Genomic DNA, 137401 nt, shown 5'->3' on the forward strand with positions numbered 1-137401 from the left:
TGAAACAACTAATTTAATTGGCAAGGAGAGAAGGCTTTACTGTTGACGATAAATCTAAGGACGAACTGAAGGGGAAGGTACCTACTTGAAGGTAAGACAATCATACAACGTAATAAATGCTCGTCCACTGCCAATAATTGGAGCAGGTATACATACAAGTCCCCCCCCCCTCCCTTGGCAACTCATGACAAAGAGGAATTGACCAAAACATGTGGATTGAAGTGTGTGAACAGTAAAGCAAAGGTAAAGTAGTTTCACCAGGGCCCACAAGAAGGGGGGACAACCGGTGCATTGCACCGGGGCCCGGTGAGTTCAAGGGGCCCAACAAAATGTCTAAATTCAAGCGCTAAAGTTGATTTCAACGATTTTGCATAAAATATTGTTTATATATTAGTTCCGTATGTCGATTGGGCCCCTCATGGGTATGCCCTTTTTTAAAACTACAGAATTTTCAATCTTTTTAGTTCAGAGGGCCCGACAAAATGTTTAAATTTGCGTGCTCAGGTTGATTTTTTATAAAATATTGTTTTTTATGTCAGTTTCGTATTTCGATTGGGCCCCCCTCATGGGTAGAGGAAGTGTGGGACTTATGGAACACCAGATTTGCTCCCAAACCAAAAGTGGATTTAAAAAAATGTTTATATTTGGAAACACCATTTTGACATGTAAGCGGAAATCAACTTCAAAAATTCTGGAAAAGGCTGTTTTGAAAGACGCAAACGCTTTTTTATGTTTTTGAGCTTGAAAATGTACCTTTGAGGTCTAACTTTGTAAGAATTCTTCAGGAGTTTAGGGCAAGCAGGACTCTTAGCGCAGAATCTCCGATGAAACCATTTATTTAAACAGTGGATAGACAAGAATGCAGCACAGTGAAGTGCATCATTTCAAACTTACAACCAGTTATCTAAACATCATGGCTATGTGGGACCTATGGAACACTGTTTCACATAGGTGTTATAGGTGTTAATTTTCACATCGGAATAAGGAATTCACTTTGAAAGGTGATATCTTGGAAACGCCTGCACTTCAGTAAGAAAGTTTAAATTTGGAGGGGTAGAGTTTTTAGGTTTTTAATATTTTTAGTAGCCTAACAACTTTACCACGTGACTTTATTTTGTGGGTTTCATTTTTTGTTATTTTTCTGTGTATTCGTTTTTTTCGATTGGTGTTGAATGTTTTCCGTGGTGCTTTGTAAAAAATCTAGATTTTGCTTGACAATGAGCAGTGCTTTTAGCTCTAATGCAATAGCGTTCCATAGATCCCATCGGGGTGGGACCAATGGAACATTTCGCAAAATTTTTGTTTTTTCTCGTAACAAGCTAACCAATCAACATATTTTTATTTCGCTTTATCATAAGTTAAAACCACCCACCAGCATAATATAATCCAAAATTTAGGTTGTTTGAAGTTAAAATACAAAAGTTATGACCATTTCAAAAAAAGTGTTCTATAGGTCCCACACTTCCCCTATGCCCTTTTTCAAAACTACAAAATTTTCAATTTTTTGAGTTCATGGGGCCCAATAAAATGTTTAAATTTGCGTGCTCAGGTCGATTTTGCATAAAATATTGTTTTTTACTGTATATTAGTTTCGTATTTCATAAAGTTTTCAAAGTACAAGTTTCGTTAAGTTTTCAAAATACAAGTTTTTGTTTGCAACAGCTATAAACTTTTCTTCAAATTATGGCAGAATTCTTTATCTGGCAACGCAACGGTTTTATCTTTGTGTATAACTAGTGTGTATCTGTGAATTTAAATTCATAAACACCACTACAATACTGCATTCTTTGTGAAATAATGGAGTGTTAATACTTTAACCTAATGTATTCTTTGTATTATTTTTTAAACATGTCTGGTTTTAAAATAAAAACACTGTGCGGAACACCATGCATGCATTGGCCTTGTGGATTAACGCGCACTGCAAATTTTGCTTGTGATTTGTGAGATATCACGCGACATGTCACGCTGGGGGGCCCGGCAGCAATATCTGCACCGGGGCCCGGCAGGGCTCTTGGAGGCCCTGAGTTTCACCCTATATGTTTGGTTGATTCCTGTCTTTGTCATGAGTTACCAAGGGGGGAGGGGGACTTGTATACCAGCTCCCAATTGTTCACCAAATCAAACGTCATATAAAACCGTTCAGGTCTACTGAATCTTAGCGTATTACGTAATGGAATATTTCTAAAAAATGAGCAGATTGCACCATCGTTTGAAAAGCATTGCAGCTGCAGCATAACATTACATCATCGTTAAATCTTGAATTACGAACTAAACTTAACAGGTGCTGGAATAGCTTCATAATGCCTTTCATTATTACGTCACAGAAACTGCTTACGTGCGTTTGAAATATTGCAATCTATTCTCGTCATTCTTAAAATTGTTGCTTGAAAAGTTGGTCGCATATTTAACTGTTTTGCTTAGTGCTTACCAGCTGGACGAAATTTTCGTCTTTATCTCAGTAATTTGTATTGTAGTGACAAGTTTTAGTGGCGTACGGTGTTGCGTCGCAATTTCGACAGCCAGTGGCTATTTTTACAGAAATACAGTTCTTGAATAGACGTTTCAGAAGAGTGTTTCTTTTCGGTCATTGCATACAAACGAACAGATCCGCGAATCTTATGTTACAATTTTCCCACGAAGAGATTATGGTGTACCACTGTGACCATAAATAATAAAGACGAGGTTTGTTAGTTGGTAGCTTAGGCCAAGAAGGACTTAAAGCACATAAATAATAAAGACGAAGTTGTTGGTTGGTAGGCTACAGAAGAACTTGAAGCACATAAATAATAAAGACGAGGTTTGTTAGTTGGTAGGCCAAGAAAAACTTAAAGCACAGAAATAATAAAGACGGTTTGTTGCTGGTTGGTAGTCTACAGAAGCACAATAATAAAGACGTGTTGTTGTCAGTTCCAGAAGCACAAAAGAAAATTAAAGACGTTTCTTCTCAGTTGGTACTGAAGAACTTTAAGCTAAAATTTAAAGACGTTTCTTTGTTGGTCCTGAAGAAAAACAACATTGACAAGAAAAAAGATTAAAGACAATCGATCTGTGCTTGAAGATTCAAGTGGACGAATCCAAGCAAGTTTTGTGGAACTTTAGGACTTCATATGTAACTTATACCCCTACAACTACGGTACTGTGCATTTAAATTCTTTTGTATTTTTACGGTCTTTGCAGTTAAGTTTTTTATAACCTAATATTTTGTGCGTTTATGTAACTTAATTTTTTAATTGTTAAATGTAGCTCCAACATTTAATGTCTACATTCGATGGCGACAGGGACTCGACCGCCGTCGACTCGACTGAGTTTAAGCATGATGATGTTCTTTGCGGTCGAGCAGGCCATTCTGGGGAAGGACCCAGTAACGATGAGGCTAAGTCACTTCGAGAGGCCCGGCATCTTAGAAGGGATATTTTGACTCAAATTGGGTAACTTTCTGTAGCCCTAGGTTCGAGTAAAATTTTTAACTCTGCAATTTTGGCAGAACTTCGTGATAGGGTAGATCCCGAGTTTAACTCGTTAAAAAATAACTTCGAACAAAAAGAAAGTGAATTCTCAGATATGTTGGATGCTGACATACATCCTGAGGACAGCGCCTCAAATGTAAGCACTAGGATGTCTAGGAGTTCGTCTCGAATAGTTGCACAAATTAACCTACAGCTAAGACGAGAGGAGCTCCAGATCCAAGCTGAGGCCGAAGCAAGAGCTGCTGAGGCCATCGCGAGAGCTGAGGCCGCCGCGAGAGCTGAGGCCGAAGAGAGCTGCTGAGTTCGCACTCAAAGACGCTCAGTTGAGGGCTGAACAACGTAAAGAGGTAGTTTTAGCTGAATATCGTTCAGAGTTGGGCTCCCGGCGTAGTTCTAGGAAGGGATCTTCAAGCCATTCCAGAAGTGAACATCAATCGCTGTTAAATTTACACAACCTTTTCCAGACGCCTGTTCAACCCGTGGGTGGACCAGTGCAATCCACACGTTTTTAAACTGTTTCAGGAGGTCTCGGGGCCGCGGCTAAGGGTCTTCCGAAGGCTCTAGAGTCAAGGCCTGCGAATTATAACCGAACTCCTCCCCCAGAGCGTACAGGTCATGGGGCCGCTATCAAAAGTAATGTTTTGCCCCCTTCACAGTTTTCTGCGCCGCTAGTTTTTGATCGCCCAGCTACACGTAATTTGAGTGGTTGTGAGAGACGTATCGCGTCTTCTAATTTTAACTTGTGTGAGGATCTTGATCGGGCTGTGCATGTGACTGAGCCCCATCAGCCCCTTAAGGGATATAGCTTGTCTTCTCCCGCTAAATCGAGTTCTCAACAACAGGATTGCTTTTTTGAATACCAAAATAGTAGGACGTTTTTCGATAAGGCGGCCTTGATTGGTTACGATGGTAATAATATGCCATTTATCTTCTTTAAAAATCGTATTACGGCCTTGATGGCAGCTTTGCCCTTTAAAGGGGACTCGTTTGACTTTGTTAGAAGCAGCTTGTGTTAGAACAGCTGCGCAAACGATTGCTAATTTGGCTTCCGACACTCCTGGATCGTCAGAAGAAGACAGGATAGAAATGTCGTTAGATGGCTTGTCCCAACGTTTTGGAGTTTGTGGAGGTCTTTTTGCCGAACCAGAAATTAGGAAGTACCGCTATGGTAGCAAATTGACTTCAATCTCTTCTAGTGATTTGAAAGAGTTTAAAGATGAATTGTCGCAGTGTCTGCTTTACGCGCAAGCTTATGGTCAGCGTGATAAATTGGAAGGACGTTTTGTTTTGGATTTGGCTAAGCGACTCTCGTTTGACGCTAAGCAGCGTTATCTTGACTTTTTATGTGATCAGTATGGTAGCACTGATGAGCCTACTTTTCAGAGTTAGTTTGATTTTGTAGTACGGGAGGAAACGCGTAAGTCGACTGATTTTAGCATTATGCTAATGGGCGATTCTGATAAGTCGCAGCATTTTAAAAAATTTGGCAAAGGAAAATTGCCTTCATGTCCGGTTAGGCAGACGTCGGTAAAACCCCATGATAATGTGATGTCAGGGAGTTCGCAGTACTCGACTGCTGTTGGCGCACCGCGAGGTGATGAGGCCAGACGAAGAGGCCTTTTCCGGCATGTATTTATTGTTCGTCACGTGGTCAAGTTGAATATCATTTTTTGTTTAATTGTAAAGATTTTTTGCGTTTGACACCTAAAGATCGGAGAGATGTTATTGTGAAAGCTGGCAAATGTTTGAATTGTTTGCGCCAGCATATGGTTAGGGACTGTAATCATGCAAACAACTGTCGTCAATGTGGGCCTAACAACGATAGGAAACACTTTTTTCTTCTGCATGATTTTATGTGACGTCACGTGATTCTTTGGATTCGATCTGATGCCAGAGTTCCTGTGCGTAATGTTAAGATTGGAAATGTTAAAGCAGCTTTTAACCGCGTTACTGCTGCTCGTGTATTGAATTCAATAACTGGCAAATCGAAGTTGGTGTATTGTCAGTGTTAGATTTTCAACAGGTCCTTGATAAGCCTGCCTTTCGTTTTACTGCATTACTCCCATTGATTTGTGTATTCGCCACCTAGCGTCGCTTCCTTTTCATTGTTATGTTATCGCTCTTTGCAAATGGCAACACTCACCACGAGATTGTCATCGAACTTTCGAGACGTTTTCGTTTTTGCTGCTAGTTTGCCTGCTAGCCGAACTTGTTAGCTACTGTAGTTTGTGACTGAAAGTTGATTGATTGATGTTTATGCTTTGTTAGCTGCTTCTCTGTTATGTATTTCTACAGGACTTAAGTTTGACAACTGCTATGGTAGCCTAATATTTACGTGTGGTCACAGCGGTAAACCATAATCTCTTCGTGGGAAAATTGTAAAATAAAGTTCCCGGATCCGTTCGTCTGCATGTAATGACCGAAAAAGAAACACTCCTCGAAACGTCTATTCAAAAAGTGTATTCCTGTAAAATTAGCCACCTGGCTGTCGAAATTGGATGCAACGCCGTACACCACTAAAACTTGTCACTACAGAACAGATTACTTGAATAAAAGACGGAACTTTTGTCCAGCTAGCAAGCAATAAGCACAACAGTTCAATATGCGGCCAACTTTCAAGCAACCATTTTACGAATGACCAGAATAGATAGCAATATCTCAAACTCACGTACGCAGTACTGTGACGCAATAATAAAAAACAATTATGAAGTCATTCAAACAGGTGTCAAAGAGGCTGATGCAATATTTCATGTTTAAACAGGTTTGACACAAGTCTTACGAACGATGGTGCAATTTTGGCTCATTTTTAGGAAAAATTCCATGACGTAATACGCTAAGATTCAGTAGACCTGAACGGTTTCTTATATGACGTTTGATTAGGTGAACAATTGTCTGGAACAACGTGTAGGTTCAATTCCATATTTGCAGCTTGCTATCTCTCAAAGTTCAACTTACTGGTGAGCCTATTTGTGATGTAATAATGTTTGGTATAACTGAATGTTGACTTTCTACCGTGAACAAACGTAACGTATTTCTGGTGTGCGTAAATTGTTGTTAGGCTAATACTTCAAACTTAAATATTGCAGAGTCAATCACTATAGAATCCTTCGCGTACAAGTGCATCATTTGGCCTTACTGATCCGGTCATACTACCGGTACGTTTATTATTCTGAATTGTATGATTGATTGATTTGTGTCGTGAATTGTGGATTCATGTTTACTACTGAATTATTGACCAATAATTTGTCAGCCTAATGGAAATTAATTCTCGTAAACCGATCCTAGGCCATGTGAACTGCCACGTTTCTTTGTTTTTAATGTTGGTCTAGCGTAATGGTTGTACGGTACGTACTAATTGTGAAAGGTATCATCGCGAATTTATTTATTCAGTGCGTCATTGGCCAACCTGTGGAACTTGTGTACCGTACAGTGGATTGAGAACTGTTAGTCAACAAAATTGGTATGTTTATCAGTTCGACTGTTGTGCTTGCTGAATTGTGACTAGTGTCTTATGTTGTGTTATTTCTTGACAGAAAAACCGTATAAACTTCATTGCTGCGAAGCAGTCATTGGAAACCGAGTGATTTTTTCAAGCTGGCGTGCTTTAACAGTTGCTCAGTCCTGCCGGGTGGATTAGGAAAATCGTGACGTCACCGGCGCAATTAACTACCGTACCTGTTGTGTTCGTGTCGCACACAACAGTCAGCATGATCCTGGTTCGCAGTTGACGTTTGTTTCGAATGATTTGGTGGGCAAACTTGGCCTTAAACCGTATGATAAAGCGTCGTTTAAAATGGATACTCTGGCTGGTCAGAAACCTACTTGTGCTAACTTTATTAAACTCAACATCCAGTCGTTAGAGACCGATAAACTGTTTTGTGATATAACTTCGGTGGTTAACCCAGCTTGGGCTGACGATGTTAAAACTTTACCGCATAAGCAGGATTTAAGTGGTTTCCGTCATTTTCATGACGTCAATATGTTTCATTTGAATGATTGTAGTACTGTAGATGTACTGATTGGCAAAGACAACGCTTATTTGATGTGGGCTAAAGAAGAGCGTGTTGGTGAAAATCGTAGTGAACCGCATGCTTTACTCACTCCTCTCGGTTGGTTGGCTTGTGGTGGTAAGTCACCCTTAGATGAAAGCGTTGCTAATGTGTGCAGAGTGCAAACGTCTTCAGAGTCGGATGTCATCTTTAGCTTTCAGCGTAAAACTGAGTCTCGTGATATGGAAATAGCAGACCTGAACAAAGTCATTCAGGATTTGACGTTGCAAAATGAAACCTGTGAACTGTCTTGCAATGACATTTTGGCTAGAGAACTTGTTGAACCGAATATTGAGTTGAAAGATGGTCGATTTGAGATACCTGTACTGTTGAAGGAAGATATTGATTTACCTAACAATTTTGTGTTGGTGTCAGATAGAGCTGCTGCTTTTAGAAAGAAGGCTTTAAAACAACCTGAACTTTGTGATTTCCTTACTGACACCATGAAAGATCTTAAATCTAATGGTTATATTGAGCGTGCTAGTGAAGCAGAAAATGTAAAGGGATTTGAGTGGTATTTACCATACTTTGTGACGTCACAATTAAAAAAGTGCACTATTTACGATGGCAAGTCTGAATTTCGAGGAACTTGTGTTAATGATGTGATGTTTTCGGGTCCTGACTTGTTAAACCCTCTGGCAGATGTCTTGGCTAGATTTCGGCTTGGTAGATTTGATTTCGTGGCCGATATGACTAAGTAGCCTACTTTTTTCACATTTTGGACACTTCAATACGCAAGCCCAATTTCATTGAACTGCTTACGTACACAGGCAGTGCTGTTCGGATCGTGAACGAACGCCCTTTGGTACCTTTGAGTGACAACCCTAGGGATTTTACTGTCTTCACCCCTGCCTCACTTTTGACCCCATACTTAGACCCATACTGTGCTGTTGGGCAATCACATGATCGTGACCAATTAAGAAGGGATTATCGGTTCAATTTGTCACTTTCTCAGCAGTTTTGGAGTAAATGGACCGATTTTTACTTGCCAGGGCTTCAGAGACGAAAAAAATGGTTAAAAATAGCCGAGAATTTGGAGCCTGGTCAACTTGTAGTGGTGGATTCTCTCCAAGACATTGGTAAACGTGGGAAGTATCAACTTGGGAGGGTGCATGAGGTAGTTCCACAAATTAGGAAAGGGAAGCCTGTGGTTCGTACAGCTAAAGTTGCCGTTTGCAACTATGATGAGAGTACGGGGAAAGTGAAAATAGACTACGTGTTGAGGGATATTTCGTGCCTCGCCCCCGTAAAGAACACTTAAGTGTTAGGGTTTGAGCCTAGTTCTGTCTGCGGTGGTCGACCCTTGTCTGAGCCCAGAACAGTCGGTTATTATCGCAACCATTGTATATAGCGTGTACCTATGGTACCAATTTCATGTATCGTCGCGTATTATTTTTATTGCTGTTCATTCTTTGCATGCCCTTTGTATTTGCGTATTAACTTAACCGTATCTGTTACTGGCGTAGACCTTATGGTCTCGCCTTCTGCTAATTCAGCAATTTCACATAGAAGCAGTGACGCTAGAAACCTGAGATTTCTTGACTTTTACTTTTTTTTCTTGCCCCAACTTTTAATCCCGATTATGTTGGTATCGGATAATTGTGAAGTTCACAATAAACCTTTTGTCACAGCCAGTTATAAAATGCAAGAAATTTCCTGATATTCAATAGCTTGATTGACAGTTTACTATTAGCGTGCGGTTTCATTTTGTGTCTGTCAGTCATAACACGACGCGCTAAAATTACATTCTCTACCCAGGCAGCAAAATCAGTCATTTTTACATTGATTTAACGTCGATTTTGCTGTCTGGTTAGGGAGTTGGTCTTTGACGCGATATGAGTCATTCTTTGCTGGCAGACAATGATTAGGAAGGTAATTTATTATTTGCGCAAATTGCTTTGTAGTGCAAAAAGTGCATGGAATACTGTTTGCACAAAAACGGAAAAACAAAATTGATGAAATTCTGTGTTCTATGCAAGAGGACTTTCAAAATAAAATGTCAACTGAGAAATTTGACCAAGAAATGGCGAAAATAGGTCAAAAACCGAGTCTTTATCACCCTTTCTACCTAAAATACATAATCACGAATATATTTTGCGAAATAAATTGATTGAAGTGATGGATAAGGCTTTTGACCAACGGCATACTTTTTCCCATTGTTATTTGATATAAGCCGACGGAGTAATTAGCAATAAGAGAGATGTAGACCTGATGGTCTCGGCCAGTAGCTCTTGACGCCAAAAGGAAGCAGTGACATTTACGGTTAAACGTGAGTGATTCAAACAATTTGTGTATCGTGTGTTTTTATTCATTGGCTCACGATTGTCGTCAATTATTTTTTAGTTAGGCTATGCCATGTCAGACTGTCATAACTAGGGGCCGCTATGTTCCAGACAATAATTGTTCACCAAATCAAACGTCATATAAAACCGTTCAGGTCTACTGAATCTTAGCGTATTACGTAATGGAATATTTCTAAAAAATGAGCAGATTGCACCATCGTTTGCAAGACCTGTAAAACATTGCAGCTGCAGCATAACATTACATCATCGTTAAATCTTGAATTACGAGATATGGTGTAAGCCAAACTTAACAGGTGCAGGAATAGCTTCATAATGCCTTTCATTATTACGTCACAGAAACTGCTTACGTGCGTTTGAAATATTACAATCTATTCTCGTCATTCTTAAAATTGTTGCTTGAAAAGTTGGTCGCATATTTAACTGTTTTGCTTAGTGCTTACCAGCTGGACAAAATTTCCGTCTTTATCTCAGTAATTTGTATTGTATAGTGACAAGTTTTAGTGGCGTACGGTGTTGCGTCGCAATTTCGACAGCCAGTGGCTATATTTTTACAGAAATACAGTTCTTGAATAGACGTTTCAGAAGAGTGTTTCTTTTCGGTCATTGCATACAGACGAACAGATCCGAGAATCTTATTTTACAATTTTCCCACGAAGAGATTATGGTGTACCACTGTGACCACCAATAATTTTCTTTTAAAGAAGTCACGAGCATTGATTAACGAAACCTACGAAAATGGATGTTTTCATGACTACGTGGCTGTCAAATATGACGTAGGCTGCGCGTGAAATTAATACTACGTCATAAACTAGAACGTGACATTAACCGTAGGCTATATAAAAGGGTGGAGTGAAAAAATTTTTTTTTTCAAATCAAAAAATCAGATTAACCAAAAGTGGCGTGTGGACCTAAAACCAACTTTTGAGAAGGTTTTGGGTTTGTGCCACCTACACCGAGGTGGCCCATAATTTTTAAAGGTCATCCGAGCGTCAAATTGCATGAAAATCCCATAACTTGGAAACCGGTTAAGCTAGAATGTTTGTTTTTGGCTTAAAAGTTCCAGAAGGTCCATGTTTATATATGCTTTAATGCAGTGGTTCTTAATCTTTTTTGCATGTTTTACCCTTTTGACAAAGATGAATATCAGATTTACCCCCAATAGATAAAATGTTATAATATATATACTCATTTATTAAATAACGAAAGTAACAAGCTGCATCAGTTATACTCAATGTGACGGCTGCCCTTGCTTTTTGGCAAGTCGTTCATTGTCTGGTAAAGTAGGATATAGCCTAATGCACAACATATATCGGATTCAACATGAAGTTGGTTTTGTGCTTTAGATTTGATAGTAAGCAATGCAGAGAAGTCGCGTTCGCATAGGTAAGTTAAAGAAAACGTGACCAAAACAATGAGAACATTCAGAGCTTGAATACCTATTACCTATCCTTCGATAGCAATGTTATATTTTAACCCAAAACTTTTCTAGGTTGCAAGAGTGAAACGCATCTTTTGCAAAAGAATCGTTTGTTAATTCTATAAATCTTCTTGGATTGCTTCAGGAACATCTTTCGCTTCACATACAAAAAGATTTCTCACCACTTTCATCAAAACGCTGCCAGTATTTATCTCGGGAAAATATCATTCAAACTCCTCCTGCAAGTTTTGAAGATAACTGATGATGTCATCCTTCAAGTTTTGATTGAGATTATCTCCAGTTATCTCCGTCAAGCGGTGAAATGATATCTACAATACCAATACCTACAGCTGGCACAAATTTTCTGTCCCGTCAACTGATGTGGATATTTTGATTGATAGCTCATTTACCCCCCAAAACGAGGGAATTTACCCCCAGGGGTAAATTTACTCCAGTTTAAGAAATGCTGCAGTCTAATGCAACTTTTGTCTCTATTTTAACTATATAAGCTGATAATAATAAAAAATGACGTTTTAGTTTGAAAGCTATGCAACAAAAAAGTGAAAATGCTATATTTGAACTATTTGCACCCATAGTTGTGTGTTAAGGCATAATAGGTACAAACTGACTAAGTACTGCTTAAAATACTTTCTAAGTAGTTGGTACAAAGGATATGCAAGCAGCAATCATGGATATGTGACAAACAAACTCAATGACAAAAATAATGTAGCAAAAACTCATATGCAATAATGTTGCAATGCTATTTGACATCAAGTTTCAAAATTTACATCTTTGGTTTCCATGAAATTTATTAGAAACTACTTACAATCAGGGTCACATTATAAAAATTATCATGTGGTGAAAAAATATTGAAAACCTTCAACCTGAAAACATCAGGACTGTCAAAGTCAGAAAAAATATATTTCGACTTTAATCCATTGCAAATTTGGGCAAGGCTGACTCTGCTTTGGTAAAGACCCTTGCCAACCTTAATCCACCACTGTTTGCAATGAGTGTTACAGAAACCATGACATCAACTCATTTATAATTACACATATCCAATAACAATACACAGCCAGGGGCTCCGAGAAGGGGGGGGGGGGAGTCGGGCAACTTTCCCCCCTAGCATAATATTGTAAAGGAAAAACAAATGCAGAGAAGGATGGATTTGAAACTGCTCAAGTAGGCTTCTTGAATGAGGCAGCTTTATTTTGAATTTCCTATCTGGCCTAGTTACACTTGAAAATGACACAAGCTACAGTTGATCACTTACTCCAAAAATGATATGACCACGAGAGTCAAACCAGCTCGAGCCGGGCACATAACCACTGAGCTAACACCGGTGGACTTACGCCTGGCCAATGCAGTTTTTGAAGTCAAGATTCCGTTGGTCAAGCAAAAATAGTAGGCTACACGCTTAGCCAATCACAGCAGCACCAGTTTTCAAGTTAAAACAATAGAAAATTGATGATGCAGAAATCAGTAGGCTTAACAGGCATCAAATTTTACGTCTTGAATCAGTTTAACAATGCCTACCTTAATACAAGAATGATTCGTTCTTGATGAGATACATTTGAAGTTGCATATGCTATGATCGAAAAATACTTGGAACTGCCTATTTTATTCAAAAATTTGATTTTTTTTAAGTTGTTACACTATCATTTTAGTGGTAAAAATGGGCCCCCCTCAAACGTGCAAAAACGAAAAACTACTCGTTTTTCCTTCACAATATTATGCTAGGGGGGAAAGTTGCCCGACTTTCCCCCTCTCGGAGCCCCTGGCTGTGTATTGCCATTGGATATGTGTAATTATAAATGAGTTGATGTCATGGTTTCTGTAACACTCATTGCAAACAGTGGTGGATTAAGGTTGGCAAGGGTCTTTACCAAAGCAGAGTCAGCCTTGCCCAAATTTGCAACGGATCAGAGTCGAAATATATTTTTTCTGACTTTGATAGTCCTGATGTTTTCAGGTTGAAGGTTTTCAATATTTTTTCACCACATGATATTTTTTATAATGCGACCCTGATTGTAAGTAATTTCTAATAAACTTCATGGAAACTAAAGATGTAAATTTTGAAACTTAATGTCAAATAGCATTGTAACATTATTGCATATGAGTCTTTGCTACATTATTTTGTCATTGAGAACACATAACTATGGGTCCAAATAGTTGAAATATAGCATTTTCAATTCTTCACGTTACATAGCTTTCAAACTAAAATGTCATTTTTTATTATTATCAGCTTATATAGTTAAAATAGAGACAAAAGTTGCATTAGAGCATATATAAACTCGGACCTTCTGAAACTTTTAAGCCAAAAACCAACATTCTAGCTTAACCGGTTTCCACGTTATGGGATTTTCATGAAATTTGACCCTCGGATGACCTTTAAAAATTATGGGCCACCTCGGTGTAGGTGGCACAAACCCAAAACCTTCTCAGAAGTTGGTTTTAGGTCCATACGCCAATTTTGGTTAATCTGATTTTTTGATTTAAAAAAAAAATTTTTTTTCACTCCACCCTACTATATAAGTTACAGCCTAAATGCAATGCTGTACTGGTGCGTGCAGAGCCAGATCACATAAATACAGTATAATTGCATCAAATATAGTTATTATTTTCTAAAACCTCTAGGTCTTGTTGATAGGATTCTATTTGAATCAGGACCTTCTAATGATCCCCCTTTTAGGGTGAAACAGGCTGTAGGCTAGAGGTTTTAGAAAGTAGTTTGATGTAGGGGAGAGTGGGGCTAGTCGGAAAGTTTTTTTTTAAGTGAAATTAAAAAAAATTGGTGCATAACCTGACAACTTGAAGCGGCTTAAATTATCACCTATGGTGTCCTCTATCATACAACCAAACATAAGTATTGAGTCAATTCAGCTTTTAATGAAAATTTAAAATAAACAAACATACATTTGATTTTTCAACTAACCCCATGCCTGGGGTTAGTTGAAAAACGTCAGTTTAATGCCCTCTAATGAACTGGATACTCTTTTTTCAACCAACAAACATTTGCATGGGGTTGTAAGCAAATATGTTTACTTGCTTTAAAACCAAAATGCAATGAATTCTACACAAAATCATCGTAAAAAATTTTTTAATAAACGCATTGTTAAAACTTGTGATGCCGTATATAGCACTTTCCAAGTTATTCAAATTAAAGTTTTACAATGTATATCTGCTTAAAACAAGTACATTGGAGCTTATACTACTTATTATCGTACCACGACGATATACTCGTATCGATATACTCGTGTTTTGATAACGGTATGACTATGTAGCCCCATACTACATAGTCATACCGTTATCAAAACATTTTCTAACTAGCCCCACCCACTATTTTCCAATTAGCCCCATTAGCATATGACAAACTATTTTCCTAAAATATTCAAGTATGATGCATTGGACTAAAAAAAATTTATTTCTTAGTGTTGTAGAACACCTACAGCAGACACACACCAAAAAACTTCTGCCTATCTTTAAGGATATCGACGCATAAGATGTTTTTTAATACGCCAAAAATTTTACTTCGAAAGTAAGAAAATACAAAATTGTCAGCCAAACAGGCATACCTTGACTCAACAACTCGAAACTAACATGGATTATGTGTATTTATAAACTACTTCACATGTTGGCAGTAAATATATAAAAAAGTTATCGAGAGTTAAATAAATGATAATTTTTCAACTAACCCCGCCTTCCAACTAACCCCACTCTCCCCTAATTTGTTCTGCTTGTTTTTTTTGCTTGGTATTAAGCACTTTTTGTAGTATTATATTAACAGTATTTATTGTTTAAATACAATATAACATACGTTTATAGACCTGTAATAATTCTATATTTTCAACTACATTGGTCATAAGTTATATTGCTTTTGTGCATTAAAATAGATTGAAACGGTTACGAGCAATCTATTAATGCGAAAATAATTTTTGCTACCGTTACCCTTCTTTCAACAACGCCTGAAATCGCCTTCGCGTCTTCTTACGCACAATATGTCCCCGAACAAGGATTAATACGAAACAGATTGCGAGTAGGTCATTCGGACGTTTTAATGTGCCCACCCAATGATGATATCAGCTCTAATGCAAGTGCATAGAGAGGTGGACGGTAGCGATAGTTACTTGAGATTTATCTTTAACTTTCGATGTACTGTCACCTGTCGTTGATAAAATGTTGTATTTTTGTCGTAAGTGTTGCCCTCAAGCACTTATGCAGATTTTGCGAACAACCATCGCGGATGTTCCATTTTACTTTCCACTTTCAACTATAATTCGATCATTGAAGACGTTTAGTCAACGTCACGTGAAAACCATCCACTGGGAGGCAGCACGGGTCAGGCAAGACCAGGCGGTGTCTATTTCAGCCTCAGGCGAAAATACTTTATATCTGATCGGTCTCATAATACATCTGATTGTTCCGGACAGACGTATGAGGCGCATCGACAACGCGAACCAGTGAGACATTGTGATGAGCAGCTGCTCAGGTCGCACTGACGGTACCAAACAAGCGAATATTTTGCAATGTTTTGTCTAAAAATCGTCTCTTTCATGCTGGTAGTTTGCATAGTGGCCATTGCCCTACCAGAGTTTATAGAAGGTAAGAACTAAGAAGGAATGACGTCTGTTCATGAGCTTAAAGCAACTGTCAACAACCAAAGATCGCAGGTGTGGTAGACAAGATGTCATGTCAAGAATTGCTGCAAATTTAGCAACAAATCAGATTGACCGAATCAAAGAATAAATGTCAAAAAATATTAGGCATTAAAAACTCAGTGCCAGTAGGTTAAATATGTTTTGATTGCTGCATTTCATTCCTCAAATCAAGATGCAAGTTCATTCAATGGAGACTCTTTTATTCGGTGGTGTTTTTCGTCTTTCTGTTGTTAATTACAATCGTGGTTCATACCTTCAAAAATTATTGACTTATTTGGTTTACTCCAAGTCCAATACAACATCTATAGACTACCTGATAGTTTGAGACTGCAAAAATGATTTGAACAAATAAAGCAGGCAAATGAACTGTAACTTCTAACGTAGCGAGGGTGCCACTTTCCAATATTCTAAAATGCAAATTTTACTCTTTTAAAATGGTTTTATAATGTAGTTTCAAGATGCGTCATCACTGGCGGTTGACAACATCATTGCAGGCTGCCACTCGGCCGAGGATGGAGGTGAGGATATGGACTACAGGAGGAAGAAGAGGCAAGCCATTAGTGCACCTGAAGCAGAAGTTCGACGAACATTTGCTCTTAGGGAGTTCTTCACCAACTGCCTCAAGGAAAGAGTGAGTCGTAAACAAGCTCCCTTATGTCGATTGTATATTGTTCGACGCACTTTAATAATGACCAGAATTTAAAAAGATTGAATTTTTATCTTTTTATAGAAAACTTTTTAAAGAAAGGAAAAGTTTTGTTTGTTGTTTCCAAGTTTGAAATAGAAAGTTTTTGGCTCAATTTTCTGACTGCGCCGGGCCACTGGTGAACTAAGTTTGTCTCATGAATACGGATTGCAAACGAAGAGCTTGTTGTCATTAGTGGTCAGCTCCCAAGGACGCAACCTTTTGTGAACGTCGCAAGTTGTGGTGTTTTGTTGCTAAAGAATCCAAATGCTTTATTTAAATATCAGTTTGTTTGTCCTCTGTCCAGGGTTCAAATCAACTTGACGAGGAAAAGAAAAGTAGTGTGGTTAATTTTATTATATTTAAGTAAAAGAATGTTAACAATGTGGTTATATTTACTATTGTAAGTATAAGAATGATTTTTATGAGGCAAAATTTATTTTAAATGTGTGTAAGGATGGCTTTAGCGGTGGTTTAAAATGATAACTAGCTGTCTCATGAAATTCTGTCTTTCTAACGGATATTCTAACTAATTTGACTATCTGACCCCATTAACTATTTCCACACGATTATTACTCAAATTATAATTTTTAGTTATCAGAAGGTGTTCATATAATATTGTACAGTAGGTCCATAACAAAAATTAATTTTAAACATTACAGGATAGTGAAACTACAGGACAGTGAAACATTATCACGAATTATTATTGCATTTTAACAGTCGTCCAAATTGCTACGTAAAACTACACATTACAAACAATCAATTTAATTTTTTCTCAGCTGAGCTGAGCTGGTCTGACTGTGAACTTTTGCCAAAGTGATCACCATTTGGCGAACTTCTTTCACTTGCATTCCAGGTAGCTATTCCAACCAACGCGAAAGCGGGTAATACGGATGAGTCGCGCTGGCCAGAATACATTGTGAAACTCTCATTATGAAACGAGATTTTCCATGAAAACGAAAAAATGACGCATAGGGCTTGACGCTTAAAATCGGCAAAATAGTTGACGGCGCTATCCCTTCCGTCAACTAAAAAATAAATTGACGGCGCTAGCCTCAGCGTCAACAAAAACTTGACGCCGTCAACGTACAACACTGGTTAACCCTTTTTCCTGTGACGTATTTTGGCCAGTTGACTTGCGGACGGGGGGGTCGGTTCGACACTATCACTTTGAGCTCGTGTAACTCAAAAACTACGCAAGATAGATCAATCAAATTTTCACATGGTGTAGATAATTTATCTGACAACATAACATCGAAACTCTTTTGCAATTTGTTCATCAGCGCAACTTGAAAAATCAAATAATTTGATGGTTGGTCATATTTTTTTATTTGACTTGAGAAATTGCTTCTTAATTAACTTATAATTGAGTGTGACGGGTTAATTCCATTGTGTAGATTTTAATCTCTTACGCGGAGACGTCGTCCACGCTTCAATGAAATCGTAATTGGCGTCCGACTCGCGTTTGCTTGTTGTTTTGCCCGAGGCATTGCAAAAAAAATTTGCTTTGTTGCAACATTTGCAGAGAATGAGACATAATCACCGCAAAAAAACTATTTCAAGTTCTTTTTGAGCCACATGTTCATAGTCTACACTTTTTCAAACGTACTGTCATTACTTGATATTGGAACTAAATCAAGCAAATTTTTTTTCACATTCACACTGTCGAATTTGGTTATGTATGATCAAGAAACACTTTGCATTTCACAGCACATATCAGGAAGCTATTTATTCGTTTTTAACATTATTTCAACGTCTAAAGAGGTTGAATCGATGTAAAAAGTGTCTGATTTGCCATCTGGGTAGCGATTGAATACAGAAAAGTAAGGTAGCCTAGTGGTGTCACGTGGTATTTGAACAACAACCTATCCAAAGGTAGTGACTTCCTTCGATAGGAGCTTGTTCCATTTTAGGTCATCATGCACTCCAAAAACAAAGAGCGTCTAAAACTCCTGACTGATAAACTATGTCACGATGCATTCCAAAGTGATATGTTTCAATACTTACCAACAATGATCACTTTGAATGAAACAATTTTGCAAACAGTTGTGACAAAATGTAGTGATAATAATCGTTTAGTCAAATCGTGTTGGTAGGTTATAGAAGAGGTCGTTTGCCAAATGGAACTCCCGTTCTGCGTAACAAACTCAAAGTCGTGACATAACGATACGAAAAATAGAAAAAAAAATCTTTTTCAGGCCAAGTGCTATTGTCGCAAAAAAACAAAAAATCACTAAAGTGTTGACTTTTTCCTTGGGCAAAATTGAAGGTTGTTAATATTTTAAAAATGCACGTTTGTGTCAAAATGATTGAAGTGTTTTTTTTCATTGTTGTTAACTAGATTTGCAAAATAACGTTTTCTACATTTTTTTTCTAATTTGTTGGTCATGCATTTTGTGTCAAGTTATTTATTATGCATTAGAAGATTTCTTTCTGTTCAAATTTTGAAATAGCATTTTAGATGCAGTTTGCGGTTGATGGCGTTACTGCAAAAGCCATCTTTTGTAATTGACACACATCCAAAAACAAAAGACGCATAAACTACTGCTGGCTGATAGACCACGTCACAATACATCATGATGATGTTTTTCCGAACCGAAGACCCAGAAAACCAATTTCGTCGTGTATTAGTTTAGACGTCTGCAGACGTTGAACCAATGACAAAAAGTGATTTGCTGATTTGAAACAAAGTGAGTGCTGTTTCCAATGTGCAAACATTTTGATAAAAAGTAATCAAGTTTTGGCCACAGCTTTCTGGTCCATTTAGGCTACTATGGTCAATCAACTCACGTTGCAAATAACTTGTTTTGTGTAAGGTCTTGCTTGTGAAAAAATCGAAATAAAAACACAAAAATGAAGTAAGCTATATTTACAAAGTGTTATATTCTTGAATGAACCATGGTTTTTAAAAAAAATAGTTTGAACAGGTTTCATCTGCTAGAAACTATAATTGATATCATCGCGAAGGATCAAATAGCTGCGAAAATCACTTCAAGCAATTCTTTGGGGTGATTTTCATTATGCAAACCAAGGTGAACCTCAATACACATATTTTTATGCCAAACGATAAAAATCGTTCTTTCTTTTTTTCAAGGATAAGGAAAACGATCCGTATAAAATATAATTCAATTCAATATATTTTCCTTATTTTGTCAGATATGCATTTTGTGTAACAATGCTTTAGAAAAATTGCTGAGTATGGTATAGCGTTTGAGATGCAGTCAGAGAATACAACTCTATGGTTGATGGCGTTATTACAAAAGCCAATCTTTTGTCAGGGAAATGTATTCGAAAACAAAAAGGCACAGAAGCGCTGACTGATAGATTACGTTACGATACGTTACAAAAACGAGGCATTGATTTCAGATTCTTTCAACCCAACAAACAACTTTGCTCCAAATGACACAAACGTCCAAATTTATGGAGAAAAAGATATAGGCCTACACCGTTTTGTGAAAATAAGCTTTTGTAGACCAACATTTGAATGAAAAGTTTGAAATTATTGAGTTGGTCCTAATAGTGTTTCTGCTGAGATATATCAAAACTTTTCAATCCTCGTATAAAAAAATAATTTTGTAATCTCTCAAGCAACTGCAAAATTACCATTTAGGTAAAGATTCAGTGATGATAAAATATGCACAATGCTTGTCAAAGCACAATAATTTAGCTGCGCGTGTTTTTCCACAAAAGCCAAGCAGTTTAGATAGTCTGTGTCAAGTTCTTTTCAGTATCCATCAATCTCTCGTTTTCATAAAACATTTTCACAACATCCATAAATATTCATGTGAATATAAGTGTACAGGTACATGCAAAAGTTTATTGGCGGGTCAAGAACGCACTCCTTGCTTTCGGACAAGAAATCAAGAAATATACCACATTAGTCTGTTTGTTTTATGAGATAAACAAAGTTTTGTCAAGAATTGTCCTACTGCTTCTTGTTATAAGTTAGAAACAAAATGTATTGGCCATACAAAAAAACAACGTAAAATTACATTTTTTTCAGCATAGTTTATCGGGTGCTCTCTTATAATTTCAAAGAAACTCAGATGTAATTAAAAGATTAATCAAAGCAACTCAAAACTCGAGTTTGCAAACAAAAGGCGGAATCATTACGGTTGAATGCTTTACAACAAAGCCAACTCATGAGATATCTGCGTCGCAGACCACGCACTGCGGCGCTCAGTAATCCTATTAATCCGTATAATTTGAAAACAAAAGGGCTAGCTAGTAGCTAGCTAAAATATCAGAGTATGTTATGAAAATCATGTAATATCTTTAAAACTATAGACAATAGCAACGTCATTTAAAGTGGAATAAATACTTGAATAATTTTTAGGAAAAGTCAAGAAATTTCAAAGCTGTGGATCGCGCAGTTCTTTAATGATATTGCTTTGAAAAGTACCAAGTCCCCACCGACCCCCCCCCCCCCCACAGGAAATAGGGTTAAACCGGCTCACCATAGTTAAATAAAGGGGAACCTGTTTGACGCAATAATGGATCGCTACTGTAGTAAACTTAAAGAGAATTTTTATCGATGGTAATCACGGTAAATTTCCGAGGCTAATCCGACAAACTTTTCAGTTTGCTCAACTCAAACTTGAAGCTTGATGACAATTTACTGAGCCACTAATCTACTGGACAAATTAAAACTAAAGTTTGAAAATTGAACTCAGACTTACAAACACTTTAATTTTATTTAGTTCGCATCAGACAGCTACAGGCAAACCTGATTCTAAGGCGCAGTGATAACCATTTTGTGCAGTGAATCAGTGATAAATCGCAAAATGCGCAGTGATAAAATAAGTTTCTTGGTCGAATAATAAATATATATTACACAGAGATATAACATAATTGAAAAAATCAACTCAAATGTTTTCGACACGTACGTGCGTGTGTCCTCACCAGGAATTACTTACTGTAAATCTGCAATATACATAAAATGAAAATTGTAAGATATATTTGACTATGCACTGTAAGTAAACACTAAACTTATAAAAAAAGAAATTTTCATGTGACATTCATCCTGTATATTAAATAACTTATTTAAAAGTGCACCAACATTTTTAATTGAAGTCGCCTACCCCCTTTGCTCTTTCTTTGAATGTTGTGTATATATTTAGTTGTTTGCATGACGCAAACCAGACATACATTGGTATGTCAACCAGACATGTGTTGACAAGGGCCGGGGAGCAATTAAACCCAAACCTAACAACTAAAAGTGCAATTAAAGAACACATCGCCTCTTGTGATTATTATCTTGATTTTTTTTAATTATGTCATCTCTCTGTGTAATACAACATGTTAACCCGCTAAGGTTACTTTATTTTGTTTGTCCATGTTTTACTTTTCCTTATCAAAATGCAACTTGATTGGTTGTCGTCTCTCCTCAATTAAAAAATAATTGGATTTTGCGCAGCAACCTAAATGAAACTGTGATGCATAGCAAGCAAAACCAAGAGAGAAGTAACCTGAAAAGTCGCTTTTGCTTCAGTTTGCAATTTCGTAGTTTTCATACCATAGTGCAGGTGTTCTTAACCTTTCTTGTATCGTTTACCCCTTGCCGAATAAAAAAAGTAAAATTTACCCCCACCGTTTTGGTGTCCCCTTGTGATCTCATCGTGTCCACTGTCCAGTCAATCATGCGATAAACTGAGGTTTTTGAACATCATCTGTCGTAATGAAGTCGAACCCAAAGTCAGCATATCATTCTATATAAGTTCGCGTCTTCGACATAATAACTGCAGATTGTTAAACTTATTTACTCACTTCAAAATAAATCATTTGCGAAAGACGTTCACTGTGCAGTCTGCCCTCTGTCCTCTAATGATGTATGAGACCAATGGAGTATGTAACATCCATTTATTGAGTTTTAAAAAACTAAGAAACGAAGTGTACCTACAAAACACAAATCATAAATATAAAGCAAACAAAGTAGATCTGTTTCACACAATGAAAAAACTGAGAACTGAGCGCTGAACTGAGAACTGAACGCGAACTGAGAAAACAATCAACGTGAAGCGCTCTAGGCAAGGAAACCAGAACGTAGGAACATAATGTAGACTAAACGTAATTTTACAACATAATTTTACAACATTCTTCCCTCCTAAAACAAAACGGAATCGCCATATCGATGGCCGCCAATGCGGATTCGGAGATTTCTTGTTTAATAGAAACAAAGTCTCTCAACGCTTCTGGATTCAATGGAAACGACGTAGTGTTTTTCAGACTCTGAATTTTGTCAGAAAAGTTCACGACCCATCGTGCATAATAGGCAAATAATCCTAGAGCTCTTTTGAGAGATTTGGTACTTTGGGGAGCATGCAATTCAAGCAGTGGCCGTAGTTGTTCGGGATCCGGTTTTATTTTGCCATTGCCGACGCAATACCCGAGAATGCAGATTTCTTTGACCGACGAGATTGTTTTGTCTTCATTTAACGTAAAATTTCTTTTCTGAATTGAATGAAGAAAGCACGAGACATTTTCATCATGTTCACTTTTGTCACGCCCACATACCGTAACGTTATCTAGGTAAGGGTAGGTATTTTTCAATTTATCAATTTTCACCATTTCATCCATTTTCCTTTAAAACTGGGGAGCGCCATTTGTTACTCCAAAAGGGATTCTGTTGAATTCCCAAAGTCTTCCAGACGCCTCAAACCCGGTATAAATTTTGTCCTTTTTAGCGATAGGGATTTGGTGATAGGCGCTTTTGAGATCGAATGTTGAGAAAACCTTATAAACAGACAACCGATGAACTAGATCGTGTATGCGTGGCAGCGGATACGCGTCCAAATTTGTAAACAAATTTATTGTTTGTGAATAATCGACACATAACCTCTTCTTATTTGTTTCTTTGTTGTTAACGACCAGAACTTGGGTCCGCCAAGGCGAATTGCTGGGGGCGGATGATACCTTTGGAAGAAAGTTTTTCAATTTCTGCGTCTATAAACTTTCTGTCCGACTCGTTGTACCGTCTTGACTTAACAGCTATCGGCTTACAGTCTTTCGTCAAGTTTGTGAAAAGAGACGCTTCATCAGTTATTGCAGCGATCACCGAGCAATGGTCGTTCTGTTGATTAACTACAAAATCGGGTTCACCTCCTTGGTATTCAAAAATTACTCGACGATGATTTCTTTGGAAGTCTGCTCCCAATAAGATGTCGCAGCACAAGTTTTGTAAAACGTCAACTTTTACATGGCTGTAGAATTTCCCGCCGATAGTGATATCGATGAAACAGTTACCTACGACTTTTTCTTTTGAGTTGTGCGTAGCCATAGAGACTTTGGAATCGCAGCGTTCAATTTTAAGTTTTAGCTTATAAGCAGTGTCTTGTGAAGAAAGGGGCGTTCTTCCCGGCTATCAGCACTGATGAGCCCAGCCTCATGGGCGAAACACGTGTCTATCGCTGTCAATTCTTGCTACAAATCGGCTGCCGAGAAACAAGCAGTGTCTTGGTTGATGAAACTAACAGAACTACCAGAGTCGATGAGTGACGACAGCTCGATGCCATTAACGAAGGATTTCATAGTAGCATGAGACAAACATCGCGGTGCGGGGTGAATTGTGCACATATAGTCGGAATTAACGGTAACTTTTCCTCGAGAAAACTTATTTTTGCAAACTTTAGCGAAATGTCCAACTTTATTACAATGATAGAAAGTTGCATTTCGGGCAGGACATCTCTTCCTCTCATGATAGGGATCCCCACAAAAGAAGCAATATCTTGCGACGTTGCTTACAGCACTGATAGTAGAATTGTTTTTGCTCTTACCTTCAACAACTTCGTCGCTATGGATATTTGAGTTCGATGAGACGGCCGATACCTGTAGTTGGTCTCTTGAAGCATGAAATAGCCGAGTGTCTCTTGCCGCTCAATCAAGAGTGCTTGCTTGAGTGTATGCGTCAGCTAGACTGAGCTCTTGGTTTTCCAACAGGCGTTGTCGAATTGTATCGGAAGAAATGTCGTTGATGAATGCGTCGCGTACCATTTCCTGCTGATATTGAGCCGAGTCGACGGCTTGAAAGCCACATTCTTTGCTTAGAAGCTTTAAATTTGGAAGAAATTCGTCTAAGGATTGTCCTGGGTGTTGCTTCGTAGTGGATAGACGATGCCTCGCAAATAAAATATTTGTAGGCTTCACATATAAGTTTTGAAGAACGTTCAATGCACCGTTGTAATCTTGACAGTCTTCGATGAATTCGTAGACTTCAAAATTCACACAATTCGTGAGTATTCGCAGGTCATCCCGCCGGTTTTCTCCTTTGTCTTGGACGGGGAGAGAAGCCAAGTAATTTTCAAACGTCTTCCTCCAGTGCTTCCATTCTTTTGCCGCTGTGCTTGCGTTTGGATTTAAAGCAAGGCGTTCCGGCTTCATTAACTTGCTCATCTTAGTTTTTTAAATTGTAACATCCATTTATTGAGTTTTAAAAAACTAAGAAACGAAGTGTACCTACAAAACACAAACCATAAATATAAAGCAAACAAAGTAGATCTGTTTCACACAATGAAAAAACTGAGAACTGAGCGCTGAACTGAGAACTGAACGCAAACTGAAAAAACAATCAACGTGAAGCGTTCTAGGCAAGGAAACCAGAACGTAGGAACATAATGTAGACTAAACGTAATTTTACAACATAATTTTACAACAGAGTACGCCAGGTTTTGACCATTGCGAAAACAATGCACTTTATTGCGCAACAAAGGAAGTTACAATCTTAGCAGAGTTGTAATCCACTTTGTGGTCGAAGTCCCAATTAGGTTGTGTACAGTAAAAATGTAGCACACCGCGGTGGCCTCAGGGGTGGGAAAACTGGGTGACCGCCCAAGGCCCGCACATTTCTGGGGCCCGCGCTTATCTAAAATATGCACAAATAAAACTTACATTAAGCACTAGCAGAAAGAAGTAGGCTAACTTAAACTTTTCCACCATAGTTTATATAGTTTGCATCCCTATTTTTTTTTAGAGTCGGTTTGCATATTTTTTCAACCAGTATGGTTTTGTGTGTGATATTTGTTTGCCGACCTCCATCACAGAAGAAAATCTGGTAAAAAATGTGCTCTAAAGCATCCCCAGAACTTGCTGGAGATCTTGACAGTGAAGAAATTTTCACTGAAGTGCAGAGCTTCACAAGAATATAAGTTTATTCACCCTTGATTGATTCTTTATTCTCGGACTGGGAAAGCTTCTTGCAGAGCTTAATCATGGCAGTTTCTCACACTTGTAGAGGCTTTGAATCACTAACGCAGGGCCGGTCACCGAGATTGGCAGAGTGAAGTTTCCGATTTGTTGAAGTCTTGTTGCCGGGGAACTATTCCATCCATTAGATACCGCTGAATGGAGAGCAGTCCTTAACGTGCGTTGTTCAAGTGCACACCCCGGGAGTCGAACCAGCGCCGCTTGATCTTGAAGCTTGTTCGTTCAAGAAGTCACGCGCTAACCAACTGAGCTATTCTAGAGTATCTGTATCAAAACAAACTGAATGTTGTGTACCCTAACTTGTGTTTGTGACTAAGACTATTTCTTACTGTGCCAGTTACTGTAGCTTCAGGGGAAAGATCATTTTCTAAACCAACCTTCGCTCTACAATGAGCCGAGAACGCTTGGTTGGATTAGCAGCTGTTGTTTCAATTGAGCACAACGTGGGCAAAACATTGGACAATGCTTTTCTTATTAAAGAGTTTGCTGCAATAAAAGCTAGAAAGGTGCATTTTGTGTAAGTGCTGCAGACGGATGGTGTAGGACTTGGAGGGCACTGGTGTGGTGGTACAGTACAACATAGCATCAGAAGTGATGTGAAGATGTCACATCATGAAATTCACCTTTCTCGCTTACCATCGCTGTTTGTTGTTGTATCACGTTAAATCCTTTTTGTGTTATTGTGATTTATGGTTACTTGAGTTTGCGTACTTTAATTTGTCGATACCGGGTTATAGGGGGCCCTCATATTACTTCTTGCCCAGGGCCCACAAAACCTTAAGGCCACCACTGGTAGCACACATACGCTGCTGAAATGAAACTGGTAGTCTACTTGCGTGGAGATAAAAAAAAACAAAACGAAAACTTGCATTAAGCATAAATTTGAATCAAAATCGAGTGCAACACTACCAGTCTTTTAATAACTGAAAAAAATGAAGTTTGCTTTAATTTACGATTCAGTAAATTTACCCCCTCGGTAGGTGAAATTTACCCCTTACCCCAAGGGCGTAAATTTACCCCCGGTTATGAACCCCTGCCATATGGCATTATGTAACTGCTTTCTAAAACAATGTGCAGCGATAAAAATTCCTTAGAATTAGGTATCCCTGCAGGCAGTGCTGTGTTAAGCCCTTGGTGGGCCCCGGGGCCAAAATAATTTTGGGCCCCTTATCGGCAAGCAGACTTATGATAATATAATATACAGTAATGTTAACTGCACTGCTATGGAAAGGTGGTTCACTTCACTAAACTTTCTCACCAGTTGAGAAACCAATACAAATGTAAATAAGAGCAAACACAGGTCTATCAAGTCATTGCTACACCTTTGCTTGCAATGAAAGCCAAAAGTGTTAACGATTTCTAAACATACTGGCAACGATCATGAAGCGTAGGGGTTATTCAACCCAGATCTTATATCACACAGTAGAAGTTAGCATAAAAATTTGACATGCTTATCACATTGAGTTCATACAATTTTTTACATCGAACAAGAATTGACAAAATTATGAGAATTTTAAATTGGTTAGTTACATTTGAAAGCAATTTTTTCCAAAAGTTACAATTGGCATTTGAAATTTCACTAACCTATTATTTTTAAATGTATAGCCACAACATAGCAAAACAGTTTAGAAGTGCAAAAAAAAAAAAAGAATTTACAGATGCTTTAACAAACAACATTTTAACACTTTCACCAAGTGGTAATTATGTTTTGCCTTATAAGATCACCGGGGTGGAGGCTAACTTGGTGACCTCATAAGGTCTTTCGCTTCCTTCCTCTCTCACTTTTATGTAATGTACCAGTGCATTTGATGTAATATTTTGTGAAAATACATAAATCAGTGATTGATTGATTAAACCACTCACCATTACAATACTTTCAAAAAGCTACCCAAGTAGCCTACCCATTCAAAATGCTAACATGAAAACTCAAGTGTACTCAAAACTTAAATGTGCATAATCAGGAACTTTAGTATGATAAAAACAGTAGTTACCAATCTAGTGATATACTTTCAATTCACAACAAAACAGTGTTAATTTATAACAGCACAGAATGGCGTACATGGTTTATTAACTAGGCCTACTCACACAAGATACACTATTATTAGAAACCTGTTGTTAATCATACTATATTTCACTAAAACATTTTTTTTATTAATTGCTTTATTTTTAGAACATTGTGGTTGTTGAATTTAAGAAGCACAATTACTATGAGCAGCAGTTGCTGTAATCTAACTGTTGAATTAACTTTACTACATGTAATTATTTTTTTCATATGCAAACACCATTGGTCATGCTAAAAACAGCTGTTATTGGAATGGTGCATGGGCATGAATGCTGACATATGTAGATGAAGTTTAAAAACTTATCACATGTTGCAACTACTTCACAGGAACCACAGCATTTTATATACATAAGAAAATTACTATGAACTTTAATACAACGAAGCAATATTTACAGTGCAACACTAGTTAAGAGGTTTCTAGGTAAGGTCTAACCTGGTCTAACAGCTTCATTACTCACTGACAACTTTGCAGTACCGTACTCAGAAAGCCTTCATAGGTTACTGGTGCTTAATGAAATGTTGTAATGCTTACTGCACAATACCGGCTAACTACTACCTAGTTAAACTTTTATAACTTCATAAACAACCATCAACCCAGCAGTGTACAGAACACAGCAGAAATATAACTTATAGTAAACACAGGTCTATCAAGTTATAGCTTCATCTTTGCTTGGAATGAAAGAAATGAAATATAAAGCAGCAACGATTTGAAATCACAAACAAAATCCTGGCAACTGTCATAAAATACCGGTACTTATTATACTGGTATCTAAATGTATGCTGGTTACACTTGCTGATAGCTACCTCTGTAAAGTCAGGGATATTTATAATTACGAGATTGTAAATGCTAAAAATGAAATGCTAATTAATCTATGACTAGGACATCACCGGATTAAAACTGGACTACTACTACACACTATGAGAAATGCTATTTTGTTTACTGTTTACAATTTTTTAGCAGTAAACAAAATATGACTGCAGAAATGGAATAGGCTACAAATAAGACAAACATGTTTATGGCCTACATCTAAAGGCAGGTGAATTGATTATTACACTACTCAATGTCCGCTTATTACTTGCTGACCTTTGAGGTCAGTTTTTGAATTGTTTGCCTTACTTTTGGTGGTCGTTCTTCAGCTTGTGGCCTGCTGCTCACTTTATCTGGTTCTTACCACAGCAATTAAAGACATGGGTAAAGATCGCATTAAATGCTTCATGGTTTCTGGTACATTCAAGGTTTAACATTTGGCTCAAGATAACTTTTGAAATAAAAAACTATGCAAAGAGCTTTGAGAAAAACATTCCCTTGTTTGGAACATCTGCAAAACTTTTGCAGCACGTTTGCACCATTGGTAATCATACTAAACAAATGTAGTCCAATTGCAATAATGGCAAAGCAAAGTTTGCTTGGTTCTGACAAACCTCCATGGTTAGCCATTTCAAAAAATTCCTCTTTGAGAGTTTTGTTTATAAATCTGAAATGTTCAAAGCAAGAATGTCGCTAGTTCAAACAAGACATCTTCTTTATGACATGCTGAATGAAATCTTGGTACATAGCAAGGTTACACCATTCTAGAACTAGACTACCAGTTGTAAACCAGTAACATTCACTTTGAAGTTAAGCTTAAGAAAACAAAACACCCTGCAAAACCAAAACGTTAAGCTAAAAGTGCAACAGCCTTAATGCAGCTTATGACACTTCAAAAAAGACTTTTACCTTACAAGTTATGTATACCAGTAGATGTAGAAAAATACTTTATTGTTAAAAGGGATATCAATAGACCAACCAAACTTTCAGCTAGTCCAGTATTACAAAAAGTATTTTATGTGTTTTGTTTAGTTATTGGCAGACTTCAAAATCAATCGTACCTCACTCTAAAGTTTATGCTAAAGAGAAGCTAACCTACAAAACATGAACGCTTTCACCTTACCCGGTATGCTAAAGAAAGGTTTCAATCTATGTTTTTGCAAAATTTAGACAAGGCATTGCAATTAAGTTATGCAATGTCTTATATAATTTGCCCATTTATGACAATCATTTTAAAATGAGCTGTCTACTTCGTGGTTTAACAGTAACTTACAAAGTATGGTGATCCTACCAGTGTATAAAGTGGTTTCAGTTCAACAGTTGCCAATTCCAATGTTCTACCACAAAATACGAAAAAATAAACAACCAAAATAATTAAAACACATTTATCTTAAACACACCTAGTTGTGGGAATTGGGCCCGTCTTGACTTCAAGTATTCAATTGCAACCAACCTGTTTTATTTCAAATACAGGTAATTTTACTAATGTTGTCGTATTTTAACTTTTCTTTAAGATAATGTGGTGTTTTTAGAGATGTTTTGGTATAAGGGCCCAGCATCTCATTGGTACCGGGCCTAAATTATCTTCTTAATGGACAAGTAGGCTACACGCAGTAAACTTTAACAACTAAAAAACACATTGTTACTGAAACGCAAAAGTCTATTACCTGTGGGCCCCCTGAAATTCCATTCACAAAATAACTACAACACACTTATTTTAAACACACCTTTGTGGGAATTGGGCCCTTCTTGATTTCAAGTACCGGTATTCAATTGCAACCAACCTGTTTTGTTTCAAATATATACAAATGATTTTACTAATGTTGTCGCAGCCTATTTTAACTTTGATTCAAGATAATATGGTGATTTTTGAGATATTTTGGTATAAGGGCCCAGGCCCGGCATCTCATTGGTACCGAACCTAAATTATCTTCTCAATGGAAGTACACGCAGTATACTTTAGCAGCTAAAAAACATGCCACTGACGCGCAAAAGTCTATTACTTGTGGGCCCCCTGAGATGGTGGGCCCGGGGGCCGGGCCCCCCTTGGCCCCCCCCTTGACACAGCACTGCCTGCAGGGGAATACACCGACACACAAAACAAGATCGTGAAACGTGAAAATATTAAAACGTTAATTACTGATGCAACTAAAAGTCAATGAAGTCAGTTTTTCTGCCTTGTACAAAAATTATAAAATTCCCGTAAGTTAAATATCATGTTGATGGGACAAAAAGCTTCAAAGTTGTAGCCAAAAGTAAAAAAAGTTAAGTTTCATCATCAGGTCAAAGTTTTCTTTTGCATAGTTTTGCTACTCTTTTTTAACAGATATTGATCTATTGTTGCAATTCTGACGTAATAATCTGTTGTTTCCCACTACTGGACGTTCCAATAGTAGGCCAGGCGCCGAAGGCAGGTATTGTGATATTTTCTATTAGGCATATCAAATTTGCACAGCCTGCTGAGAACCTCTCAAGCAATCCCTGTATCAGCCGAGAAAAGCTTCTTCATTTACCACAAAATTTATCAAGAGACAGGAACTTCAAAGGTAGTAAAGAAAGATAGAAATTTTATGGTTTTGCTTGTAAATTTTTGTACACGGAAGATTGAGATTTTTATAGTCTTTCCCAATTTTTTTTCTTTTTTTCTCATGTTGGCCAAACTCCATATGGATGTGTAGCATGCATGCATATCTGAAACAAATAAATGAATATAGATAAAGAAGAAGTGAAGTAGTAGCCTACTTAATATTGCAGTATCACACGGCAGAACCTTTCAGTAATTTCAGAATATTTAAAGACACTGCATATCTATATCTTGGGGATTTCAAGTGACTTTGGTTACATGTTTGTTACTTCTTGTGTAGTTAAGTCCACAATTCTTTAAAAAATTGATTAGAAAAAGAAGACGTCCTTGCCTAACCGTTTGATTCCTAGTAGCTTGGTATTTCGCATTTGAGTTGTGACCGCAGGAACTTATCGATCAAAACTAGGTCAAAATTTGTAAAGTATAAAATTAAAATTTCTGGTTTTGAAATCAAAAAATTAGTTGCCTATTGGTTAGAATTTAGATATTCCAGTTGAAGCGACAACGCTCTTGTGGAGAGTTGTGATTGTGAACGGTTAAACTGCTAGAGTCGCCTTTAAAATACGACGAATCGCCAAGAGCGTCGAAATTGTAAAGTGCACTGATAAAAGTGATAATTTGAAATTCTCATCGACATAAAAAGTTGTAGAGATCTGCAAAGCACTGCATCAAAGGTCAAAATGTTTAAATAATCCGGAGCACTTACACAACATTTTAAGCAATCTATCAAATAAAAAGCATGGTTGCATACAACAAGCAAGGTAAAAGGCTTAGGAAGGCACAAGGGTAATGATACCAACACCAAAGTAGACAAGCATAAAAAGAAATACAAAGCGACTGGAAGGTAGGCTATCTTATTGCCTATTAGTTTATTTCATAATAATCTTTTAGCATGAAGTGGGTACGAACGCCGGGGTGTTTAATATGAGCAATAAAGTGTTTCTGATGTCTCATTAAACCTCCGTTCTGGCTTCTCGTTGTTGGGAGAATTGCTGATTTAAATTTTATTAGGATCCATGTTGAAGGACGCAGCGAAACGAATAAAATCAGTAAATAAAACAATCAGGTTTGGCAACTTAATAAAATTAGTTGCAGAGTTTTCGTCACCGTAAAGGCCGCTTTGTCAGCGCTCTTAATCCAATAGAAATTAGGTTATGCTATTGAAACAGCACGCTCTTGTAGAGAATATATATTTTTATAACTTTCTATTTGAATAGCCGAGTGGTGAGAGCCATGGTTCGGCATTGGAAAGGGCACTGGTTCGATACCACTCAATAGCATGTGGCTGTGTCTTTGGCAGGACACTTAAAGCCATGCCTGAAGGTGGACACGAAGATTGGCTTCCTTGCCTTCCCATCCACTTAATTTAAATCAACAGCAATATGTTCCAATGGGTGGGCCGTTTCAACAGCAATATGTTCCAATGGGGCCTCGCCGACTCACTATCTTGTGCATGTGGCTCAGATTTTCAGACTGAATACCACATTCTCAATTAATTTCCTGTATAGCGACCCAAGGATAGACGTTAGACATGTAGACCTAACAACGCTCGATGAACACACAATCCATTGGCTGCTGCGCCTGAATAAACCAATGTAGGCTAACCTGCGGTGGCCACAGCCGCAAGAAATAGAATCTAAATATTCAACTACCGGGCGAAACCTAAGACGGGTGCGACAAAACAAAAGAACTGTGCTTACAAATTTTATTGCGGTAACTCATGTACGTTGCATTGGAGTAACTTTTGTTATTTATTTGACTAGGCTGGCGAGATCTGGTCATGGGAAAGCGTCATTGACGTCACAATATTAGACAGCACGTGGTTCTCAAACTCTGCTGGATCCAATTGCAGGTTAGTTCTTTCAATCAATGCCACATAAATGATCCCCCTAGAACCCTCCCATTGAGACCCCTAGTCAATTCTTTTAACTAGTTCCATTAATGATGCACTCAGTACCCCTTTCGTCTCATCCAATCAACGACGATCGATTCTCTTACGACAGTCACTAATAATTTTAGTAATAGAGAGTAGCTAAGAATTTCATTTGCATAACTGTGTAGCCTACACTTTTATTAATGCTGAAAATAACCAAGTTTGAAGAGGGGGAAAAGCAAGTAGCCTACTTTGTGTTCAATGGTTTGTTTCCAATTTCTTCTTTGTTTATTTCGATTTGTCAACCACGACGAATGCCAGTAATTTGGCGAGCACATCACTGTTGATATTCTGGAAATTAACTTGGATTTTAACTTCCAGCACAATGAACGGCCAAGATTCAGGAGAATGTTGGAAGATAAGATTAGATCAGCTTTTGAGGAGCCAGTCATTGTTGATGGGTCCCACCAGGGAGTGCATCGATGAATACGTCTCTAACACAACAGGTGTTTAAAACGGTAGCCAGCCTCTCATTTACATAAAACAATTGTTTAAGTTTCTGACAACTTTTTCAGTTTTCCCTATTGCACAGAACAAATTGATAAACACAAAGTTTTCATTAATTAAAAAAAGCTTTTATTCCAGGAAGGTCGCCGGTCAGCGTTCGATCTGGGAGAAACAAGCGTCAAGTGTATTCTACGATACACGGAAAAAGTATCAATGTTATCTATTCCTGTGAATGATGTTACAATACACTTGGTATCACTGGCGGCTCGTGGATATTTTTAATGGATAGGCTGCAAAAACGTTTTACTAAAACAGCTTAAAAACTTACTGCCAAGCATTGGCATCATTGTTAACTGGATTGCGCACTTATGTTATGATGGTATATAGGTGTAAGCTACACCAGTATAAAAGATACAGATTCAATCACCAAACACTCCAATCCTATCCTCACCTAATTTGAGCCAAGCAATTCCAAGCTATCACATTTTAAAAGCAATATAATCAAATTCGCTTAACAGAACCAATATTGATGCTGAACTTTCGTACTTCATAAGAAAAGGAAAAAAAAAAAAAAAAACAAAATAAAACAAAATGAAACAAAATCATATTCTATGTAACTGAATTTAAATAAAGGACATGAAACAAAATTTCTCCTTTGAAATGACTTCTTTTTAATATAAAAACCATCTTTTGATTCTTAGATGAACTGAAGTGTTCTATTACTTTTTGATTAAAATCTCATGTTACTTATCATGTTTTTTCTAATAGACAGCACAGCCAATGTTGACAATCTGTCATTGCTGGTGGTGCTTCTTAAAAACGATTTAATGACTAGCACCGCAGCCATGCTGTTTGATACAATTTTTTTTTCTTTTCAACAACGCGCTGTAGCATTTCTGCCTGGGCTGCAGGCGCCAGCGACTGCATCCTAAAATAAAGTTATAATTTTGCGACAAAGAGTCACAGCAAAGATGATCATTTTGGTTGTGAAGTTACAAAAGTTGAAACAAAACATTTCTGCACGTTTGAAGGCGGAGAAAATATTGCCTTATAGCAGTGTTGCCAAAATAAGGAAAAAAGTCATGCTAAACCAAAGACAGAAAGTTTAGGATTTTGACATTTTTCTTACCTATTGATGCGAAAGTATAATGACAATCACCAATTTCACGAGGGTTGGCTGCAGCCTATCAAAACGAGCCGCCACTGCTTGATGTAGTTACGTTGGCATATCCACCAAGCCAAGTATTGTGCGGTACTCATTGTTGTGCATAGCAGATTGTTTAGTCTGAGCTTTCTGCTTATATGAACTAGTTCATTTCCTGATGACGAGTGGTCTACAAAATTCTGTTACTATTTCAAAATCTAAATACATTTGAATATTGAACCCACGTATGCTGACATTGCTGACTCATAAAACGGAATTTTGAAGTATTTTTCCGCTGGGAATATCGAAAAACGCTTAAATTTCCAGTAACTTTTGGAGCACTTGTGCGATGTGGTCAAGCTATACCCCATATAGAATTGCTTAGCGAATACAACAAAGCTAACAAAGGGTCTGTGGTGACATGAACAGAGTATGCACGACGCAGTAGAATCAGCCTTCCTGCATATGGCAATCTCATACGTATTGTATTTATTTTAAGATTGGGCAAACATAAGCAGTCAAAGAAGGTCTTTTTTAAACGTTTTATAAACTTCAAGATGACAATTGTAGGAGCTGCTGGTTACTTGAAAAGAAGAACAAAACGCCAGACAACTGCAAGTTCAAACGGTAATATCCACATTTATGGTTTGAGTGGTCGTTGTTGCTTATGTTCTTTCGTGTAGACGTTGGTACTGATGGTATTTCGTGTGGTCACTGTGGTTTGTTTGTGGTACTTCTAGAGCGCTGCACCAGTTTCTTCCCAAACGCTCCTATTGTGCGACGATACGGGACGTGCAATGTGGACAACATCCAGATGACTCCAGGAAGAGAAGAGATCGACTTTCCCTCAGTGTCGCAGTTTGTTGCCGATGACGTCATATGCGCGTAAGTACATATGACGTATTTGTGCTCGTCATAAGCAAGAATAGCGTTTTGCTTGAAGTTGGTTGTGGTGGAAAAATAGCTTGGGCAGTGACTTAAAAATAAAATACTTTGAACTCCCAGAGAAATACTGTACTCGACTCTCATCTAAAAGAATACGCACAAGATTAACAATATCATGTTCACCGGGGTGGCCTGTGTTGTACACTTTTGGGTTACTTGAAATCCGAATTAACTTTGCGTTTCTTTTTCTGTCACGTTACATTTTGCGTACCTAAACACTTTAAACTAAGTTTCTGAAGAGTTATATAATGTACAACCACTAAACTACGTTAGAAAACAAACATAAGTGCAACAAATTATAACGCGGCCTACAAATTTCAAACATTTTATCGTGAATCTATTTTACCAAAACGTAAACCTAGTCAGGAGTTCAAAGGCTTACACGAATGAAAAAGTAAAGTATCTGTTGTGACATCAGTGATATATTGACTTTTTAGTAAAATAAAGATTTTCTATCGATTTCGCATTCTGTTGTATTACTTAGTGCAGAAATCACAAATTGTGGGTCGAATGGCGAGGAGACATTGTCCAAAGACGACGCATCGATTCCAAACTGGCCGTACAGGTTTGAAGCGATTACGAGACAAGATTCTATTGTTCGAGGAACCGTAAGAACTTGCAACGATCGGGTATTTCCCCTAGATACCGACAGAGGTGATTGTTTGAACACTGCTACCATTGCTCATCGCAAGATTTCGTGGCTTTCTCTGCTTGAAATGGCAAATGTTGCCACCATGAGCCAAACAGGGAACAAGAGAGTTACAATTGTTCTGGATGTAGCAAGTAATGGAGTTTTAGTTACTGTTCGTGATCGATCGTGAGCTTGATGTAGCTAAATCGTGATAAGTGACATTTAACCGGTAATATTGTCGGGTGATGCATAAAGTCGACGAGTCTAGTGTCAGTGGTATACCATTCTGTATTCCAAGTCTCTTGCATCAAATGTGCTGCCATAGCATCTTCGCCGCTGGATGAAGTGTATCTTGACTTCAGCTGTCGCGTACAAACCACCAACCACCATTCATTACCATAACTCTGTCTTGCGTTTTTAATTTTACATCTAATTTAATATCCAATATACCCAACTTAATAAATACGGAGATTCTCCGTTTATTTATTGGTGCTGATACAAGACTAATTTCGATAAATTTGAATAGTATTTTGAAGCGATGGACGTCTGAAAAAATATTCAAATATCTTTTGGCCAATTCCGTTGTAACATGTATCCCACCCCTGACACGCTCCGCCAATTCCATTGTAACATGTATCCCACTCGTACCCCTGACACGCTCCGCCAATTCCATTGTAACATGTATCCCACTCCTACCCCTGACACGCTCCCGCCAATTTCAAACTTTCAACCATAAACCTCAGTTTTGCTCAATAAAAGAAATCAAGTTTGACAATTTGCTTCTGGTAAATTAGAAATGAAAAAAGTCATAGGCCTATTGAAAACAATCTAAAAAAAAAGACCAGAGCATAGATTGCCAATGTGTTGAGTTTACATTGTTAAGACAGTTCTTAGGAGCAGTAACACCTTTTTTTTTTATCAGCAATGGCGGTAGGAATTCTTTGCTTCATTTTCCAGTCACATCAATCTTAATATCAAGGTTCTTTTTTCAGATGACGATTGTGAGCAGTGGACATCCTGGAGCAGATGCATTTGTGGGCCAGGAAGTCAAAGGTTTCGACGCAGAATTTGCTCAATTGGATTCACTGGTGAAACTGTACAAAGAACAAATTGCGATCAAAATAATTGCTTTCCGAGTTTTATCGACATTTTAAAACAATTCCTACTACTCCGAACTCAGACAGGGGGTGGAGGTCTGGGCTTTGGGTGAATGTCAACAATTCGTTAACTTTGAAAACCAAGAAAAACAACCGAGGCTTACTTAGCCTAATTATAAACCGACCACTCTTACCAGTGACCACAAATAGGAAGCACTGATTTTTTTTCACAAATACTCTTCGAAGCATGACAAGTGCTGGCAAGTTTTAAAAATTGTGGCGATTTCAATTGAAATTTAAAAATGTGAAGTTTTGAAATTTTTGTATGAAGCATGTAGCCTACTTTCGTTTTTTGTGAAGGACATAGCGGGTAGCCATTTAAACATGTTAACCTTGAGTAAGATCCAAATTGCAACAACGACACCACCAACCAATCAAAACGTGTTTAAGTGGCTACCCGCACAATTGTAACCCTTCTAGCACTCAGCCGGAGTGTTGGTCCGTGCTTTGAACTTCGTTTGGTAATTACAGAAGAAAAAAGAGGCTAAGGGAATCGAACCCACCTCATTGAAATGACTACTAACGCCCTAACTCTCTTCGCCACTCAAGCGATGGTGAAACGTTGACGGAATTTACTCAGTTTGCGTTTTTTCTTTGTTTTTTCTGGAAACGCAACCTTGATGACGTCACGAACAGCGTGGCTTCCGATTGGTTGGTGGTATCGTTGTTGCAATTAGGATCTTTCTGGGAATTAACATGTTTGAGTGGCTATTGACAAAGTGTGACAAAAATGGTTGGAACATTTGATCGAATCAAAGAAAGTTGAAAGAAAGAAAGTCAATCAGTCTTATGTTGTGTCTGGGATTGTAACCATACAACTTCCTGACTTGGTCCAATTTTTTTAAAGTTATTTTTTCTATCAACGACTGTAGTCCGGCAGAAGTATGGCTGAACCTGGAAATTTTATGCAAAGTTTTTTTTTTATTGATTTTGGTAGCCTAGAGTCTACTCTTTCAGAATCTGCCGGGTGCACTCCGCGCACCCTTGAGCGTTTTGAGAAATTCAAGATGGCGTCCAAAATGGCTGCCGTTTCAGATAACTCCCTATAACTCAGTTAGTATTTGACCTAGGATGATAATTTTGGTGTCTAACCATATGTTTTGAGGGGAAAGGAATACATTGAAACTATTTATTTGACTGGTTGGGGATTGCATCATGTAGAAATGCAATAAAGCCGCTAATAGGGCTGCCATATTACAAAATTCTAACAAAAACAAACAAATTCACTTGTATTTGGTATAGAATGATAATTTTGGTGTCTATCCGTATGTTTCGTTGACAAGGAATCCATTTAACGGATTAAGACAGTTGCATATGAATTACATCGCAGGAAAATACAAAATGGCTGCTGATATATTTGCTGAATACTTATAGAAAATCATTATTTCTGCGACTTTTGCTTGTGAAATACCATCTAACATACAACATCACTCACAAATGTAACCATTAGTTATCACAAATGTTACCATTAGTAATGTACAAGCCTCTCTCACAGTCACAAGACAGTCAGTTGTGGTTATCATCTCGTCATTATGTCACCTAGTCCATAAATCTGTGATGTTGTCCAATTGAATTTAAATGCTAAGTAAGAGTCTGGCTGAAACCTGCAGCATAACACGCACAGAATATTGCACATTTCAGACCATCCCTTGTGCAGCTGCAAGAAAGCGTTTTGCAGGGGTTGTCACTCTTGCATCCACATCTGATCATGACAGTTTCTGTGGCGAGTTCAACATTTGCGGAAGGAGGACCGGTTGTAGCGTTTTAAGTTTCGAGTCTTTCACCCATCCGCACATTTCTGCATCAAGTTCAGGCGGATTGCTGTCTTCCAGTGAACGCCACACAATGGCTTGGTGATGGGCCCTTCTTACATTCTCTTTAAAGGCCTCACTTGTAGGAGGAAGGAAACAAAGTTTTGGTGGTACTGCGGAGGCCCGACCCGTTTTGGATGCCCATACCCTGCAGCGTGCTTCGGACATTGATTTACTCGTAGTATATTGACCGTAACAGGCTGACAGGAATGTGGTTGCCTGCGCAATCACTGATTCTATGGGAGAATCAATGACCCCTAACGCCTAACAGTGACAGTGAGTGACCATTTTTCAGAACTTTCAATGCAGTACCTTTGCCAACCCCATAGCAGCATGCTACCGTATCACACCCAGTAAGAGCATGGGCTGGCAGGAGTTCATTCACAAAAGACCCATGTTTCTCTACGGTTTTGCCAATGTCAATGACTGTTCGTGCCTTAATTGGTGATTCCATAGTGATACGATTTTTCATGCTTCCAACGTGATAATAATGAAGCAAGAGAATGAAAACGTCAGTGTCATCGGATATCACAGTTATATCACTCTCTTCATTATTTCGAGCAGACAGCATCACCTGTTGGACAATGATATTGTCCGCTTCCTCATGACTACTTGAAAGGTCTGTCCTTCTGATCACTACACCACCATGGCTGATCTCAAATGGGGCAACGTCCTCAACAATCACTATCAACTTGTGAGTTTGGGTGTATTCATGGAATGACTCGTCTTCAATCAGAAGTTTGACAATCAGGTTTATCAACTGCTTTTTGTTTTCGGTCACCGTCAATACAGTCTTTTGAGGCGGTAACTTGGTGTTCAACTGCAGCTCGTGGACTCGGCTAACTCCAGTGGCCCTAGCACTTCTGGTGACACTCTTAGTACTGTAATCGTAGTACCGATCGAACACTAGGTGAACGTCCCCAACTTTTAGTCTCTTGGCAATGGCGTGTTTCAAGTTGTTTACATAGTCTGTAGTGGTGCTCTCTGCAGGCCAAGAAATCACCCAGAGTAGGGCTGAACCATCAATCACAACTACTGAAGTGTCACTTGCTGTTGTCCGAGCAGATATCTCAACCTGAATCTGTCGCTTTAAGGAAGACTTTGATGTTGCAGCTCTCATTTCTCCTGTGGGATCAAACATAGACGTTGGTACTGGGGCCACTTCGTAGGATAGGGCATCTTTTATGTCAACATCACGCCCACTAGCCTGTTGGCCCATGACCCTGGAGTAGATGACATTCATGTCGTACACTTTACTACCTCCCACATTCACATGTTTCTTTGTAGCCACCATGGTAGTCACGGTCTTGTGAATTGTTTCATGTAAGCCATCAGGTAAATTCTCTCCAAATTCGCACATCTGTTTGAATCCTTTCTGCACAGCCTCCTGCACATTCACTGCCGGGGTTCCATGTTGACCAGTTGCAATGTTCACTAGATCCTCTGGATGTGTCTCGGGATCAAGTGGATCCATACATTTTTGAAGCTTCGTCCTTATGGCTTCTCGGTCCTTGTTGTCATTCTTTATCCGTGCCTTCTTTTCTTCCTTATGCCCACTTCCCTGGTCTCCAGAATCTCCAAGCATTTCGCCCAGAGCAGCCTCCACAGTACTACATGTATGAAGACTCAATGCCCAGATCTTGAGCGTATCCGGCTTCAAGGTTATTCCTATGATGCCATTTGGGGCATGGCCATATCTCATCCAAGCAGTTTCTATAAACATATCACTCCATAGGCCATTCCATAGTCCGCGCAGGTGCCTCATCACATGCTCCCCTTTCATGAACCGGACTAGTACCTCTTCTAGGAGGGCTTCCATTGCCCTTAGGTAGCACATTGCACCTTGCATAATGCACATGACCAGCGGCAAAGAAATAGGGAAGCATTTGTTTGCATGCCTCAAGATCCAACAGCCGATCAGAGCCCCGATGCAGTCTATGAAACTCATCTAAAAGTGCGTACCACCCAAGCGCGGGATGACATCTGAAAACCTTTCTGGGTAAGTCCACTTCACATGTAATGCAACTTTATATAGTTGTAAGTCACAGGTAAATAACACAAACTTTTGGTCAGCATTATGTGTCACCTTTTGAGCTTCCACCATTGCTGTCATTATTGTATCTGGGTGGGATGGCACAGTATCAATCAAAGGCAGGTATGCCGTCTTAGTCTTAGGTTGTTTTGTTTGGCCTTGATTGCGTGTAAGAGCTGTGTTGTAGCCATTGTACTCGGGACAATTCTGTTTCTGAACATCCTGAAAGAAGGCGAAGTCAGTTTCGTCCGCTCTTTGTTTTAGAGTAGCCTGTTGCACAAGTAACTTGAGTGAGAGCTGTTCTAACAGCAACACTCTCGGGCATTTTTGGTTTCTTGGAGCCATTGTATCTCTGTATAGTGACATCACATTCTATTGCCTCCGACATCTCCTCCTTTGAAATTCGTGGGATTGTCTCTCTATGGTATCGATCAGCATCAGATGGTGATTCAGGATGTGTAACCAGAACAGCCAACGAGTGGGTGGAAAGTTTTCCATTTTGCGACGAGATTTCAGCATCAAAAGTATCGACAAGTACTTGTACCAAACCTTCTGATGCATCATATATGCCAAGACAGGATCGTTCCATTGTTGCAGCTTTCACAGCTGAACACTTAAAGCGTAGCCTAATACCTCGTTATAAGAACACTTTCTTACTTCTCTACTTACTTTTCTTATACTTATTTCTTTATACTTATTTTACGATCTTTATTACAAGCCTGCTGAGACGCAAGTTCGCGCTTATATCAAAAAGCAAAGTGACTACGTAGCATAGTGGGAGTTCGAGATTAAGAAATTTACAGTAAGTAGGCTATTTGGCAAATATATCAGCAGCCATTTTGGATTTTGCTGTGATATAATTTATATGCAAATGCTTTAATCCCTTAAATGGATTCCTTGTCAACGAAACATATGGATAGACACCAAAATTATCATTCTAGACCAAATACAAGTGAATTTTTTTTTTTTTTTTGAATTTGTAATATGGCAGCCCTATTGGCGGCATTATTGCATTTCTACATGATGCAATCTCCAACCAGTCAAATAAATAGTTTCAATGTATTCCTTGCCCCTCAAAACATATGGTTACACACTAAAATTATCATCCTAGGTCAAATACTAACTGAGTTATAGGGAGTTATCTGAAACGGCAGCCATTTTGGACGCCATCTTGAATTTCTCAAAACGCTCAAGGGTGCGCGGAGTGCACCCGGCAGATTCTGAAAGAGTAGACTCTAGGCTACCAAAATCAATAAAAAAAAAACTTTGCATAAAATTTCCAGGTTCAGCCAAAAAATTGGATTTGGCAACCGGACTACTGTACTCAGTAGCTATTTTAAACACATCGGTAAATGGTCAAGTTACTCCAGTATGCGCAGCCTATTTGTAATCGGCAGGTCGCTGCAGCAGATGAGGTTTATTAATTAATCAAAGAAGAACATTTAAATCTGCTGATTACAGTCATGCGACTTATGCACGTTGGAAAGTAAATTAATTGAACATTTCGCCGTGGCTAGCTTGGTCTAGAGGGTTAGGGCTAGAAAATAGAAATTTCGATGGCGTGGTTTCGATTCCCAGCCCTGCCATTACTCTTTTTTCTTCTGTAATTACCAAAGTTCGCAGCAAGAATCCACTCTCTTGCTGTGTGTTACAAGGGTCACAAAGTTCATAAAGAAAACTGCTTTATGTTCAAAGCGTCTGGTCAAAACACTCCATCTGCTGCAGCGACCTGCAGATTATAAATGCGCTAACAGCATAAGGTCCCGTGTCATGGAGATACTAACCTGACAGAGTGAGTTCCTCGATATAATTGCCGATGTCCATAACCGTGCTTCGCCATGGGGAGAGGGCTTGCGAGCGTTTTGGACTTACTTCTACATAATTATAAAGTTGTCCTGTATTTGGGAAAAGAAAATATATTCTATAGCGTTAACCACTTTAGAGATGATAATTTAATTGCGGAAAGCAGAGTTTTCTTGACTGTGAATTTTTCATAAATAACTTCATGACAAAAACAAGTTTGTTCAAAATTAGGCGATTTAACCCTTTGCTTTTCAACCTTTTTTTGGAAGTTAACTGCTCAAGGGGGGGCCGTTTTTGGATCAAATTCAATCAGTTGTTACGTCTTATCCGCTGGTGCTATTTCAACAGAAGTTGCACTGGTATGAAAAAAAAATCATTTGTCTATAAGTTTGAAAAATCTTTATTTCAAAATTTTATATGTTAAACTTGATATTTCAATTTTTGCAAAGGTACCCAAAAACGACAATTTTAATTTATCTTGCCGCTGCTTAATTACCATGCTAATCCGATTTCATGCAAAGTTCTGAATAACAAAAAGCTCAATCAACCGCACGAAGTGTGTGTGCGGTGTGCCGAATCATTGCATTGATAAAAATTTACGCCTTGCAAGCAAATCTTATTGTAGGCTACTCATTGATTCTAAAATAGTTACAATCAGAGTAATATTGTTACACGAATTTGAAAAAAAAAAACTGCGTTTGTTCTTTTACATTTTTGTCCTAAACTAATGCTTTCCAAAACTCATGGCTAGCTTCTAGTTTTAGGGAACAAAACTTCTCATAAGTAACACCTTAGCCTGCTTGAATAGCTGTTTACATCTTCGTTTGTGTATTTTAGGTCTACAATTGAGTTTGTGGTATGAATATTTTTAGTAGAGAGAAGACAATTGAACAAGTTGTTGACCTTATCTGAAATTTCTAAGTTCAAATTAGGTGCTTTTGAAATTGTGGATTTGTGTCAAGTCGCATCACAAATATCATGCAGGCTGCATCATAAGTCATTTCGCTTACGGTTGTTTACAAACATGACTCATAAATTACATCCACAAAAAATACAGCATTTACATCAACAAAGCTAAGTTCGAAGCTCACTTTTTATTGAAGATTCTGTCAATCAATTTGAAAATACATTTTTAGTCCGCCAGCGTCGAAACAATGCAACAGCGAATTGAGGATCATGCGTAAACAAAAGAAATGTGAAATAACCCACAGTCAGCAAATCTACATAAATTTAACGTTTACAAATATTGAATCAATGTAAAAGGACTGGATTGCTGACTGGGTCCTTATTGTTTGAAGCACAAAAAATACGCCTAAAGCCGACAACATCAGCAAGGCAGCGAATATGTTTCTGGCCAAAAAAAAATTAACTTTTGACTTCAAAGATAAAAATGATTATAACGAAGCTTCAAAGTTTGTCGTAAAAAATATTGCAGAGATACAATAAACATAATCATTTTGTGCCAGATTGTGAGAAGACTTCCTAGATTCTTTCCAAACATTTGCATGATTGCAAATTATTTTCTATAACTTTATATTTCCCAAAAATGGCTTCTCTGTTGAAACAACGTGGCTACAATTCTATAAAAAATTCATAGGCCTACTACATTGAAGTAATGAAATGTTTTATAGTGATTTTGCTGATGACGTTTTACAACGTTCGAGAAGTAAAAAATAATAATAATGAATTATTTTACAAAACCGTGGTTTGCAAGCGCTTCACAAAAATTGTTGGGGAAAATTTATTATTAGACGTAAAACGTTTGTAAAAGAAATTGTCGGTCTATGTATTTATAATGTTTATTACGCTGTTATCGAATTATAAACTGCCTGTATTGTCTACCTTTGTAGTCACCGGCCAGCTTAGAGCAGCATGCAAACTACGCGTTTATGGTATTGGCATCGTGTTATGATTCTCGAAAATTTCCCACAAGGTCTTTATTTTTATCGTGATATTTTTGTGCTTTTTCTGTCCTAAACTTGAAGTCGTTGTGCAGCACAATCCACATCTGTTTTTAGACTCAGTCTTCATTGAAAATCTTTTGTGTGGTGCATCACTTCAAGTAGTGTCTTCCCCTAAACTGTTACACAAACCGCCCAGAACCAGGTTGATTATGTATCTTACAGCCGTTGAGAGCCCGTTATTGTATGTGTGGAATTATTAGATGTCTGACTAAATTCATGCCAAAGTCGAGCAAATTCTGCTTTCGGGTCCTTGCCGTTATTTACTGTATTTTTTGTTGATAAGTTTAGGCAGCATTTTTCCAAGATAAATGAAGACATCGGTATTGTTCGTCACTTAGATTTAGTTTTCTCAGCATTATTTATTCATTCTTTGATCCACTAGTTTGTCTCACTTTTGGTATAATCGGATCGTTTATAAATGACGGGTTTTCACAATAGCCGGCCTCTTATACATTGGCGTAACGTATTCAGATGTTGAATCAATGATCAAGAAAGCTGATTCGTTGTTTGTCTTATGTGACGCCTAGCTTTATGCCTCGTCTACATTACAAAATATTTTGTAATGTATATTTTGTAATGTAAGACAAGGCATTATCATGTTTATTTTGCGCTCTTTGGAACAACACACAGTGCACTGTGAAACAAAAATGCAAGACATAAGAACAAGTAGGCAACATAAAGCAGGGAAGGGACATGTAGCCATCGAGTTAGCTGCTACGTGTAGCCTAAATGGAGCCTATCTCATAATTTTGAGTATATCTTACAATTACTGTTTGCGAAAACGCTATTTCTCCGGCTTCTCCCAAAAGCATTTGCAGTGATACATTTCCTCAATTGCAAATTTTGCCAATGAGAGCATTTCCATAGAACGTTTATTTCGAAACCAGGTTTTTCGTGTCTTTACCCAAGGGAAGATTTCTTATTGCAACGTTTTTTATTCGTCAATGAATATTATCTGCTTGAAACATCTGTTTTGAATAGTTTGTGGCCTACATTGCCTACTATTTTGATCATGGATTGCTATTGTTCGTAGAGCTGATAACGCAAAAAAACGTTTGCTATTATTGTTTCTAATTAACAGCTTTGTGATCACTGGCTTTTCTTTTGTGGCATAAGAAATAACGCGCTTTGTATTATTGAGGTCAAACCAAACAAAGGAAAACAAGAGGACGTTTCTCTCTGCTCGCGCATATCGATGCACGAAGCAATTATGAGCTTATGGCTTGTAATCGCAATGTAATCCATTTCACGCTTTGCTGGAAGTTAGCTAGAAATAGCAAAAAATTCACCAAAATCTTGAATTTACAAGAAAACTACACAACTTTTAGCATCAAATTTAATATCATCAGATCCGCCTGGCGATTTTAAGAAAAGTCAAGAAAAAGCAAGTGCATGGCGTTACTGTGCTTCAAGCAATCAAAGGAAATATGAGGGGGGGGCCAAATCTGGCCTCCCTTTGAGGAGCAAAGTGTTAAACCTCGAGTCAATTCAGAAGTCACTTTTGCAACAGTGTTTCTAAGACAACGCGTTCAATACACTTCGGTCTCTGTTGGTGATAAATTACTTCTGTTGTTCAATTTTAACTGTGTGCTTGTGGTTTCGTCATGGTCCTTGATATGATTGCATTCCATAAACCAAACACTTCATTATTGGACGGTGAAGAGTCCAAGCATAAGTTCAAACATTGTTCGTCAGAAAGCTAAATAAGAAGCGCTTTTCGTCTTCAATTATAGTATGGTCGTAAAATAAGAAAGCAAAATTTTCTAGTAGATTACTAAATCTGCTTTTCAAAAGTAACAAATTTGTGCAACAGAATCTGGATCAACCGTCATCAACCGAACAGTCCTCTTGCTTGTTTGAACCGTTCATAGCAGTCCCTTGTCAACAAATCAGTCCCCTTGTACGCTAATTCAACATCTCAGCTTAGTTCAGCAGACTGTAGCCCTAAGAAGGCCCTAGACATTTCTCTCTGGAGCATCGTGCTGTTCATTTATAATGAGAGAAATTAAGATATGTAGTCGGAGGTGCCACTCCGCAATGCCTTTAGCCTTTAGGTGTCTTGCCAAAGACACAATCACATGGTCTTGAGCGGTGTCGAACCGGCGCCCTTTCTAACGTTGAACCATGGCTCTCACCACTTGGCTATGCAGCCGACCGCCACCGTCTGCAGACGATGAATAAAAAAAAAAAAACTGATTTGTTGACTGTGTGGGGTGAGAATGTTCGCCACAATGCCACCATGTGAGATTTTGCAAGCTTATTTATTCTTGTGAAACTTGCATAATATAACAATCGTCGAAAACAAACGTTTTGCTTTATTTTTACATTTGTATCGTTAGATTAATGCTTTTAAGCGTAGCCTACTTATCGGCTCTCTGTTGTCAGGACAAACTTTTCATCAAATAAATATACTGCGATTGCTTTTTTCTGAATTTGCTATAATTTCTTTAGCTTTGTATCCCTTGCTTCTGTGGTAGGAAATACTCAACTGCTCATGTTATACCAATGAATTGTCACAGTGGAAGTTGCGGTAATAGACAAGTATCCTACTGACTGTTTGTTGGTTTATCTTTGGTAACGTGAGCATTTTTAAGTCGGATTCTTCAATTTTTAAAGATTAAAATTATTTATAAAAAAGTTAGAAGCACCAAACAATACTGATGGGTTTTCCAGGAGATACTTATTGTTGTTCGTCAAGCCAGTTGCTACGAAGTGTTTGCCAAGTTGGTGAAAAATGCTCATCAGTCCAAATAACATGTAGGTTAGTTATATGAACAGAAAACCTACTCATCCTAAAAAGAAATTGACATGAGGAAGTTCATTTCATTCATTCGTATCAAACAAAACTGTCCATATCCAAAAACAAGAAAATAATACACAAACTGCAAATGCACAAGGATTACACAAAACCACTTTTGATGCCGTCAGTTTAAAAGCTCACCTGCTGTCGTTATTAACTACTCTCTTGTCAGCTTGAATCAACATTGCGTCGTGCACCTCTGGTCAAGGAATCGAGTCATTGATCCGATCAATAACTTTTAAATTTTGCGGTTTTGTAAGTTAAGTCTATCTGTCCCTCCATTCTTAGTTTCTCACCGTCCCACAAGGGCGGAGTGGCCGAGTAGTCTTAAGTTCAATATCGTGTTTTCACTGACTTCTGTTTACCGCCAAGATGCTTCTGGCTCAGTAGCGCGCCCATTGTTCAATTTCAACAATTCTGTGACGTTACACATCGTATCAAGATCCATTGTTATCTGACACCGCAATAAGACGCTGGAAAAACAAAGACGCTGTTCAATTGGCTGATACTGGTCGTTACTACTATACCGATTGTGAGAACATTTCGCGTTTGATGTCAAGTTAACCAAAAGCAACAAGTTTTCAGTTAAGAATAACTGTAGTCATTTCATCTAGAAATATTGCATTAAGCGATTTGCGGAAATATCAGTCAGACTTAGTAGGTACTCTATGACTTTGTAGCATGTGCCATTCAACTGACGAGACAAGGTTGCTTAAGCTTAATAAGGATTAAGTGTCAGCATTTGATTTATCAAAAACCAAGACTTTCCAACCACTAAAGTTTGTTTCTGCTGATTCGTGAAGGATGGAGGCGTTGGAAACTTCGACAGGTGAAAGAAATAATGAATTGGTGAGTGATGGCAACACTGATATAACATCTTCGATGTGCATGAACCATGAAGGCTCTGTGTCTGACACCCTTTTTGTATAATTGTAGACCAATGAGTGCACACGTTCTACAACAAACCGGTACATGGCAGTGTCATGATGACACCCATCGGCAACGAACCATTGCCGTTTCACAACGCAACAAGATTATTACTCTTCTGCTCTTTCGTTAGTTATACGTAACATTTACGTCTGCAGGGTACAAACGTCTATTACTCGCATGGCGTTCCAATCAAATCAGCGTCTTTGTATTCTTCACTTCAATTAGGCTACACTCTTGCGTTCTTTTGTCAGTATAAATTGCGTGGCGTTTAACATCACTCTAGGTAAGTCTACTGACCAGCTCAGTGGCCGATTGGTTTCGTCTCGTCTCTGGTGCTTGTAGATCTGAGATTGATTTGAGGTCAGGTCAAACTGAAGACTGTATAAACGGTACCGATTGTGTTCTTTCTTGCATAATGCAGTGAGAGTAAGTTAGGTAATAATGTGATAACACCGTATGTAAACCTGATATAAAAATGGGCCCTATCGCCAAAAATCTTGGCTGCTGGAAAGCGACAATGAATAAAACTACAGTGTAACATTTATTAGATAAGTATAGCCTACTATAGTGTAGTGCAGTCGACTACACTATTTCAATTCGACTTATTTTGCCTGTTTTGTCTTATTCTGTCTTTTGTTAAGTAGCCTACTAGTCTGGGAGCCTACGACAGAAGATTTCACCCCATAAGGTACAAAAGGTTTGACCCCTTGAAGTTACTGGGGTCAACCATGTCACTCACAAAAAGTATGGAAGATTGACCGCGCCGGGTGGATCTGGTCCCTAGAGCCCCCTAAAAAGCCCAAAAGGGGGTTAATTTCACCCCATAAGGTACATGGACCAAACTTGGTGAAAACGAAGTTCTATGTCAGGACATCACAAAAATATCAAATCTAACAATCTTTTCGAGTGGAAAGGTGATGTAAGACCCCCCCGAAAGTGACCCCCCGGGGGGTTAATTTCACCCCATAAGGTACATGGACCAAACTTGGTCAAAACGAAGTCTTATGTCAGGACATCACAAAAATATCAAATCTAACAATATTTTTGGGTGGAAAGGTGATGTAAGATGCCTTCAAAGTGACTTCCCATAATGTGACCCCCTCGGAACGTTTATTTCACCCCATAAGGTACATGGACCAAACGTGGTCAAAATGAAGTCTTATGTCAGGACATCACAAAAATATCAAATCTAACAATATTTTCGGGTGGAAAGGTGATGTAAGATGACTTCAAAGTGACTTCCCATAATGTGACCCCCTCGGAAGGTGTATTTCACCCCATAAAGTACATGGACCAAACTTGGTCAAAATGAAGTCTTATGTCAGGACATCACAAAAATATCAAATCTAACAATATTTTCGAGTGGAAAGGTGATGTAAGATGACTTCAAAGTGACTTCCCATAATGTGACCCCCTCGGAAGGTTTATTTCACCCCATAAAGTACATGGACCAAACTTGGTCAAAACAAAGTCTTGTCAGGACATCACAAAAATATGAAATCTAACAATAGTTTTGGGAGGAAAGATGATGTAAGACTCACCTAAAGTGACCCCCCAGGGGATTAATTGCACCCCATAAAGTAGGCTACATGGACTAAAGTAGGTTAAATCGAAGTCTTATTTCACGGCATAACAAAAATATCAAATCTAACAATATTTTCGAGTGAAAAGGTGATGTAAGATGTCATCAAAGTAACCCTAAGAGGGTTTATTTCATCATAGAGTACATGGACCAAACGTGGTCAAAACGAAGTCTTATAGGACACCACAAAATATCAAATCTAACAATACTCTCAGTTGGGAAGATGATAAAAGACCTACCCAAAAGTGAATCTCCTCCTATAATTTAATTTACTTCATCCCTTACTCGAACCAACCTTGGTGTAACGGAAGTGCTATGCCAGGACAGTACCAATGGATTAAATCTAAAAATATTTTTATTTAGGTTTTGGTGAAATACATTCACAAGCTGTCCCATGATGCATGAAGTGGAACTATAGCCTACTTTACAAAAAGTTTTTGTATAAATCATGTTCAGTCAATCGAAAAAAGGCAACAGGACATGACAATACATGGCTTTGTAACACCAAAAACAGAAAGTACATGAGAAGCATATAGGCTACAGTAGCCAGAAAATTGATCGAAGATCTTGATACGACCACTAAATGTTGAATTAATCGAACAACTGACTATTTAAATCAAAACGTTTCGAAGTGAATCATTTGGAACGTTAATTCAGGCAGTAATGAACATTTTCCAGCTGCTACAATAAATAACCCAATAAACCCAATGTAGTAAATTTTTGTTTAATGCCATTTGCTTCATGTCTCTAATCAGTTATTGTAACTGTTCATTCATAAACAGAGATTGTTTGTGTAAATGTAAACGTCGTTTCTTTATTCTTCATTGTCACTGCTGTCGCTTTCACTTTTTTCGTCTTATTCTTCGTCTTATTTGGATAGTCAGTTGTTCTATTAAGTCAACATTTAGTGGTCGTATCAAGATCTTGGATCAATTTTCTGGCTACAGTATAGCCACGGCGCCGATCCCTATAGGACAGTGGGGACATGTCCCCACCATCTTTTTACATGTCCCCACCATCTTTTTACATGTCCCCATCATCTTTTTACATTATTTTTGTAACGTAAAAGGGAAAATATTACCCGAATGTCACAATTTTACCAGTTAAACGTTTAAAATATGTTGAAAGGAGGGGACAACATTTTTGTTTTATGCGAGGAAGCCCCAACCGTAGTAGAAATGTTTTATTAGGCAGAGAAACCCTAGTGTAACTCGCAAATTGTATTTAATTTGGTTACGCCAGGGCCACACAGTGCAGAGTTTTAGAATTACTTTGAAAGAGTCGTACCAGCATGTAGTGCAGTAAGTGTAGCTTGTGTTACTTTTGTATAAGAAAAAAGCTATTTTTTCAGTTATTATTACATTGAGGTTAAGAGCTGCTGAAATATCTTTACCGGTTTGGCAAAAAATTGTATATAGGAAAATCAGCAGTTGGAAGGCTGACAGGCAGCTTTTTTTCAATTGAAAAAACTCTTACCCTACTCAATTTTTAAAAGACTTGTCACGTTCCAAATCGTCTTCAGTGTGGACATGGCCATGGTCAACCTCCTAAACTTCAAGATCGATCGGTCAGAGTATTTTGCAGTCATTGACAGCTCGCAGCAAAATCTTACTGACTATTTCAAGTCGACCGATCTTGAGCACTACAAAATTCTACAAGAATCACTCTTTAGTGGAAAGCTACAATCACATTTGGTAGACGATTATCATCAGTTCTTTGACACAGAGTCCCTTGCACAAGATTTTCGAATGATATTCAAGAAGATACAATCCGCTGTTCGGCAAATGTTTCCGCAAGTGGAACTTTTGCTCATATCACCAGCCCGCTCGTGTTCAGCTGAACGCTCATTTTCAACTTTGCGACGTATCAAAACTTTGTTACGATCTACCATGACACAGAAACGGCCAAATCATGCAATGGTTTGCTATGTGCACAATAAAGTTTTGAATTCGATCAACCTTCATTACAAGCCAAGGATCAACCAAGGACTTCGTTTTTAGTTCGCCGGAGACTCGTTGCCGAGTTGCAGTGTTTGGACTTCTGCTGTCCAATGCTGACACAGACAATTAAACTACATCGCATTAGACTTGTAGCCTATCTACTGTAGGTCTATTTGTTTGTTTGTTGAACAGACCCCAATCTTTCAGCTCGCTTCGCTCGTCTGCCCTTTCTTTCCTAGTAAATGTCCCCACCAATCTTAGAGAGCGATCGGCGCCCATGACTGTAGCCTATATGCTTCTTATGTACTTTCTGTTTTTGGTGTTACAAAGCCATGTATTGTTACGTCCTGTTGCTTTTTTTAGATTGACTGAATATGATTTATACAAAAATTGTTTGTAAAGTAGGCTATAATTCCATTTCATGCATCATGGGACAGCTTGTGAATAAATTTCACCAAAACCTATATAAAAATATTTTTCGATTTAATCCATTGGTACTGTCCTGGCATAGCACTTCCGTTACACCAAGGTTGGTTCGAGTAAGGAATGAAGTAAATTAAACTATAGGAGGAGATTCACTTTTGGGTAGGTCTTTTATCATCTTCCCAACTGAGAGTATTGTTAGATTTGATATTTTGTGGTGTCCTATAAGACTTCGTTTTGACCACGTTTGGTCCATGTACTCTATGATGAAATAAACCCTCTGGGGGTTACTTTGATGACATCTTACATCACCTTTCCACCCGAAAATATTGTTAGATTTGATATTTTTGTTATGCCGTGAAATAAGACTTTGATTTAACCTACTTTAGTCCATGTAGCCTACCTTATGGGGTGCAATTAATCCCCTGGGGGGTCACTTTGGGGGAGTCTTACATCATCTTTCCTCCCAAAACTATTGTTAGATTTGATATTTTTGTGATGTCCTGACATAAGACTTCGTTTTGACCAAGTTTGGTCCATGTACTTTATGGGGTGAAATAAACCTTCCGAGGGGGTCACATTATGGGAAGTCACTTTGAAGTCATCTTACATCACCTTTCCACTCGAAAATATTGTTAGATTTGATATTTTTGTGATGTCCAAACATAAGACTTCATTTTGACCAAGTTTGGTCCATGTACTTTATGGGGTGAAATAAACCTTCCGAGGGGGTCACATTATGGGAAGTCACTTTGAAGGCATCTTACATCACCTTTCCACCCAAAAATATTGTTAGATTTGATATTTTTGTGATGTCCTGACATAAGACTTCGTTTTGACCAAGTTTGGTCCATGTACCTTATGGGGTGAAATTAACCCCCCGGGGGGTCACTTTCGGGGGGGTCTTACATCACCTTTCCACTCGAAAATATTGTTAGATTTGATATTTTTGTGATGTCCTGACATAGAACTTCGTTTTCACCAAGTTTGGTCCATGTACCTTATGGGGTGAAATTAACCCCCTTTTTGGGCTTTTTAGGGGGCTCTAGGGACCAGATCCACTCGGCGCGGTCAATCTTCCATACTTTTTGTGAGTGACATGGTTGACGCCAGTAACTTCAAGGGGTCAAACCTTTTGTACCTTATGGGGTGAAATCTTCTGTCGTAGGCTCTCGGTCTAGTCTGGGAGCCTACGACAGAAGATTTCACCCCATAAGGTACAAAAGGTTTGACCCCTTGAAGTTACTGGGGTCAACCATGTCACTCACAAAAAGTATGGAAGATTGACCGCGCCGGGTGGATCTGGTCCCTAGAGCCCCCTAAAAAGCCCAAAAGGGGGTTAATTTCACCCCATAAGGTACATGGACCAAACTTGGTGAAAACGAAGTTCTATGTCAGGACATCACAAAAATATCAAATCTAACAATCTTTTCGAGTGGAAAGGTGATGTAAGACCCCCCCGAAAGTGACCCCCCGGGGGGTTAATTTCACCCCATAAGGTACATGGACCAAACTTGGTCAAAACGAAGTCTTATGTCAGGACATCACAAAAATATCAAATCTAACAATATTTTTGGGTGGAAAGGTGATGTAAGATGCCTTCAAAGTGACTTCCCATAATGTGACCCCCTCGGAACGTTTATTTCACCCCATAAGGTACATGGACCAAACGTGGTCAAAATGAAGTCTTATGTCAGGACATCACAAAAATATCAAATCTAACAATATTTTCGGGTGGAAAGGTGATGTAAGATGACTTCAAAGTGACTTCCCATAATGTGACCCCCTCGGAAGGTGTATTTCACCCCATAAAGTACATGGACCAAACTTGGTCAAAATGAAGTCTTATGTCAGGACATCACAAAAATATCAAATCTAACAATATTTTCGAGTGGAAAGGTGATGTAAGATGACTTCAAAGTGACTTCCCATAATGTGACCCCCTCGGAAGGTTTATTTCACCCCATAAAGTACATGGACCAAACTTGGTCAAAACAAAGTCTTGTCAGGACATCACAAAAATATGAAATCTAACAATAGTTTTGGGAGGAAAGATGATGTAAGACTCACCTAAAGTGACCCCCCAGGGGATTAATTGCACCCCATAAAGTAGGCTACATGGACTAAAGTAGGTTAAATCGAAGTCTTATTTCACGGCATAACAAAAATATCAAATCTAACAATATTTTCGAGTGAAAAGGTGATGTAAGATGTCATCAAAGTAACCCTAAGAGGGTTTATTTCATCATAGAGTACATGGACCAAACGTGGTCAAAACGAAGTCTTATAGGACACCACAAAATATCAAATCTAACAATACTCTCAGTTGGGAAGATGATAAAAGACCTACCCAAAAGTGAATCTCCTCCTATAATTTAATTTACTTCATCCCTTACTCGAACCAACCTTGGTGTAACGGAAGTGCTATGCCAGGACAGTACCAATGGATTAAATCTAAAAATATTTTTATTTAGGTTTTGGTGAAATACATTCACAAGCTGTCCCATGATGCATGAAGTGGAACTATAGCCTACTTTACAAAAAGTTTTTGTATAAATCATGTTCAGTCAATCGAAAAAAGGCAACAGGACATGACAATACATGGCTTTGTAACACCAAAAACAGAAAGTACATGAGAAGCATATAGGCTACAGTAGCCAGAAAATTGATCGAAGATCTTGATACGACCACTAAATGTTGAATTAATCGAACAACTGACTATTTAAATCAAAACGTTTCGAAGTGAATCATTTGGAACGTTAATTCAGGCAGTAATGAACATTTTCCAGCTGCTACAATAAATAACCCAATAAACCCAATGTAGTAAATTTTTGTTTAATGCCATTTGCTTCATGTCTCTAATCAGTTATTGTAACTGTTCATTCATAAACAGAGATTGTTTGTGTAAATGTAAACGTCGTTTCTTTATTCTTCATTGTCACTGCTGTCGCTTTCACTTTTTTCGTCTTATTCTTCGTCTTATTTGGATAGTCAGTTGTTCTATTAAGTCAACATTTAGTGGTCGTATCAAGATCTTGGATCAATTTTCTGGCTACAGTATAGCCACGGCGCCGATCCCTATAGGACAGTGGGGACATGTCCCCACCATCTTTTTACATGTCCCCACCATCTTTTTACATGTCCCCATCATCTTTTTACATTATTTTTGTAACGTAAAAGGGAAAATATTACCCGAATGTCACAATTTTACCAGTTAAACGTTTAAAATATGTTGAAAGGAGGGGACAACATTTTTGTTTTATGCGAGGAAGCCCCAACCGTAGTAGAAATGTTTTATTAGGCAGAGAAACCCTAGTGTAACTCGCAAATTGTATTTAATTTGGTTACGCCAGGGCCACACAGTGCAGAGTTTTAGAATTACTTTGAAAGAGTCGTACCAGCATGTAGTGCAGTAAGTGTAGCTTGTGTTACTTTTGTATAAGAAAAAAGCTATTTTTTCAGTTATTATTACATTGAGGTTAAGAGCTGCTGAAATATCTTTACCGGTTTGGCAAAAAATTGTATATAGGAAAATCAGCAGTTGGAAGGCTGACAGGCAGCTTTTTTTCAATTGAAAAAACTCTTACCCTACTCAATTTTTAAAAGACTTGTCACGTTCCAAATCGTCTTCAGTGTGGACATGGCCATGGTCAACCTCCTAAACTTCAAGATCGATCGGTCAGAGTATTTTGCAGTCATTGACAGCTCGCAGCAAAATCTTACTGACTATTTCAAGTCGACCGATCTTGAGCACTACAAAATTCTACAAGAATCACTCTTTAGTGGAAAGCTACAATCACATTTGGTAGACGATTATCATCAGTTCTTTGACACAGAGTCCCTTGCACAAGATTTTCGAATGATATTCAAGAAGATACAATCCGCTGTTCGGCAAATGTTTCCGCAAGTGGAACTTTTGCTCATATCACCAGCCCGCTCGTGTTCAGCTGAACGCTCATTTTCAACTTTGCGACGTATCAAAACTTTGTTACGATCTACCATGACACAGAAACGGCCAAATCATGCAATGGTTTGCTATGTGCACAATAAAGTTTTGAATTCGATCAACCTTCATTACAAGCCAAGGATCAACCAAGGACTTCGTTTTTAGTTCGCCGGAGACTCGTTGCCGAGTTGCAGTGTTTGGACTTCTGCTGTCCAATGCTGACACAGACAATTAAACTACATCGCATTAGACTTGTAGCCTATCTACTGTAGGTCTATTTGTTTGTTTGTTGAACAGACCCCAATCTTTCAGCTCGCTTCGCTCGTCTGCCCTTTCTTTCCTAGTAAATGTCCCCACCAATCTTAGAGAGCGATCGGCGCCCATGACTGTAGCCTATATGCTTCTTATGTACTTTCTGTTTTTGGTGTTACAAAGCCATGTATTGTTACGTCCTGTTGCTTTTTTTAGATTGACTGAATATGATTTATACAAAAATTGTTTGTAAAGTAGGCTATAATTCCATTTCATGCATCATGGGACAGCTTGTGAATAAATTTCACCAAAACCTATATAAAAATATTTTTCGATTTAATCCATTGGTACTGTCCTGGCATAGCACTTCCGTTACACCAAGGTTGGTTCGAGTAAGGAATGAAGTAAATTAAACTATAGGAGGAGATTCACTTTTGGGTAGGTCTTTTATCATCTTCCCAACTGAGAGTATTGTTAGATTTGATATTTTGTGGTGTCCTATAAGACTTCGTTTTGACCACGTTTGGTCCATGTACTCTATGATGAAATAAACCCTCTGGGGGTTACTTTGATGACATCTTACATCACCTTTCCACCCGAAAATATTGTTAGATTTGATATTTTTGTTATGCCGTGAAATAAGACTTTGATTTAACCTACTTTAGTCCATGTAGCCTACCTTATGGGGTGCAATTAATCCCCTGGGGGGTCACTTTGGGGGAGTCTTACATCATCTTTCCTCCCAAAACTATTGTTAGATTTGATATTTTTGTGATGTCCTGACATAAGACTTCGTTTTGACCAAGTTTGGTCCATGTACTTTATGGGGTGAAATAAACCTTCCGAGGGGGTCACATTATGGGAAGTCACTTTGAAGTCATCTTACATCACCTTTCCACTCGAAAATATTGTTAGATTTGATATTTTTGTGATGTCCAAACATAAGACTTCATTTTGACCAAGTTTGGTCCATGTACTTTATGGGGTGAAATAAACCTTCCGAGGGGGTCACATTATGGGAAGTCACTTTGAAGGCATCTTACATCACCTTTCCACCCAAAAATATTGTTAGATTTGATATTTTTGTGATGTCCTGACATAAGACTTCGTTTTGACCAAGTTTGGTCCATGTACCTTATGGGGTGAAATTAACCCCCCGGGGGGTCACTTTCGGGGGGGTCTTACATCACCTTTCCACTCGAAAATATTGTTAGATTTGATATTTTTGTGATGTCCTGACATAGAACTTCGTTTTCACCAAGTTTGGTCCATGTACCTTATGGGGTGAAATTAACCCCCTTTTTGGGCTTTTTAGGGGGCTCTAGGGACCAGATCCACTCGGCGCGGTCAATCTTCCATACTTTTTGTGAGTGACATGGTTGACGCCAGTAACTTCAAGGGGTCAAACCTTTTGTACCTTATGGGGTGAAATCTTCTGTCGTAGGCTCTCGGTCTATACTAAGTCTAGCAAAAATACAACAATTGCAGAATGCATACGTTTGTTTTTAGAGTTATGTTGAGTCATCAAAATCTCGAAAAGAAACTTTATTGGTGCAAGCCATTGACAAAGAAAAATGTTTTCCGACGGAGGCAGCAGAGATCTGGCGTGAAAAGTACCAAGAATCTAAAACGCTGATTGATCATTATCGTGCGCAGGTGAGAAGTGATCTATAAGCTGCGATTGTTACCTGCTCAGTGGCCGAGTGGTTTCGTCTTCGGCTCTGGTGCTGGTAGATCTGGGATCGATTCCAGGTCGGGTAAAACCGAAGACTTTAAAAACGGTACCGATTGCGTTCTTTCTTGCAAAACGCAGTGAGAATAAGTCGGGTAATAATGTGATGACATCGTAAGCCTGATATGAAATTAAAAATGAGCCCTGTCGCTAAAAGACCTTAGCTGTTGTAGAGCGACAATAAATAAAACTATAGCATTGTTGTTATTATTATGAGCTCTTGTTCTTCAATTAGTGAGAACAGTTTTATGATTCATGCAACATGCGGTTCATTATAAGAATGAACAGACCTGTTATTGTAGGTGCGAGGTTTTTCAAGATGAGTAGTGAACAAGTTGCTGATTTTTTAAAGAAAAGCTTGATGAAGAGTTTGGAAAGAAACAAACTTACCAAACAGTGGCATCATGGCTACGTGAAAATGCATCTTGACTTTTCATAATTTGCAGAGTTTTCCGACTGTTACTATCAATCCGACTAAAGTTTTTTTTAAATAATATTTTCTTGTCGATCACTGCTTCCCCAGCATCAGTTGTTGTAACGGTAATGAGAAGTAGAAAATAGAAAAATGTGACTTTAGAAAATTTCAGTGACTGTAGAGAAAATCTTAACATGTCTTCAAAATGCAATAAATCAGATCGCATATTGAGATAGTTATAGAGTTCAGGTGAGATGTTTCGTGAAACTTTCTCCTTTCTCATTTTTCTTCTTCGTGTGTCACACGGCTGTAACCCAGAGCGCCACGCAAGCTCTTGCTCTTTCCTTGAACTCGGCTAAATCCTGTTCAGAGCATCTTGTTTTTAAGAGATGTTGCATCGTTTTCTCCTGTCCACATTTACAACTTGTGCTTCCCAAAGAATATCCCCAGTGTCCCATCAAAATTTTACATTTGCAGTTTATTATACTGTATTTACATTTATTAGTCTAGTTCTTAGGCGATTGAGGCATCGTCAAATACTTGCACTGTTCATGCTTTCCGGGAGGAAGGCCTTCTACGGGAGAGAGCTACAATGTCGGCCAGGTTGCCAGTCCATCAGCAGGCAAATCGGTCACAAAGTCAATGTAAATTGTGAATAAAGTACCGCCCCGGAGCCAGTTCATAATTTCTGCATCTCGCCATCGCCCAACCGAACCTAAAGTTATCTAAAGATAAAATAGTTTGTAATACTAATAACTCTATTGCTAACCCTCCACTTTGTGTGCCAGCAGTGACAAGCAAGATGGTGCTAGAATCTATCAACATTTAGGCTACGTATTTACTCAACAGAGGTTTTTGTTACGAAACGATTTAATCACTAACAAAACTTCCATAAGTTTGCATTGAGCGGGATGCAAATACATTTTATGTTCAATCGTATTATTCAGTGTATACTCAATACATTCAATGCTGCAATGGGACACTCTGTTTTAAATAAAGTGTATTTTAAACTCCTTTCGGAAACATATATTTTTCTATAATAATCAATAACAAGCGAGCAACAAGGTGCGGTTTGTGATGCTAAATGTCTTCTGTCTCGGAATTCGTGAGATCTTATTTGGTTTAGGTCGATTTCCTGACTCAACAGCTCAGCATTTCTGTCGAATTATCGCCAACAAGAGCGTCTCTCACAGAAGATTCGAGGTAAACAACTAAACATTTGAAGTTGTTGCGTCACAAAGCGATAATTTTCTATTGATCGGTTTTGTCTTTTCCAGGAGTGATCGTCATGGCAACGTATTGCAACTGCTCAGGAGCAATGTGACTACGGCCAAGCAGGAGGTGAGAAACAACCTTTGAAATGTTTCATGAAATAATCTTAACTGTGGCTTCTCAACCGCGGTCTAATGGCCACAGCTTTGTTCGGGGGTCGAAAACTAAGGCCAGAAATAACAAGTCATATTGTACAATAGAAACTAACTGTTCCATCTTTCACAGCGTTTTAGACAAACACGGACTCAGCTAGAAGCAATTTGTTTTAAACTTCTGTTTTGAAATATCAGAAACGACACAAAATCTAAGTTGAACTTGGTCTTCCAACACACAATCTGAATCATCTTAAGATGTTTATAGAGAAAAAATACGTACAAATTGCATTAATTAACATTTTCAAGACTTTCTTTTGTTTAAGACAAATGTACGACTAGTCCAATTGATGTCAAGTTATCTTGTTGTGTATCGCGATTTCGAATAATAAATTCTCTTCAGCACAACTTTATAACAGGCATGAAGAGAATTTATTATTCGAAATCGCGATACACAACAAGATAACTTGACATCAATTGGACTAGTCGTACATTTGTCTTGAATTTATAATTATTTGGCAGTGCATCCTATGGATCCGTAATTGGGCCTCTCTCTTGCATCAGCTTGCTGGGCGTGCAGTTGTTCTCTTGCGTTATATTGCCTTTTTCATTATTTTTTCTTTTGTTTGTCTAGCTTATGTTGACAACTCTAAAAAATCAAACAAGTCTACATTTAGGCTATTTGTTTTTATATTGAAGAGCAACGAGTGTTGAGGGTTACTTTAAGAGAACGCGAACCACAGGGAGTGGATAATCAATGATTCGAACACTCATTTGAACAGTCCTTCTACAAACCAAAGACTTTTTTAGTCACAACTAAACCGTTAACCACCATTTATGTGGTACTACGACAGTTTATCGAACGACAATTAATCGAACGACAGTTTATCAAAACGACTGTTTATGGAAACTCATAACCCTAGATAAAATTTGTTTCGGGAGATTCGTCGTCCGATAAACTGACGTTTCGATAAACAGTCGTTTGATTAACTGTCGTTCGATAAACTGTCGTTCGATAAACAGTCTTTCGATAAACAGTCGTTTGATTAACTGTCGTTCGATAAACAGTCGTTTGATTAACTGTCGTTCGATAAACAGTCGTTTGATTAACAGTCGTTTGATAAACTGTCTTTCGATAAACAGTCGTTTGATTAACAGTCGTTTGATAAACTGTCTTTCGATAAACAGTCGTTTGATTAACTGTCGTTCGATAAACAGTCGTTTGATTAACTGTCGTTCGATAAATTGTCTTTCGATAAATTGTCGCGTCACGATTTTATGTATAGCAGTATTGCAGCATTGCATAGGTAAGTACAAAAGCTGATGCTGGAGACATAATTAACTCTACATTGTGGAGTGAGTAAAAGCTTTTGGTCAGAGATTTAACCGTGTGGTCTCACTTGGGAGTTATCATTTACCATAATCTTTCTAAGAAAACAAGTCCGCATTGCGGCAACCGGATCTTTGTTGCTTCTCTTTCCTCTCAGGAGGAGATAGTTCGTTTGAGTTCCATCGTATGCGATCTAAGGATCGAAGTATTCAAGTCCAAGAAACTGGAAGAGGAATTGAGGCTAAGGTTGTCGAAGATCACGGAGGCTGTTCAACACCGAGATGATGTCATCAAAACGTATGTTAGTTCTATTAAGTGATGCTGCTCTTGCGTCACAGTTACTGTCATGTTGATTTGAAACTTCGGGGTTAATTTTTAAACTTCCTGATTAATGTTTTTTCTTCTACATTTCAATTTTTTCGGCATGAACGACGTAAGCAAACATTTACATGAAGTACAAAACGACGTATATTTATTTTCTTCAACTGATGCAAACGAGAATTTACCATTAAAATGATTATAATTAAAATCATATATTTTTAACAAAATACTCTGAAACTAAGAAAGTACATTAGGTTGAAGGATAAGTTCAAGCTGGGATAAGTTCCACCATTTCACATTGTAATAGATTCCGGACCATGGAATACCGCCATTTTAATGCGTGGCTTGGCGAATATGTTTTAGTAATTTGTGTTTACATTCCAAATCGTGAAAAGTTGCAGTGTATACGATATGCAGTACGTCAGGTCAGGGACAATGACAGATACAGCACTTTGAGCGGGTAATAAAGTAATTAGCAGTGGTACTCAATCACCAGAACATTGGTACGGGGGTCAACAAAAAGTGAGTTTCTTGGTCACAACCTCAGCTGTAGCGAAACAACATTATTTCAACCAGCCTTACCAAGTCGACTTTCTTGTTTTATTTCCTTTGATATTTTGTCTTTTGTCGTTATTCGTAAGTGACATGCATTTCGCCTTCAGTTTTGATTGTCATATCATCATTATCATCATTATTATCATTGTTGCGTTGCACTTAGATTGGAACAAAAAACAGAAGTATCTTTCGAACGAGAAACAAAGTCTGAAATGCAGCAACATGATACTGGAGGAGAGGTTTTAAAGTGGAAATTGGAAGCCAGGTTTGACTAATAAACATTACAACAAGGTCTGTGGCGCCGCGAAGTAGGAGGGATTTGGAGATGTCCAGAATCGGAGTCGTTGAAAAAAAGGCCAACTCTGACTCGGCTTGTTACAAAACGATAAACAATAATATTTTGTTTGCAATCTTTTTCAAAATATTGTTTCTTGTTCTCCGTAGTGCGCTGTAAAAAATTGCCAGAAAATAGAAGTGTTTGTTCGTGTTACAGTTGTGAACGTCGCCCTTTAATTTTCATCACAACTTGAGTGAAATTAGTTTAAAAAAAATGAAACAGGACAAAAAATTAAAAAAATCTGGCCACCTTAAAATATCTGGCAACAGTGAAGCCGTAGTCGGCAACGGCCAGTTATAAACCGAGGAGCCGGAGCGTACCGGATATTTTTCACCCGACCCCACAGCCCTGGTTACAGCAGCTGAAACGCTTCGTAATAACGCTCACTATTAGTCTCAAGTGTTCCCAGTGCGACAATTGATCACTTGGTCAGCTCTGTCTGTCACTGGGATCTTGGATAGGCCCATGTGAAGTTGTGTGAAGTGAAAACACAAACGTTTTCAGGTTTTGGAAGGAAATGTTAACAAACACAAAGTTAAACGCTTATAGCCTACAAAATTATTATGTCATTTGACAACAGCTTGATCATTGGGAAACGTACCCTGTAGTTGCATATTTGAATGAACGACAAGACTTTTACGGTTCTGTCGGAGACCTAAAAAAAGTTTTATCAAGCGGAATTTTCAGTGAATTTAAAGATCAGCTAGTAGTGAAAGACGAGGAAATTGCACGAAAAACTGCTTTGCTTGCTGACGCGGAAGAAAAAATTCAAAGTTTAATCAAGGAAAAAAAAGTTGGTTTTGAACAGAGACGACCTGTCCAAGAGGTGAGTGATGAAGGTTGCTGTCAGTGAGACCGACGTGTTAAAGTAAATCAAATTTCAGTCTTCAAGAAAATATTTCAATGCATCCAAAAATAAAAATATAGAGTAAATCTACATCTCTGTTGCCTTTAAGTAAAATTTAAAGAAAGAATTTAGTTTCAGCAAAACCCCATAATACGGGGCCACATAAAAGATGTTTTGCCACAAATGTAAGTCTTAGATCGTAAGACATAAATAATAACGCATCTATAAAATATTGACAAAGTATCATAACCTAAAAGTAAACGTTCAATAAGAAATATGCGGCACATAAAATAAGAAGGAGAGACAATGAAGGCAAGAAGAAAATTTGTACTTTGTTGTTCAATTTTGTTAATTTATTAAAGACCAAGCTTCTGACTGTGTCGTACGTGAATGCGCTACCGATAAAACAACGAAAGGGAATCCATTGTGTACCAGCACTGGACGAATGTACCTTGACCTAGCTTCTCAACGACTTCCAATGAATTCTGAAGCTATCACTCACGGTTTGCTTGTATTGATATTTAGATTTTACTCAATTCCAAAGCACGACTGAAACTTGCCAAAGAAGCAAAGGAAAAAGTTGGAAACGAACTAGAAATTCAAAGGTAAGTTGTTCATAGAGTAGAGGCTCACCACCAAACAGGCAACGCTTCCAAATGCCGTCAAATATTCAAAATTTTAAAACTTTTTTGCAAACAACGATGGCTTCTAACTGGTTATTTGGAATCAGTCATTATGTTCATATTTCTAGTCTTAATTTCACTTCATGGTGTTGCAAGATCTTCAAGTAGTCATGGACCGTTCCACGTGGTCACGGTCCTGCGGGAACCTGTAGTGGCACTAGAAAATAATTTTTAGGAAGGCCCCAGAGTTTCAAGGAAGCAAAACTTCTTAGAGAAAATGATAGACAATGTATCGTTGGGGACCAAAAACAAAACAAGTTGTTGGGGCCTAGGGAGTTTGCCTTCCAGAAAATTTTGATCTAATTTACCTTGTTTTGATTTCTTATGTATTTTTAACCCAATTACGGTTTTTTTTGTATTTGACCAAATTAATCACATTAAAATTAAGCTTAGCTTTCAAATATTTCTCACGCCCGCTCATTTCACACCCACCTATACTCTAGTTCATATCTCTGATAACACTGGAAATAAACTTAGTTCTGAGCAGGCTCGTAACTTTTTCAGCTAAGGCCCCGGTGCAAACATTTATCACCGGGTCCCATGTTTTCTGCATATTATTGTTGCTTATTGTTACGATGATTGATTGATTGAGTGATTTAATCTTTACCCTCGGACTGGGAAGGCTTCTTTGAGAGCTTAATTCTGGCAGTTTTGCATACTTGTAGAGGCTTTGAACCACTGACGCAGGCCCGGTCACGCTTTCCATTACAGTGAACACCCGGAGAGTTGAATTAGCGCCGCTCGATCTAAGTCGGGCGCTGAGTCGTAATTTGAAAGCTCTTCTGCTTAGACAACTATTTTGCAATTTGGTTGAAAATCAGACTATTGACTAGCATCAACAGAGCTATGACTTCTCTGATGGACTTCTTACTCTTTTTGACACAACTTTTGGTATTTGAACAACCTGCTTTACATATTATGGTGACAACTAGCACTTTCCTGAGCTTTATTACCTACAGAATGATTCTAAACTTTCTATTTTCTATGCTCCCTAACATCTCGAAACTTCCATAGGTTACTTGTTTTTCTGCAAATACTTCAATCTACGAAAACAGCAGTAAATAAAACTTTAAACAAACTCGCTTTGATATTGCTGAGTTATCAAACTGGAGCTTAGTGCCACACGTAGTTGGCAGTTTACAGCAGAGATACCAAACTGTAGGACAGCAAACTATAGCAAACAAATCCGGGGTTCGGATTCAGGTGAACCCTGGTTAGAAACACTACCACACTACTCATGTGTTACGTAACGAAATATGGATGTTTCGAAACACTTTGAAGAGTTTGATTTATTTCATTCATGAATGACGACAGGGAGAGAACAAAAGAATTGGAAGTTGCAATCAAAACGTTGAAGCAGAAGGTCAGAGCTTCCAATGAAGAAAAACAAAATGACAAATTGAAAAATTCTCAAAACCTTCAAAGCATGATGGTGAGTGATGAAATAAATTATTAAACGACGTAAAGTGTTAGCCCTGCAGACCTATGCATGGTATTTACTTTATTCAAAAGGTTTGATAGTTGTCACTATATCTGTACAATTCGTATTTTACTAATACTAGGCTTAAGAGATACAGTTTTTGTTCATTTGACACTTGCTTTGCGTGCTGCGTCAATGTACAGTTGCTCTTTCAGTCCATCAGTGTTATTGCATATAGATTGAAGTCCCGAAGAGCTACCATAAAAACAGAGTTTCATTTGCTGTTATCTCTACTCGCTGTGTTGATTAGAAGCCGAAGTTTGACGTCAATGTGACGTTGCAATCCTCAGCGCATTGGAATGTCTCTTGTGAAGCGTGGATCTGTTCAATATTTTATTGGTTTACAAACTTATATTTCTATATGGTGCATTGTCATCTTTATTGTTTTTGTTGACATTACTTCACAGGAAGAGGTGGCCACACTGCAAAGTATGGTTGCCAGTTTGAGGAGAGATCGCCCTGTGGTGGACCCAGTGGACCAAGAAAAGCGTGATCTTGAACGTTTTAACCAAACAATTCAGCGTGATCTTGAAAGTCAAATCAAAATCAATTTCCAACTTGAAGAAAATTTAAAATATCAGTTGGAGATCACAAAGCAGCAAGAAGCAAAACTGAAGCAACAAAGTTTCATTTCTGTGGATGAGCAGGCACGAGTGAGCGATTTGGCTGCACAGAACCAAACGCTAAGCCAGCAGAACAAAGCTCTCAAGATACGCATTGAGAAGTCAAAAGTTGCTGAGGAAACTATTCGAGAAGATTTGAAATCTATTCTGAATGTAGCTGAAGAAAAACAAGTTCTCATTCAAAAGTAAGTGTAGAAAATCCTTGAATACCTATCATCTAGGTAGGCTACCTGGCTGCCCGACAAGCCAGCGTTATAATTAACTCCAATATGTTGTTCCAGATTGAAAAAAGCTAAAGATAGCGCTGAAGTCCAGGTAAAAGATTTAAATCAACAACTGATATCGCTCAAGAAGGAATACAACACGATGAGGTGATGTCTACGAATATGCTCGCATCGAGTGATTGCTGATGAGTCACATTGACGGTTTTGTGATGTACAGATGGTTCTATTGCAGATAGCAAGACTGATATAGCGCGATAGCAGATAAAGGAGAATCGAAAAGACTCACAGCTCGTCTTTTGTGCTCCGCGTTTTTCGATTGATTAGTTTCATGTATTTTTGTGATTGTTTGTCACAAGTCACTTGACCTGTCCCATACCGAGCTGTGTAGCTTTCGACTTGTTGATTATTATTTTGATGCTTGTATGAATTACATTTACTTTTTTATTTATTTTTATTCTATTTTAAAGGCCCAGTTCAGGTTAGTAAGCCATAGCCCTTATAAGGGCCGTAGGCATTTTTCTCTAGAGCAGCTCACAGTTGATAAACACGAGAGAAATCAAGGGCTATAGTCGAAGGGGGCCACTCCGCAACCGGCGCAACCGCAACCGCAATTTGGCCTTTAAGTGTTTTGCTAAAGACACAACCACATGTTCTTGAGCGGTGTCGAACCGGCGCCTTTTCGAACGCCGAACTAGGACTTTCACCCCTCGGCTATGCAGCTGGCTCAAATATGTCCAATCCAGTAATGCTGCTTGCTTCTATATGTTCATGGTTCAAAAAAGTGAACTCTCTACCAAAGTTCTAAAGATAATTACGTGATAAAACTCATGTGCATGTCAGGTTTATTTTTCATGGCTTCCAAGTGAAGCTTTCAACTTTTATATTGAAGTATTTCTATTACCAGCGGTAAGGGGCTGAAGGGGACATCTGGTATTGCGATGCCGACACCCGAACTCATTGTCTTGAAAGAGTCCAGCGGAAACTTTCGACAAAACAAAATGTCAGCCACGAAAGAGGCGAGTTTTATTGGCGCAGGTAGTCTGTGGTATGTACTTTGTTAGTTGATGATTTGACAAGTGTCAAGCATGTCTTTGTCACAAACGAGCGGTGCTGCGATCATCTTGTTTCATGCGTCGTGCTGGTGCACTCGCCGGTCAACATCAAATTTAAAACTGGGATAATGTGGAAACAACTGCAGGATAGGACAAATATGAAACAGTGAAAGCGTCATATGTTTTTAAATTGTTGGTAAAACATTCTTCCTATTTCAGTCAACAAAAGTAAGCACAAAATCATTGAAGGTCGGAGTAAAGAATGATCTCCAGGTTGACAAAATATCAAGAGGAATCATTGAAAGGTAGGCTAGGCAAAAGTATCCATCAGCTGTTACAAAGAAACATATCGTAACAATTTAAATTGAAAGTTAATTCTTTTATCTTGTTGAAAACTTCACATATCAACATACAAGCAACATCTCAGACTGGAAAAAGAGAAATCTGCGCTTGCACGAGATGTTGAAAAGCTTCACAAAGTTTTAAAGTTTCACAAGAATTCTGATAAAGAAGCTCACGAAAAAATGATAGAAGAATCTAAGCTGACCAGGTGAGCATTCAAGAAGAAAAATCAATGAGAGGTAGGTTAATGTAAACTTAAAATTTATAAGACTGTGAGGACATGTCACAAATGTATCATTCAGTTACCTGCTTCCTTTACGGCGGCAAAAGCTCTTTACATAATCTTCAATATTGGAGAAAAATGCTTGGAACGCGTGGCTAATCCAATCAAAAAAGTAAAAAGCTCAAAAGATAATAAACTCATGTTCAGCGAAGGTTTTAAAAACTAAACTGTTTTCATCTTCAGTGGTATAAATGTTTTTAGCATGAATAGCACTGAAGATGAAAACAGTATAGTTTTCGAAATGTTTGTTTGTTGAACATGAGTTTTAGTCTCTACATTTTGGGATCTTTATTTTGACTAGATTAATCTTAAATAAATTATTAGTTACCAAACCTGATAGTTTTTATCATTACTGCTATCATCCAAAGTTGATGAAAACGTTTCCCCCAATGGCCTGAAATACAAAGTATCACAATGTGTTATGCTAGAGTGGGATATCTGGTAAGTTAGTTTGTTTTAATCAGCATTCAATTTCAAGTTTATTATGAACTCTGCACATTTTAGTGAGGCATTAGCAGTGCTGTCACTGTGCAGTAACTTATATAGCAAAATGCGTTTTTGTTTAAATAAAAAATATAAAAGCTAATTACAACAGTTGCGCAGTACTCGATCATTTGCTTTTAGAGATTTTAGCTGATACCGTCGATCCACAAGCGCTTTATTGTCGAGTTCAGTTAAATAGCAACAACACATGATTTGCCATCAGTTGGAACTAGATCAGAGGCGACGAACCTGCGGCCCGTCAAAGAATTTTGTGCGGTCCGCTTAGTCAAGCAAAAAACTTTCCAAAAATCCCACTAAGCAAAAAAAATTCAATGCTTCAATGCTATTTTTAGTATTTCATGCTTCAATGCTGCATTAAATAGCTTCAGCTGTATGATTCGCATGGGCTTTTGTTTATTGTTTGAAAAGTAAATTTCATTAACTGATTTGTTGTTTCGGAGCATAATGGGCGAAACATTTAGTCAACTTGAGCAAAAAGAATAGAGCCAAAAAAAAACAAGAAATCATACTCATATGAAAGCAAACTAAACTGTCTTTATTATCAGTGCAAGTACTGTTGCTCTATCCTTTTTGCTCAAATTGATTTGTTTTAGTTTTTTATTGTTGTATGTTTCGATTCTGCGTAAGATAATTTCAACTTTATTACTTTCATCTGCCGTTTGTTACTTTTCATGAATAATATCTGAGCTGTAATTGAACAAGTGCTCTGATGCCTAAAGCTAGTGCCTGAAGCCGACGTGTTGATTCACTGTTCACTGTTGGTGAAATTGTATTTCTGTTCGCAGTTTTAGTTTGTGCAAACCAGCTCAGTGGCCGAGTAGTTTCGCCTTCGGCTCTGGTGCTGGTAGATCTGAGATCGATTCCAGGTCGGGTCAAACCGAAGACTTTAAAAACGGTACCGATTGTGTTCTATCCTGCATAGCGCAGTGAGAATGAGTCGGGTAATAATGTGATAACATCGTAAACCTGATACAACATAAAAATGAGCCCTGTCGCTAAAAGACCTTAGCTGTTGTAGAGCGACAATAAATAAAACCATAACATTATTATTATTAGTTTGTGCAAGTTGGAGTGAAGGGTGTTGATTTAGCTGGTCTGCTGTTAACTTGAGTTGTGTTCTAGAATGATTATTTATTTTGCAGATTCGAGTTTTAAGTTTAATAAAACCAAATAACGGTTATAACAATATCTTGAGTCGCTTCCAAAAGATTTTATAGTAGGTTACGATTAAAAAGTTGTGTGGCCCGATAACTCATGTGTAATTGACAAAGTGGCCCGCGACCGCAAAAAGTTTCTTGACCCCTGGACTAGATGCTCAAGCAGGTGCACACCAGGTCCCGGGTGCACCCAAATAGTATCGGTGGCTCCATTAAGCTCATTGGAACACACAATCTCTATGTGCAGTGCCATGGGTGGCCGGTATGGAGTTAATGCAATGTAAAAGTTTGCTCCAGTCGCATTTTTGTTCCTTCAAGTATGAACTAACTTTAAAACCAGCTTGCCGGACACGTTTTACTTTTGCCACAAAAAGTGCTTTAAAATCTCCAAACTAAGCTGGGATCAAAAAGATTGCTATGTTTACAATTGCTCCAGAATAAAACTTCTCATAAACTTTTTATTAAAAATTTTCCTTTGATGAACCAATGATCTAAAAATATGCGTGGTGCGATAAAAGTAATGAAAAAAACAGAGAGTGTCACACAAATTGACAACTTCAAGTGTACCACCATATTGTTGTTTTCAATTAGATTGGAAAACACAGAAAAAGTGAAAACAATTACGACCTTGCAAGAGAAACTGAATAAGGAGCTTGAAAAAAAGCAAAATTTTAAGGTAAGAGAATGATAAATGTTTCTGTCTTTAGTTTTAACAGCTACTAGGAACTGAATGAATTCACTATTGAGGCTATCAGTAGTTGACGAAAAGGTAGAATTTTTCTCATAATTCTGTCCACACTGTGATACAAAAAACAATTACCTTTAATTTGTTTCATTGCATCATTGCAACACCGCTTGCGAGGATGGTTTGGTGTCGGGTACTTCATATGTTTTCAGCTTAGCCCACTACAAATTCGTTCTCACACTACAGGACTAAGATTGTTTGCGATGTTTGTAGAAGATTATGCATTGCCTTACAAATCCATCTGATTTAAAGTAGGCGAAAGTATTCATTACTGGTAGCCAGCTCACATTGCTAAACTGAGTAAAAGTGCACTACTCACAATCAAAAAGGCTTGCTTGTTTGATTAGACTGAAAATTTATAAAACTATCCCGTAGCCAGCCGGGGGCCAGGGGCGGTTTTTCCCCCCTGAAAAAAATTTTGTCCCCCCTGGAAAAATCCCAACATTTTCGAGCAACAGCTACAATTACAATGATTCAATTTTTTTGCCCCCTCTAAAAAAAGTTGCCCCCCCTTGCTCTGCGGTCTGGCTACGGCCCTGTTGCTGCGTTAAGAATCTCAATGAACTCATATTTAATCTTGCCCCGACAACATGCTTGCATCCCCGACAACATGCTTGCATCCCCGACAACATGCTTGCATCCCCGACAACATGCTTGCATCCCCGACAACGTGCTTGCATCTACGACACATGCTTGCATCCCCGACAACATGCTTGCATTCATGCAACAACATGCTTGCATCCCCGACAACATGCTTGCATTCATGCGACAACATGCTTGCATCCCCGACAACATGCTTGCATCCCCGACACATGCTTGCATTCATGTGGTTGCTTTCCCAGTTTGAATTTGAAGAATTGAAAAGAAAACTGATAGAACTAGAAGCCGAGAAAGCAAATCTGAAAGCGACGATGGAAGCTGACAAAGCTGAAGCTGAGGAAAGGTATTTCTATTTTTGCTCATATTAACACTAGAACGGCCGAAAAAAAAGTATACCTCCAACGGCCGCTGGTGTCGAAATCGACACTTTTCACAAAAACTTTATTTTTCCGCAAAATTAACAGAAAGAGTTCGTTTTATTTTACAGTGATAAAATTATCTGAAGCAATTATTACTTTTGTCACCGATTTGCGCTGTTCATTTTTTAGTTTTAGACGAAAATTAATGACGTAGGCTATCAGGTTTTGATCAGTTTGAAGCTTGCCTGTATCTGTATCTTGACTCTGTACGATGATCTAAAAATTTAACAGAGAGAAGACATATTTATCATAAAAATAGCACAAAGTTTTCTTATTCAGGAGAAAAAAAAATCAAACAAACCAACAAACACTTTACCCAGTGCAGCCTTGGCACTCTGTGACTTTCCAGTCACCATTATCACACTTCCCACTTTTCGACAGTGGAGGTAAATGGTAGGCCTAACTGTATTGTTTTTGCAATAATGTCCAGCACATTTTCTACGTTTCCTAGATGGTCGTCTCTGCTCTTCTTCTCTTTGCAGTGTCGGCTTTCGTTTCAGCACATGAGCAGTTCTCAAGCTCTCAATCTGGAGGATAAAATCACGTCGGCTGATGTTGCTGCCGAAACGTTTTCTAAAAATAATCCAAGAGTTCAAAGCTGCAATATCTAGCATATTTTTCCAAACTGCAAGAGGCCATCTTTTGCTTGCTGCATGTGTGGTGCATTTTCTTGCCATTTGGTCAAACACATCAACTGCTCTGCAACTTTCTTCTCGCTATAAAAAAGGATCACAAAGGTTTCTTTTTCTCTGTTGCATCGACACTGGGGCTGTCGTGCATAGTGGAAAGGACATTTTTTTGCACTGATAGTTTACAAGCATGCAGCTGTGCGTTGAATTGTAGAAGAATTTACTGGAAAATCTTTCTCCTCCACCCTTGGTCATCTCCTTTGTCATTCCTTTACTGTTAGCTTGAACAGTTCCAACAATGGTTTGATTTCTTTCCTTTAGTAAACCAGCAAGATTCACCCTAATAAAGAAGTTAACTGTTGTGACGTTGTACCCGCTTTGTCTGTGTAAATTGGTGGTGATCTTGATCACTACATCCTCGGGGAGAAGCCTTCCATTTCGTTGCTTTCTTTCAATAGCTCCGAGGTACGATAAGTACGGTACGGTATTGCATACATATTTGAAATGAACCTCGGCTAACACCCAGAATTTCATGCCAAACTTGTCTGGTTTGTTTGGCATGAACACGGTAAAAGGACATCTGTTTTTTATTGGAAATAGCTGTTCATCGATTGGCAGGCTCCAATCCGGAGTGTAATTGTTGATGCAATTAGCAACAAGTCCTTCCAGTGGCTCTCGAATATGAATAAACTTATTTGTTGCAAATCGCTGATAGATTTGTGTAAGGTATTTGTAAACTTAGTACGATGACCTAAAATCAAGCCGGGCGATAACACACATCAAGCCGAGCGTTGGACAATTACCATGAGAAACGCTATAAGTAGGCTGAGAAAACTACTGAATTAGTTTTTTTCACACAGAAAATCTTTTATACTTTTCAAATCTTATTAAATTTGTATGAAGTGTCGATTTCGACACCTCGGCCGTTGGAGGTATATCCGCACATTGTAGATAGCATAAAAGATTTTTTAGAAAAATAATACTGAACTATAAACTGTAAGCATAATTGGGAAGCTACTGAAAGTTTGAAAACGTTGCGATAACAATTAAGGCCCAAAATAGTGAACTGAATTTCTAAAAGTGTCGATTTCGACACCTCGGTCGTTCTAATGTTAATATTGGAAGTAGGTTTCTTTTGAAATACTAAAGTAAAATAAACGATTGGTTCATTTACCGCTTTTATTAAAAACTGTATTTCTTTTGATGTAAATAACTCATCAAAATTACACACAGCACTATGTTTCAGACTGAACTCAAAATTAGTTGCAGTTAGTGAAGAAGTTGCAACCCTTCACAAAGTTTTGAACGTTGAAAGAATATCCAACAGACAAGCTGTGAAAAGTTATAAAGAATTGGAACAAAAAGTTAACGTAAACAAGTGAGTGTGGATTGTGCAGATAATGGAGGAATGTACACAAACAGATGAAATCATAAAATTTAAATTAGTCAGATGATTATATTTGTTGTCTTCCATTAGACTGGACAACGAAAATAAAGAGAAAGAACTCGCAACTTTACAAGCGAAATTAAAGAAGGAAATTGGGGACAAACATAGTCACAAGGTGAGAATAATGTGGATGACTGGACCTGTTTGGTTTGATGCGTTTTAGCAACTAAGAGGAGAAATAATCCAAGTGTTGGGTGGAAAATCGATGAATGTTTGTTTTTCCAGTTTGAATTTGAAGAATTGAAAAGAAAACTGATAGAACTAGAAGCCGAGAAAGCAAATCTGAAAGCGACGATGGAAGCTGACAAAGCTGAAGCTGAGGAAAGGTATTTCCACTGTTTTAACATATTAAGGCTGAGGATGATCAGAATTGATAAAAACATATCCAGAGTTTGTTGAATGATAAACTTCCATGTCTATTTTGCAAAATTCAACATTTGTGAGCTGTTCCAATGTTGCTTTGTATGTACAAAAATAACTTTGCTTTACTTTGCTTGCAAGTAGGCTACTTGTGTTGTTCAGGTTTATGTGCAATGACATAAACACAAACAGTTCCTTTTAAATGTTGACGACATGATTGATATAACGATGATTTACAGGACGAACGTTGAAACGTTTGTGCTTAACAAGGAAGTTGAAAAGCTTCAAAAAGTATTGAACATTCAAAGAGTATCAAATGATGACGTCATGAAAAGTTACAAGGAAATTGAAGCTAAAGCTGATGTCACAATGTAAGTGGGAATTGTGCAGATGTTGAAAAGCAGAAGCATTGAAGAAGAAAAATGTTCACAAATTTCATTAGATAGCAGAACGTTATTAGATCTGTGGTGCAGTAGCAATTGATAGTCATTGACGTGTTTCAATCAGGGATCTAGATATCCCTGGTTTCAATCAAGGAAATTTACTGCAGTTTTTCGAGGTGATCTTTATAATGTTTCCACTTGTAACATATGATCACCTGATATACAAACACTAATCGATTAAAAGTTAGTGTTTCTATTTAATTGTCTTTCACTAGCTTGGACAATGTGAAAAAAGAGAAAGAACTAGCAACTTTGCAAGCGAAGTTGAAGGAGGAATTTGTGAAGAAGAAAAGTTCCAAGGTGAGAAAGTGGATGTTGATTTGTGATGGATTTTGGGTAAAACAAGGAAATGTAGATTGCACTTTAATATTCATATCTCTATGGCCAGTTTGAACTTGAAGAATTAAAAAGGAAACTGGTGGAACTAGAAGCCGAGAAAGCAAATCTGAAAGCGACGATGGAAGCTGACAAAGATGAAGCAGAGGAAAGGTATTTACATTGTTTAACGTATCAAGGGTGAAAATATATGCAGTTCTGGAATTGAGGATGAAACTGCCCAGAAGTTACAAAGTGCTGAGTTTTGCGAGTTTATATCCTGTGATTTTTGACGCATTTTCTGTAAATTTGTCCTACGTTTACGTCATGTTTTAAAGCTTGTGTTTGATTGCTGGTAGTTGAGTTGTTTTGACTGTTGGCTATTCACAATCGCGTTGGTAGAAGTTGCTGTAACGTTAACTCATTTCTTAATTCAAGATACTATCAGCCATACATCGATTATGATAGCAGGAGTCTTCAGTAGTATCATCATCATATGTTTTGAAGGATCGATGTGCTCATAGATGATTTGTTGATCTATTATGATGATGGAACTAAAATAGCAAGGATGCTTTCATCTTGTAAACACAACAACAATAACAATAACGATGACGTGCAAAGTGTTTTGTGAGCCAATAAATACGACGTTGTGTTAATAGACCTTTGAGCTCACTCACTATGGGGTTGTTTGTAGCTGGGATGTGAGAGAAGCTGCACTCAAGAAGGAAGTTGAAAACCTCCGGCATCTTCTAAGTATTCAACAAAAGTCGAATAGAAATGTTGACAAAGCATTTGATAAGCTCCAAGAAGAAGCGAAAATTTTAAAGTAAGAGTAATTATGAAGTGATTAGACAGGAACTCTTTAATGTTCAAGATGGTCCTGCTATTTTGCATTCATCAAATGCTGGCATTTGCAGAACAATCTAACCTCTTAGTGTAATTTATTAAGAATTGATTTCGCTATCGTAAAAGCATCTTCGGCTTGTTCAAATAGAATCAATGTTCAAGAAACATTTACTAGTTGTGGTTACGATTTCAAAAGCATAAGCCTATGTAAGGTCAAACACGCTTAAACTGTGAGGGTTTAAAGTAGGTTTATGTATTACGTCCAACTAATATAATACAGTAGATTACGATCATTGATGCAATAACAGAAATTTTTCAGCGCTACTTAAAGGGGTAGTAAAGGAAAAACCTGACTTGGCGATTTTCCACGTTCTTTGTGTTTAACTTGCTACCATAAAACGATTTTCAATAAAATTTTGCCCCATTGCGGTCTGATCAGCATTCCGCGCCCGCTTTTGTCAGAGCTTTCAGAACGACAATAGGCGTGAGCAGCGAAGCGTGCGACTGTACAGTCTACGTCACTATAGGCGAGCAATCAGTTGATCGCGCAATAGTTGTTACTGCGGGCGAATTAACTGTAGGCTATGTATGTATGTACATCACAACAGCAGATTTCAACATCAAAATATCAGACAGTTTGCTCAAAACATCAGATCTGATGTTAGTGTTAACGTGACTTTTGTTATTGCTGTCTATAGTGACGTATTCTCGAGCAGTGTTTGCACTTTTTGGTCATTTAAAAAAAAAATAGAAATAAATGAAACATTGAACTTTGGGCCTTGCCAGTGCCTTTAAATCAAATTTTTTTTCGGTAATTCTTTTTGAAATGTACTCTTGAATGTTCAATTTACGCATTTTAATGCTTAATTCCCGTTTGAAAATTTCTTTTACTATGCCTTTAAGATCATATTCAGTCTCACATGTTGTAGTGGGTCAATAAGTTAACATACGTGGAAACAGTATTGCTCTAACATCTCATTTTGTGGTACAGGCTGAATGCCATTTGGAAAGAAAAGGAATTCACAACCATGGAAGGAAAATTAGATAAAAAAGCTGTAGAAAACAAAAATTTAAAGGTGATTGATACTACATAGTTTTCTTGTAACCAATCTCAAATAACTTTAAAAGGTTATAGGCAAATTGTTCATAAGCAATTGTTCGTAAAGCAATTGTTCGTAAGCAATTGTTCTTAAAACAATTGTTCGTAAACTGTTTTTCGTAAAATGAAGTCCGTAAAACAATTCTTCGTAAAGCATTTCTTCGTATACATCAAATTTTAACTGCATGCACGAAAAAATGCTTTAGGAAGAATTGTTTTACGAAGAATTGCTTTACGAACAATTTGTCGGACACCACTTTAAAATTTTTATTGTTTTGTGTGTTTTAATCCATTTTTCCCTTTCTTTACTATAAAATAATCGACTGTTGTACGTATATTTAGACATAATAATCCTCCTAAAAATGTGACGAACAAATACCAGCAATGTGGAGTATACAATTATTGTATATCCACTTAAATGTTGCATCACTTTTTTCCAACTTCACATGCAAGCAGTGTTTTAGAAAAGTAAATAGTAAGATTTTTTATGCTCCTTAAAACTCAACATTGATTGGTTGGTCAGTTTAGAAACATCGTTATGTGCCTGGCATTGAAATGTTAAGGACTACTTTATCAAACACACTTCTTCGGAACAGTTAAGTGAATTAAAAACTGAAACGTTTTCCCTGTTTACCAAAGTTTGCGATCAATTCACGACTGAGTAACTTAAGCTACTCTCAAAAACTGTATAAAACTTTCCCAATACTTGTGAACTGTAGCCTACATCTGTAGGTTACATTCAAGTAGATCTTCTGTACAAACAAGCTACTTGCAACAGGCTGGTGGTTGGGCTTTTTTACATTTATAAATTATTTTTCCAGTTTGAACTTAAAGAATTGAAAAGGAAACTGATGGAACTAGAAGCCGAGAAAGCAAATCTGCAAGCAACGATAAAAGTTGAAAAAGCTGAAGCTGAGGAAAGGTATTTCCGATGTAGAGAATAACGAGATGAAGATGTGTATTTGTTAATCAAGAAATAAAATGTCGTCTGCATAGCCGAGTGGTGAGAGCCTTGGTACGGTAATCGAAAACGCCGGTTCGACACTGCTCAAGAGCATGCGACTGTGTCTCTGGCAGGACACTTAAAGGCATGCCTAAGGTGGCACGAAGATAGGCTTCTTTGTCTTCCCGTCTAATTAATCCAAATCTTCAACCACCGGGAGTAAGCCTGGATACGACATGATAAGGAAGAAAATTGCTAAGAACACAAAGGGTGCCAGCAAAAAGGTTACGTCTTGGGCACTTCCCGATGCATGAAACGTTTTTGTGTTTACCTTGTATGTTTTACCTTGGGGTTTGATTGCAGGTCAACGTGTGTCGCATGAGATTTGTTGGCAATAAGGCTTCATTTTGTTTTATTTTATAAAGGCATGATTGACTTGACACATTGATTGATTGATTGAATCTTTATCCTCGGACTGGGAAAGCTTCTTGCAGAGCTTAATCCTGGCAGTTTCGCATACTTGTAGAGGCTTTGAATCACTGACGCAGGCCCGGTCACCGAGATTGACAGAGTGAAGTTTCCAATTGTTGAAGTCTTGTTGCCAGGGAACTATTCCATCCATTAGATGCCGCTGAATGGAGAGCAGCCCTTAACGTGCGTTGCTCAAGCGCACACCCCGAGAGTCGAACCAGCGCCGCTTGATCTTGAAGCTTCTTCGTTCCAGAAGTGACGCGCTAACCAATTGAGCTATATGATTTACAGAACGAAAATTGAAACTGTTCAGCTCAAAACTGAAGTTGAAAAACTTCAAGAAGTCCTGAACGTACAAAGTGCATCTACTGATGATTTTATGGAAAGTTACGAGGAAATTCAAACTGCATTTGATATCACTAAGTGAGTGTCAATTGTGCAGATGTTGAAAAATACAATAACAAATTGTAGGGGAAGAAAATTATTTAATTTGGTTTATACTAGAATGCCTATTGGGAGACATGGGCATTTAAAACCAAGCTCTCATCAGATGTAGATGAAATGATGTAAGAACAATATGTGTGTGACGCAAAGCGTAACATTACTTGATAACTTGTGTAGTTTCACTTGATCGTATTTCTGCCTACTACATCACTTGACAAGGTTGGTACGAATCAACTAGAATGCAATGATTGTATTTATTTGCTTTCAACTAGATTAGACAATGCAAAGAAAGAGGAAGCACTCGTGACCTTGCAAGCGAAATTAAAGAAGGAATTTGAAGAGAAACAAAATTTCCAGGTTGGATTTCAACCAATATTTTTTTCAATTGCTGATACCAACAGCTTGTTTGCTTACAAATAATAATATTAAATAAATATTAATATTTAAACAAAGTTTTCTAATGTTTAATTGCGTCATCGCCTGTTGTCTGTGACGTGGGTTGTTTATGAAAAGTAGGCTAATATTAACACAGTAGGCTAACTTTAAAACAGTAGACTAAGTGGCTAACTTTGACACAGTAGGCTAACATTGACACGCTAGGTTACTTGTAAAGTATTGTCTGCCACATCTTTCTACTATTGGACTTCTCACCCTTACCATCATCGGCCCTGCTTAAATAAGGCGTCGGCTACCCTGATTCCCACAACAATCAACCGTCCATTGGCCTTATTAAATTTGATATTTGTAGTTGATATTTGATAAAAAAAAAAACTTGAATTGTTCAAGGCATTGCATGAAAAAAATTTATTTTGCAAAGTTATATCGGTTGTCAACAATAAAAGCCTTAACATGTTTTTGAAAACACTTGTTTAATTGGTTCAGAATACATTTAGCCTCCGTATAGCAAAATATGTTCAAGTTCGAAACTGTTTGTTCGATTTCAATTGTTTTTGTATATTCTTTATTTTCCCAGTTTGAACTTGAAAAATTGAAAAGGAAACTGGTGGAACTAGAAGCCGAGAAAGCATATCTGAAAGCGTCGATGAAAGCTGACAAAGCTGAAGCTGAGGAAAGGTATTTCCATTGTTTAACGTATTTATGAAACAAGATTACTTTTTTTGATGTGAATAGCTATACGAAATTACACACAGCAATTTCTTGAGACTGAACTGAAAAGAAATGGAATTTAGAGAAGTTATGACACTTTACAAAATTTTGAGCGTTGAAAGAATCTCCAAGAGAAAAACTGTGAAAAGTTATAAGGAATTGGAAGAAAACACTGACTTTAACAAGTGAATGTGGACAATGGTGTAACCACATCCATTTGACAAGAGGGCAAGGAAAGGACAAGGCTTTTTCCAGGAGAGGCAACATTTTTCAGTGACGTCAGAAACGTTAAACAACAATTCACGATAAGGCTTTTGACTGGTCATACACACGGGTGTAAGCCAGCAAAATAATTCATGAAAGACAAATGAGTAGCAGATCCATGGGGTCTGGGTGGCCTCCTCAGGAAAATTTTGAAAAAGACGCCTTGAGATTGCGCATTCTGAGAGAACTTTCAGCTTAAATCAATAGTAAAACTTTGTCAAATGATGCTTCAACAGAGAGGGAAAAACTTATTTTTCTACAGCTTTTCAATATTTTGCAAGTCTGTTAGTCGGTTGCATATGCAAAAATATTTCGGGAGGAGGGTACCTAATTCACCTCTCTGATTCTGGTTTGGTTATAAATGAAGGAAAATCGACGACTTAAAAATTTGTCAGTTTGTTGTGGGAAATTCAATGTAAATTATAACTGCAACCAATGTCCACAAATATTGTACGCGGTAGTTTGTATAGGTCGTTCCTGTGGAGCACGAAAACGTTTTTTCTTGTAGGCTGCTGCGTCAAGATTATATCTTGTAGCAAAAAAGTATTTTAAATACTCGTTGCGTTGGTTTGCTTTACTCTACGACAGAAAAAATTGGTCAATAGCCATAAAAATATCTGAAAGTCAAAACACAATTTTGAAATACGCTGTGTCTTGTTTGAAACGCCCATGGCCACCTGAAGTTACGGCTTGATTCACATTTTGCGAATTTTGATTTCCGGTGCTGCTAGTGTCTGACTGAAAATTTTTAAGTTTTTTTTTTTACCTTTGCTGACTCGTAATCATATAAAAGTTTTTCGTTGCCTTGGGGAAGTAGTAGAAAATGCGAAAAAGTAAGTTGAAAAACGCTCAATCCGACAGTTAAATAGCGATCAACAGTCTAGCTGGTATTTTCAAAATCAAATTGTCTTTGTTTTTCAACGCTTGATGATGTTAAAATGCATTGTGTCACTTGGAGAAGACAGTGAAAAAGACGTTAAAGATAGTTTTGGAAAAATTCATTCAAACATTCATCACAAATTGGCAAAATCTGGAAAGTTTTACAGAGTATGACAAATCAGGCCGTATCTTTAGATACCCATAGAAACACCATAAGTGAAAATAGTCAGTAGGCTACACATAAGTAAACACTTTGTAAGCAAGTCCTCGCATTTTATTTTTTTTTTGATTTCATGGTGCTTTTGCATTGTACGATTTTTATGCATTGGCCTTTAATGTTTCTTCCAAGCCTATAACGAAACCAAATTGGTATACGATCTCGAAATAAAGGATAACAAAACAATTTTCCTAACACTAAAGTTGCTCATGTTGGCGAGTTGCTCCGACAATTAATGTTGGAACAGTTACCTACTGAAAATTAGGCTAGCCACTAACGAAAAACAGACAGATTAATTTTTATTCAAGCAGGTAGTTAGCCGCGGTCCACAATAGGTTTAGTCTTGCTTCGAGCAGGCGTATAAACAATACTAGGCTTAGTGAGGTTACATTATAATAACTTAGACTTATAAACAACCAAAGCGTACCTTAAAACTAGCAAAAAAGTTGAAAACTTCTGTCCCAACTACTCAATTTTTTTTTTGTTCCCTCACAGATAATTTCTTGGCCATAATTGTTAGGTTACCTATATCACAACAAAATACGTGTTTGCTAAACGCGATTTACACAAAAACCATTAACAAAATAGAGGATAACGCATTAAATAAAGAGAAGAGATGATTAGCAATTAAACAATACAACAATTCAATATCAAGGCCAATGGGTGGGTGCCCTCCGCACCCCGTCCCCCTTTCGTATGCCACAGAGTTCGAATGGTTATTAGTATATTTGTTGTCTTCCATTAGACTGGACAACGTAAAGAAAGACAAAGAACTCGCCTCACAAGCGAAATTAAAGAAGGAAATTGCGGACAAACAAAGTTACAAGGTGAGAATAATGCGGATGTTATTGGTTTGATGCGTTTTAGCAACTAAGAGGAGAAATAATCCATGTGTTGGGTGGAAAATCGATGAATGTTTGTTTTTCCAGTTTGAACTTGAAGAATTGAAAAGAAAACTGGTAGAACTAGAAGCCGAGAAAGCAAATCTAAAAGCGACGATGGAAGCTGACAAAGCTGAAGCTGAGGAAAGGTATTTTACCAAGCACATCAAGGTTGAAAATGTTGACAATCCGCTGGCGAAGCTTAATTTTTTCAGTAGGAGCGTTTGTGAACATGGAGATTTTAATTGACATCCTCACCGAGCAATTCATTGCTATTTTAAACAAAGCTTCCAGTAGTCTATTCAGTCCAAAAGATTTTTCTGCATGAAGATTTGTTCTAGATTCTAAAAGCTTCTTACTCTGTGCACATACTGTTTTTCACAAAGGTTTTATTAAAATACATTTTATTTCAATAAGTATCTAATAAAGATTCCACCAGAGACGATTGTTAAGATGTTTTGGAGAGTAGCAGCTATGTTTGTTTTCTTTAATTTGCTCTGCACAGTTTTTGCTTGGTATTGAACGTTATTTTTGTAGTGTAAATAATATTTATTGTGTAAAAGTTTGTCCATTTAGAGTTTTCAACGAGAGGAGGAAAGTGCAAGACTTTAAAGAGAAATACTCGTCACTTGAAAGTAGATGCGAGGAGTGTTCGAATCTTGAATCCATAATCGCCGACAAGAACAGCGAAATAGTGGCCTTACAAGCCATGGTTGGTGGTAGCTACAGCAACAGTCAATGTCTGCAAGTTGAATTCAATCGTATTGTCATGTTGTTCATTCATAACACCAGAGCAATCGTGCATAGCTTTACGAACGGACTTACAGGCTGCCCTGTTGCACAGGTGGACTGTCTTCAAGGTAAGTTAGAAAAGACAAATTCCTTGGTTCATGCGGCCATAGAGGAGGAGACACGTCATGAATGGGACGATAATGACTTTGACAAAAGGAAGACAGCGGACGATGAACCGAGTCCGGGTAAGAGTTAGTTGATGAGTTTCAAGCTTATGCGCAATGTTGTAGACCCAAACAATGCTGAGAAGATTTCACATTGATAAGTAGGATATAAGGTGACGTCATCACAGTTTCAAGGCCGCCATTAACTACTCACATCAACTTGATTACATTCGCTTGCATCTGATAAGTCTTATTCTTGCATTACATTAGATTATCTGAGATAAAACTGTTCAATTTTTCTAGATACCTTTCAAGAATCAACCAAGCTTGGGAATTTACAGGTGACCAGAATTGTAAAACAGCAGCAAATTGTTTATTTCATTTATTAAAGTTTCTTGATTTGACGACGCGCTGCTTTAGTGGAGAAAATATATTTCTTGTTTAGATTTTTCGTGAAACTAAATAAACCAAATTAGGAACTAGTGGAATCTATGTAAATCTACAGGAAATACTTCGAAATTGTGAGGAAGAACTTGAATCTGAACGCAGAAAACATAAAGTACAAGCAGACAACTTTAAACGGATGCAGATCTTGAAAGACGATTTGTTGAAGGTACTGTAGGTGTCTGAGGTTAGAGAAGGATGGTCGGCATTACTATATAGCTTTACCATCAGCAAACATTCCAAAACTCTCGCGCATTCACACGGCATGGGCCAGCAGTGATGTTTGGCAACAACTATCGATCTGTTGATTTTAAATCCATATTTAAGTTAAAAAGTGCACCAGAATTGACTTGAATACGATTTATTTTTTTACAACTTCTGAGAAGTAACATTTGTGATAGTTGTCAATTTTCTTCAGGTTTGTCAAAAATTGAACAGTTAGACCGCAAATTTCAACGCAGACTCTCAAGCCTCACATCAGAAATGTGGAAGGATGACACGCGTAACAACGAACTAACTGAAGACTTTTCGACCGAAGAAATGAATGAAGCCATAAAGTTACTGAAAGCAGGAAAGGCCCCAGGACCAGACCTGATTCACCCCGAATTCATACAAAACTTAGGAAAGGAAACGATTAATTGGCTACGAAATTGTTATTCTCATTGCATGCGAACCCTAAAGATTCCTAAACTCTGGCGGAAAGCATTGATTGTTGCAGTCCCAAAACCAAACAAACCGGTAACTGACCCAAAGAGCTATCGCCCCATCTCCCTATTGTGCGTGCCATTCAAACTACTGGAGCGCGTCTTACACCGACGAATGGAACCCGTTGTTGACCCCACACTCCCACAAGAACAGGCGGGGTTTAGGAGAGGAAGATCAACAGTCGACCAAGTAACCTTGCTGACACAAAACATCGAAGATGGGTTTGAGGCCAACTTGAAGTCGGGAGCGGTCTTCCTCGACCTTACTGCGGCATAGGGGAGATGCAGGACCTATTATACAGAAGGACCTATTATACAGCGCTGTATTTTCTTTACTTCAAAATGAATGTTTTCGGTTTTTATGGTTTTGGATCGAGATTTTAGTCCAACTTAGTTATATGAAGTTTCGTGTGATAAAAGCTTTCGGTTCAAGAGAAACACAGGCTTTTCCATTTTTGGGTCAAAATGTAAATTTTTGGAAGTTCAGCAATAACGCGATAAATTTTGTTATTAAAGCTCTTTGCAAAAGTTTGCATTTATTTACGGTTGTGTGGTGATTAACCTAGGTTGTCACAAAATTTCAGAGTGATTGCTTGTGTAGATACTTTTGTATTAACTAAGAAATAAAAATGATTCCTTGAAGGACCTATTATACAGTAACGTCCAGGACCTATTATACAATGAGTTAAGGCACTTGAAGAATTAACTTTTGTATGTTTTAAAATTAAGCCTTACTTTTCTAGCAACATTATATTACACGTAAGCTCCAAAAGTCATTTCAACAAAAATAGTGAATTTTGGCCGTGGCGGAAAAGAGTTTAACACCCCCCTTATGAAGACGCCTCTCCCCCAATTAAGAGCTATTGATGTAATGCTAATCAATCTTACTTTGGCAATTAAAGTGTTTATAAACACTAAGTATTATTATTTCACATTTTTATGTTCTTGTTTTTACTGTGAAAGTGAAAAAACATGTTTTGTTTTTCAATGTTCGCTTGTGTATAATAGGTCCTGCAGGGGCAGGACCTATTATACACTCTTCAAAAAAGTTTGTATAAGCTCTAACTTCACAAAAATAAATCCGATTATCAAGATATTTATACAGTCAATAACCATTGACCTTGGCCGTATTCTGTAAAAAAATTGTCTAATTTTGATATGAGCTGAAAAAATGAGAGCAAAAAAGAAAAAAATGTATAATTGGTCCTGCATCTCCCCTATGATACTGTTTGGCACAGGGGTCTCACTTACAAACTGCTGCAGATAATCCCAGATAGACACATGGTTAAGTTTATTGTAGAACTCATCTTCAACCGCAGCTTCATCCTTAAAACCAGCGACGGAAAGAAAAGCCGACAGAGACGTTTAAGAAATGGAGTTCCGGAGGAATCTGTTCTCTCCCCAATGTTGTTCAACATCTACATTTATGACCTTCCAAATACTTCCTCTAATAAATACGCATACGCAGATGACCTGGCTATTTTTTATTCTCACCGCAAATGGGAAACAGTGCAGAACACCTTGACTAAGGATATGGACATTCTATCTTCCTATCTGCACCAATGGCGCCTCAAGTTGAGTAAAGCGAAGACGGTGACTTCTGTCTTCCACCTATGTAATAGAGACTCAAACAGGAAAATTAACATCCGAAATAACGGCCGAACACTTCCTTTCGAAGCCACACCTACATACCTTGGAGTTCGACTTGATCGGTCCCTTACATACACAAACACCTAGAACACTTACGCGGAAAAGTGACAGCTCGTACTGCTCTCATGAAACGTCTTGCTGGTACAAGTTGGGGTGCTAGCCCCTCAGTGCTGAGAACAAGTGGTTTAGCCTTAGTCTACGCCCCTGCTGAATACTGTGCTGCTACTTGGTGCAGAAGTGCCCATACTGACCCTGTCGATGTACCAATCAACAACTGCCTGCGAACTGTCACATGTTGCCTCCGCCCAACTCCAACTGACTGTTTGCCTGTCCTTGCAAACATTGAGCCTGCTGCACTACGGCGCCAACGTGCTGTTCTTTCCCTGAGCCGTAAAGCCCTAAACCCTGGCCATCCGCTACACACAATCACGCTGAGATATCCACCAAAGCAGCGGCTAAAATCAAGAAAGCCATTTGTACGCGCTGCACAAGACCTTCTGGCAGCCTCTGGTGGAAGCCCTAGCAAACAGTGGTGCCACGCGGCGTGGTGTGAACAATGGTCAAGCAGCACGTCCCCACTTCGCCAAGTATTCAGATCCCCGTCCGAAAACCAGCTGGGACATGGCCTCTCTAGACTTGCCTCATCAAGGCGTAATCGTTTGCTCACTGGTGTTGGACGCTATGGTGCAGACATGTTGCGTTGGGGCTTGGCAGAGAGTGCTGCTTGTGAGTGTGGCGAAATGCAGACGCAGCCCACATTATCAAGGATTGCCGGCTATATAGATCACCCCATGGTATGGAAGGCCTAATTTCCATCGATGACGACACCAGGCAGTGGCTAACCAACGGATGCCCTGACATATAGCGACAATACGAGAGAAGAAAAAGAGGGTTTGTCAAGCTCAACCAAGTAGCCTACTAATCGTGATGATAAATGAAATGATGCTAAATGTGCTGACGACTGAAAATAATGCTCCGGATATTTCTAATTTGGTAATTCAAAACTTTCAGGAGAAAGAAAAAAAGCTGATGGAGGCAGAAGATAGAATAGAAGAGCTCAACCGACGCGTCACATCTCCACAGAACAATGGGTCATCTGTTTCAACAGAGCATCTTCAATCGCAGGCTGTCATAAGGCAAATAAACGTTAAGCTTAATAAAGATATGAACTATGAGACCAAGCTCTTGCCAGCTGCTTGGCCCAGTGGTGAGAATGTTTACTCGACTCTCGAAAGGTTGTCGGTTTGAAACCCCACAAGAGCACGTAGCTGTCTCGCAAGACACTTATATGACGAAACGATTCAATAGAAGCAACTGACTGGAGGACTAAATGACCTTCACTGATTCCAGATCTCTTTTGCATCTGTATTCTCAGTGTACTGTTGGCGCAATGAGAGGAAGTAAAAGAAAACTTTTGTTTATTTCAGTAACAACACAACGTTGGTTTGCATGGAGGACAGTGCCTACTTCATGGACGAAATAACCTCCTATAAGGAAGAGGTAGATAAACTTGTTTCACAAATGAACATAGTAACCGGGACGGTTTGTATTTTCACTACGTGAAACTTGCGATCCAGAGCATCATATGCGCACACACACAAACGTCAAGCAACACAGCATGATTTAAGGTTGTTTCGATGTTTTATTTCCATACTTTGTTACAAAACAGTGTCACTCATTTAAACATTAAAGATCATTTAAATCCTTTTGCAAATAAATTAACAAACAAATCTCACGTGTTCGAGGAACACGCTTGATAAACGAAGCTAATTATGCAACGGGCAACTAAACAAGCTATACTCAACACTGCAATATATGATGTTGATGCTGGACTACGTAATCATTAAGCCGAACTTTCTGAGTCGAACTTAAGACTGGCAAGCAGCAATTGTTAGTTTCTGTTTTGATTTTAAAGCGCTGGAAAATAAATTTGGACCCGGTCCCAGAAAGATTTTAGGGGTCTGTGACCTTTCCAAGGGGCACGAAAACTTGGAGAAACACCGCGTATACTTTGGATATAATGCTTTTATCTTAAAAGGGTCATAATTTAGGGCCCGAAGATCTCATTCGTACCAGGCCCAAATTATTCTCTCAACACTCCTGGCTATATGTATGGAGACTATTTTCTTTTTTCCGTGTCAGGCATCGTAATTACTTGGAGAAAGAGCTCTTAGAGAACGTATTCACCTTTATCGATTACCTTCCTTCTGTGTCATTACCATCGTGTGTTTATAAAACCTACACGTACTTGACATCATTAAACCAAACTAACCTATCACAAAACGGTTTTTGGTGAAAAACATAGGATTAGGTTTGACCTCTTTTTGCATCCTGGGATAAAAAGCTTCTTGCACTTTTTGTCTCTCTATCAAAGCTACATTCTATCAGCTTTAGGCTTACAATGTTGTTACAAATCCTACGATGTTTCTATGCAATGGCAAGGGTCATTCGGCCAAGGCCCCAACACACAGACTATTTGGAGAAGCCCTAACTGTTTTATATTTCGAAATTCACAATCGGTATTATTTCATTCATATAGCGTACGGTTTAAGTAACGTACTTCTTAATCATATGTAGGTTATAACTAAAAGGGGCATTTTTCTCCTACGAAACCACTAAACCTCCAAAGAACATTTTGCATCCATTTTTGCTTCTGTCCAATTCTTGTAATTCAATATTCTCATTTGTTTAGCTTGTTTAAATTTAAGCTATCGTGCCTTTTTACCAACATAACTATTTTTAGTTAAACAACAAAGGTAGAATTCTTTTGTGGACATGAGTCTCGAGCATGAAACAGCAACGTCAATTTTGTGGACTTCCTCATCTCACCTACATCAGCGCACGGTGCATAGCACGAAATTTTATATTTAAAATTAGTTATCTTCTCAAAACAGATAAAAGAATTGGAAAACCAGATCAGAGATTTGAGCATGCATAACACTTGGAGGCAATCCCGGGACTTCTTCGTCACGAGGTAAGATAACACTATTCCCATCGTTAATAAAATCATTTTGCGGTCAAGTTGCTTGTGGTCCATGTCATGTCTTTAGCATTCTTTCGATTGTCGGTTGTGTAAGCGCGTGATGCATCGAGTCTGAAGGAATGATTGAATGTTTGTTTTGCTTTTTACAATGTAAGGATATGACGTTGTTAAACCACGGACGATTGCTTATTGTTGACAGAATCACAAATATTAAACTTGAATTCGAAAACAAACGATGGAAAAACCAAGTCGAGCGACTGACGAAACAATTCAAAAAATCTTCCACTTCCATGGACAACAGTGGAAAGGTTCGTAATCATGTCACATGTTTGTGTCGTCATAGTGACTTATAAATTAGTTCTGAAGGGACTTATAACTAATATTGTTAATTTACGTGGTTAGAAAATTGAATTACTGCATTTTGTGCAAGGTAACATATTGGCTACATAACCATACCTGCTCTAAATCATCACAACTATCAACGAAGGTTGTTTTGACACAACAACGCTTAGATTAAAGGCATACTAAATGAAATTTTCAAAGGGGAATTAAGCATTAAAATGCGTAAACTGAACATTCAAGAATACATTTAAAAAAAAAATTACCGAAAAAAATTTGTTTTTAATGGCACTGGAAAGGCCCAAAGTCCAATGTTTCATTTATTTTTAATTTTTGTCAAAATGACCAAGAAGTGGTCATTTGCTCTGCTCTGTCTCTGCTCGAGAATACGTCACTATCGACTGCAATAACAAAAGCCACGTTACCACATCTGATGTTTTAACATCAGATCTGATGTTTTGATGTTGAAATCTGATGTTTTGATGTTGAAATCTGATGTTTTGATGTACATACATATATAGCCTACAATTAAATCGTCCGCAGTAACAACTATTGCTCGATCAGCTGATTGCTAGTATATAGTGACGTAGACTGTACAGTTGCACGCTTCGCTGCTGACGCCCATTCCCGTTTTCAAAGCTCTGACAAGCACGCGCGGAATGCTGATCAGACCGCAATGGGGCAAAATTTTATTGAAAATCGTTTTATGGTAGCAAGTTAAACACAAAGAATGTGTATAATCGCCAAGTCAGGTTTTTCCTTTAGTATCCCTTTAAGCAACGTGTTTGCAATCTGCTGTAAGATAATACTTTGGTGAGTGGACTACATGGCACCATGGCTACCTGATGGCACTTTCGTTGCAGGATTGTCAGCTTTGTGAGGAAAGACTGAAGGAAATTGCTGATCTTGATATGAAAGTGGAACGGTTACAAACAGAGTTATCACATTTTAACGAGTATTTCTTCGACGAAGTGGACGACTTGAAATACAATTACGCAGAGGCGGTGAAATTGAATGTCATCTATGAGGAACAACTTAAGGATATATCAAGGAGACACGGAATTTCTATAAACATCAGGATTGAAGAATTTGACGGTAAAGAAGAAGGTGGTGGTACAACTAACGATGATGCAAAATCAAAGGTCAAAAGTCATGACCTTGAGGTCGGGAAAGAACAGAATGTGAAAGAAGACAAGTCTCCTCAATGACGTCATACGAATTGACAACAATCGTTTTGCTGTGAACCATCAGATGCTTTGTAACCTTCAATGGTCGTAAACTTTTCAACATTTTTTAATTTCAATATGGTAACAAGCTTTGTTTAAACGTAAACATTTCAAATAAAATGTATAATGATGTAAAATAAAGATAACACGCCAGCAATGTACCTGGTACAAATTATTATAATTTAAACGCAAAAAGACACTTTCATGTACGGTAGGCCTGTTCTTGCCTAACAAGCGGAGCGTCTCGTTTGTAGAAACTGTGCGTGATAAATTGGCAACGTTTTAAAATATTTTGCAACTGTGTGCACTAAACAAAATAAAACCAACTAGAATTTGCTTCTAAACTACGAAATGCAACTTGTACGAATTACACATGAACGCAATTGGCTTTGTATGAAGATTTTACACAGCTCTATAACCACTTGCACAATTTCAAACACAACACAGTGTATGCCCTAGACCAGGGGTCACCAAAATTTTTTCTCTGAGGGCCGGATTGCTGCGAGATTAACAGCTGCGGCCCGGATGCAAATTGCGAAAAGATATACAACTATTTAGAATCTCCATTGACTTGAATTGAGCACAATAAATAACAAAGTCAGCGGTGGAATAGCAAAGTTGCGATGAAAATCGAAAGGTTTCTGGAAAAGTTATCCCCTATGTGATACACTACAGGGCATCGTGCTCTTGAAAAAACATCACATCTTTCCAAATTTGGCCTAGGCTGTTCCCATTTGTGGTGGCCTAATGATAAAAACAGAACACCAACATGCAGGCTGCCTGGTGGAAAACTGCACAAATTCAACATACAACAATGAACTGTAAGAACGAACAATTTTAACAAAGAAGTCTCTAATACACAAAAAGGCAAAGCCAAAGACGGTTGCTATACCAAGGGAAGCACATGTACAGAATTGTAATGCAGCTGTAATTTCCGCAGCACGTGGCGGGCCGGTTCCGGCCCGCGGGCGTAGTTTGGTGGCCCCTGCCCTAAACCATAAACTTTGAAACTTGTTCCATAACTAGGCTAGGCTATTATGTCTTCATTTGCAGTAGGCTATTAACATTACAAACAATTTGAAAAGAGCAGATTTTTGTAACGAAGTGATCTTGCGTTGATAGCCGCCTCTTGCAGTTCCTAGCTATCAACCTTTCAGCCAATTACGAATAAAATTACAGCATAAGACATGAGGATTGAAGAAGTTCACTTTTGAGGATGACATCTAGGGGAGTTTCTGCAGGTTTGTCTTTGTGAGGGAATCCCACGACATCCAACTTGCCCAATCCTACCGCCGAGACAATTTCTGTAAACACATCAATAATCATGACGAGTCAAATGAATGAAATACAAGTCTAAGTTTTCCATCACATTTCAAATTGAGCTTTTATAAAACCAAACCAATCTAAAAAAACTAACAACAGAAGATTAAGCAACGAAATGGGATGAGATGGACAGTTGGAATGAACTTTCTTAACAAAGCGACCATCAACTCAAAAAAGACTGTCCTGACTTCCCAGTAAAGTGGCTTGGAGCATTTACGTTAATGTTTGATTTGTTTCCAGGTGATGCTACATGCCACATGACGCCACATGCCACATGACACATGACACATGCCACATATGGGTGATATTGCGTGCCCTGTCTGTTTCCAGGGGATTAGCTTAAAGAATTCGAAGCAGTTTTTACGTAATTTTGGTAAGCAGTTTTATGCTCTTCAATGCAATCTCTCTCAACATTGCACCAGTATTAGTCTAGAAATTAAAGGTTACATACAAATGTACTTTACCTTCTTCTGTGTTTCATTCTACCGCAATTCCTTCCGCATCTTGACCAGGCTCCCCAAGTTTCCCAATGAGGAGAAACTGGATCTTGTTTCCTGCATCCTCTGCATTGGCTGAAATCTATATTTTCTCCCATACAATCTCCTGGCAACCCATTTAGGCATGTTCGTACTCTGCGCTTCCACGCACAATCTGACCATACGCCCCATTCCCCCCAAACAGGTTCCGGACAATCACTTCTTCCGCATTCCTTACGCTTTATTTCTGGACCCACACATCCGGCATTCCCCACTCGCCCCCCGATACACCGTCTCGTTTTTCGCTGGTATGTGTCCCTGCCTCCACAGGAGACTTTGCAAGGACTATAAGAACCCCACTCGCTCCATCGACCTGGACATTGGTTTGTCATGCACCAACGGGATTCCCCTAATCTTGTCCCACTTTTGTCAGGTCGGCATCTATGACGTCCTACGCAGAATCTATTACGCTCCTGGGAACCGCCGCCGCAAGACGCTGAGCACGAAGTCCATTGTGTCCACTGCTTGAATGTTCCTGTGCAAACAACCGATGTAAATGTGACTGCGCAGTCAATCGATGTTAATGTGACTGTAAGATGAAAGCTGATCGCCACGTCAAAACTGAAATGTAACAGTAGGCCATGTTTTCACGTTTTAATTTTATACGAATTTTAATGAAAAGGACTCAACTAAGTATTCACGATTCAATGAAATGCTTTCAAACTTACCAAAGCATTCTCCTCTGTCACATTCTCTTATCCTGCTTCTTGTTCCAAGACATCCTGGTTCTCCAGGAGTCCCGTTCATGCATTTTCTTGTTGATAGTTGATGATGTCTTCCGCAGGTACCCGGACATGGAGCCCATGAACTCCACAGATCCCATGTTGGGCAGTCATCACGTTCACACACCTGCAAAGAAGTCATGCTATTCAAAACAAGAGAAGGTGTGATCACTGTATCCATAGATATGAAGCGGCTTTTTTCATCAGATGCTTACTTTCATTTCTTATAAAGATTAAAAGCAGTCAACGAAACGACAACTTCAATGTTTGTGGCAGTTCAAATATATGAAAACTACTCGTAATTTCATTCCTTGAATGTAGTTTGCGTAAATTGTCATCTCAAAGCATTTGAATGGGAACAGTTTCTGAGGTTACTTTGAATTAACAATTGAGATATGACAGTTTGAGTGGACAGTCGTCGACAACATGACAGGTGAACTAGGGTGTAGACTGTAGGGCAGGGCTTCCCGATTCGTTTATCACCCCACACCCCATGAGATTGATGAAGCCAATCTTGCACCCCTGTTTTGAAGCGAAGTGGTTCTGAGAAAAAATTCAAAATACGTACAAAAACAACGCAGAAAAGCAGCTCGGGGCCTTTATATGGCTAACGAATGAGGAAAAGGGCAGCTTTCAACAAAGCAATCACACAAAATGCAAAAGCGAATAAATAAAGGAATAACACAAACTGAGAACAACATGGCGTTTATCAGGATCTTTGACTTTACTCCTGCTTCTGTCATTTTTTTATTGCAAGGGCCACCGGCGTGTAATGCCAATAGCCAATCAGCCCAACTTTGCTCACTCAAATCGACAGAAAAACCAATCCAGTTGCTAGTCAGGCCAATATCAGTTCTGTTTTTAGCTTTACTAGTAGCTGACACTTTCCTTTTCGTAAGTCAATTCACAGTCTACGACGTGAAAAACTTCGTTCTGGCTTAACGCGTTCTTTCCCAATGTGTACTATAAGAAATTGCCAACAATGAGCAACAATTGAATTGCAAATAATAAGCAAATTGCTGACACAATATTATCACATTATCCCGCCACCAATCACGTGACGTTTGGACCACAGCCTTTTTGTGTCAGCAACTTGTCGGGTGGTATTTTCTTGTTGTTGTGCATTGTGCTGTATAGGCCAACATGGAATGCTCTGAGAGATAACCACCACCTCCTTCGTTAAACAAAGTCCATCTCTATATACGGTATAGCTCCTTTCTCGGTGGATTCTCGCTCCCCCAGCAACAGCTACTCGCACCCCTAATCGGGAAGCCCTGGTGTAGGATGATAACTTGTTGGTTGTGTTGCCGCATGTGTCACAAGATACGGGGAGATAAAGAAAGAAAAATGCTATTGCAAAAAATAAAAACTTGAAACGTCAGATGCAAACATAGCGGAGAAGAGCAGTGGTGTGCGCAGAAAGTTTCATGGGAGTGACAAATGCACAAGGCTACGTATCTATGATAAAAATATTTTACTGCACAAAAATTCAAATTAACATGTAAAAAAGATGCAGGATTGGACCCCGAACCTTTCCCCTACGTACGTTACTGGTGAAGAGATGAGAAGAGCAAACAAAGCCATTCATCTCAGAAGAGACATTTCATGTTGTCACATTTGGCAATCAGAGTCTTACTCTTGTTTGAGAAGATTCTCCGTCACATGGGGTTATGCTTGCGACACCTAGAGGACACGTTCGTTTTCGCACTTGCACAGAACGTTGGCCACAAGGGGCAGCACATTCTCCCCACTGCGTCCATTCTGTCCAACCAGGGACTGGCGGTCCTTTAACACGAAAACAAATTTTATTATTCAACCTTTTAGATGAAAATTATTTTTTTTATTTTTAAACTAAAGACTTTGCTATTCGATTTCTTGGGACAAAATACAGTATTATGGCCAGCAAATTTTACTTACCAGCCCTTCTCTTCCTATCACAACATGTTCTATCACAATTCGTCGTCATGGCAACACGCAGATTGTCACAGCGATTCTGCTGCTTATTGCAGAATGAATTGCTATACACGTTTCTTATATTAGAACAACGATCTGGAAAAAATATAACATAAGATATAATTTCCTCAATCATGAGCAAAAAGCATAAAAATAAGCAAATGTCTTCCTTGAGATGACGTCGATGAAGTACTCACTTGGTGCAAACAAATCGATGAACATTTCATTGCAGTGAGAGATGGGATTGCTGAGAGGAGACGATCCTTCGGTGATGCCTTCGAAAATGAATGGATACACCGGCATCGATGACTTGATTGCTTGTCTTAGAGGAGTAGTAGATGCCAGGGATGCTTGTGAACGTCGCGATCTTTTCGCTTTTGGTGTTCTCCTATTTTTAGATCTTCTATCTGCTGATGACTTTTCGTTGGTCCAAGAGCTCCAATATGGTTTCTGTCGTTGATTTAACTGTGATCCAGCAGGGACCCCGCACTCTCTAACGTACAAAACATTTGAAAATCATAATCCACAAACAGTATCAAAGCATTATTTATCAGCTATCAAGCAAAATATGTCGGCTGCATAGCCGAGTGGTGATGGCTCTGGAACGGCAATCGAAAGGGCGCCGGTTCGACACCGCTCAAGAGCATGCGGCTGTGTTTCTGGCAGGACACTTAAAGGCATGCCTGAAGGTGGACACGAAGATTGGCTTCCTTGCCTTCCCGTCCGCTTAATCTAAATCTTTAACCACTAGGTGCAAGCCTGGATACGACAAACAAAAAAAAAGGCAAAATATAATTCCTAATATGGACAAATTAGATTGTGCGTACTGAATCACTAGAATCGTTACAACAGCAATGGACTTTTTGCATACCTAAAATTAAGTTTTTCTGCAACCGAGAATCATATAGTTGATTGGATGGTCTAAATGGCTGACATGAAGCTACATGTACACCGTTGTGGTTAGCGAATCGCAATTGATTGCTCGCTGTACTAGTGAGTACTCAGCCTCGTGTTGACAGTCAGGAAGAACGCTCCCTTCACAAACTAAAATTAATTTAGCAACGCATGAACTTTTGTCCAAACCATTGATTGTGTCAAAAGTTTGAAAAGCCGACATCGGATTTGTGGTAACATGAACGGGATGTTGCTTGAGGCCACAGACCGAACTTAGTAGGACACCGCATGCTTTGCTAGTAAATGCTTCACAATAATTCAACTGTAATAAACCAAACAACAAATCACGAATGTCTTGTGTTCCAAATTTGCAATTAAAGTGCACTGCCGTCACGACGCTTTATGAAACACACAATTTACTAGTAGGCCCGGATTTAGGGGGGTGGCAGAGGGTGCAGTTGCCCCTGCCCCCCTTTTTTAAGCCCCCCCTCCCCGACGTGAAAAATTCATTAGCAACGGTGTGGGTGACTCAAGTTACCTTGTAAAAGTAACTTTTTAAGGTAACAAGTTACCTCTTTTGCACGGGGCTCCCCGATCTAAAAGTGCCCCGGCTTCCCATCAGTTAAACTCGCCCCTGTATACTAGTTGTAGCCTAATTGTTTGTAAAAATAAATGTGTGGGTTTGGCGATTGATTTAATTTGTGTTTGTTCTTACGATATAAAGCATTATGAAATGTAAAGTTCATTCGTTTCTTTTAGTTGACAGGTGGTAGCGCAGTCGGAAGGTTATCTGGAAATGTTTTTGTTTTGTTACTCAATATTTCCTGTTAACATTCTTTACAGCTTTGTTTCAATTCGCAGGGTAACACCATGCTTAAGATTAAAAGTCTACATTATGTGAAGGTGTTTGTTTAGCTACAACGATAATGTCAAGTCATATTAAACTGCATTGCGAACATCACAATGTAGTGAGCATGCCAGGCAACGTAGTTGTAATTTTCTTTTCTTTAATAAAATATTTATGAAAAATTAAAAGCATTCTTTCGATTGATTAATTTGTACTCGGCAATCAAGTTAAGGAACTGACAGCGAAGAAGAAATAGTGTGGCAAGTTGGAATCCTTAGTTGCTTTTGTTTTAGCAACAATGCTCACCCGCAAAAGACATGGCCTTCTACAAATTCCACGACTGAATTGAGATTGATGGGCCTTCTGTTCCGTGGGAGTCTCACTTCTCTCTGTACACAATTGGAGTACACACCCTGCAATTGTTCTGACACGCGGGGCCGCTGAGGCCGCCAGTGATGGCCTGATTTACTTCGCTTGAACCGTCCTCGGTAAAGAACTGCAATCAAGAATAGAAATAATTTTTTTGAGAGACAGTGATCCACAGACCACTAGAGTACTCTAGTACTCTGGTACTGTACTCTAGTAGTCTGTGCAATGATCAAAGAAGGAATCTACTTTTTCAAAAACAAAACTTACTCGTTGAATAAACATCAATCAAACAAATAATCAACTTTGTTTACGAAGAAACCGCAAGATCGAGCAGCGCCGGTTCGACACTCGAGATCTGAGCTTAAGTAACCCATTTAAGGACTGCTCTTCATTCAGCGGCACTTACTTGATGGAATAGCTCACGGATAACATCACTTTAACAATCGGAAACTTCATTCTGTCAAACTTGGTGACTGGGCTTGAGTCAGTGGTTCAAAGCTTCTACAAGTATGCGAAATTGCCAGCAGGAATAAGCTCTCAAACAAGTTTTCGTAGTTCCGGTTCGAGGATAAAAATCCCCACGATCAATCAATAAAACTTTTATGGAATAAACAGCACTAAAGAATAAAATTCAAACCTGGTTGCAAAACTTTAATTCTGTAAATGGCAGTTTGCAGTCATATTAGCTTGGCTCTGCTTCAAAACCATTTGACCACTGAATGTAATTAAAGCAGTTCTGTTTTACTGATTGGTTTTTCTTGGCGCAGTTTGTTCGAATGGCACATCTCATGAGAATTTATTTTCCAAGGAAAAGAATAATTTAGTGGTTTTATAATCTTGACTTTCACTTACTTCTTCCCGTTGTGTTGACATCAGCATCCAGTTGCGCAATACAAGCTCTGGTCACTTTAAGAAGGTTTGAAGTGGGTCTCAAGTAAACTTTTATTCTCTCTTCCCAGCAAGATACAGTGTCGTCACTATAATTACGACGAAAGACGGTGACTAACAATTTTGACTTAGTTATTACAATAGATAGCATTATGTACATAAATGTATTTGAGTTTTCAAGTTGTAAAACTAAAAAAACACATTCTAAAACGAGTGTGATAAAGTTTGCCATAATATCCTCAGAGGAAAATTGATGTGAGACATTAGGGGTGACTGGAAGGTAACTACACATCAAATCGCTACATCTAACTACACATCAAATCGCTTAAATTAAAATTGAATTAATTTGTTCTGCATTAAATTTAAAATAGTATTTTAGAATAGGACTGGTGAATTCATTTCCGAAAAAAATACGCTTTTCAGATCTTTATCTTAAGATAGTAATTAAAGGGGTATCCAAATTGATGAAAATTTGGCTTTGGAGTTTGAGCGCATCAAAACTTTAAGAAGCACTGTTATAACATAAGAAAGAAATGTTACGTTTGATTGACAGAGTTTATTTTAAGTAATTATTTGTGATAAATTGTAGTTTTGTTTTTCATGTTTCAATAAATTATAACTCACTCGTTATAGACCATTCTAGCAGTCAACATGGCCCTACAGCCGTACATAGAACAGTTACGCTGCTACCTGCAAGTGACGTTGTTGCTCACGTCATACCATCGTGTGTCAAGGATTGTGAAATCAACAACGCCTTCAAAGTTCATGGCAGCATCAGCCTGCGTCAGTATATTAACGCAATCATCAATACAAAGCGTAGAACAATCAATGAATTAATGAGCAAATAATGGAATAGTCGCTCACTTTATCCCTGAGGCAGTCAGTGAAGTAATTTCTTAGCAGCCTTGTTCGTTCCACTTTCTGTTCCATTTTCGACCGCAGATTGGGAGCTTGTCTCCTCTTTCGACTGTGATCTTCTTTATCTTCCTCGTCATCCCCACTGACAGCGTTGTGACAACCTGATGACGTCACAATGAGTCACGCGAATGTTTAATATCAAGTTTGCAACAAAAAAGTTTTCCATTTGGTTTGTTTTTCTACCACTACAGAGCAGACTTGGAATCATTGATGACTATTTCTGTCATTAAACTTTAAGCAGAACATAAACATATTGTTGTAACAATTTATGTTTAAATAATCAAGAAATGAACTTGAACATAGCGTGGTGTGGATTATGGCAGCTTGAAATTGGTCAATTGTCCCTATTTCCTATTTGCACTAAAATAGTTTTTATACAATTACGATACCTCTGGTACACTACGAAGCAGTTTCTGAAGTATTCAATCAATTTAAAATCGCATCCTACCTTGTGTATATAGAACCAGAGCGAGATTCATCAGTACGATGAAGAAGAAACAATGCCGCATGTCTCCTAACGTTGCAGAGGGTCAACGAATAAGCTAAAAGCTTTAATTCAATTCCTGAAAATATTTGAAATAAAGATGCTAATTAATTATTGTGCTTATCTTTTCACAAAACTTGGTATAACTCGTAGACTCCACTTTGCGCTCTTTATTACGAGACATGATTTAGAATTAAAAAATATTTCCACCCTTCAGAAGTTTTGAGAAACGATACAACAGAATTCGAGATAAACAGGTCGGAAATTTGAAATGCTTGCAAGTTGCAACAGACACACAACCCAATGCTTTCTGACAGGAACAGACGACTTGGATCGTCTGAGTGACATACTAGAAGCAGCAAACCAAAACAAAGCTGCCGATGCAAATACAGAGCTTGAAACATGCTTCTGCTTTTACGTGGGAGACAAGATGTGGCGCTGAATACAATTAACTTCCGGTCAATCGGAAATTGTATCTCCTGAGAATGTTTCTCATTTCGCTTGCTTGCAGCAGCACACACGACAATGTCTACAAAAGTAACCAACCCTGGCTCACAATGGAAGTTATCACAGCGTAGGCTTCTTTATATTCGGCTCTAATGAAGTTGACCGCGAGAACTCCAATTAACGCGGCTTGGATATTAATAGCTATTCGGATCACTAACATGTACCACATGTTTCTATTTACTACCAAATATAGAAATGCCATAATTAATTATCTTGAAGATGGGTTATTGTGACTGGGCTCACAGTTGGAAAGTAATTACACGTCTCGCCGTTTGCCTTCTTAATAGTATGACGCAAACTTGGTATTCTGGGTAACACGAGGACGGAATAACCAGCACCGTATAAACAATCATCCAAAATGTTAAATATCTGAATCGTTGCTGCTCTTAAAAAGTATTCATCAAGAAAACTTTGAAGGTCAGATATCCACTTTCTGATTGATTGCATTCCATATTGACTAATGAGTAATGAAGAGCATGAACGAGGTTTGTTGGTTTTATGCTATAGCGCGAAAAGTTCATTTAAATAATTCGATTTTTATTTTAAAATAGGCAAATGCCGCTGGAAGAAAACTTTAATAACCAAACAAAAGCGACTTAATTTCAAAACCTGCAGATAAATGAGGTTTGTTTTTTTACCAAAAGGTCAGTTGTAAGTTAAAAAAAAAACTTCCCAAACATGTTTTTTATGTTTTAAGAAAATTTGCATCGTAGCATAAGTCCCATTATTTTGTTTGCGCACTTTGTCCTGGCTTATATGGACAACCACACACCACAGACAGACGGATCGTCTTTACCGTTCTATTAATATTTTAGATCGTGCACAATTGCTGAGGTGATACGTTCCATGAGAAAATATATTGCACATTACTTTGCACTTCATGAAGTTTAATATTTAAATATTGTAAATTCGAAGAAACTTTGTTCTCTTCTAGGCTATTATATTTTAACGTACTAGCTGTGTCGACCTTTCCAGAGAACTGGAACGCTGCCAGTTAGCAAAGTGGGGGAGCTGTCATCGCAAAAACGTCGTTTGCTAATTAAAAAGAAAATAGCGTAAGAAACATTGATCAAGACAAAATTTCTCATAAAATAAACTGATCAGAAAAACAATTGAGAAGATATAATGAACACTGCCAACGTGTACTCAACCGAAATGATGGAAATTTTCAATCGAAACCTTATAAATCTTTCTTATCTTGATGGGCAGGTTTCATGCCTATTTTGGCAAAGTTGGAAACATCTTCGTCATTCAGTTTTGTTTCGAGTATTTTGTTTGTCTTAACTACTCCAGCTTTCAATTGTTTGAAAGTTTTATGTTATCCAACGTAGAACGTAGATTCACTGCCATCTCTTCTGCACTATTCTAAATAAATTGTATTTGTTCGCTCTAAGGGTGAGCATTGTCATGGTGCGCTGGGCATCAGTGCAGTTATAAAACATCTTCCGTTCCTGGTTTTACTTTCGCATTTATCAGATTAACGTTGCAACCAAAAAATAATAACCCAGGTAAAGATGTAAAGTGTTCAATGTTCTCATAACGCTACATTTAAGCTCAATTGACGCAGAACACTCGACGATTGAATGAAACAACCTTTTCGAAATCGTCTTGTAGTTTAGCATCCAATAGAAAGCTGACGGTGCACATTGGTAATAACATTGGCAACGTGACATTGAATAACATTCTGGGTTGTATCATGCATGATTTAATCCAGATGGAAAGTATCTTCATGATTGCGTAAGAGAAAAAAGTGGAAGTAGAACAATTGAAATGACGTGACGTACTGTGGCTGTGATGACCCGAGACACCTCTGAATATTGGACGCCTTATGAAAGCTATTGCAATAATTGAGCCTAGTCTTGGGAGTGCGTCACTCATTTTACACTTTCAATTGACTTTCATGTGTATCAATCACTTCCAACTTGTCAAACCTCATTTTTTTAATAACTATTTTAACAAAAGAATCTATGTCTCTAAATTTTTTTAATGTTCTCAAATAGCGCAACCCAGCTATCCGTGACTCTTCTTCTTCAATTGCCTTGCCTGAACCAGGCATCGACGGCCTCAGATGAATAATTAGACCAAATATTCCTATTATATGTTGCATGGATGATTGTTTCTGTTTTGTCGTTAAATTGTTCCAGATGTGTTTGTCTTTGTCTACCAGGTGCCCGCTTTCCAAAAATTTTACCAATTAAAGAAAGATGCTCCAGTGTTTGCTTTCTTATTACATGGCCGAGAAATTTATATTGTCTGGTTTTCATACTTTTTAACAGAGTTCTGGTTTGGCTCACTTGGTGTAGAATTTCTTTATTTGTTTTCTTTGCCAGCCATGAAATGCGTTGCATTCTACGGAAGCACCACATTTCAAAAGCATTAATCTTTTCTGCCATTTTTGTTGAAATATTCCAGGTTTCAGAGTTGTAATGAAAAACAGGATAAATATAGCATTTTAAAACTCTAGATCTTGTTTTGAAAGAGATATTTTTATTGCAAAGAATTGATTTCATTTGTTGGAAGCTTGCTTTTGCTTGGGCTGTTCTTATGTTGAGCTCTGTTTCGTCTCTTGCATCCCAATTCACCTTAGTACCGAGGTATTTGAATTTTTGGACCTGTTTAAGAATTGTTCCATTAACTGATAAATTACAAATAGGAGTTTCGGTTGCTTTTTTCTTTGTTATGACCATTGTTTCTGTTTTCTTTTTATTTAATTCCATGCCAAATATCTTGCTTTCCGTACACACAATATCTAATATGTTCTGCAGTTTTACGTCCGAGTCGGCTATCAAAACGGTGTCGTCAGCATATCGTATGCGGTTAATGTTGTTTCCTCCAATACTAATACCTCTTTCATCGTCAATATGTCTTAAAATTATTTCGCTGTATAATGAGAAAAGGTCAGGTGGTAGCACACAACCTTATCTTACTCCTTTCTGAATGGGCGTGTAGTCACTGCAGGCATCAGTTATCCTGATAGCAGCTGATTGTTCGTAATATAAATTTTGAATGATTCTTAGATCTTTGTCGTCTATTCCAATTCTGTCGAGCATGCATAACATTTCATTGTGTTGAACTCTATCAAAAGCTTTTTCATAGTCGATGAAGCACAAGTACTGGTCTTTTTGCATTTCGATTGATCTTTGAGCGAGGTTTTTCAGAATGAAGACCGCATTCCTTGTTCCTTTATCAGGCATAAACCCATATTGGCATTCGTTTATTTCTCGGTGTAATTTGTTTCTAACTCAGTTCATGATGACTCTCAGCAGTAGTTTAATAATATGGGACATCAGACTAATTGTGCGATGTTCTTCGCATTCTCTTGTGCCTGGTTTCTTCGGGATTGTAATCAAAATAGATTTTGTCATATCAGTTGGAATTTCACCGGTGTCATATATTTTGTTGAAAAGTGCGTGGAGTACGTCAATGCCAATGTCATCTAGTACTTTTATCATTTCGGTGCTTATTTCATCTGGGCCGAATGCTTTGTTTGTTTTCGTTTTACTTAAAGCAAATGTTATTTCACTTTTTAAGATGGTTGGTCCTGAAAGTGGCTCAGAGAATTTAAACGGTTTTGTTGTTCTTTCTGGGTCCCCGTGACTACGTGGCTTTTAAGTCAGCAACACAATAGTTTTGATATTTTGCTCTGAGGGAATTTTCCTGAACAGCTCAGCCTCTTTCTTATATTTTCCATTCTTTGAGGATTGTTTAAAGTGAATTCAATAGTCTCCAAACATTGTGATCTTTACAATAAACATTTTGTTCCGATCACCAAAACTATTTTCTAAAACTATTTTACAATTTGAACTTCTGCAATTTGAAAATTTCGAAATAAATACAACCATGGTTAAGCCTTAGGTTGATCGGATGAGTTTTACTAATTTGAATAATTTTTATAAAAGTGATTAAACTTTTATCTGTTGTTGCATTTCTAATAGCGAGATATATATGTCGTTCATTTTGTTTATCCGGGTTGAGTCTTTAATATGCACTATGACTTCGTCACGCCTGAGTGGTTGGACAGTGGCGTCGTCTGAAACCTTTTTCATATCTCTTACTTTTGATGATAGTGAGGCAACAATGAGTGGACGACACCATCTTGATCTAGCCAACCTCTTTAGTGCTGAAGTCAAATTCGATCTACTCTCAATCAGGATCTCCAGCTAAGAAGACACGGTTGCTGCCTGGGTTAGACTTATTAGTCTGGCTGTGACAACATATCGAGATCAATTGGTGTCAACAAAACTATTTTAATACGCACCAATCAATATATTTACACCTAAATCACAAAACCACATTGAAGAAATATAGTAATCAAAAAAACAAGACAAGTTATGATCAATGAAGGCGTCTGTCGGCGCTGTGTTTGTCATGAGGAAGCGTATGGGTTTATTAAACATTACGTCACAAGCAATAATTTGAAAAAAAATCAGACACAGTATGTGCCATGGTACATTGGCACATGACCATTAGGGAAGAAGCTGCAGAGAACTTGTAATCATAATTTGCATAAAAATAAGTTTCAGGAAGTACAAAACCATGGTGTCATCAACTATCAATCAATGATAAATGAAAACAATCGCACCAGATCTTCAAGGGATGCGTTGCCTTATGACGTCAAAGCATCACCGAGGATACAAGGATAAACAACAGAACGAAAGAATCGCTAAAGGCGTCCGAAGAGGCAGCAGGTACGGTAGCACTGAGTCCGCATGAAGGCGCCATAGTTGTAGGTCCCACACCAGCGTTGGTTCGACCTGCAGTACCCGATATTCTGTCGGTCGCGGTTCCTATAGCAAGCTTGCCCTCCTTGAGAACCTTACAGAAAAGAAAGTTAAAGATACAGCGATTTAGAAGTCAGAGAAATTTGTCTTCAAACAATTTTTATAACTTCTTTCTCAGATTATAACGCATGCATTAAAGCAGAACAGATTTTCAACAAGAAATTGGAATATCCAGAATTTCTTCATGAAAAATCGGAACTGCATCTGAGATGAGTAGCACAACAATGTTGCCAAATGTTTCTGAAGTTTCAATCTTTATCATTGTAACCCAAAATTTGCCAAATTTCCCAAAATTAATTTATAACAAAATTACTTTGACACTTAATAAGATAACAGAATTAATTTAGAAAACAATGCGTAAAGCCCTGGACATGCAGTTTAAAAGAAATGTGAAAAAAAAATCTACGTAGAAAAGAAGTATTACAAAGTATGTGCTTCAAGCAACTGCAGCATTAAAGAAACCTAATCCTATAATATTTCTTTTCAATATAAAAGTTTTGTTACTAAATTCACAAAAACTATTGCGGCGAATTGAGAATATTCGCTTTGGATACATTTTTGCGGTTTTCCAAGTTCTGGGATTCGTTTGCTCACCATAAAATCATAGGGCTAGGCCCACATTTAATCTGGATATTTGGAGTGGGCTACATTTAAACGTGATTTTGTAGATCCTGCTAATTGAAACACTGGATGACGTGATTGTGATTTTTAATTCAACCGAAGTTCGTAAATAAACCAACTGAGTGAAAATGTGACATCATCATCGTTAGCCTGCATAAGTGCATACTTTGTATAAAACACATCACCCTGAAAGTTGATGTAGCACAAGGGATATGTGATCGTAGTTGAGAATAGACGCAAATTGCTGCAAGAAAAATTATTTAAACTCATGTCAATGCAACCGTCTCACCATCCCTGCAGGGAGGTCTCGCTCACCTGTACAAGGGGGGAGTCTGCATGGCTTGGTCTTCTGGCTCGGACCTTGGCAACTGTTACCATAGAGACATCTCCTATTCGACGTTCTGACAACTCCCACCCCACAAGTTGCCGGACAAGCACTGAAGGGTGACCAGTCGCTCCACCTAGGACAAGGATCTGGAAGAGGCAGAGTTAAGGTGCTCGTGAGTCCATGAAACGGAATAAAAACTTTATTGAACAGAATCTCAAAGTCATAATTTTTTAGAACAGACATGGCGCATTGTGATAATCTAGAATGCAGTGAAACTGCCAAGTTGTACAAACACAGTGTTTCCAACTTACTTCTGTTGCAAGGATTCCATCGGTATTCTTCTCCTAAACAGTCTCCTTTTTTCAGTTGTCCGATGCATTCTCTGTGGGAAGTCTGGACGCCTTCGCCACCACAGCTTCGGTCACAATCGGTCCATTGTGACCACCTTCCCCAGTATGGGCAAGTTTTGATATGGCAGGACTAGAACAATAACAAGATGTGTCAAATGCCTCTACAGGGACACATATAACTATGGGAAACCAAAAATCAAATGAACCTGAATGCAACAAAATCACAAACAGAAAACAGGATGAATATGTCCGTGTCACCTTCACTTCTTGCGCCGGTCCATCATGGCATCCAATCTGTCCAACGAATCCGTTCACGCAGGTTCGATTCCTGCTCGTGGTTCCTTCCCCACAGGTGGAAGAGCAGGTTGACCAGTTACTGAACTCACTCCATTCTGAAGCAACAATAAGCAACACACGTCACAATGGATTGCTTCAATTGATGCATGAGTTCCATAAACACCTTCATCTTGCAATTTGATAAAGATGAAGAAGTGCTGTTGGAAAAAGGAGCAAAACACTTTGCAAAAAATACAATTTCTAAAAACAAATAATTGTGTTTTCAAATTCCATCTGGACCATCCAAGCTAATAGGGACTGCGTCTTTTCCAGACTCCTGATATGTTATAGCAAGTAACACATTTCACGTTGATAGTCAGAAACATTACCAACTGAAACTGAACTATCTTTTCATCAGAAGAACATTGCAGCTACTGCTAAACAAGATAATAATTATGATGAACACCCAAACTTTTCGGTATTGAACCAGTCGGAAACTGAACCAGTTTTACGTACTTGGACAATCTTGTGGGTTGCACTCTGACGTTTGGTTTGCTTCTTCTCTACATCCGGGATCCCCCGGTTCACCATTGATGCATACACGTGACCTGGACTGCCACCCTCCCCCGCAACTCCGGCTACAAGGAGAGCTTTCACTCCACGATTGCCAAGCTACAAAACAGTTAAGGAGATTTTACAATTAAGCCCAAACTTACTTTTCATGAATTACAGTATACGATGGGCACAACCATTTTATCTGGTACATATCTTCATCAGATCGGGCACGGATTCGACCAGATTTGGTAAAGATATGGACCAGATAAAATGGTTGTCTGGGATTCGACTTGGTCCAAATATATTAAACGCTTATTTCAGACCGTGCGATCCATATGAAGCGAAGAGAACAATATAAGAAATTCACTTGCATGCAACATAAAGAACGAAACAATGCTTTACGCATTCCTTACTTGAAAGTAAACTGTTACAAACGACATGTAGAAAGTCGTAAGACATTAAGTAAAACATAAAATACAACTGTCTGCAATGCACTGTCTGCAGTTATTGACGCTCTTGGTTTACGCCAATTGAGCACTTTACTGGAGGCACCTTGCTATGCATTGCGCAAAGCTCACTGCTTGCAGTTTGAGCACTTTGGCAAGGTTGGCAGTAGTACCATTTTTGGTTACTGATAAGGTACCACAAATGGGAAAATGTCACATGGAGGTATATATATCTCCATGGCCATTATTCCAGTGTACTGCACTGATGAAACCGGGAGGTCGAAACGGTGTGCACTGTCTGCAGTTAAGAAGTAAGCTATGTACTAATCAATCAATTGTTTCGAACTGTCATACGCTGCTTTCGCCTTGTAACGCTGTTCTTGCCCGCTCGGATCAACATCGCTCCGCTTTCAATGCATTGATCAACACGATCCCCTGATCAACTCGATGCAGCCTCAAAACTTCTACCCCAATTTTCTATTTTTACCGGTAATGCAGCCTATCAGTGCCTCTGGTTTCGATCGCTAGCCTCCCCGACCCAGCTGGGCGAACCTGCCTCAACGTCTGGCCAGTGCACATCCGTGCTCGCCGAATGAAAGCTTACTCTTCTCCAGTGAGTATTAATTACACTCCCACCTATATATATATATATTTTTTTTTTTGATTACAGTATATTGATTCATCGAGCCTCTGCTCCACATTTTTATTGAATATTCGTCTGCCACGAGAGCCAAATTATCCTTAAATGGTTCGACTCTCTTCCTCGTGGGAGACCCCAATTTTATCCGCTCTGCCTACTGGCAGACCGGGTATAAGAGTCAAAGTACCTGCGCGAGGACGCGTGAAGGAGACGTGGGCGCTGCCCGGCGGTCAATTACTGCCGGTTCCAGCGTCCACACACGACGGGTCGCCCGGTTCGTCGCAGGGCTTCTTTCTGGGCTATGCAGAAAGAGCCTGTCTCCCTGGCCCGCTCCGCCATTCTAAATTTGCGGACGGGCCATATAGTTTTTCGATCCACACTCTCCCTCCACAGGTACCTCGACTCCCCAGCCTGGCCCTCGCGACCTAAGCTGGTGGACTTAACCCTCCGGGTGCATCGTCACCCCATAAATCACGCCGCTCCCCGCCGCCGCGGGGTGTGGCAGGCCGGTTTCTGAAAGTCTTCGACCTGGCTATGTTTGTTTGTGCTCTCTCGCCGTGTCAATTATTTGTACCCGTGCGCTGTCGATGCAAATAAAACAGTTTAACACTATGAAAGATTGTATTGCGACAATTCATCAAAAATGGCTTTCAAGCGACAACTTAACAAATGAGATTTTATTCTGTCGAAGTACAATCCATTTCGAAATAGAATTGATGACAAACGCAGTTAATTTAAACTTTGGAAAGGTTACCAGAAATCATTTAAGAAAAAAATAAATGTTAAAAAAAAACCTACAGGCTTGTCTTGGTGATGTGGTCGAAGAGCATGCCCCGTGCTTGTTCACAGGAAGCTGAGTTGTATCTGATATCCACTCTTCAAAGTTCTTTATGGACGCAAATGCTGCGTATGATCTATCAGTGTTCGCGCATCGGTCTCCGAAAGTCATCACCCCCGCAAGGAAGAAGTCGCAACTGTTGCACCTCTGACAAACTAGCGGTCCTCCTGTTTCACCTGGCAGCAACCCAAAAATAAAATAAACAAAAAATGCCAATATTTTACAGGTTAGAATCTCTTTAATTTAATAAGATGTAAAATATTTACAATTGGAAGGTAGGCTATGCTTACGAGGGATTCGCGCATGTTATATTTGTCGTAACCATGTTATTCTGGTGGATGAAGATTTATGTTAAGAGAACAGGAAGGCAACGAAGCCAATCTTCGTGTCCACATTCAGACATGAAACTTCAGCAACGGAATCACAGAATCTTTGGCGATGTCGAACCGCTACTCCTCCTAGGATCGTGAAGGGTTCTATGTGTGTACCAGACATAAAAAGTTTCTCACAACTCAAGCGCACCTGCACAAGAAGTGTCGCGTTCATAGCGAGCGCAAAGAGTCTGGTTATTGTGTGATCTTCTTCCAACTCCACCTAGCTGCTCGGAACAAACGGAACTTGGAGCGATCGTCATTGGGGATTCCTTTAATTCCATGAACAAGCCGTTATTGGAATCTACGAGGAAAGATGAACTGTCTAAGCATCCAAGGTTTGTGGCCAATGTCAAGATTTGTTCAATTTTTACAACAATTTTAGTTTTACGACTTTGGCAAATTATAAATGTCAAGGTAAACTCACAGATAGCTTCAAACCCAGACAACCAACATCTTGCAGAGTCGCGCGGAATCTCGCTATTTGGAAGACAGATAGGTCTTGCCGCCCACGAAGTTTCCACCTCACTCTCAAGATGCACAAGAGCAACGTCGTTGTTGGGGAAGGTGTAGTCACCGTGCACTACCACCTGGGAGGAATGCAGCAATATATGAATGAGAAGATTACAACAAAAGTACCAAAGCTAATTTTTCTTCTTGGAGAATAAAGCAAAATGTTTTCAGCAATGCAACAACATTTTTGTCAGCCATAGTGGTTCTATTAGCTTTATTTTTTCATGATGGATGATTTTTATGGCTCGAATATCACTTGAAAAAACACGTTTAAATAGGCTTAGTTCATTTGTACTGGATTATTGCAAATAACATTTGGGATATTTTAGCTTACCTGGTCCACATTGATCTCTCTGGAAAATACATTGGCAACTTGTTGGTCTGTGCTTCGAATGCCAACCCGAGCAACCACGTCGGCTGTTCCGTTAATGAAACTGAAACAACTTGTTGCTATTTTAACTTACAAATGACTTCATAACAATGTCAGAAAGTTTGATTCTATTTGAATAGAAGTACTGATGAAGCCGCTTTCACGGTTGCAAAAGCTCTAAAATAAGTTTTATTTAGTTTCCAAACCTGCTAACAAGTGTAAAACCAACTTGATAGTTCATGTAGAAAGGGTTGCTGTTAAATACAAGTTTGTTCTTCTCCTTTACAAATTTTTTTCGAAGAAGTTCAAGTTTTACGATTAATCAACGATTTCTAGATTTATCTTCATTGCACCTGAAGCAATGGGCAGGTGCCACAATCCATTCGGAGGAGATGAGAGCCCCTGCGCATCGTCTTCCCTTCACCGATACTAAGACCTGAAAGCAAAATATACACAAACTGTTTGTTCAGGACAATTCTCAACATGTAAAAAGTTTGAAAGTACATACTATGATAGTATTGATCCCTAGCAATAGTTTAGTCCACTAAACTAGAAGATTGCTTGAAACTGACAAGATGAAGTATCGTGAAGATGCAGATTGCCGTGCTGCGCGAAACGTCGGTTTTAATTGACCCCTTGTGGATAAATTTTCTCTATCAAATGGCTAAATTGATTGGTGCAAAAAAATAAATTTCGTCAACAATGGAGAATAAATAGTTTAATAATAGGCCTATTGTTTTGTCATAATATCAACTACAACAATAAACTAAGACTTCTTTTTTGTACTATCAACCATTGCAATAGCACAAAAACACAATTGTTGGTTTATTATTTTGTGGTAACTACAATAGGGCAATTATTTTTTAACTTATCAAAACAATTCAAAACTTGATGAATTTTTTCACAATAGGTGAATAAATATAAAAAAGCGGCACATAATGGATAATTCTAGACTATCAGTCCAAAAGTTACCAGGGGTGCCCGGCGTTTTCGCAATCGATAGAAAAGCGAAAATTGTTTCAACTAAGTGTAGTGAATTCATTGCTCTCAAACTAATGCAAGCTTTTCAGTTAACATTACAAAATACTTATAATTATTAATCTGACCTTTTGAGAGGTTAAAAATATAATTATTTTTCAAAACAAAATAAAATAAAATTTAAATGAGATATTTGGCAACCCTTGTAACTTTTGGCCTGCAGTAACTCTTGGACTGCTACACCGGGCCTGAGTCAGTGGTTCAAAGTCTCTACAAGTATGCGAAACTACTAGGATTAAGCTCCTAAAAAACTTTCCTAGTCCGAGGATAAAGATTCAATTCATCAATCAATTGTAAAAGTCATTTATCAATCATAAAAGTTTGGTAGCCGGTGTCCATTCAGGCAATAGATTTACTGGACAAACCATAGACTTACTTAAGGAGTCTATGGGACAAACCCATCCCTAGACGAACCCTCAAAATTAGGTAAATGAGGTTAGAAAATTTGAACAATATGTGATTCCAACCCATTTTATGCTTGGAAAATGCAAGCATAGCTAACTTAGGACAGAATGATAACGCGTCAATTAAGGTGCAAGAGCTGTTCTCGACGTGACATCGACGAGATTGACAAATCCGAACGAAACGTTATCGACGACCGTGCCGTGAATGCCTTTATTGTACGGCTAGAGTTGAATAGTGGAAGCTCTAACATCAGCATGAAGAAGCGAAGAAATTCCTTTCTACAGCTGGGGAAAAAGCTTGCTGGTGTGAGCATGAACACCCAGCCTGATCCCACTCCTCTAAGGGTTGTAACGTCGACCATATCAGCGCAAAAACAAAGAAACGAAGTCGATGATGACGATGTGGTTCTTAGTTTGTAATGTAGCAACAGGTTTCGTCATACTGTAGATTGTCGATGAGAAAGCTAGTCAGACATTTAACAGTTCTGCTTTGCGTACTAGCTAGACGAAATTTCCGTTACTTATCCAGAAATCTGTGCTGTTGATGACAAGTTGTTTTGTGCGTTAGTGCGTACGATGTTGCGTGCTATTTTTTAACAGCCCGTGCTGCTGTGCTCTCTTGAAATACACTTCGTGAAAAGACTTTTTCAGAAGAGTGTTTCTTTCGATCATCGCATACAGACGAAGGATTAGGGAATTTTTATTCTACAACTTTCCCACGGAGATATATCGTTTACCGCTGTGACCAATTAGCTAAACAGTATTTCAGCTTCAAAAAGTTCTTTTTAACTAATGCATACGTGACCAACTGAACAAGTACAGTAGTCCATGTATGAAGCTATTATACTTGCAAAAGTGTGTACCAAAGTAACACAAATATAGCTGTTCAGTACTCTACTTAACAATCCTGCATAAAATGTAAACATAAATCACATAAATTGCAGCATAGTCACACAGGATCTCACAAACCTTACTGGTTCACCACGTCAGTTTGTTTTGTGGTAGACAGAGGGTTAAAATATCGGCAGTGGGAACAAACAAGAGTAGGCATGATCATTTTTCAACCTTGAATTAAATGTTGCGTACATACTGTATAACATTCATGCAGCATCACTTTTTAATTCTAGATGGGAAAATGCCATTTGTAAAGATCACTGCCAAGATTAGAAACTCGTAGCTTCCATTTTGTAAGTCAGCTTGTAGTCTATCCTTTGCGGATCCTTCTCTTGTGCCACAGCTTAGCTCAATCCGATAATAGTCTGTGGCCGTGACATTGTTTTTCTTGAAACCAAACTAACTTTTTATAAAACTTAGACTGTATGACGTCTTTAAGCTTACGTTTTGTTGGTTAGTGTGACAAAACAATAGGCTACTTACCGTCCATGGCCACAATCCCAAGAGGTTGTTCGGGCCGGGGGGAGTGGGAACACCAGTCATTGAGTTCTGTCCACACGATTTGAGATCTGTGGTGAAAAATGTGGGTTAAGAATCGTTTTGGTGGGGTCGATAATTTCTGTCGATACTAATCAGTCGATAATAAGTCGGGGTCGATAATAATCAATCAATGTTTTATTTGTCAGTAACAGGAACATAGGTACATGTTTGAAATATGCAATTAATATACACAATGCAAAGTTACACAAGTTCCCATACCGACAGGGAGACAATGAGACGACCATACGGTCTACTAGTCAATCAAATAAAATAAAACGTTAAAACGTTTCCGCGCTTCAACATACGCACCAAAAAAAAACAACATAAAGATAACGTAGGCCTAAACACAAAATTCCAATAAGCAAGCAGAGATTAATCAAGTTTCCGACTGAACATTGTATTGCATAATAATGAAACTGGCAAGTTGGCTTCCATAACATATCACTTACGATGCACTGTAGCTTTGCAAAATTAACGTTTTGATCTCTTTTTTGAAACAATGAAATAAGTTTTTTAGCCTACTTGGAACCTCTGACCAGACCATTGGTCCTAATACCTACATGGACTTTTTACCAAATTCTGTGTTCGATCTATTTGTAAAATAGTTGTTGCTTGTCTGATATCTTGTGTTATGCTGATGAATGGATGAAGCATTTGTAAATAAATCACAATACGTAGACGGATACTGATTCATATGACCTTTGTACATATGTTTTTTTTATTTCAATATTATGTATGTCTTTTAGTTTCAAGATGTTCATTTTGAAAAATAAAGAATTAGTGTGAGCATAGTAATTTTGTTTCGTAATTATTGTTAAAACCTGTTTTTGTAATTTTATTAATGGATCCAGTACATTGTCACAGGCCTTTCCCCAACTTGATATACAATATTGCAAATGACAGTAAATCAAAGCGTGATACACATCTTTTAAAGTGTCTGTGTTGACATAATTTCTGAGTTTTAGCAACGCCCATGAACCTTTTGCTACTTTTCCGCAAATTTTGTCTATGTGATATTTCCATATTAATTTGTTATCTATGTAAACGCCAAAGTATTTTATTTGATCTTTTTGTTGAATGCTTGTGTTACCAATGTTAATGTTAAAATTGTTTATGTGTTTTTTATTTGTTATTAGCATGTATTCAGTTTTTGAGAAATTTAATGATAATCTATTAAGCTTCAACCAGTTGTAAACTTTTTACATTTCGGCATTCACATTGTTCTGCAAATTTATTTCACATTTGTCGCTCATCGTAAGATTGGTGTCGTCAGCAAATAGTTTAACATTCATGTTTGTTGAATTTGGTAAGTCATTTATATACAGTAAAAAAAGAAGGGGTCCCAATGTCGATCTATGGGGCACACCACAGGTAACCTGTCTTGAGTTTGAAGAGATTCCATTGACGACCGTGTGCTGTAGACGATTGCTGATATAGCTTTTTAACAATTGTAATGGAAGGCCCTGAAAACCATATGTTTGCAGTTTTTGTATGAGAATAGTGTGATCAACTGTGTCGAAGGCTTTAGCTAAATCAAGAAATACAGAGCAAGTTGTATTTTTATTATCTAAATTAGTTAAAATGTTATCACAAACGTTTGACACAGCTAACGAAGTGGAACATTGTGGTCTAAATCCATACTGATGTGGTGTGATCAGGTCTTTTCTTGTTAGATAATTGTACATTTGTTCGTACAGGCAATTTTCGAATATTTTGGTGAAAGGGGACAATAGTGATATGGGTCTGTAGTTGGAACAATTTTTCCTGGAGCCACTTTTGAAGATTGGGGTAACTTGAGCGAACTTTAGTACGTCAGAATATACACCTTTATCGATGCACTCATTGAATAAGTTGGTGAGAAAAGGGGCGATTATTGGTGAGGATAGTTTGACAAATTTTAAAGAAATTTCATCATGTCCTGTACTTTCAGAGACAGAAAGATTATTAAGATGTTTTAATACTTCTTCTTGATTGACAGGTTTTAGGAAAAAGAAGAATGGGACACTTTGCAATTTAAGTGATGAGCCAGGAGACGGTAGAAGGATTTTAGATGCCATGGAAGGACCAATTTCTGTGAAATAATCATTAAAACAATTACTTATTTGTGCAGGGTCAGATATTTTTTCATTGTCAATGCTAATTATTTCTTCTGGTATGTGAGCTGTGTGCTTATGTTTGTACTTGATGATGTCATTTATGGTTTTCCATATTTTCCCAGTGTTGTGCTGGCTTTGAGTAATAAGAAAACTGTAATGCGTTTTTTTTGCTTGCTCTTTGGTATGACTATGAGTAAGTACATTTCTGTACTTTTTGTATGTTGCTTGTGCAGAAGTGTTTGTTGGGTCTTTTATTTTTAAGTGATATAGTCTGTTTTTAGTTTTGATGGAGTTCAAAATTCCTTTTGTTAGCCATGGTTTGGTCTTGAGTTTTCCTTCTCTTCGAGACAACAATCGTAAAGGTGCATGCTTGTTTAAAGTTTCATTAAATGTGTTGATGAAATAACTAAATTTGCCATGAACTGAATCATTCCTTTTTGTATAATGGTTGGTCAAGCTATTTTGAAGATCACAAACGAATTCATCAGCAACAAAGTTTTTCACATTCCTTACTTTTTGTTTATATTTTTCTTGTTTAGGTTTCATAGAGTTTATCACAACTACAATCGGAAAGTGGTCAAAAATATCGTGAATAAGAACATGGCATTGAACTTTATTTGTTTGGTCATTGCTGTATACATGATCGATTAAAGTTGAACTTGTGGAAGTTACACGGGTTGGGGATTGCACTAATTGATTGCAGCCTAAAGAGAGAAATGCATCACAGTAATTTTTTATACCAGAATTTTTTGTCTTGGCTAGCATATCAATATTAAAATCACCAAATATGTAATATTCTTTTTTGAAATTATTGAACAAATTGTGGGAGACATTGATCGATGTTCTAACCTTAGAGCCCTAACGTAGCTTAAAATAGGCAACTTAGCGAAAAGTTGAAACAGGTCAAGTTTCGTGTATGCGGCAGTATGCCTGACTGGAATGATCTTGAAAACAGCATTTTTAGAAGGTTAGATTTTCTTCGAACCTTTAGTAACAATTCAGTTTACGTCTCTTCGTAATTGAGTTTTAAATGATGTGATTCTTTAAAAGTTTAATTTTTTTGTTCAGTTTCATATAAAACTTTCAAGCATTATTTCTTGAACTGCAATTTTTATTGTTCACTAAAGCTCTGGCCAGCACTTTAGTTGCCTTGTACGAACCTGATTTCTGGCAGCATTCGTTGGCTTGGTAGTAGTTGGTCTGTCCTGGTCGACCCCTGCAGGTTGTACAAACATACGACCCAATAGTATTTCGACAGACAGGCAAAGTTGGATCAGTACAAGAGCTTTCGAACAAACACTCATCGATGTCTGCATAGGAGGGCGAAGGTGACTTATATATAGCAACATCATGCCACGAACGATCAATGATATCTTACCACAAAACGGGGAAAAATTGTTTGAATCATTAGAGAAAAACATGAAACTATTGTTGAACAAACACGTCATCCGAAAGGAATGAAAGCCTCGTAACTCGTATACAATGTGAGAAGATGAAAGTTCCCCTTGACTATGATGTCACAACAAACCTGCACACGCTTTTCCGTCATGGTTGAGTACATATCCTGGTAAACAATTACACAAAGCCTTTCCATTTGTGACGTCACAGTTGTGCTGACAGCCAGCCGCTTCGCAAACTGAAACACAAAAGTTGTTTATCACAATGCTTGTATCTAATCCTTGTGCCTGCTGCAACGTTGGATACTTTTCGAAACTTTACACAAGACCGGGAAAAAGATGCTACAACTTGGTGGGAAGTACATGAAGTTCTTTCTCTGGACAAAAATTCAAGCCGTGGCACCACAGCATTGTGGCCACCTCAGTAGTAGCAAAACAATGGTGAAACCCAACTTAAAGTCTCCAAACAAGAACACTGCAGGTATGCAACTAACCTGGTGTGCCAGTGTTACAAAAATCGCAAGTCTTTTTGCAGTTGTCGGTCATCAAACCCTTGAAGAAGTTGTTCTGGCACAAGTGCCTCTGTGAGTGGCACCACGTCCCAACGTCCTTACATGAATGCTCGATGGCAGCTGAAAGCACAACGACCGGGTTGAACTGACCGCTCTAAGGCTTTGTTAGCCTTCAAAGGTTAGCTTGGTCGAGACAAATATGCAAACAACATTAAACTGAAACAAGTGACGTCACAAGACATGACCTGTTCTATGACATCATCGGTTTCAAAACAAGAATGAAATAATCACTAAAAACGTTTTGTCGTTTAGTGTTGTAGGCCTACCAGTAGAAAATATTTATCAAATAGTTTACTTAGACATGACGCACTTAGACAAAGGTGACGTGACGCACAGTGAGACAATGAAATTTGAAAATTAAACAAAACGATTGTTTTTATGGGGTTAGATTCTTAAATGATGACACTGAGGAACAAACGTGACTTACCGAGGTATGGTGTCACACAAAGAAAGAATATTCCAAACCTGAAGACCGAAAATATTTAAGTTTAAATAAAATCGAAAAGAGTTTTTACCAAGCGGAACATGTCTGGCTTGTAAATTGTGCAGGTGTACGCGGCATCGACCCAACATCTCCACGGCACTTCAACGAGGTACCACGTCACTTTATCGCACGAAAGCACTGACGTCACAAAGGGCAATTTCTTTGCGATCAATGCCAATATTATTGCAATTGGAAGTCTTCACCCCGGGGGAAAGTTTGTTTCCTGGCGCACACTCGCGCTTTTAGCGACCACGCTAACCTCGCCATGACGTCACAGAGGGCGTAAGAACTTTACGCATGACATGGTTCGCCATGTTTGGTGTCTGTCTGAAGCGCTGTTGGTTGGGACAAATTGTAGAATATGCTTAGCGAATTTTCATAAAACTTAATATACGCTAATTAAAAATGTGAATGCCTTTCGCAAAAACCACTCGCTTGTTGTGACATCGAAATACTTTCCACTAACTGCTACTGCCAGCTTGATAAGTAGGAAAGCTCCAAATTACATTATCACGCTTTGTCGCGCGATGAAATGCGTTCGTTTTTGACAAAACAACAAAACAAAAAAACGAAACCTACGAAGACAAGAAACATTGATGTAGATTATTGTAATGGCGGCACAGCGTCTTCGACTGGTGCTTATTACGCTGCTAATGAAAATAACAATCAACTACTAACCTGATCATGTTTCTCAGATTTGATCTGGTAATAAAGAAATATCAAATAATTTTGATTAGCTTTTTAAAGTGAGCCTTATCTGAAATAAAAATGGTTTTAGAAATACCAGGAAGTCAATTGACTAAACAGATTGAACAATAAGTTGTTTTCACGTTTCTGCAACTAATTTCCGTTGCAAGTCATCATCGTGCTGTTTGCTACTGTCGATGTGCTCAAAATATTGCTGCATCTTCACCTTTTCCTCTCACAATTGTCGTTTGTTGATGTAAAAGCAACGTAATAGAAACACATCAACTATTCCCTCACGTTGGCAACCCACAAGAGTCGTCACTGCTTCTTCTTCATTATCTTTCCACTTTTATAGAGAAACGAGTTTTCGCCGAGAGAAAGTTTTTGCCGCCAACCACTCGGAAATTACGTTCATGCCTTTCATTATGACGTATAAGCGGATCACTGCTATTTAGTAACAGCGGCAATCCTTATAAGGAGAAAGATGCGATTGTTACGTCATAGCCGGTGATAGTAACCACCAAATAAACTTGACAATGTTTCTATGCAGTTTCTTTCTCAAGTTGGTGGGTATCAGTGTGCCTGGCTCGATGCATGACCCACATATTATTAATTGTTAACATTGAACCTTACATGCTGCAACCAAGTCGGTGGCTAAGCCACAGTGTTTTTTTGTTTTGTTTTTCATATCTTTATCCTGCATTGCGGAAAGCGGACTTGAGCGCTATGCATCGGTGTACGCCTTCCGACTAGGGATTGTAGATCATAGGGATGCGAAACTTCATCCGCTTTTGGCTTATCCGCAAAACTAGAAGGGTTACGTTTTTTTGTAATTTACAAAAATTTTAATTTTTATGGGTTTACTCTATATAAGAAGAGTGAAGTTGGTTTTAAAGTAATTTAAGGTTTTTAGTTGAAAGCAAGCCAGCAGTAAAGCTTAAAAAGTGTCAAATTGGCAATTGACCCTTCTAATGTTGAAGAACAACGGAGTTGCGCGTCCCATAATGTACCCTCCCTACTTCCAACGTACACCTGACCCACGCTGGTGTACACCTGACCCACGCTGCAGCCGACGGCAATGTCTGTTTCGGGTTGTCTACTCTACTTATGACTTAAATTTGGTACTACCCATTACTCGAAACCGATCACTGGGTAGATGCAATTATCGTAAAGTTTCTTGCCCAGAGAAACAACAGCAAGTGCGGGTGGCTGGAGTCGAACATGCAGGCGGGTGGCTGGAGTCGAACATGCAGGCCCTCGACTGCGAGCCCAACGCGCTAACCACTTGGCCACAGTGGTTGGAGTGTCCACCTCTGATTCGGTAAACCTAGTTTCGATACTCTGTTGGGTCAGTGGTTTCAACTGAATGTTAATCTAGCTTGATATAGTGGGTTACCGCGTGACTTTGTGAACAAAGAAGCTTCAAGATCAAGCGGCGCTGGTTCGACTCTCGGGGTGTATGCTTGAGCAACACACGATAAGAATCGCTCTCTATTTAGTAGCATCTAAATGGACGGAATAATTCCCCGGCAACAAGACTTCAACAATCGGAAAACTTCACTCTGTCAATCTCGGTGACCGGCCTGCGTCAAAAGCCTTTACAAGTATGCGAAACTACCAGGAATAACCTATGAAGGCTTTGTCAGTCTGAGGATAAAGATCCAAAACCAAACCACTACGATGCTAATTCTTTTGATTGCAACTAAAGTTTTAACCTAGTTGTTGAATAGTCACTGGCTGCTTGCAATGACGTAAGCATGAACTTGTGATGTCACTCGGCTCACACACGTCATGTGAGGTTGAGGATTCCTACTTCAACACAAAACTAAACTAAAAATCGAATATTCATCAAAACATCGGTGTATCCCGCCTCTCCCGTTGGATCGTGACGCGTACAAATAAATGCGCCATTGCGCCTTCCCGCGAAATGCGAATACATTATTCAAATAAATCCAAACTGCTTAACAATGTTATTGTAGAAGTAGGTTTGTACATGCAAAGTAATAACTAGTCTTACAAATGCATGCCTCTCTACGAATAAATGGCCCGATTGGACCTGACGTCAGTCACCTCAGGCTATTCCGTATTGAAGAAGATTTACGTTGGTGCCAGGTGCCTTGAAATTCAAATCATTCCATCGAATTTCCACTTAGAAGTGACTCAGATAAGAAACGCGCGAATAAAATTCCAGCAAGTTTCACCTAAAGTTGCGTGTTTTCTTCCAAAAAGCGTGAACCAGGTTCATCTAATGCAGAAGTGATCAAGTGATATTGTTACTTCATAATATCCAGCATAAAGTTACTCGATGACGACATAAGGCATTGATTAAATTTGGGCTGATCTTTCCTAGTGCATTTTCCTAGAAATTTGTAAGTCAAGGTTCAACAGAAATATTCAAAAAACTCTTCTCAAACTTTTCAAACACAGATTCTCCAAATAAAATTTTTCAAATGTTTCTTTTTAAAGTTTATGATTATTTGTCCATGTATGGATGAAATAAGAACACTTTTAATGATGTTTTATTTTGGTGTCTTACAAACTTTTCATAAAACACTTGACTTTTAAATGAAAGGTCACAAAATACTGAAGAGCAGTCACTGAGTAAACGTGTGCAAGCTATTGTCATTGAAGAAACGTTTCCGGTTATAGAAATAGAATGTCACATAAAAAAAAACTTTAAACTGTAATTTGCTATAAAATATTTTAAAAGAGTTATTTTTGTCCAGATGTTAAACTTTTGATGGACAGGAGGTTGTAAGCTAAGTTACGGAATGGATATGGTCTCTTCCAAATTGGATCAATTGAGCACAAACTTTTTACAGTTACATCTATTACGTTGAAATAATTATTACTATAATTCTTTTTACTCGCACACAATACATTGAACAACAAATCTATAGTTGGTTGACGTAGTATCACATAACCCAACTGATGCCACGCTTTCAGGGGACGCAGACAAGACAACGGAAATCCACCAAGCCTGGCCAGGTCACGTCCTATTGCTCCAAAAGACAAAGACACGTTTATTGGGTGATAAAACGTAAGAATCCAAGCGCTCTGCTTTGGCAGTTTTCCTCGTCTGTGCCGGTTCAAGACATTTCTATGAAACCGCTTCCTTGGCAAATTCACATGATTCGAAATTCTGTTAGTCATGATGTCACAAAGCGAACACGTATATTCTTTCCTCAAATTGCAGCAAGTTCGTTTTGATTTGTTGCAGGCTTTTCAAGCCTCCTTGTTCTGAGTCACATGTAAGTTATAGCGGCTAACTAACTAACGGGAACAGGTCTGCTTGTTCGTTTACTATGTCTCCTTTGTAGAAAATCTAGATAAAAATCAAGGGGTGACCAGAGTCTCTGAGCAACGCATTTCAGGACTGCTCTCCATTCAGCGGCATCTAATGGATGGAATAATTCTCCGGCAACAGGACTTCAACAATCGGAAATTTCACTCTGCCAATTTCGGTAACCGGGCCTGTGTCAAGAGCCTCCACAAGTATGCGAAATTACCAGGAATAACCTATCAAGGCTTTGTCAGTCCGAGAATAAAGATTCACAAACCAACCAACTAACCCAAAAGTCATTAGAATTTTAATAGTTTGAGGTGTGAAAAATATTGAAGCGATAAATTGAGGATTGACAAATTTCACCTTCCTTGGGTCGCTTTTTAAGTGTTTTTTTTTTACTTTAAAAATGGTTAGGCTACTAAACAGGGGCGCGGGAACGGTTTTTGACTGGGGGCAGGATTATGAAAAAAGGGCACTTTTATTGCTGAAAGGCCAATTTTTTTAAAAGTTTAAGATAAGATATAGCGATAATGCTCATCCACCAGCTCATCATCGAGTAATGATACAAATGTCTGGTATATGAAGAACAATGGCACGGGAGGGCATCATGCAAAACTTTCTTGCAAAACATCATTCAAAATTGCATTCAAAATTGTTTTGTTTTGTTTTGCATTTGCATGATGATGTTTTGCATTCAAAATTGCGAAACATCATCATGCAAAACATCATTCAAAACTTTCTTTACACATGTATCAGCTATTCATTCGTATAACACCCGACGTTCAAGCTCCAATTCACTTTATACTAAACAGGCAAATAGGCTACTCAATTATTCCAAAAAAGTTTAAAATGCATGGGAATCAAGGTATGGGACAGTTTACCTCAAAATATGAAAAAAAACATGAAAAAAGGCTTCAAATTTTTCAATAAAATGTGCAAAAAACACTTCTTCAATAATCAAGAGCTATAAAAACGACATCCACTACCTGACTATGATAATTGTTATTATTTTTTGTAGTATCTGTATTTGTTTTTGTTTTTTTGTTTCTTTCTTCTGTTTTTCCTTCCTTCTTTTTTGTGTCAATTTGCTACAATATTTAAAAACGCAATACTTTCTTTCGTATAAATATTTGAGTGAGAGAGTGCAGACTCGACGATTTCCTACGCCTTCAGGGCTACGGTCTTTCACACTTTCTCATTGGATGCACACTGTCAGTTTTTGTTTTATGTATGTTTCGGCGTTTCGCATCCAAACAAAAATAAAATGACCATCCATCCATCCATGCTATGTTATAATGATGTAACCTACTGTGATGCAGAATTTTGTGTCGTGAATATTATTTTGAGGCAGAAATGAAAGATTATAGCAGGCCTCGAAATTCACGGCGGGTTTGTCCGCCGTCACAGCATGCGATGTCCGCGGGAAGTACCATCTAGATCGGTCATATCTGTCCGCCGAGTAACACAGGAACTAGCGATACAAATCGTCATTGCATAGCACGAACAATTATTACGAGAATATAATTTCCGCGCGCATACTAGAGCGCATCTAGAAAATGGGAATATTGTGTCCCTTAGCTTCCATTCAAGAAGAAAAACTTTCGATTTTTACGTTGCTTCAACAATAGATGACATTGAAACAGCGTAAGAAAGGTGAATTATTCGCTAAGAATCGATGGGAATACTGGTACTTCTACAGTCTACAGTCTACACTAATCACGCGCAACTTAGTTCAAGTTTTACGTCACAATGTCTGGCTTTGATCTCCAAGTAATAATGGTACGGCAAGGTTGGTTACAAAATTAAACTGTAGGAGTATGCCATACAGTATTACAGCAAGATGCAGCAAAAATTGCTATGTTTTGGTACTAAAGTAAAAAAGAAAACGCCCAGGGAAAATTCACTTTCGCTCACATGACACGCAAAAATAAACCTAAAGAAAAAAGCCCAATGAAACTTTGCACAGTGAAAAATAGTGGCGTTACTGTAGAAGTTTTCCGACTCGAGCCCAGAGCATAGTGACGTAAGAAGCCACACGACCTTGTTCGGTGAAAGTTAATCAGTTATGCGACGTATTAAGCAGCTCCATTGCGCTTTGACTCTTCAAGCGCACGTCGTTGCTCTGATGAAAGCCTTTCAGAGTGACTTCGATGAAATTTTCAAAAGCCTTTTAAGCCGTAGCTATAGTTCTCGAAAGGCAAAGAATTATCAAGATGAAGTGATTAAGCATGACGATCGACGTTAAAACTCGTGTGTCCGCCGAGAGACTTAATTTGTCTGCCGAGATAGCTGCTCAGATCGGACACGTTTGTCCGCCGTCAGCAAAAACGAATTTTGAGGTCTGTTATAGTTAAGCTAAATGCTAATAGCTGAAATTGTTATATCGTATTGCAAAATGTGCAGTAGCTTACATGACCTTAAAAGGGCACCATTGCCCCCCTGCCCCATCCACAGAAAATTTGAGGGCAAGGGGGCATTCGCCCCTCCCTGCCCACCGCTTCCGGTGCCCCTGCTACTAAACCCCCCACTGACTTGGAATACGTGTGCTCACCAAGCACAGTGACTCCACTTGTGCAGAAAGTGGTTTCAGTTCCACAGAGATCCCAATCCCGTAGTTATAGATATCTTTAAAAACAGTTTAGAAGTACCAGCCTCATTTTTGTAATTAAATATCGATTTCGCTTTTAAAGCATCTTCAGTTTGATATTGTCAAGAGCAAAATAATAATAAAAAATTCTTCAAAGGTTAAAAGTTTATCTATAATAAAAGAAATTTAAAAGTTTTTTCATTAATCCTCAGACAAAACCGACAAAACGGCCTTTCCTCAAACAAAACCGACAAAACGGCCTTTCCTCAAACAAAACCGACAAAACGGCCTTTCCTCAGACAAAACCGACAAAACAAAACGGCCAAAGTTTTTACAACATTACCAAAAAATACATACTTATACTTCACTAAGAAATCTTCAATTATCAGACTGTTTTGAAGTCACGTTTGTGGAAGAACCAAACCCAACCAAACTTGACCAAAAAGAAGAATTCTTGTATCAATTGTTAGATGCCAAAATAAATATTCAAAAAATGTTTTTGCATAAATTTAAATGAAAAACACTTATAGGCCTACTATAGCACATTTGTTTGCTGTGCACTTCATGAAATTGCTCTGGTTAATTTTTTAGCTAAATCTCAATAACATCACTATGCATAGACAGTCATTAATTTTGAATTCATTAATTAGTTAATTGTTTTATTGTTATTTGCTTGCGTAATTGTTTTAGAGCATCCATTAATTTTGTCAATTTCTTGAATATCGAATGCACAGTGTAGAATCTTATTAGTTATCTTTTACTTCATTTGATAAAAGTTGTAGACTTTTTTGGTTTTAAGAAAAAAATAGGTAGAATACCTTACAGGGGTCACCAACTGGCGGCCCGCGGGCCGCATGTGGCCCGCCACGCTGTATCGTTGCGGCCCGCGGAAGGTATCAGCGTACAAGTATAACCAAAAATACTTTTCTTGAGGAGAGAGCACGAAGGCAAAAAATACTTTCCGGGAAGCATATTTTCGCTTTGCATACGATTCCACCGACCGACCAATCAGATTATAGTTCTAGGTGGGGGTTGCTTAAAGGGCGGGGAAACCCAAATTCACTTTTTGCGAGTTTTTTGTTTCAGCGTGATGTCATTGTGTACAACATGCGTTTTAGCAATAAAAAAATCCAAATTTTGTTGCCCTCGTCTCGCTAAGGCCGCTTTTGTTTGATACCCGCTTGCGAGGTCTCGCGCGCATCAAGCTGTGATTCTGTTCGCTGTGACGTCACAAGGTACATATAGTTGTGGCCAAAAGTTTAAGACTAGACTTGATTTATGACGATTTTTGCATTACTTCAAAATACTGCATCATATATTGTTTCAGTTGCATCATCTTTATGCATCATCTTATATCTGATGCAGTATTTTGAAGTAATGCAAAAATCGTCATAAATCAAGTCTGGTCTTAAACTTTTGGCCACAACTATATGTACCTTGTGACGTCACAGCGAACAGAATCACAGCTTGATGCGCGCGAGACCTCGCAAACGGGTATCAAACAAAAGCGGCCTTAGCGAGACGAGGGCAACAAAATTTGGATTTTTTTATTGTTAAAACGCATGTTGTACACAATGACATCACGCTGAAACAAAAAACTCGCAAAGTTAATTTGGGTTTTCCCGCCCTTTAAAGCTATTCCAATGCGATGTCCAGCCACATTGACCCAGTGGTTAATTAAAACGTCTGTTTTCAAACTTCGAAATTGTCTGTGAGCATAGGGTTGCTTATTATAAGTTTGCAAATGTCATGTAAACGTTAGTGTGCGTTTCACCGTTATTGTGTTCACGAGCAGTGTTCTTTTTATGCAAGTTCTTGTTGGCAAAATAGGTCGGTGTGCCAACTCAATTTATAACAAATTGGCAAAATATTATATATAAATTTAAAGACTTTTTCTGATTGTATTATGAAAATGTTTAGCTTAGTACTGCAAAATGTTTTTTTTTTAAAAGAAATATGGAACGGTTCACGATTTTGCGTGTCATCCTTGCGCAGGAACCATGCTAATCTTCTCTGTATCGTTCCAATTTTAGTATTGCCGAAGCAAGTACTGCAAAACTGCAAAATGTTGTTAGTCAACAAATTCTTGCCAAGCTGATAAGCACCGCAAGTGACAGTTGTCTATAATAAAAGAAAGACAGTTTTATAGACTCTCACAAAAAGGATGAAAAACCAACTCATTGCTTTTTTAGAGGGAAGACTGTTCATGAATTAGGATAGAATTACGATTTTTCGGTGATTTCCACAAGCATTTGTTTCATGGTGCCTGGTTTCTTTTTCCCTGTTATTGGAGCCTATTTTTCGCTAATATCTTTGCAAGTCACTATTGTTGCCTGTAGCCTATTGCGATGTGTCAAACATTTCCTTGTTTATTGAAATTGTTAATTACAAGATATCTTTTGTGAAGCGAAGTGACAACACCACTTTTGCTTGGCGATGAATATTCTGATGAAACTGCTCGCCTCGCTACAAGTGCGCAAAACAAGTGGCCTCGTTTATTAGGCAATGTTAGAGAAGTCAAAAGTGTTGTAAAAGGAGCTTGGCCTGGCAGGAGCGTTGTTCGAATAATTTTGTTGCTGCGGTATTCTAAGCTAAATACGAACAACATGTAACGGTGGATACTGGGTACGAAATGCGATTTTTTCTAGCATAAGAGTCAACATATCTAAAATTTTATTAGTGTGGCCCGCCACAGCTCTCCTTGGTGCCAAGATGGCCCTCATGCAAAAAAGGTTAGTGACCCCTGCCTTAACATATTAACGTCCACTTTGTAGAGTACAAGTCAATTCAAAGAGAAACAAGAATTTATTTGCTAAACTTCCATGTTAGATCAACTACAGCATTAATAGTTTTCAAAGTTTTTCTGGTCCAGCTTGAATGCTATTTTATAGATATAATTTATTTTCTTTGCCGTAATTTGTCACAACGCTACATTTGCAGGCTTTGCTCATCGCTTTTTCATCATTTCTAGTTTATAATTTATATTTGATACGTAATTTAGTTTACTGCCGGCTTGGTTTAGTTTTCATTCAGCATTTTTTCAATATTTACGCTTTTGCTTTTTCAATTTTTTACGCTCATGTTTTGGCATTATTGCGTCACTGTAATGTTGTTTAAAACATTACTTGTAGGTTTTAACTGCCCTTTATCAGAACTGACGATGCACTGAATAAGTGCGAAATATATTTTCTGTAACATCTACTGACAACTGATCCCTGTTACCTTAGCAATTGAGGTTTTAGCTATTTTATAGATCATATAATTTGTTTCATTGTTTCCATGGTGGCGCAACATGCATTGTTACGTCATAACATCTAAACTTTTAACCTTTGAAGAACTTTTTTTATTATTATTTTGCTCTTGACAATATCAAACTGAAGATGCTTTAAAAGCGAAATCGATATTTGATTACAAAAGTAAAGCTGGTAGCCTACACTGTTTGTTGTGTTAAGCAACAGGACGAGACTAATGATAAGAGACAGTCAACCGTTTCAAGTGGACAGTTCGCTGGGTAGTTCACAAAAAACGGAAAAGTTTTATTAGTCAGTTTAGAAGTATTCAATTTGCACGTATGCTTTCGCATTTGTAAAGTCACAACACCAGTTTTCTCAAAGAAAAACCGCAACTCGACTTGGGCTGTACTGAACGACTCAACAACACCATCGCGCGTTTTCCAACATGAAACAAATCAATCTGCATGGTGGAGGTAGATATTCGTGCTATTCAAGAGGAATTATATCATTGTAATGTGTGTTTGGCAGAGGGTCTAGAAACATTTCGGGGATAGGTTACCACTGTCCACTGGTCACAGCGGTAAACCATAATTTCTTCGTGGGAAAATTGTAACATAAGATTCCCGAATCCGTTCGTCTGTATGTAATGACCGAAAAAGAAACACTCCTTTGAAACGTCTATTCAAAATTGTATTTCTGTAAAATTAGCCACCTGGCTGTCGAAAATGGAATGCAACGCCGTACACCACTAAAACTTGTCACTACAGAACAGATTACTTGGATAAAAGACGGAAAATTTGTCCAGCTAGCAAGCAATAAGCAAAACAGTTAAATTTGCGACTCACTTTCAAGCAACAATTTTACGAATGACGAAAATAATTTTCAATATCTCAAACTCACGTACGCAGTACTGTGACGCCATAACGAAAGACATTGTCACGCAATTCAAACCGGTGTTCAAAGGTAGTGATGCAATATTTCATCAGGTCTTACGACCGATGGTGCAATATTTGGACATTTTCTAGCAATTTCCATGACGTAAGATGCCAGCTAGGTTAAGTAGACCATAACGGTTTTATATGACGTTTGATTTGGTGAATAATTGTCGGGAACAACCACTGCTTCAGATAAATCAAAAGTTTTAACCGAGACTGGAAAATAAAAGTTTACCAAGGTGGGGAGGGACTTAATACTGCTGAAAACGTTTGACAAGTCCTAAATGACTTTAGATTTTTCGTGTTTTGTGGCCCAATCAGGCCTGTGCGTTTTGTTTCAGACCCTCGCTTTGGATTTGGCCATATTTGTCACATCATAGCTACATTTTTGCCGGAATTTTATTAATTTAAATATATTTCCGTGAAGTTTGAAAGTTTTAATTCGTAATTCTTCTTCTCTCGTGTTGTCGCTATATGTCAGGGCATCCGTTGGTTAGCCACTGCCTGGTGTCGTCATCGATGGAAATTAGGCCTTCCATACCATGGGGTGGTCTGTATAGCCGGCAATCCTTGATAATGTGGGCTGCCGTCTGCATTTCGCCACACTCACAAGCAGCACTCTCTGCCAAGCCCCATCGCAACATGTCTGCACCATAGCGTCCAACACCAGTGAGCAAACGGTTACGCCTTGATGAGGCAAGTCTAGAGAGGCCATGTCCCAGCTGGTTTTCGGACGGGGATCTGAATACTTGGCGAAGTGGGGACGTGCTGCTTGACCATTGTTCACACCACGCCGCGTGGCACCACTGTTTGCTAGGGCTTCCACCAGAGGCTGCCAGAAGGTCTTGTGCAGCGCGTACAAATGGCTTTCTTGATTTTAGCCGCTGCTTTGGTGGATATCTCAGCGTAGGTATTCGTAATTTATTATTGGCGAAGGTTTAAGAAGCTAAATATTAGTAGGGTACAAGTGGGTACAGTTCGAATGGGGGGAGACTTCGGACACACGCATGAATAATCTTTCGAAGTGATGAATAAAATGATGAAATAAAATAAATCTTAAGATGTATAACTTAACATAACTCAAATTCCAAACCTTCAATTCACTGCTAATATAAAACACAAGGTGCTGTACATGCCACAAGATGCTGCACATGCCACGGGGTGCTGTACATGCCATAAGGTGCTGTACATGCCACAAGGTGCTTTACATGTCACAAGGTGCTGTACATGTCACAAGGTGCTGTATATGTCACAAGGTGCTGTACAGACCACAAGGTGCTGTATATGCCATGGGGTGCTGTGCTGCATACGCCACAAGGTGCTGTACATGCCACAATGTGCTGTACATGCTACAAGGTGCTGTACATGCCAAGGGGTCCTGTACATGCCACAAGGTGCTGTACATGCCACGGGGTGCTGTACAATTTACATGCCACAAGGTGCTGTACATGCCACAAGGTGCTGTACATGCCACAAGGTGCTGTACATGCCACAAGGTGCTGTACATGCCACAAGGTGATGTACATGCCACAAGGTGCTGTACATGCCACAAGATGCTGTATATGCCTCAAGGTGCTATACATGCCACAAAGTCCTATACATGCCACAAGGTGCTGTATATGCCACGGGGTAGGTAATCAAACGTGATTAAGTTAACGAGCGAGCGAGAAAATTTTGCAAAAGTAAAAAATTCACCGTATCTTTTTGTGAGGGGAAGACACCAAGAAACCCCTTGTATCAGCTGCTGATCTGGTGCATAAGGCAACACGCACCGATATGTGGTTCTACAATATATTGCATAAACATATCTGTTTGTACATGGCATAACAGTGTACAGGTTCAGGGATATCTATAACTATTACTGCAAACTGTAGATATCCCTGACACAGGTACTTCAATGCACAGCAACCATTTGTAACACACTATGTCCATTATATTCCTTGTTTGACGTGATCTTGAAACAGGAATATACCACATTGCTCCAAACAACACGTTAAAGATAGCGCAGTAACGACATCTTTGTTATGTAAATAAATTACGTCACTAGTATTTCGCAGGGCTGTGGAGTCGGGCGAAAAACATACGACTCCAACTCCTCGGTTTATATCGGGCCGACTCCGATCCCGAACACGCTAAAATCTCTCCGACTCCGAGTCAACAGCTCTACCTTTTTGAAGCGAACGCCAATGCCAATGCGACGTTATAGTTCAGAAGGTCCAACTTCTTTTACACATTCAGAAAAATAAACCACAATCCAGGCCAGTCACTAAAGGAAAGGTACATGGCCTATGACTTCTTTCTCATGTAGTAATGTTAGGATTTGAATATATGTGGACTGCGAGTTCTGGCAGCATAAAGAAACATCCTTTAGCTGCACACGGATTTCCTATCATGCATAAATTATTAATGCGAAGCTGTTGACTGAGTCTTTGGAGGAAGCAAAATTGATGTTTCATTGATGTTTTGCTTTCATCTGAACTTGAAAACGTTGTAAATCTGGTCAACATTTTCCCAATGGTTTTCGGAAAAAGCGTTTCCATAGATCGTGTGGATCTGGTCTTGAAAGTTGTTGCTTTATTGAGGTTTATTTATTTAATTTTATAGCTTTTATAGCTTATTTAATTTTGTTGTTGATAACTTAAGCCGTTTAGTTAATTCATTATGTTGAGTTAACCCTTAATAAAGCAACAGGTGTTAATCCCCACGTGTTCTCGTGTGCATAAAATCGGTGTCACTTGCAATATCTGGCGGGACTTTCGGTCCACATACCAACAACACGATACCGTGCATTGTTTTTAACATTGTAACGTCATCAACAACACCAATTCTTACAGCGCTTCACCGTCCGTTGTTGTACGCTGTGAGAATTGAGTGTCTGGACGTAAATAATGTTTCTGATGACGAAAGGGACTTGTATGACTGCGGTGCTGGCAATAGCAAGAGACAAAAACTAATTCAAAACACAGTCAGAATTGCAAAATTTTACGTAGTTGGATTCACGTCGGAAAACAAAGCAACATTCGATCACGTACATCAGGGGTCACCAAACTACGGCCTGATTTCATCCGGCCCGCCACGTGCTGCGGAAATTACAGCTGCACTACAATTCTGTACATGTGCTTCCCTTGGCATTAGCAACCGTCTTTGGCTTTGCCTTTTTGTGTAATAGAGACTTCTTTGTTAAAATTGTTCGTTCTTATAGTTCGTTGTTGTATATTGAATTTGTAGGTTACATTTTCCACCAGGCAGCCTACAATTTGGTTTTCTGTTTTTGTCGTTAGGCCACCACAAATGGGGACAGCCTAGGCCACATTTGGAAAGATGTAATGTTTTTTGCAAGAGCACGATGCCCTGTAGTGTATCACAGCAGGGGATAACTTTTCCAGCAACCGTTCGATTTTCATCACAACTTTGCTATTCCACTGCTGACTTTGTTATTTATTGTGCTCAATTCAAGTCAATGGAGATTCTAAATAGTTGTATATCTTTTCGCAATTTGCATCCGGCCCGCAGCTGTTATTCTCGCAGCAATCCAGCCCTCAGAGAAAAAAGTTTGGTGACCCCTGACGTACATGATTGTAGCTATTCACGTGTCACGTGGATGTATGGAAGCAGTTCTCAAGCTGGGTACATGGTTCCACATATGAAGAAAGGTGATGGGCTGTGAAGCGTCTTCACAAAAGTCTGCGAAGCATTGTTAAAAGAAATTATTGACGCTCGTGAAACATCCTCTGCAAAAAAAACGTAATTTCTACATTAAAAATGTCTATAAACAAAATAGTGGCATTGCAAGTCTCACAAGTAGTATTGGTCTACAAGTTGTATATGTATTGGTCTTGCAAGTTGTATTAACAGGCGACCTGTGGCTCGTGAGGCACACAAGCCTTGCGTGACTCTTCAAACCAAACAAGAATTTTCCAATCGAGCACTGAGAGGTTTCGAGGTTTTCTCACATTAAAATTATGAAGTTCGCAGTAAAACTAGGTGAGAAATGCAGTTTTCTAAAGTTAATGAAGAGATAATGTACCAGATTTCATCACAGACAGTGAACTTTAAACCTTAGCAAATGCATCGCGAAATTGAAAAATATGACATGATAGGTTGGGTGGCTCTATTGTGATTGTACATGTCCGCATGTGCTTCTCTTAGTCTTCCATTGAACAACTTGCCCACTTCTATGATGCGAGCGAAAGAATCGGGCTAATGACCTCATGACGCTGTGGCTGCTTGTGGTGAGAAATAAAACATTTGGGCAACCGGGCATTGACTTTGATTCCTTCGACGAGCATCTTAACAACAAAAAGTTGGGTTTGCTAATGCAAAGCAAAATTAACATAGCAAAAGCAAAATGAAAGCGACAATGCAGTTTGTTGATGTAAGCTACAAACAACTCTTATGATGTGCTTACGGTAAACTACAACAACAAACAAATTATTATGTTCCGGACTGAAAGATCGCAACTTGTGATCAAAAGAAAAATGTTGATTTTTTGTACATTCGAAAATGCGATGCAACCTCACAACATGAAACTTACCCACCACAAACTACAGCACAGTTTTGCAAACTGCCAGTACAGCAGCAATTTCGGTTTGTGCAGTACGGAATGTTAGCTCGTTAGTTCAGTGGGGAATGGCCTCTTTCTCCTTCTGTGAATGTGGTGCCGAGGAACAGACCGCAGACCACATCATCAATGACTGCTCCATCCTCACGCCACCTAACGGAGTGGAAGGTCTGCGTGTCATGGATGATGAAATCAAAGACTGGCTGCTGTCTGGTAGCCTTCCAGTGTAGTCCGAGAACATCGTGAATCTGGGGTGGTAAACGGATAGACCCTCGGTCCTAGAGGCTCACACGACGACGACGACGAGCTCAGTGGTTAAGCGCCCAATTCAAGATCAAGCAGCACTGGTTCGGCTCTCGGGGTGTGCCCTTGAGCAACGCATAAGGAGTGCTTTCCATTCAGCTGCACCTTTTGGATGGAATATTTCCCCGGCAACAACACTTCAACAATCGGAAACTTCACTCTGTCAATCTTGATAACCGGTCCTGCGTCAAAAGCCTCCACAAATATGCAAAACTACCAGGAATAACCAATCAAGGCTTTGTCTGTCCGACGATAAAGGTTCAAAACTAGCCAGCCAACCAATAAAAGCTTATAATTAGATGCAAGCTTTTATTTGTTAGCCATATTTTTGTGATTGAGAACCGGGACACTTCACAGCAACGAGCCTCATCGAGATCTCTAAAACAAAGAGTTTGCTTGTTTCAACTTGCCAGAATCTGGATGATTTTCTTGAGTTAAATTTTTTGTCCAAAACGACCTTTAAAAGGGAAACAAAGTAGCGGGTCTATAGAAAACATTTGAGAACACACCAAAGCTTCGTTGAGTCAACAGTTCTAAGAAGATTAAGATTTTCAGGATCAAAGCTTGTATCTGGGAGTCTAAAGAGCTTTCCCGTCCCCAAACAATTTTCCCCTTGCTTTTGTCACATTTTGCGTATTTTATGGCCGACTGATGGCTCACTTTATTGGCGATGGCTCACTTTATTTTTATAGTTTGTATTTGACCATTATCATGAAAGTTATTTAACTGTTTGGTTTACAATTAAACTTTAGTTAAATACCATTTTTATGATGACGGCACAATTATTTAATTACCGGTCGGTTATTTTTTTGAGAAAGTTTTAAGCAACCTGTATGCTGATTAGGGGAAGTTGGTAGTGTACAGTTTGAACGAAAGGAGACATCGGACAGGTGACCCAGCTATCCGGTTATGCATGCTAATTTTTTTAGGATAACCACAACTATTTCTACTTGCTGTTTTTTACAATGACCCCAAACACAGTGATCACAAAGTTTTGTCTGTGATTTCTATGGGTTGGAACTTGGAAGGAGCAGTAAAATTTCGAAAATCGGTCGGAAGTGTTCCTACCACTCCGTCGAAAATACAGAGTCTACTATACCTCACACCTCAAAATTTGCAGTTAACACTAGACTAGGTTTATTGTTAACTTGATGTAGTTCTGTAGGTAATGTTTTGACTTCGAAACAGTGCGTTTTCTTGAAGCTTATTCAGAGGCATACTTACAATAATTACTGTTTTTTGGTATTCAAAACAAGCACATGTTACGTCACTGAAGTACAGGCTAAATGCGTCTCTCAAAATTTCAATTAAAAGGCACAATTAGAATATTTGAAAATACCGAAGAGACAAAATAATGTGCTAAAATTTACAACATAACTTCGACAAAACATGAAGCGCTTTGAGAGATTTGCTTCCGCAACTTTGAAGAAAAAAAAGGTTTTATTGATTGCTTTTTCAACTTAAAAACACATCAGGTACTCAGCACATTGCCTAGTTCTACATAGCCCAAAAAACAGTGCAATAAAGATTTTTGTTTTGGGTTTAAAGAAAAATTGGCAGCAAAGTGTGCTGTAATTTTTTTCTGCCTAAAACTTGTAAAGAATCTTTAAACATGTGTGCAAAACGTGCAGTTCTACAATTTCCACAATCACAGAAGCAATATTCTCCTAAGCTTAAAGTCATCAATAGGAAACATTTTCCAATGGTTACGTCACAAGGCTTTGTAAGACGTCAGGTGGCATGGAAATGCTTTAAAAAAGCAATAAATAATTTTTTTTTGTTATTTCCTTGTAGTGTAGATGTATAAATTTGTTGCGTCTACTGCCGAGAGAGACAGATCAGAATTATTACCGTCACATAACCACCCCAGAGATCCAACTTCTTTTCAACGCATTTGTATTGATTTTCAATGTGCAAGTATCACTGCAAAAACCCAGGAAAGACATATAGGTTTGTCCAAAAGCGACAAAAACGACAATTTCCACCAATTATTATGTAAGCTTGATCATCCATATTTCATCTAACCGGAGTTATAATAGTAACTAGCATGTAGGAGAAGTGCTCGCAAATGCATAGGTGCCCAATTAGTCATTGATTTAGGTTTTTCTTGCCTTGATCCAAACACCGAGACGTTGTGTATGCCTTGAAAGGGTTTTTGATTCCTTCCCCATTTGTCCACTACAGACGTTTTGTATTTTGCCAGATTTGAGTGCTTTGGACAGCTGAATTCCATTCCTGATTCGGATCGTTTATTTTTAAAAGTTGTGTTCCAGTGAAAACATATTGTGAACAGGAGGCCTACAAATTATTACGTTCTCCAATGCAAATATTCAGTTACCTCAGTAGGCTGAGGCAATTTAATGCTTGGAGGTCTCAAAGTTTAAATAGATCACGTTTGGTGAATGCAGTTTTAATATTACAAGAAAAACTAACATCAAAGTCCTCTAAGTAAAAGTTTATTGAATCAGAAAATATATTTTTTTATCCTCAATTCAAAAATTCGTGACGATTGCAACTCATCTTATGTTTAAGGTAATTACAACAATCTTAAAATTACATCAATAAAAGTTTTCCTTTAGCAATTTCCAGTCAATTCTATAAGTCCGTTCGCATTGTACACTATTCAGGGAGGGATAGAATTGCATTCGCATATGGTCTGCTTCGGTTTGACACTATACTTCGATCCTGCAGGCTTTATCATGTACGCATGGTCTACTGTTTCATCCTGGTCTAAAGATTCAGGAGACTGAGAACGTAAAATCGCTTTTAGAACATTTTAGTTCAAAATCTTGGATTCTCTTCGGTTGCTATCAGGCGGAGATGTTTTGTTTCAGAATCCAACTTGTGTTTGAAGCAGATTCACCACCTGATCTGGATTTTTGTGTAAATGACAATGTCGGGAAGTTCAACCTATGCCGACATATTTCTTTTACGAATGTTGATTGTGTGTTGGCGACAAGCTAGGTAGTGATTGGAAAGATATAATTTTATTGCAGAGTAAGTTTGATCACGACAAAGCCGGCTTAAAGGTAAATTTAAACGTTTCATGCACTAGATAGTTGATTAGCGTCGTCTTGACGACTTGGTTGGCTCGAGGAAAACTCCTCAGGACTGAAAAATTATTTTTTCTTTTCAAATATTAAAAAAAAATTTCACACAGTGTCATTTGTTATACAGAAAATTGTTTTTGTAAAAATAAAGATTGTTTAAAGTAAAAGTCCATCATGGCAATAGAAAGCATAAGCAACCATAGCAAGCATCGGTACCAGTCTGGTGTTATATGATGTGATTCATTTCCTAATCTTAACCTCATTATGAATCAGACACTTTTTTAATGTTTAAAAACTGTTTGCAATGCTAAATTACTTATCGCCAATTTCATCAAAAGAGAAAAATAAATCTTCTGAATTTTAATTGGCGATCGAATATTCGCGATTGCATGTTTCGATCAGAATTCTACTACAAACTTCAAGCATTTGACTTAAACAAAGAGTATTAAACACGCGGCCTGCGATGCATGCACTGAAATATTTACCAATTACAGTAGGCCTAATTATTTTTTTATAGATATAGAGAGATAAAATTCACTGTAAAATTGCTCAAAAACTCTGAAATTGTTCACCAAACTTAACACAGCCTTTTAGCATTACTGTCGCGCCATTTTATTGCGTAAGAAAACTCGTATTGTTACATCACAATCACATTGCCTATTCACTTATTATGTCGTTTTGCAACAGCAACCTTGGTGTTAGGGCCTAATAGTTAGGGAGGCTATTTGCAGAAGTCAGTTCTTTGGGTTTAGTTTTTTTCCGCGCTTTGGAAAGTTGATTGCAAGACTTTTAGTCTCCAGGTCCGTTGTTTCGTTTGCGTTCGTGCAGCGTTTTTCTATCTCTTTGTTTTTAGCCTACTACTTTTTTTCGCGAACGTTCTTGGTGTGTTCTCATTAGGCTGCTCTTTTTATTGACTTCTTAATGTGTGCGGCGGCCCTCTGGTTAATTTACAAGTGTTCATATCTGTCCCTTAGAGCAATTCGAGTGTGAGACCCTTGCCTTAATTAAACTTACCTAACGTACAATAACAGAGACGACTATTGTCTCACCGGGTGGTATAAACAAAGAAGCGTGTTCGTTGCCTGTGTTTGTTGTCTATTGCTGGATCTATAGCAACTTTCAGTCATAGTGCAGACTGAGTAGTCATAGCGCGTATGAGTGACAAGCCTTTGCCTTTCGGTTTATAAGCCAAACATCATTCAGACCTGGAATGAGGCCAACACGGTTAATTAA

The 137401-nt window shown here is 38.4% G+C and overlaps 4 protein-coding genes and 1 non-coding gene across 6 annotated transcripts; 2 read left to right on the forward strand and 3 right to left on the reverse strand.

Annotated features, from left to right (window-relative positions):
• The first annotated feature begins 15748 nt into the window (after positions 1-15748).
• Positions 15749-36521, forward strand: LOC145775435 (uncharacterized). The gene is made up of 8 exons (XM_082586731.1): positions 15749-15838; positions 16389-16525; positions 32995-33083; positions 33486-33610; positions 33750-33818; positions 35326-35382; positions 35496-35640; positions 36185-36521. The coding sequence occupies exons 1-8, from the start codon at positions 15763-15765 to the stop codon at positions 36519-36521; spliced, it is 1035 nt and encodes a 344-aa protein (XP_082442857.1). The 5' UTR covers positions 15749-15762.
• A 12141-nt stretch (positions 36522-48662) lies between these two features.
• Positions 48663-90956, forward strand: LOC145775612 (uncharacterized). Its single transcript, XM_082586934.1, has 39 exons — positions 48663-48747; positions 58481-58627; positions 60245-60321; positions 60396-60459; positions 61970-62109; positions 62852-62953; positions 63713-63851; positions 64398-64477; positions 65870-65987; positions 66443-66843; positions 66940-67029; positions 67787-67898; positions 68154-68239; positions 68362-68484; positions 70812-70896; positions 71808-71908; positions 73860-73991; positions 74091-74175; positions 74286-74386; positions 74660-74791; positions 75079-75163; positions 75252-75352; positions 75873-76004; positions 77016-77100; positions 77945-78045; positions 78829-78960; positions 79254-79338; positions 79955-80055; positions 82194-82275; positions 82378-82478; positions 82906-83041; positions 83174-83306; positions 83529-83566; positions 83731-83838; positions 87035-87159; positions 87451-87523; positions 88918-88997; positions 89206-89314; positions 90209-90956. The coding sequence occupies exons 1-39, from the start codon at positions 48703-48705 to the stop codon at positions 90551-90553; spliced, it is 4512 nt and encodes a 1503-aa protein (XP_082443060.1). The 5' UTR covers positions 48663-48702; the 3' UTR covers positions 90554-90956.
• A 219-nt stretch (positions 90957-91175) lies between these two features.
• LOC145775661 (adhesion G protein-coupled receptor B2-like) lies at positions 91176-92585 on the reverse strand. The gene is made up of 2 exons (XM_082586994.1): positions 92359-92585; positions 91176-91875 (listed from the first exon to the last, which is right to left on the reverse strand). The coding sequence occupies exons 1-2, from the start codon at positions 92487-92489 to the stop codon at positions 91776-91778; spliced, it is 231 nt and encodes a 76-aa protein (XP_082443120.1). The 5' UTR covers positions 92490-92585; the 3' UTR covers positions 91176-91775.
• Positions 92586-104243: 11658 nt separating this feature from the next.
• On the reverse strand, positions 104244-118285 carry LOC145775660 (uncharacterized). Of its 2 annotated transcripts, XM_082586991.1 has the most exons (16): positions 118205-118285; positions 117470-117507; positions 116965-117102; positions 116602-116709; positions 116234-116383; positions 112921-113006; positions 110455-110537; positions 110066-110165; positions 109646-109808; positions 109370-109522; positions 108808-109023; positions 106885-107040; positions 106351-106484; positions 106054-106222; positions 105730-105888; positions 104244-104827 (listed from the first exon to the last, which is right to left on the reverse strand). In XM_082586991.1, exons 1-16 carry the CDS (start codon positions 118210-118212, stop codon positions 104676-104678), a joined length of 2013 nt encoding a protein of 670 aa, XP_082443117.1. In that variant the 5' UTR covers positions 118213-118285; the 3' UTR covers positions 104244-104675. The 2 variants fall into 2 exon arrangements, with proteins under 2 accessions (XP_082443117.1, XP_082443118.1); XM_082586992.1 differs by lacking the exon at positions 112921-113006 and having other exon boundaries at positions 116234-116289.
• Positions 118286-126036: 7751 nt separating this feature from the next.
• On the reverse strand, positions 126037-126139 carry LOC145776487 (U6 spliceosomal RNA). Its single transcript, XR_014290272.1, has one exon. It is a non-coding gene; the product is annotated as a U6 spliceosomal RNA (small nuclear RNA).
• Positions 126140-137401: the final 11262 nt, after the last annotated feature.

The sequence above is a fragment of the Aplidium turbinatum genome, chromosome 8, assembly GCF_918807975.1.
Source record: "Aplidium turbinatum chromosome 8, kaAplTurb1.1, whole genome shotgun sequence".
Lineage (NCBI taxonomy): Eukaryota > Metazoa > Chordata > Ascidiacea > Aplousobranchia > Polyclinidae > Aplidium > Aplidium turbinatum.

Excerpts from the sequence above, each read along its gene's own strand:
- LOC145775612 (XM_082586934.1), top strand. The coding sequence starts at position 48,703 with ATGGAGGCGTTGGAAACTTCGACAGGTGAAAGAAATAATGAATTG. Across the intron at positions 60,460-61,969 it reads TGACTACGGCCAAGCAGGAG|GAGGAGATAGTTCGTTTGAG; the intron begins GTGAGAAACAAC and ends CTTTCCTCTCAG. Across the intron at positions 88,998-89,205 it reads CGGGACTTCTTCGTCACGAG|AATCACAAATATTAAACTTG; the intron begins GTAAGATAACAC and ends TATTGTTGACAG.
- LOC145775435 (XM_082586731.1), top strand. The coding sequence starts at position 15,763 with ATGTTTTGTCTAAAAATCGTCTCTTTCATGCTGGTAGTTTGCATAGTG. Across the intron at positions 33,084-33,485 it reads TCTGCTGGATCCAATTGCAG|CACAATGAACGGCCAAGATT; the intron begins GTTAGTTCTTTC and ends TTTAACTTCCAG. Across the intron at positions 33,819-35,325 it reads TTCTACGATACACGGAAAAA|GAGCTGCTGGTTACTTGAAA; the intron begins GTATCAATGTTA and ends TGACAATTGTAG.
- LOC145775661 (XM_082586994.1), bottom strand. The coding sequence starts at position 92,489 with ATGGGAGAAAATATAGATTTCAGCCAATGCAGAGGATGCAGGAAACAA. Across the intron at positions 91,876-92,358 it reads AGAATGAAACACAGAAGAAG|AAATTGTCTCGGCGGTAGGA; the intron begins GTAAAGTACATT and ends ATGTGTTTACAG.
- LOC145775660 (XM_082586991.1), bottom strand. Across the intron at positions 117,103-117,469 it reads TTGTGTGACACCATACCTCG|CTGCCATCGAGCATTCATGT; the intron begins GTAAGTCACGTT and ends TTGTGCTTTCAG. Across the intron at positions 104,828-105,729 it reads CAGACTCCCCCCTTGTACAG|GTTCTCAAGGAGGGCAAGCT; the intron begins GTGAGCGAGACC and ends CTTTTCTGTAAG.